This window comes from Beta vulgaris, chromosome 7 (assembly GCF_026745355.1).
Source record: "Beta vulgaris subsp. vulgaris cultivar EL10 chromosome 7, EL10.2, whole genome shotgun sequence".
Taxonomy (NCBI): domain Eukaryota; kingdom Viridiplantae; phylum Streptophyta; class Magnoliopsida; order Caryophyllales; family Amaranthaceae; genus Beta; species Beta vulgaris.
In genome coordinates this window covers 30,277,580-30,421,758 of record NC_079208.1, presented here as the reverse complement: position 1 = coordinate 30,421,758, position 144,179 = coordinate 30,277,580, and the positions used below count along the sequence as shown (strand labels likewise).

The 144,179-nt window shown below is 35.6% G+C and overlaps 3 protein-coding genes, 2 long non-coding RNA genes and 1 other non-coding gene across 18 annotated transcripts; 4 read left to right on the top strand and 2 right to left on the bottom strand.

The window, feature by feature from the left end:
• Window positions 1–5,938: 5,938 nt before the first annotated feature.
• LOC104898939 (nuclear pore complex protein NUP98A) lies at window positions 5,939–21,529 on the bottom strand. 4 transcript variants are annotated; one of them, XM_057396220.1, is made up of 14 exons: window positions 21,264–21,529; window positions 20,836–21,024; window positions 20,393–20,605; window positions 19,657–19,839; window positions 14,849–14,986; window positions 14,593–14,736; window positions 13,949–14,454; window positions 13,681–13,720; window positions 13,493–13,550; window positions 13,211–13,346; window positions 12,501–12,617; window positions 12,239–12,410; window positions 7,042–7,162; window positions 6,684–6,819 (listed from the first exon to the last, which is right to left on the bottom strand). In XM_057396220.1, exons 1-14 carry the CDS (start codon window positions 21,271–21,273, stop codon window positions 6,816–6,818), a joined length of 2,031 nt encoding a protein of 676 aa, XP_057252203.1. In that variant the 5' UTR covers window positions 21,274–21,529; the 3' UTR covers window positions 6,684–6,815. The 4 variants fall into 4 exon arrangements, with proteins under 4 accessions (XP_057252200.1, XP_057252201.1, XP_057252202.1 ...); XM_057396217.1 differs by lacking the exon at window positions 7,042–7,162 and having other exon boundaries at window positions 5,939–6,819; window positions 21,264–21,507; XM_057396218.1 differs by lacking the exon at window positions 7,042–7,162 and having other exon boundaries at window positions 5,939–6,819; window positions 13,280–13,346; window positions 21,264–21,507.
• An 822-nt stretch (window positions 21,530–22,351) lies between these two features.
• LOC104898940 (uncharacterized) lies at window positions 22,352–29,938 on the top strand. 7 transcript variants are annotated; one of them, XR_007276574.2, is made up of 10 exons: window positions 22,421–22,642; window positions 22,960–22,988; window positions 28,047–28,208; window positions 28,295–28,385; window positions 28,533–28,657; window positions 28,809–28,869; window positions 28,987–29,116; window positions 29,209–29,366; window positions 29,476–29,596; window positions 29,709–29,938. XR_007276574.2 is itself a non-coding variant. In XM_057396380.1 (4 exons), the coding sequence occupies exons 1-4, from the start codon at window positions 22,499–22,501 to the stop codon at window positions 28,871–28,873; spliced, it is 363 nt and encodes a 120-aa protein (XP_057252363.1). In that variant the 5' UTR covers window positions 22,352–22,498; the 3' UTR covers window positions 28,874–28,901. The 7 variants fall into 7 exon arrangements, 3 of the variants coding, with proteins under 3 accessions (XP_057252363.1, XP_057252361.1, XP_057252362.1); XR_007276573.2 differs by having other exon boundaries at window positions 22,422–22,642; window positions 28,295–28,365; window positions 28,791–28,869; XR_790865.4 differs by having other exon boundaries at window positions 22,423–22,642; window positions 28,791–28,869.
• A 24,589-nt stretch (window positions 29,939–54,527) lies between these two features.
• On the top strand, window positions 54,528–54,634 carry LOC125492076 (small nucleolar RNA R71). Its single transcript, XR_007268526.2, has one exon. It is a non-coding gene; the product is annotated as a small nucleolar RNA R71 (small nucleolar RNA).
• A 3,593-nt stretch (window positions 54,635–58,227) lies between these two features.
• LOC125491654 (uncharacterized) lies at window positions 58,228–63,902 on the top strand. Its single transcript, XR_008967079.1, has 3 exons — window positions 58,228–59,005; window positions 59,121–59,823; window positions 63,537–63,902. It is a non-coding gene; the product is annotated as an uncharacterized LOC125491654 (long non-coding RNA).
• A 4,235-nt stretch (window positions 63,903–68,137) lies between these two features.
• On the bottom strand, window positions 68,138–78,129 carry LOC130589437 (uncharacterized). Its single transcript, XR_008967118.1, has 2 exons — window positions 77,920–78,129; window positions 68,138–68,358 (listed from the first exon to the last, which is right to left on the bottom strand). It is a non-coding gene; the product is annotated as an uncharacterized LOC130589437 (long non-coding RNA).
• Window positions 78,130–83,615: 5,486 nt separating this feature from the next.
• Window positions 83,616–112,146, top strand: LOC104898941 (gamma-tubulin complex component 4). Of its 4 annotated transcripts, none has more exons than XM_010686079.4 (17): window positions 83,616–83,931; window positions 84,018–84,315; window positions 88,253–88,389; window positions 92,266–92,364; window positions 94,889–95,009; window positions 95,501–95,770; window positions 96,040–96,120; window positions 96,203–96,286; window positions 97,509–97,595; window positions 102,222–102,277; window positions 106,348–106,539; window positions 106,745–106,970; window positions 108,161–108,249; window positions 109,472–109,622; window positions 111,059–111,181; window positions 111,642–111,744; window positions 111,868–112,146. In XM_010686079.4, the coding sequence occupies exons 1-16, from the start codon at window positions 83,765–83,767 to the stop codon at window positions 111,705–111,707; spliced, it is 2,247 nt and encodes a 748-aa protein (XP_010684381.1). In that variant the 5' UTR covers window positions 83,616–83,764; the 3' UTR covers window positions 111,708–111,744; window positions 111,868–112,146. The 4 variants fall into 4 exon arrangements, with proteins under 4 accessions (XP_010684381.1, XP_010684379.1, XP_048504481.1 ...); XM_048648525.2 differs by lacking the exon at window positions 83,616–83,931 and adding exons at window positions 88,147–88,174; window positions 90,154–90,238 and having other exon boundaries at window positions 84,182–84,315; window positions 111,642–112,146; XM_010686077.3 differs by having other exon boundaries at window positions 111,642–112,146.
• The last annotated feature ends 32,033 nt before the right edge of the window (window positions 112,147–144,179 follow it).

Sequence of the window (144,179 nt, the reverse complement as noted above, 5' to 3'; positions counted from 1 at the left end):
AGAAATTAATCTTGGGTTGTAAGTTGTATGATCACTTATTTAATCCTAAGATAAAAGAAATAAAGTTGTAGATGCTTAATTATATATTATTTGTGTTGCTGGTGTGTCATAACAAGTAATAATTGGTAAATCATGTAAAGTGGAACTTAGATAGTAATAAACTTTAGGCTGGTGCACGTCTAAAGTTGGACAATCAGGAGTCGCGGTACATTTTGAGCGGGTCATGGCTTTTTCTGGGAATTGGATTGATCACCGTTCCTATTTTATTTAAAAGGTTCATCGATATCGTAGGTCATTTGGAATACGGAGTCACGCCCATATTTCGTCTTCCAAGGTGAATGCTGGTTTTTAATTAGACAACTCGGTCCAATTATTATTCCATTAAAGTAATAAAAAGGTTGTTATAGTTTAGTTCAGTAACCGTTATCTGCAGATTGTTATGTTGTTATTATTTATCCCTGCTTACTATTTATTAGTATCATGTTAGAAATGTTTATTTATTATTATGTAGTACTCAACTTTGCTAACTACGTGATTTGTTTGTATGTGTTGATCATGCCTTTGCCTTATTGATCCTGTGAAGATCCATTGTTGGTGAGAAGATTCTCTAGTGCATTGTCATCTACAGGTGTGCAGATGATGCATCATGGGATTCAGGATTGGAGAGCTTGTGTGGCATATTGACTATTTATAGTTCTATGGATACTACAATTATATTTAAGTTTGGGTTGAAGTTGACATTAACTTGTTGTTTGGTTTTAAAGTTGACTTCGCTATTTATCAAATTTCAATTCTAAAGTTAGTTATATGTTTTCCGCTGGAGAATTTTGAATAAGCCGATACGTTATCACACGGGCAATAATGCTTTGATGATTCTTTAGTTTTATATTTGAAAAGTATTTTTGGAAAAGAAAGAATTATCGGGGTGTTACATTGAAAATATAAATGACTTACCCCACCATAAAGTCAGCTCCATAATCAAACCAACTTAAGTCAACCAACACTAAACGAAACTATTTAAAGTAATATATAGTCTAAGCACAAACGCTCCTTTATTACGTTCCTAGATACCTAATGATGCATCATCTTCTAACCTGAATTGGTCTATGATTTATCGATCATATATAACTGATCACCAAATGGGTCATTACAGGATTAAGTAGGGATGGCAGCGAGGCGGGTCAAGTAGGAGACCCGCCCCATCCCCACCCAAGTGGTGCGGGGATGAGTATAGGTTTGGTGGGGATGGGTATCAAAATCATACTCGCAATTGGTGGTGGAGCGGGTGTGGATTCTATGTTATACCCGCACCATCCTCGCCCGCGCCGCCCCGCCCCGCATATTAAAATTTCATTTATATACTTATATTATTAATAATTTTATCTTGCAAAATATAAATATATGGGTATGCCATGGATACGAAGAGAATGCGGATACCTATGCGAGTGGTGGCATGGGGATGAAGTAGGTATTACGTGGTTGCAGGTACCCATGCGGGTGGGGATGGGTTTCAATAGGTACTTGATGGGGCGGGGATGGGTTTGAAATTTTCCCCCGCAATGAGTGGTGGAGCGGGGTGAGGATGGGAATTTTATGCGGGTGCGGTTATGGAGGTACCATCCTCCGCACCAGCCCCGTCCAATTGTCATCCCTGGAATTAAGTCACAACCATGATTGACACACAGAAAAAGCACGTGATCAGCAAAGCTGAATATTGCATAATAATTAAAATATAAAACCTGACATAATACTAAGGAATATCAAATCAGAGATAAATAATAATATACGAAATAACAGACTCACTATACTTAACTTGACTACCAACCAATAGCTTGATTAATATTAAATTGAATAAGCCAATGGATAGAGTTGCCAAACCAAATCATGTCTCCAATTTAGAAGACGAAGTATATGCGCGACTTCATACTCCCACAGCCAACGATATTGAGGTACTAATTAAATAAAATAGAACACGATGATCAAATAACACGGGAGCTCCCCAAGGTGACGCACTAGCCCTAATATAACCCTTCTCTAATAGTTCTTGCAAGTGCGTCTTCAAATTGCTCATCTCAAGAGGTGCCATTCTACGGTGCCTTAGAAATAGGTGCAGTACCATGAACTAAGTCTATGGTGAACTCAACGGTTCTCTTAGGTGGCATACCAAATATCTCGCTTGGAAATACATCCATAAACTCATTCACAATCGATACTTCCTCAATCTTCAATTCAACCTCTTTGCTCACATCTTGCACACTACAAAAGAACACCTCGCACCCCTTTCCTACCAACTTCTTCACTTGCATTGCAGAAATGACCCCAAAATTCTTAGGCTTCCCAAATCGTCAGTATGAAGTTAACTTCCCTAAAGGGCTTCTCAACACTACCTTCTGAGCTTCACAATCTATCTTGGCCTTATAGAAACCTAACCAATTCATCACAGAATAACTCTATCAGATTAGAAGGAAAAACACAGTCTCTTATCTTTAGAGGTAAGTCTCTAAACAACTTACTACACCTAATAATTTCCCCAGTAGGTATACTTATAGGCAGGTCAATTACTTCAAAGTCTACTAACCCCAAAAATTTATAATTGATGAAGAAACAAACAAATAGGTCGCTCCAAAATCAAATAACACTTTAAATAAAACAGAGTTAATAGAAAAAGTACCAAAAACTATGTTGACAGGTTTTCCAGCTTCATTATTGTGGCTCATCACGAACAATTTACTCGGGGCTTTACTCTTGTTGTTGTTGTTGTTTCTCTCACTAGCAGGCTTATTGTAGTTTCCTTAACCATTTTGCGACCCTATAGGCTTTGACCCTTGGTTGTTTGATTGGTTGAACCCATACCTCCCCTTATTACCACTCCCATTACCATTTTGCTCTTTCTTCTGCTTGGTGAAACACTCAAACTCTCTACGCCCATTCTTTTGGCAATGATGATAGGTCACTAGGCCCCCTTTACAGTCTCTACTAGGTTGATTCTTGTTACACCTCTTGCAGTTGCAAATCCTCTCAAGCTAGCCCTTACCATTAAAGCCTTGGCCATTCCTTCATTGGAAATTCCCATTCCTATACTTCTTAAAATTCCCTTGATTTCCTCTAGCATGGAAATCTTTTATTTTCTTGCCTACTACAACATTCTTCTTATCACGCCTCAACTGAAAACCATAAATATGGAAGCTTTCCCATAAATAACATCTAGGGACGCAAAGGTCTCACCACCTAACCTCAATTGAATTTCTTTAGTCAACCCTTACTCAAACCTTTGAGCTTTCAGCTCTTCCGTCGCTACAACCTCGGGTGAAAATCTAGAAAATGCTATGAACTTGCTATAATACTCAGAATTGCTAATGCTCCCCATCATAAGGTTTATGAACTTATGAGCCTTTTGTTTTCTCATAAATACAGGATAAATTTTCCTCTTAAAGCAGGAATAAGGGAATCCCAAGTAAACCCTTTCATAACACTAATCCTATCCCCATTTTAATTTTCTTCCACCATAAATCAACATCATCCTTCAAATACAACACAATCTGACCCACTTTCATTGCCTCAAGACAGTTCACAACCCCAAAAGTCTTATCGAATTCCCTAATCCAGCTCTCTAAGAATGTGGGTTTAGCTTGCCCCTTAGAAAATCCTTCTCTAAAAGTTTTCTTCGTAATTTATCAAAATGTGGAAGTTGGGAAAGACTCTTTGTCAATTATCAAGTTGATAATAGTTTCTGAATTGGGTAGAGCCTAATTTTGATAGATGACCAGCAACTTGATTTGCTTCCTTGAATATGTGTGTCACGTTGATCGTCCGAAATCCTTCACTAATTTAGAGAATATCCTTTGTGAGATAGTCAAGCTTGTAGGGGCAGTTGAATTTCCCTTCAAGGATGCTGATAAGGACTTGGTTATCTCCTTCAACTAAAAGGTGAGGAATATTGAGACTTTTGGCAGTAAGAAGACCAACCTGGAGAGCAAGAGCTTCAGCCATGAGAGGAATGGTAGGTCTAAAAATGCACTTGTAGTGATAACATCTGGTTTCTAGATCCGTAGAACAATGCCTGCAACTGAGGATTTTCGATTAGCTGACCCATCAAAGTTGAATTTGATAGTGTTAGGTGGTGGTCGGTTCCATCGAACATGAACGGTTTTAGGGTACTTGGAAGCTTGAAACTTGTTGTTAGTATTTAGATCTTCTTTAATTATGGCTTGCCATTTAGAGAAATTATATTTTGCTCTATATAGAATTCTATTAGTTGACAAATGATCATTATTTAAAATGAGAAGATTTCGCTCTTTCCATATATTCCATAGAATTGGTGACTTTTGTGATGGAAGGGTATTTCTTTGAGCGAAGGAAAAGCAAACATTGGTCAATGAGCTGTTTGGAAATTTTCCTTAAATGATGCTTTTAACTTTTGGGAATTCCATAATCTCCTATTTGTATAGCATTGCCCAAAAATATGGTTTATGGATTCTGGTTGGCTGCAGAAAGGACAATATAATAATGTAGTGATATTACATTCTACCAAGTTGTCACGAGTAGGCATACCGTCTCAAAGCATTTGTCATATAGATACTTTTAACTTTAGTGAGATGTCTAGATGCCAAATCCTATCAAAGGGTCATTTTGGTTTTAGGAAGGTAATACTAGGGCCATGTGCAAGCCAAGTGGTTGACTTGATTGAGAACATTTTGTTATTCATGAGTCCCCAACAAGGGATATCTAACCGCTTCTGCTTTGGAATAGGTATACCCAATATTATTTGGACTAGATATTCCGGGATAAGGAGTTGTGAGTAATCTATATTCCATTTTTAGAGGGGGTGATACAGTCGTATATTGTTAAGTGGAGGTTCGTATATGCACTACGCATGAAAATGTTAATATGAGAGTTCATAAAAAAAATCATTTATATCTGTATAGATTTTATAACTATATTTCAATTTCTTATTTCACATAGTATAAATACTGTTTATTTAAAATCTAAATTTAAAATTTCATCATCCAAAACACTTTGTGCAGACACAAACCAGACCTCTTGAAAGGGGGGGACACAAATCTTACCACTAGACCAAGTACTACTTGGTAGTTATTATATGATATTTCTTCTGCTCTAAAAAGAGCGTAACACTTGCAATTAGAATCAAACTTGACTACAAATTCCCACTACTACATAAATGTCATGTGCGATCTTGTTAAATTTATATCGTTGTGTAGTTTCAAATTATTTTTTATCATGATTTTCTTTATACATAATTAAAGAGATCTATAGTTAAATTAGTGCATTGGAGACCGTGAAAACGTAAATGTTGCTTTCTTTCTGGAGCAGAGAGTATGATAGGATAGGAACATAACATTATGATATAGAAGATTATTTATACACATAGATTATTATACTGATAAGATAAAACTCAAATTTATTACAATCATATCTTTAAACAATAAGGAAAAAAACAATTCTTTTACCAGGTACCTTGAGGTATTACAAAATACATGAGGTACCCCTTCACTTTTAAATATTCATCAGATACCTTATGTTTAGATATAATGTACCACATCCCCTCAATAACTTATTATGTTTATTTTGTTAACTTAAATGACACAAAATCAGTTAACTTCTATCTTAATGCCCCTAATAGTTCATGTTATGCCTAGTAAAGGCTTTTAAAAGAAGACAAAATTGCCTAAGATGGTGTACTTGGGGTTTGTTCTCCCTAGCTTATTTCTAGTTCAGTTGCAATCAGTTCAATTCAGCTCCAATTATCATTTTTATTACTTATATTTAAATTCAGTTCAGTTGCAATCAATCCAGTTGAATTCAATTCAGTTTTGTTGTTTTATGTCGAAAAGAACAGAACCTTGAGCCCTTATTAAATTTATTTTGACCGCAGAAAAAAGACAGTTTATATCACTGTGAAATGACATGTCATAGTGTGGGTTAATAAACGAATTAGATTTGACATTTAATGATTTCAAGCCATTTAAGCTAAACGAGTTAACACTAGTATGTTATTAAGGGTGTCTGGTACATTATATGAAAACTTAAAACCTCAACATACTTGGTGAAAACTCCGGAAAAAAAGAGTACATCCAAACAACAAATTGAAGGAACCGCAAACTATACATCATTACTTAACCTTTAAAGAACCAATTAATTTACACAACCTGAACTTCTGAAGCTAAGAAAATCCACTCGTGTATTAGACTCATCTGCAACCCAATCTTCTCTGAACCAGTAGGCCCCGTCAGTGACCAATACTCGGCTAAAAATGTTGCACGCTAAACCTCCACTCACCTTTAATTGGATTGTAGGACACAGTCTCAGCACCCTGCTTTTCAGCCAACTTCTTCAGCTTCTCGATGTATTTGTCGACTATCTTCCCGCTAGTATACTGTTTTCCGGTCTTGTCAATGCATTTAATGTTTAGAAGAGTAACTTCAGCTGCCTTATTGAGGCCTTCTCCAATTGGAGGCTTCTCTCCAGCAACATCGTACACTATCACCTCTCGGTTATTGAAGTGAATGATTGAGTCCAGATCGAGTCCACGTACATCTGTCTCCCCGTAAAACTTCACCCAACCATAGCCTTCTCGGCCCACCATAAAGTCCTTGATACGACAGCAAAATCCTGGATTAGAGCTTTCAATTGATGCTAACTTCTCGATGCTGGGTTCCGTGTAATAGTCAGAGCGTTGGAGCTTTGGCATCAATGACTTTTTAAGATATTTTGCGTTGTTATCAGCTTCAATAAAATGATCTTTGAAAGAGTTGGGCGTGGAGTTGCTAATATGGTCTTTCGTAGCATCATCTGATCTACCTAAAAATGTAGGGAAAATGAAGAATCAATAATGTAGATATATAAGGCTAGTTGTAACTATATGAACAACAAACATATTGGAAAATGAAATCAAAGCAGCACTATAAAATTTAGCATCTCCAGGTTCATGAAGTATGAAAATAACAAAACATCAATGGTTCGAGAAATTGCATCGAGTTGCATATACAAAATGATACTTCTAAAATTTTAAGTGGACATAACCTCATATTATCTATAAAGTCAAAGGGTGACCATGACGTTGAAAGGACCCCAAATATGTCAATTCGAGAAGTTGCAAAGATATATCGATTTGTTGTGGAAGTCGTTCGTAAAACAGATATGCCTGACAAACATACCAATCTTATTATATCATGCAAAAAATTGTGGGAGGACATGTCTAGCATCGAGGTACGACACTATAGCCACGAGGAGAACAAGGGTGCAGATGCCATGGCTAAAGCTTGTAGAAGCTCTATGATAAAATGCAATGTAACTAGGATATTCCCCTCCCCCATAGTTATTATATGAGCTTTTATGATTATATTGTAACCGACACTCAACTTTTATTTATTCTAGTTCCTTGTTCACCAACAAAAAACGCATATCGAGTAATGTTAGTGTTAACATATATATATTACCCAACACCAAGAGAAAAAACAAAAGAAATTCGAAGCGAGAAAAAAACGTACAAACCCAACAAATCATGATCAAGAACTGACTTGAGATAAGAAAATTCTGCGTGGTTCCTAATTATCTTCTATTTTGTTTTAATTTACAAATTTGCTTTCCTCTTCTTTGGAATTAGCCTTCCCATTCCAATGGGTCCATCTATAGATTGTTTCTGATTTAATCTTAATCCTCTTTATACCTTTTCTTTATATATAGTGGCAATGTATCAAAAATTTCAGAAACAATGTCCATGTCATCGCATTGGGATGTTGTGTGTGTGTGTCTACGCGTGCCTATCTACAGATGACATCCTTGGCAATTTCCAGTGGATGTTAAAACAAGGTAGAGAAACTAGTGAAAACTCAGGAAAGAGAACCGCTAGTAAGATTTGTAAGTTAATGCCTTGAATCTGGTTAAGCTCGTCAAATGGAGCTGTCATAGGCCCGCCCGGTCAAGTCGGGCAGTGTCTCCCGACCGGACAGGGTCGAATGTAATCCCCCGTAAATTTATGGATTTTATAAATATATTTTAGTTTATATATATTTATATTTAAATATAATTTAGTTTTAAAATTACTTATTTCTTTAAAAGGTTGACAATTTGAAAGTCAAATGAATTATTTTAAGGATTTGAAGAAATTAAATATTTTGTTTGGACATGCTTTAAAAAACAAGGGAAATACTTTTTGGATTTGAAAAAGGAGTCTGAATGGGCTTGAGGAATCCAAACACTAGTTGGATTAGGAAAAGCACTTCTAGTTGTGTTAGGAGTTTCAATCTCAATTCTACTTATCATTAAACTCTAATTAAAGCCCAATTGTCTTTTCCTAAGCCCACAAGGACAACACATATATAAATACACTAAACCCAAAATTTCCCCACATATAATTTTATGTCTCCTCACTTCCCACCTAGAAACCGGCGCCTATTTCCCTCTTCTTCTCTCACGATTTTTCTCCTTCTTTCTTTTTTCTCTTCCAAAAAACAATTTATTCTTCAACAAAAAACCTCCCTTCCTCAATCAAACCACCGCCAACCACTGTGCACTACTGCCGCTGCTGCTGCATCATCACGTTGGCGATCCATTGCTCTTTTCTTTTTTTGTTTTGGTTTGATTACCTTTCTTCCTCCTCAAGTTTTATTTAAAAATTTTGTTTTTAAGAATTGTTTTTAGCTTGATTCTGTTTAAAAGCTTTAGTTTGATGATTTGATTATGAATCTAAGATTAAATAATTTACGTGTTGAAGAAATAAAAATTCATATTCATTTATTTTGTTTCGATTGGATTTTTAGGGTGTTAGAGATTGGAAAATCATAGTAGTATATAAACTATGGAATCGATTATTCTTATAAGTTTAAGTATGTTGAAAGGGAGTTTATATATATGTTGCAAAAATTTTGAAGAAGGATGTTATTAATGGAGTTTTAAGGATTTTAACGACTAGTATAGTAGTACTGTGCTAGGAAGTGTTAGTAATTGAAGTTTTAATGATGGAAACAACTTTTAAATATTTTTAAAGGAGGTTTAAAGTATTTTAAAGTTGCTGGAAATTATTTGAGTATTGATTATGATTTTTTATTGGTTGTTTTAGGCGGAAAATTCTCATTAGGTGACTTTTAAGATTGTTAAAGTCGCCTATCAATTTGTCTACACAAAGTTACGAACATGCCTATGTGTTGATTGATGTAGTATCATGATTTTAAGAATGAAAGTTATGTAGTATCATGTATAGTTCATATATGATTGCTATTATGTTGGATTTTGCATGTTTTATGTCGTCGTGCGGACATGTTATTTATAAGATTATATTATGAGATTTATATCAAGTTTTTTTGGAAGGTTGATGCAAGCATGTTGGTTGAGAACTTTATTTTATTGATTCACATGGGATAATTAATATATTTATTGGTGTAGATAATGATTGAAATCATGTTGTTCCCTTTTATTATTATTTCACTACTCTATGAGGACCGAGGGATTTATTTGGTAAGTTAACATTTTATATCTTTGAAAGATAAGTTGGTTGTTAGCTAGGTTCAATAAATAAGGAAGATTGGATTAAAGAAGTAATTAATTTTGGGTTGTAAGTTGTGTGATCACTTATCTTATTCTAAGATAAAAATAAAAGTTGTGATTGTTTAATTATGTATTATCTGTGTTGCTTGTGTGTCATAACAGGCAATAAATGGTAAATCATGTAAAGTGAAACTTGGATAGTAATAAGCTTTGGACTGATGCACGTCTTAATTATAGGGCAATCAGGAGTTGGGGTACATTGTGAGCGTGCCATGGCTTTTTTTGGGTTCGGATTGATCATCATTCCTAGTTTTATTTAAAAGGTTCCTCAATATAGTAAGTCATGGGAATATGGAGTCGCGCCTGTATTTCGTTGTCCAAAAGGGATGCTGGTTTTAGTTAGACAACTCGGTCCAATGACTAAATCTGCCTCATCTGAAGCATATCAACCTAGCATAGCACTTAATAGAGCTAGAATAGTTGGTGTGGAACCTCCAAGGAGGTATGGTTTTGAGGATATGGTTGCTTATGCACTGCAAGTTGCTAAAGAGGTGAAGGTGGACACTCAAGAGCCATCCACATATAAAGAAGTTGTTTCAAGTAGTGAGTGTGCTCAATGGCTCGCTACAATAGGAGATGAGATGGAGTCTCTGGATAAAAATAAGATTTGGGAACTAGTCAAACGTCCTAAGGAGAGAGATATTATCACATGCAAATAGGTTTACAAGAAGAAGGAAGGGACCTCACCTTCTGAGGGGGTCAAGTAGCTCGGGTTGTTGCAAGAGGGTTCATGCAAAGGGAAGGACTTGATTATAATGAGATTTTGTCACCAGTGGTCAGACACACTTCCACCAGGGTGTTACTAGCGATAGTTGCACATCAATATCTTGAACTTGAGCAACTAGATGCGAAAACAACTATTCTATAAGGGAAGTTAGAAGAGGAGATCTATATGACTCAACCAAATGGGTTCCAAGTTCCTGAAAAAGAAGAATATGTTTGCAGATTGAATAAGTCCTTGTATGGGCTAAAGCAGTCTCGTAGGCAGTGTACAAAAGGTCTGATAGCTATATGATTGAATTGGGCTACAACAGGAGTCTGTCTGATTGTTGTGTGTATCACAACAAGTTGGATGATTGATCGATGATTTATGTGGTCCTATATGTAGATTATATGCTCATAGCTGCAAAGTCCAAGTATGATATTCAGAAGTTGAAGGGTCTTCTTAGTGCTGAGTTTGAAATGAAGGATCTAGGTGTTGCGAAAAAAAATTTGGGGATGGAGATTTATATGGAAAGAGACCAGAGAAAGCTTTTCTTGTCACAGAAAGGTTACATTCCGAAGATACTATCAAGGTTTGGCATGTCATCAGCTAAACCTATAAATACTCCTAGTGCTGCAAATATACATTTATGTGCTGAGTATATGTCTCGAGTCCCATATGCTAGTGTAGTTGGAAGTTTGATGTATGTTATGGTCTGCACTAGACCGGATCTTGCACATGCTATTAGTGTTGTTAGTAGGTTCACGGGGCACCTGGGAAGAAGCACTGGCAAGTTGTGAAGAGGATTTTCCGTTACCTTAGAGGTACGTCTAATGTTGGTCTCATTTATGGGAATGATACTGAGTGTTTAGTTACTGGTTATTCTGATTCTGATTATGCTGGAGATGTTGACAGTAGAAGGTTTATGACTGGTTATGTATTTACTCTTGGTGCTTCTGTTGTTAGTGGGAAGGCAACTTTGCAGGCTACAATTTTTTTGCCCACTACTAACGCAGAGTACATGGCGTTGGGAAAAGCTGCTAAAGAGGGAATATTGTTAGAAGGGTTAGTTAGTGATCTTGGTTTACATCACGATCAGGCCATTGTGTATTGTGACAGTCTGAGTGTAATATGCTTAGCCAAGGATTAAGTCTATAATGAGAGGACCAAGCACATTAATGTGAGATATCATTTTCTGAGAAGTGAGACAAGGGTTAAGGTGAAGAAAGTAGGTACAACTGATAATCATGTTGATATCTTCACCAAGCCGGTTCTGCTGAATAAGTTTCAACATTGTTTGAACTTTCAATGTTCAAAGTCCTTAGGGCTAATCTGGTGTCCTTAAGGGACAAATCTGGTTGCAGGGAGAATTTGGGCGTTGTGATCAATGCATCTGTTAACCTGGTTATATGATTCATTGTGAGAGGATTAAAATCAAGGTGGAGATTTGTAAGTTAATGCCTTGAATCTGGTTAAGTTCGTCAAATGGAGCTGTCACAGGCCTACCCGATCAAGTCGGATAGTGCCGCCCGACTGGGTAAGGTCGAAGGTCCAAGTTGGGCTTGGAAGCAGGCCACCCGATCGGGGGTGACCACCAAATCACGACCGGGCGACCAGCCCCCGATCGGGCCCGAGAGCATTCTGGGTTTGACTCGATTGGGTGGTGGTTAATTTGACGAGGGGGCGATTTCCGAAACGAGTTATAATGTATTATTTAATCTAGTTTTGTTTCAAGCCGTCATTAGTGCCAAAAACACATATGTAATGTGAAATTCCTCAAGAGCAAAAATCTATTCTCTCTCTCTTTCCGTGGATGTAGCCAACTCATCGATGGTGAACCACGTAAAGCTGTGTGTTGTTTATTGTTTTATGCATTCATTATTTATCCTTCCTCATCTATGTTATAACAAGATCCAATGTACTTTATTGAGCAAGCACCAAGCAAAACGACCAAATTAATTAATGACTTACCATCTTCGTATTCCACAGCACATGCATGATTCAATGAATATGCCTCTTCTTTGGAGGTACTGACATGGCTCATCTCGGCAGAAACAGTAAACACAGACCTGGGATTCTCCCTTGGGACTATATATGCCTTGCTAGTATCTTTAATTTCTTCAGCCAGATTGAAGAAAGGCACCTAAATTGGACAAGTAGTAGAAAATTAATATTTTGATAGTGAAAGAGAAAAGATAAGTACCTTCAATTGAAAAGCATTTTAAAATCTCACCTTTGGCCCATAACTTCTAGGGTGATATTTTCTCACGTTTATTGTCAACGGCTTGACTGACCGGTGCCTTAATGTAAGAAAAGATGAAACTCTGGTTCTTGCAGATTTATTAGGCACCTAATCGGCAATTGGCATGATGATGAAGCTCGTGAGATTGCTATAGAGGAAAATGAATGCTAGATAAGTATAAGCTTAAACATCAATAATTCATTGCACTAGACTCATAAACGTGTTTCACTAATAACTAGCACATTTTGAAGTTGCAAAAATGACAATGTTTTTGTTGTTACATGAAACCATAATTTTCACACTGCTTTCATCTTAGATGTACCGCAGGGAGTTTCCCAGACATCTCTTACCTTTAGACAAGATAAAACTATTATTTACTTTCACAAACAGTTGCCTTATAAAGTTTCCAGGTTTGGCAGCAGATATATTCATGTTGTCAATCATTTTCCAGCATACTTTCGTCCATCTATTTATCATTTGACAAATTGTAGAAAAGTACTAGGTGGGTACTAGGTGGATGGTGTATATCTATTTGATTCGTCAGAAATATAAAAATAAAAAAGAAAAAAAAGAAAGAGAGCTCGAGATAAGGATCCTCTAGCTTCCTTGATGTTTGTAAGGAAAGTTGAAAGGGAGGGGGGAAAAGTATGCAAAGGGTCAGATGTTACACTGTAACATGGAATTGGTGTGATAATACTCACATGTATGCTAGAAATTCCACGTGGAACCAATAAACAAGCAGAGTGACCTATTGGTGGTTGAGTGATTACATGTTCAGATCCAAAAGGATCTTTAACCGCTATAATGCTTTCCAGGACCTTGACTGTGGCAAACGACCTGCAGACACGCACATTAGATGATAGTCACCATTTTGTTGCTTGTCAGCCATTTAACCACATACACCATGAAGCATGAAAGACAAGTAAATTTGCACCAGCAAACGGAAGTACTAGAAAAGATATGAAAGTAACGTATGGGCTTACTGTTCTTGAAGACTAGGCTGAGGTTGACCAACATCTAGTGGAACACCAACATTGTTCCCTATATGTACCAACAAAACATTCAAACTTTATGCAAGAAATAGAAATTACTAATATAATATAAAAGTGGCAATGTCTCCCGTAACCAAAAATAATATTTACAAAGTGAGTAAAAAATCTTTCCAGAATACCTGTTGATATGGGAGGTGTTGTAAAGGGTGATGGTGTTGGCTGGTGACAAAAGAAAAATAAAGATTCAGAATGCGATCCAATTAAAGAATTGAATCTTACCGTTTATGAATAAAGATATACAAGAGACAATTATGACTTATAAGCAAAAGACTATAACATAGTCCAACAGACTGAGAAATTATGTATATGAAATTGAGCAAGATGAAAAATGCCTGAAGAGCTAAAACATGAGGTAAAGGGTTCAACATGATATAGAGAATTACTTACATTCATATGGGACATCAGATTTCCATTGTGTGCACAAGGTATTGTTGGTTGATAAGCAGGATTACCTGCAGTGACTTGGTCAAGTCCAGATCCAGTATATGGTGGCTCGGTTACTAGGAAATTAGGTGTTGTTCCTAATGAGTGACTTGGCCACATTCCTGAAGATTGACTAGGAGACTGAGGATTATGTAATGAATGATTACTTGAATAAGAGCAACTTCGTAATGATCCTGATCCTACAGTCAAAAGTACATTGGGACCTTGTGGCGGAACAGAAGAGGTTGAATATGAAGAACCCAAAGCAGATGTTTTTGTGTTCAATGTAGAAAATATTGGTGATGAATTTGAACTCGAAAGACAGGGCACTGGGAATGTAGGTGTATTCATATTTGTAAAGAATGCTGGAGAGATACAGTGTGGACTTAGGGGGGCCAAGGAACTTGTTGAAGGAAGACATAAGCCTAACTTCTGTGTGTCAACTTGGTTACTGATTAAATTCCGTTCACCTGAAGCAGAAATCAAACACAAAAAAATTTATTACTTCTATTATATTATCAATGGAATTCTAAAGAAGCACCTGATGAGGGTATGGAGAAGAAAATAAAAGGTAAAATAAACTTATAATAAATCAAGCATATGCATACCTCCAGACTTCATCTTATAGTCTTCCCATCTCAATTCTTCATGGGTTTTACTTTCATAAGAAGGCATGGCTGATATTGAAATCAGTTTGCAACTCTTCAATTCTTGTTTTACAATAGTATGCTTATATGAGTTAGTTCTAGTTCCTGCAAATTGACCACAAAAAGGTTGCCTCAAACCTACATTGATTAGAAACAATTTAAAAATATTATACCAACACATTACTGTGACAGGATACTTTATACAAATAAAAATTACCAGCAATAGTATGCATTTGTACAGGTTGCGAGTCTGGTTGCAATGGATGATCACTGCCAGTAACAGATTTTGGATTGAAAGTGATTCTTTCAGAGCCAAAACTAAATGGTCCCAATAGAGAAGTAGGTTCATTTGTTCCTAAGCCAGCAAGACCAAAAAACAAGATATATGAGGATACAGAATTGCAACCCAACAACATGAAAGAAGGTAAAGACAAACACATAAAAGAAACAGTACTTTGTTTACTTTATAACTCTTGAATCTTGATTGTATCCTTCCTTTTTATTCTTTTGCCTTTCTTTTCTTGTTGGTGCACAAATGCATTGGTATATTGAGAACTCGTATAATAATTCACTAGTATATATATGATAGGAAAAATTGATAATAGAGGTCTAAAATTTGGATGATAATTTTTAAAAGGTCTGAACTATTGATTAACCTGTGTAGGTCCCAACACATAAAAGGAACACTTTTCTTTTTAACTTCCTCGACCCAAAACCTTCCAGTCTTAACAACTCTAAGGTCCATATATTTTCGTACTCTTATAAAACCAATTGTCTCACCCTCATGAGCCAACCTACTCACTCATCCATTAAACTCAATCACCCACCCAACCCTAACCCAATCCAGTCCACCTCTTTAAAAAAAAATAACACTCCAACATTTCTCATCAAATTTGTCCTTAACCCTCCACTTTTTAAAACCCAACCGACTACGGCAGCCGTGCTTTGAAGATGATATTGACCAACATCTTTGCCCAGAGCCTCTAATGCTAACTACCATCCACCTTGAGGACAAAGTGGAAGTTCCAGCGGTCGGTAATGCAATGAACTAGTATAAGGAGGGGGTACATTAGTAAATAGCTTTATATTGATAGCAGCATGAAGAAGAAGATACTTAAGGAGATAGTTTGTTAGGGTAGAAGCTTTATACATACAACATATTAGGGAAGGAGAAAATATGTTGAAAATTGGATGAGCTTTTAAGAGTTCAATGGGAGAGAGCAAGCCTCTCAAAAGCTTATAACTTTATTTTATATTGCTGTAATTTCAATTTATCAAGCAAATAATCATTTTCTTCCTTAATTCTGCCATTAATGGTGTACTTGCTATGTTAGTTCATAGCAGGTTTGTTGTTTGTAAGTAAGTTGAATCTGTTGAGAACTAAGCTCAATCAAGAATATTACAATTTACAATAACATTTCCTGCAACCACCCCTCTCCCCACCAGCCTTTTAGGGCACTGGAGCAAATATGTAGTTCAGAGAGAGATAGATAGTCCAAAGCACAGGAAGCAGATGAAGTTGATATAGCCTCGAGTAACTGAAGCAAACTCATCGTAACAGAACAATTTCAAACTTTAGGAAGGAAGCTAAAGGAATGATTCTCCTCAACTATCGATGTGAATGGCCCACAAATTCTCAAAGTGAGATAGCACTAGTTAAGTAGCGGTTATCCCTTTAAAAGTGACATGCTTCTAAGTCCCTTCTCATCATGAAAAGATGAAATGACATATGCAGAATTTCAGGTTGATATCTTTCTCCCATCATTGAGTTCAAAGTGATTGCAGCACTTCCCCGTGCCTTAGTAGTTAATACAACAAACTTGCATGCTGATTTCTCAGCAGATGAACAAGTTCACTGAAACCCAGCAGAAAGGTCAGAACGCCATATGCATAAGTTCAAACCAGAACAAAAACTTTTCTAACCCATACGAGGAGAAGACTAATAAAAAAGTTTGTCCTTATATTGCAAGGGGATGAGGCAGCAAACGAGTAAAACACAAAATATATATCCCAAAGGCAGCAATGCAAAGAAGAAAGCTCAGCAGGCAAAATCCTCGATTGCAAAGCACTCTCCAATGAAGTGGTCACTGGTCAGACACCTTAAGAACCTCTGCTAGAGAAAACTGCATAATTTAAGTTCCCTAATAGTCAAAGTTTCTACTCTCCCATCTCCCATCTCCCATCTCCCATCTCCCATCTCCCATCTCCCATCTCCCATCTCCCATAAAGACATACACTCAAGATGTTTTAGAGAAAAACTTGGAATGGTCAGATGCAAAAGAAAATTAACGTAGCATCGAGTCAAGAGTTGATAGGCTGAAAGAAAAAAATTCGCTTCAACCCTTGAGCCTAGCAGCTAAAGCAGTTGATCTCTTTGCGCCACTGCAGGTAAAGGGGAACACTAGAGTTATCTAGGCATTGCTACCTACAAAGCAGCTACTAGCTTGCAGAATTGTTGAATTAAAGTGTCAAAATATGTGATTTACAGTCGCTATTGGATGCTGCTAGAGCCATGTTGTTACTACTGCTGCTACGGGGAAAATATATGAAGTATCTAACATATGCCTAAATTGATGCAACAGACCTCACAATCTTAGGGATATTGCTCTGCGACATTGTTTACCTTATTGATGTACTTTTGTAACCGCGTGTATAAGAAGCATTTATAGCCTCTCTTACATAAAATCAAAAGTAGAATCTACAACTTCCTAGAGGGTACATTGGCTCTAGTTTAGACATGGGGATTAGTGCTCTTGCCTCGTCGATTCATACTATATGCCCTTTTGTAAAGTAAAATAATTTATAAACCACAAAAGAAGACTACTAAAAGTATGTATCCACTTCTTCTGAAATGCAGTGGTCTTTCTTCAGCGACCTAAGAGAATAGAATTTGACGCAATTCTCAAGTGGAAACTTTTGTGTAATCTGGATACAGTAATAAAAAAGACCCGGTGAAACTGACAGATTGAAAACAGAGCTCAGAAATTATACAATATAATCACATATATGCGCATACCATTAATATTTCAACAATAAAACTTCTGTGAAATTCTTAAGCGGATAGCGGGAATCGAACCCACATCTTTTCCTTGGAAAGAAAAAGATTTACCATTTCGTTATACCCGCAGTTTAATCATCTCTATGTGCAATATGAAGCTAACTCTATTACTCTACATGACAGGACCATACTCGAGCAACAACAATAAGGTGATTAATTATTTTCAAGACGATTCAATTGCAATTCCTTTTTTTTACTCCTATTTGTCTTCTATATACTTTTGCATACTCGTAAAACATATATGTATCTAATGCATTCTGGCTTTAGTTAAGTCATATGAACTCTCTTGGTTGTGCGAAGTACAATCTCTTATATCAATCAACATCCAAAATCCATGCATCATATCAACTTGGATCATGTAACCCATCAATTATCATTAAAATAAAGAAATCTTGTCATACATCAACCAATACTAAAATTGGTATTCATAAAATATGAAATACTGTAACAACATTGAGCAAAAGGATTATGTAACCATCAATTATCAATTCATGAGATCCTCACCAACCAGTTCAAAATATAGAAATAATTGGATTAAATGAATTGGTGAGCTATAAAGTGTTTACCCTCTCTAGACATTGCTCTTCAGAGTAGGACTGTAGGACACAAAGACACTCAAAAGGACCAAAAAACAAAAGAGTGGGTGACGTGGATTCAAAGGCACTTATACTAGATGAGTCGGTCACGTTGATATTGGAAAACATGGGGTTATGGATCAACATCAAGCTTTTGTCACTTTGGTTACATGGCTTGAAGAAGTAAACTAAAAGGCTCATTTATGGCTCCCTTGTTACAAGTCCTAGTTCTATTAGGACTCTTCATCGCCTAGTTTCCTAGTTTTGTTAGGAGTTCTATGTGATCTAGTATTTTAGTTGTTTTAAAATTCTTTTGCTTGTAAGTTTTTGCTTTCCTACTTACGAGAGGTTTTTCTTACTTTAAGCACCATAGGATTCCGAATTAGAGTAGAAGAACAAAAACTAAGTTTTTACTTTAAGCACCAGCTGGAGTTGGATGTTGGGAGTAGTATGTTTTAGAGAACAAAAACTTTAGGTTTCATTCTCCTACCAATGGAGTTTATGAATTAGCCTTTAACATTATATAAAACTAAGGTTTACATTTTGTAAAGAACAAAACATAAGTATAACTAGGGTAGTAACATTTTATGAAGAAAAAAGAGGCTATTGTTTACACTATAAACCAATGTGGGACACTTGACATTGTAAATAAAAATTCTTATTTTAAAAATTTTCGAGCCTGTTCACGAGCTTTCGAACCTTGGCATTGTAAATAAAAATTCTTATTTTAAGAATTTTCGAGCCTGTTCACGAGCTTTCGAACCAAGCCAAGGCTAGCTTGGGCTTGGCTCGTTAGCATACCGAGCCGAACTCGAGCTAAACTCGAGCTCATCTTTGACCAAGCCGAGCTCGAATAGTTCACGAGCAGACTTGGCTCGTTAACACCCCTAAGAATAAGGATCGTTGTTAGTATTACTTGGAACGCAAGTATTGGTTGTTTTTTAATATTACTTTCCGTGCAAGTATAGTTTGTTAGTTACTTATTTTTATCTTTTAATGCTTGTAGTTGTCTTTACTATTCTAGTTCCCTTAAGATTTTGTAACCGCCTATTTAAGGCTAGCTCGACATTAATAAAGAGTTGGAGTAACTTTTACATGAACCTTTGATTATTAGTTCGGAATGATTTCATAAGCTTTATTCGGCCATTGATTGATATTCAGGAGTGAGTATTGATTAGTGATAAACATCTTAATTCTAGAGTGGTTTCAGTGTGTTTAAATTTATTGTTGAGAGTTTAGGAGTGATCTTTTAGCACGAAATATCTGTCTTGGAGTGGTACTTAGAGTCAATTACATCTAAGTAATCGTTTCTCATTGATTTCTAAGCATCTTTGGCTTGGCAATCATATCATGGGGAAAGATAAAACTGAAAGTAGAACACGTTACACTTACTGCAGGTGGCGGAAGAAGTCAGAAACGAAGATGATGAAGTTCCACCAAAAGGTAAGCTCTCTTTCGAGGAACTTGGGACAGTTACACTCCCTACTGTTTTAGAAGCAAATGGATTACAACCTGCATTTGTCGTACTCCCAGATATCGATGACAATGCAGAGGAACCAGAACCTTGTCCAAACACTGTCACGTCGAAATGAAAAAGAAAATATATATCAGAAAAAAAATTCATAAGAACAAGATAGAGTAACTAAGGACAAAATGCATATAAAAGACTTCTTAGTTCACAGCACATGAACAATGGCATATAAACACACAAACTACTGAGATGAACCAACTCCGGTGTAGATAAAACCTGAAAAAAAATAACCTTGTATGTTTTATAAAAATCACACAATAAATTAAACGAAACAAAATTTGCTTTAACGAAGGTTGATGAAGAAGCCACATGATGATGATGATGATGATGGCCTCAAATCGCTCCCCTTGAGGTAGTAGAATCAAATAGATCATGACTACCAAAGTTGGTAATCCCATACATTAAAGATGAACCAGACGAAGCAGCTATTTGTCCAAATTTAGGCACATGAAAGTAAACAGAGAAGCAAAAACTAACCAGGAGTCATGGATTAACAATAACTTGATACATTATAGATCTATTTGATTTACTAGAACAAAACAAAGAATCCTAAACACAACATTGGAGAAACCCCAACATAAATCACCAAGCACTTACTGAAGGATGGAGAAGAAGCCAATGATGAAGCTCCAAATACACCAGAAGAACTTCCACCAAAAGTTGAACCCTGACTGAAGTAACTTGGGGATGTAATAGTCCCAACCGTATTAGTCATAAATGGAATGTGACATGCATTGCTAGTATTACCAATTGTATTACGAGCAAACGAATTATGACTTGAGTCGGTTGTACCAAATTTTTGTCCAAACCCTGGTACATAGAAGCAAAAGAGAGCATCAACAATATACACAAATTGACTGATACATAAAAAAAGGACAAATTCAGGCATTATTGGTGCTTTTTCCAAACGGATAGATCTCTTGTAAAAGAACAATATACAAATTTATTAACAAGTCAACAAAATTACATCCTAGGATTGATATAATCCACACAGTTATATTGAAAATCCAAACATGGAATATGGATAGCCCTGCACTTACCACTGAATATTGGGGATGAAACTATTGAAGACGACAATGATGCTCCATATATATTGGACGCACTACCCCCAAAACCTGACCCGTTGGTCGGCAAATTTGGCAAATTCGTAGTCCCCATTGCATTAGAAGGAAACAGATTACTCGAATTGCTACCATTTCCGAATTCGTGTGAAGTCCCAAACGAACCAACTTTAAAACCAATTACCGAACAAAACAACTGAAAACTCAGATGCTATACACTTTATAATATAAGATAAAAATAAATTTCTCAAATGAACACTTTCAAACCAAATTCACAGCATAATAAAAAAAAAAATCGAACCCTAAAATCTCGAAAAGTGGAACTTGACAATTACCGAGCAAAACAACTGAAGAATTTAGATGCTATAAAGTGTATAATTTGAGATAAAAATAGATTCGTATCTTACCTTCCGCCATCAATTAAGGTTGAAAATTCGTTCGTGAGAATCTTCAATAAGATACGATCAATGCAACAAATTTTCTGTGCAGAATCCATATATATAGAGGGTAAAATGAAACAAGTTAGCTTGAAGATTAAGCAGGAAATAATAATTTCTAACGAGTTTTCGCGCTCTTCAGCGTTAGAAGAACGCTGATCTTCTCTCATTCCAGCATTAGAAGTATTAGGTTTCCTGTTGACTTTTGGGTTTTACCGCATTAGCTTACGCGGCGGGTAGACAGTTTCGACAAGTGGTGATAGTAGACCATGTGCAACGGGTGAGTTTTAGTTCATCTTTAGTTGGTTAAGAGCTAAACTTGACAGATAATTATTACTTAGACCATTCTTCAATGGTTGAGCCAAAATGGAAATTTGCTTAGGTTGTCATTTAGATGTCTTTAACTAATTTCACTTTTAAGTCAAAACGCCTTGCTATGGTTAACCAAATACGTGTTGCTTGAGTAAATTCCACTTATCAATTAATCATCTTTTGTATTTTATATTTTACACAACTCATTTATTATTAATTGGTATTAAATTGTAGATAGATTGTTAGTATATATATAATTTCGAAATGAATAAATAAAAACATAAGTTGGAAAAAAAATATCTTAAAATCTATCTATACTAATATATTAAAAGGCGTGCGTAAACCACGAACGGTGCCACGTGGCGCTCTCCCTAGGGAGTTTTAGATCATGTAATCCATGTACAATAAAAAAATTAGAAATTGCATAGTATAGGTTTTGATCCTGTGACCTCAAGTTCATGTACTAAAATTTTAACCACTAGACCAAGTAGTATTTAGTGCTATCATATCAAAGTACAATCTTAATAAATGAAAATTTTCTTACGCGGGGCATAACCCGGGCCTAATATCTATACTAATATATTAAAAGGTGTGCGTGACACCGTCGATGCGCCACGTGGCGCCCTCCTCTTACCACCAGAATTTGCCACGTGTGTATTAACTTACTAAGTCAAATGTGTCATTATTTAAAAAAAAATTGCTGAAGTGCAGATTCGAACTACTGACTCATGTGAAGATACCCAAGTGCTTCACCATCTGATCCAACATTCATTGTTGATTTGTATTTCCATAAATTTAGAGGTAAGGGTTTAGTTAATAATGTCAGTTTCAATACTTACTTCGGACGTCCCAAGCTTCCATTCATCCCCTCCATTTCCCTTTTAGAAACCAACATGAACATTAAAGTGTTCTTTAACTTCACAATTAATGGCTTTCGAATATTCCTTGCTTCTAATCCACTCTTATTATTGCTGTTGGAGAATACGAAAAAATCAATGGAGTTCAAAGGTCGGATTTCAGAGGGCAACATCATAAAGGTTAGATTGTTAATCTTAGCAAAATAATCCCAAATTAATTCACGAATCACTCCTAAATCATCTTAGTATTCTCATTGTACATTGAAGTTCAATTATACCTTCAATTATTGCATAATTTTGTAACTGAAATATTCCCCTATCTCTATATATAAAGAATAGGGTTAATGTATGATCCATAAATTTCTGTTATTTCTCTTCAAAAAGGTATTATGTAATCTGACATTTGTTTTTTTGGGATAGATTGAACTCTATTTTTCAATTCTCTTTTGTTTATTTAATTAATTGGTTTTCTCTTCGTTTTTTTTTTTTTTTTGCAGAGGATTTTTGCAAGTAATAACTTTGCAAGGTATTATTTTCATCTTTTTCTTTGTTTTTTTTGTAGATCAGTGTTCACGAGCTTCATTGATATTGTTAGATAGATCTTTGTGATTGTTGTAATATGTGATTTTTTATGAGTGATGATGGAGTCAGATTGCTGGTAATTGGATGAATTGTGTGGTAGAAGTTGCTGATTTCACTGCCGGTATTATTTTGTCAGGTAGGGGGAAGGGGAATGGGAAGGGGAAGGGGAATTAAGAACTAACAATACCTTAATCCTATCGTCACTACTAAAACCATTAAAATCATTGTTCTACACAGACAGCCTTCAGTTGTGCACCATTGAAATCATCTGTTGACCGAGCTGATTCCTCTAAGTTCACATCTGGGTGAACATTCATCTTTCTTGAATGAATATGCAACAGAGATCCAAAAATGAAGAACAAACATATCAGTATTTTTCTCGCAATAGTATAATTACCTCCTTATTTGTGAATACATGATGAGTTGTGTACAGTATAATATTGGCTCCATGTACTAAGTTACTAATGTATATCAGTTAATTGGAGAAAAGCGTGTATTGAGTTTTTCTACCAGTTCTGAATGACGGCAGAAACCATAGCACAACTAATTGGTTGATAATCGGTATGTGCTGTGTGCATCTTGTGTTTTAGTGATCAGTAGTCCTTATGGAGTTTCCATAGGTCAAGAAACACATGTGTACCTGAGGTTGTCTTAGTTCAACACAAGAATTTCTAAATAGCACGTGCTTGAGCAACGTGATTACTACTTCTGAATATGCAACTGTCCACACTCCATTGAAGATCAAATTGGTTTACTGCTAGAAGAATGATCAAAAAAACTTACTGTTAGAAGAATGATAAAAAAGATTTACTGCTAGACAATGCCGTTTTACATAATTAACAGTTTAGTACAAGACATAGAATATATTTGACGTTTCTACTTCTATGATGGGATTTGTTAGTGTTATATTTGCATTAAAGTTGCTTTTTCTAACTGTTCTCTGTTGATACCTTCTTGAAATTTGGTTTTGGTAAATTCTTTTGGAAGGAATATCATAGATTATGACGCTTGACAGAAGGTGTCTTTTGAATGAGAAAAAAAAATGTTTCCTGCTTGAACTGGAATGTTTGTATACTGGCTTTATGGATGTAGGGGTTATATTTTTTCAAAAACTTGACTGGAAACTTTTGTGTATACTGATGCAATTGAGGAAGTTAAATGCTGATCGGTTTGTCGATTTTCATGTCAGAAATGGACTACATATGCTAATCTATAGCTTAATATTCGACATAATAGATCAGTTGTCCTATTGTATGTCATTTCTGTGTAGCCTCATAAAAGAACCTATTATTAGTTCTTAGCCTGCTCCATCTTACATTACTATTGATGCAATAAAAAGGTATTCGGAAAAATATAATCACAATCTATACTATATTTATGGTAAACAAGATCATGCTATAAATTATTTTTGATAACTTCAATTATGTGTTCTCCATTACTTTCATTCTAGTATGAGTTGAAATAATTGACTCTCTAACATTTGAAATGTGGTTTATATATTTTGTTTTCCATTTCGAAATCCGAATATGCTCCAAGCCTACAATACCTATGAATGCACAGTTTAAGAAGTTTTCAGGAGAAACATTGCTTACAAAATGTTGTTTGTTGTTCTTAACTGAGGTATTATTATTTCCCAAGTAAGGAGAACTAAGGGCCTGCAAGAATAAAACATGAAAATGAAATATATAAAAAAATTTGAATAAAAAGAATGTTTAGAAAGCAAGACTACAGCTCAATGTGGGTCTTTAAAAAGTAGTGCTTGCAATTGCATGCTTCACTCATATTTTAGTTCTTTGAAGGCAGAAATATATTCATGCACACATGTATACAAAAAATCTGCAAAAAGAGATTAAACCACACACCACAAGAGACCAATTATTTCTCTTTTTCAGTTCCTCTTTTTTTGTACAGAATAATTCTAAGTGAAAGAAAACTCAATAAAGGTAGTGATCATATGTCTGCAGACTGCATAGTACTTAGTTTAATGTATAACATAGAGTAACAAGTTTTTATAACTAATTGTGCTCAGTTTATGGGCTTAATTATAACAATTTTTTCACCAAATGCCTCCGAGTTTTCACGAAATTCACCGGGTACCCCTGCACTTTTGAAAATACACGGGGTACCCCTCAGTTTTAACATAATACATCCAAATACCCTTAATGACTAATGGCGTTAACTGCCGTTAGTCATTAAGCCTAATTTTCTGTTTTAAAATCCTAATTAACCCCTAATCCTAACTCTTACCTCTAACCCTAACTCTAATCCTAATTCTAACCCTAACCCTAACCACCAACCACCAACCCTCCCCCAACCTGCCACCATCCCAGCAACCCTCTTCCCCCACCCTTAGCAGCCCCTCCCCTCCCCCACCCCCGTCGATTTCCCCACTCCCACCATGGCAGCCCCCTACCCTCCCCCACCCCCGTCGATTTCCCCACTCCCCACCATGGCAGCCCCCTACCTCCCACTCCCTCGCCAACGCAGCCTCGAAGCCCCCACCATCACAGCCGGAAACCCCCATCCTCACAGCCGGAAACCCCGATTCCGGTCGAAGCTCCCCCTACCCAAGCGCAACTCTCTCTCCTGATCAAATTGCGCAAAAATCGACAGGGGTGGGCAGAATGAGTTCGAAAACCGACAGGGGTGGGGGGAAGGGGTGCAAAAACCGACGGGAGTGGGGGGAATGGGTGCGAAAACCGACGAGGGTGAGGGAATGGGTGCGAAAAACGACGGGGGTGGGGGAAGGGGTGCGAAAGACACGACAGGGCTGGGGACAAGGGGGTTGCGGGGAGGGGGTGGGTGGTTGCGGGATGGGGTGAGGGGCAGCTGTAGGGTTACGAGGGTGGGGTGGGGTGGGGGTGGCAGCTGCAGGGATGGGGTGGGGGGGGAGGGTGGCGGCTGCAGGGGAGGGGTGGCAGCTGCAGGGGTGGGTTAGGGTGGGGAAGGGGGTGGCGGCTGTAGGGGTGGGGTGGGGGAGGAGTGGTGGTTGGGTGATAGTGAGGTTAGGGTTAGGGTTAGGGTTTGAAATTAGAGTTTAGGGTTGGGATGGGGTTAGATGTTAGGGTTTAGTTAGATGTTAGGGTTAAGTTAGGTTAGTTAGGGTTAATTAGGGTGTAATATGGGTTAAAACTAACGGCGTTAACCGCCGTTAGTGATTAAGGGCACGTGGATGCATTATTTAAAAAATGAGGGGTACCCCGTGTATTTTCAAAAGTGCGAGGGTACCCGGTGAATTTCGTGAAAACTCGGGGGTATTTGGTGAAAAAACCGTAATTATAATTATGAGAAGAAGTAAACAGAACTATTCACTCCGTTTCGTTTCAAATTGCAAATGCACTACTTAAGTATAAACCCGTATATGTTTATCTTTTAGTGAAATTGTGAAAACAAATATTAAGAGAAATCCAAGAGTATGTCACGTACTAGGATCTTTAACATTATAGCAAAGAACATCTTTGGTGGCTCTCCTTAGGCATTGTAGTAAAGCACTAGAAGTACTTCCTTTTATTGCAATAGTTATGTTGTTTATATAGTTGTTGCAGCTTACTTTAAGGCTGCCAATCTCATATACCTCTTAGGCTTTATCTTTCTCACTTAGGGCCTGTTCTCCCCAGCTTATTTTCAGTTCAGTTCAGTTCAGTTCAGTTCAATTCAGTTCAGTTCAGTTCAATTCAGTTCAGTTCAGTTCAATTCAGTTCAGTTCAGTTCAATTCAGTTCAGTTCAAATCAGTTCAGTTCAGTTCAGCTCTTGACAATACTTTTACTCTCACATATCACTATTCATTTCAGTTCAGTTCAGTTCAATTTAGTTCAGTTCAGTTCAGATCAGTTCAATTCAGTTCAGTTCAGTTCAATTCAGTTCAGTTCAATTCAGTTCAGTTCAGTTCAGCTGCTTTATGCCGAAGAGAATAGACCCTTATCTTACTTTGTTGTGGCCTTTTTTTCCGCCTGCTGTACCTGATTCTCTTTCTCAAATGGCATATGAAGCAAACATATTTAAAACATGTATGGGATGCAATTGTATGCAGTTTATAGGAGTTATTTTGAATTAGAAATTTGAAAGACAGTCTATTTGCAGAAATATCTCTGGACAGGAGATGGCGTGCATTTACGTTTCTTAATCTCTACCCTTCCTCTTCACCATAGTGCATCCAACTTTTTCTTTTATTGCAGCGAGCTGAGAGCATTTTACTTCTAGGACCTTTTATTTGTGAGCAGTGAGGACATATGTGTGGATTCTTGCCAATTCTCTGTACATATGGTAGAAGGGTTTGGATTTTGATGTTGTTATGTTTCATATCATGTCTAATGATATGCTGAATATGACTCTGGTTATTAGATCTTGCCCTTTTATATGGAAATCTTATCTTTTCTGAAAAGATTCATCACTAAATATTGCACAAAGCAGTGTTTACTAATGAATTTATCATGTTTAAGAGAGTATCGTTTTTGAAAATTATATTTTTCTTGCATGCTGAGATTCTGGTGCATGTGGAGTCCGTACTGTGAGGTGAGTTGAGAACAATGGATTTCTCAGCGAAACTTAGTGTTTCCAACTTAAACATGTGTAATTTGGGAGAAGTAGGAGGGAAACATTGTCACAAATGGTGTCCTTGCTATGTTATGGTCTATGACTAGAAAGAGATTTATATGAGTTTCCAGGAGGTTCTTTGTCTAGCACTTGATCTTATATACAGCTAATTCTGTCTTCTCAGAAGCTCATATTTAGGGACTAGCTTTTGGGCAGTAGTGTTGTTTTTGTATAGATCTAATACACTTTTAAGTGATGGGTTGATGTTGTAGCTTTGTCGTGTGACTTTATTTATTTTTGTGTTCATGAATGTATTACTTTCAGCTGCTTTTGGGAAATATACATGTCTTTAAAAAGTATGCCTATAGTAATATGGAACTACTGGTGTACCTGATATTCATTTCTCCCTAATTTTCACAATGGAACTTAATGTATAAGTGCTACTTGGACGATATATTATTTTCACAGGAATTGTGTCATTGTTCCAAATCAATATCGACTCCATATAACACAAAGAAATTAAGGTCTACAAGAGTGATATAGTTGATTGGATGTATCCCAAAGCTTTGTACAAGTTGGTTTCCCTTCAATCAATAGAAGTCTGCAGTTACAATGACACCAAACTTTTAGGTACATTGTGCATCAAATTTTATAACAAATCAATTAGACATACTATTTTCCCTCTAACGTGTTGATTCTTAAAATATATATTGTAGATATTTTGGGGATTGTCGTACATGCAGGTAAAGCTTTTGTTTGTAACGATGACGCAACCCGTATGCAAGAGGTTGTTGTTCTAGATAGAAGGTGTTCACGCTTATATTTATTACTCTTTTTTATTAGTTTCATATTGAGTACTGATTATCGATATATTCAAATTTATTATTTTTGATACTATATTGATTTATTTTCAACTTGAAATAAGTATTTTTTCATCTTCCAATGTTGATGCAGCTGTGTTGCTGTTAGATTGATTCTTATGAACCAATTTGTTAGTGAATATGAACACGAGGTTCTACAAAGTGGTGGGCGGTACAACACATTATTGGCTTGTGGGGTGTATGTTAGGAAAATGAATGGTGCGATTTGTACACAAATTAAAATAATTTTCTTAAAAGTGATAATAATGCTTTTCTTAAAAGTAATAATATTAATTATGTTTTGTAATATTTATAGCTCAGGTTTTAATTTAAATTTCATATTCAATTTCAGCTTATTTTCTAATCACAGGAAGATACACAAGGTTATTTATCAATCCAGATAATGTAGATGCATCAACTCTATTGGATTGGTAATGAAGAAATGAAGATTTATTAAATTTTATCTCTCTCTCTCTCTCTCTCTCTCTCTCTCTCTATATATATATATATATATATATATATATAATCATTCCCTGGTTAATAATCAGGTTTGTCTGTGATTATTTTGCCAAGAGGAAGATGAAGTGGTTTAATAATTGTGGACTATCAATAAATCGGGCATTGTCAACTTCAAATGCATTTCGGACTACTATAGCGAGCTACAAATGAAAAAGAAAAGTATGTGATACACAATTATTTACATTGAAATCATTTTCTATGACAAATTTACTTTTTCTAACCAAATTATTACTATTTTGATTAATACGCAGGGAAAGCACTACAGAATGGTTGGGAGATTAATTGATATCGATGTTGATAGTTTTGCATGGTATGATGCTTGCACATTTTGTGGACTTGATATACAACATGTTAGTGAGCATATCATTTGTAGTAATTGTAACAAAGAAAAGCCTCCAACAACTATTAGGTACGCTTTTTTTTTATACTATTTGGATATAAATTATATAATTGTGTTAAAGTTATAATTACTTTTTATTAACCTGTTTACTAACTTTATATTTTTTTTTTCTAAAAAGTGGTTCTGGATATATGACTATACTCGACTCCACCGGTACAATGCGTGTCAAGCTCTTAACAAAATAGATTGAGTTTATACTCCATTCAACTAAAGCAAACTTGAAGCAAATGTTTGATGCGGTACTATATAATTTTATGAACTTTACTCTTATTGATAACATGACTAAATTGAAATATAATGCACGTTGTAATTTTTCAGGTTAATTATGTTATTTTGATTTATTTATTGCAGGTGCATGATAGAGTTTTGCTACGATCCAAGCTTCTTACACTTATGCGCAATGCATATATTTTCGTATTTAATCCTCTTCATCTATCGACTTATATAGTAGACTATGTAACTTATGCCGAGTGGGCAGAAAAATGTGCATATTTGTTTAAGTAATTACTATATCATCTTTCATTAGATTTTCTTTGTTGATGGCCATATTAATAATCTTTCTATATTTAAATTTTTTATCTTCTCTTTTTGTAGAATGAGGAGCACATTGAATGTCCGGCAGTAATAAAGCATAATGAATCGCATCACCTTTTTAGAATATTAGAATAAAAGACTCTGGCATTTTACCTTAGTTTTGTTTGTCAATCTCTTTAGTTTATAAACACCATGAAGCTCTTACCTTAGTACTATATTGTGCTTGGAATTCCTTTTTAAATGCATAATTTGTTGTTGGAAAAAGTTTTTTTTATTGACCAATAATACAAGAAACTACATTTAAATGATAAAAAAAAATAACACGACTTCCATAAAAAATAAACACAAGAGTTAAGTCATGTAAAAATGTTAACAGTAACACCCAGGGCATTGCCCGGGCCACACACTAGTACATATATTAAAAGGCGTGCGGAATAAAGTCTATGTGCCACGTGGCACTCTCCTCAAATTTCTAATGAAAATGCTTTATGTGCATGTGTACTCCTCACTTTTAAAAAAAAGTATAAGTGTAAGGTATCGAACACGTGACCTTTGAAAGGAAAAGTAAGAGCTTAACCATCAATACACTATGACTTTGTTGTTTAATGTTCCAAATAAAATGTGATAAAGCCTTGTAATAAATATAGTTTCTTAACAAGTATATATTCCCTCCGTTTTTTTATTGCTACATTGTTGTATGCACAACAATTTATGCAATGTCATTTTCAAACTTTTTGGAATATAATTTTTGATCAATTTAATGTAAAATAATGAGAAAAAGTAAAAAGTAGTATTTTTGGGTGGAAAAAGAGAAGAACAAATATAAAATATTACTTTATGGTGAGCCAAGTACCCCAAATAAGAAAAATATAGCAATTAAAAAGAAACAAACACTTAAGGAAAATGTAGCAATTGAATAAAATGGAGTACGTACATCTTTAAGACTCTTATTACGTAACTTACAAGACAATATTGATGTCATATTCTCTTACCACAATTCCTTTTAAGGTATTGTTTTCAAACTTACAACTTTCAATTTTTTTACTAATCACGTGGTGACATGAATTTTTTAATTTCTTAATAGACAAAAAATACGAAAAGTAGCAAAATAAATTATGAAATAAAAAATAATAACATATTTGTTTGTTGCAATTGACCCGAGGCATCGTCCGGGAAAAAAACTAGTGTTTTGTTAAAACCAAGTCTTGACAAAATTTATTAAACTTCTAAAAATATGCTTGAACTATGAAGCCAAAAACTTGTGAAGTAAAAGAGCAACATAACATAATTAGGAATTTAAACAACGATACACTAGAAAGCAACACATTAATTAAAATCCTGGGTTTCAAAACGTGTCTAAATGTGCCGAACAAGATCCGCCTTGAGTTGATCATGCATTTGTCTATCCCAGATGGCTACATCCCTTGCAAGATATGCTTGAAAATCTTGAGCATGTCCATGTTGAACATCCCCATCAACAAGTATTGGAAATCATCGCCAAGGAAGTTTCTGCGAGTAAGTGTGTCTCTCACTGTCAACAATCATATTATGCAATATAATACACGCTTCCATAATGTCATGGAGTTTACTTTTATGCAAACATCGCGCAAGTCCATGAACTATTGTAAAATGAGTTTGAAGTATTCGAAATGCTCTTTCCACGTCTTTTGTTGCACTTCATGCATGCAATACCCCGACAATTCTCTATTTTTCAAATTACCTTTTCAATATAAAACTTAGAGAATTATCAAAGCATTATAACCCGTCTGATAACGTATCGGTTTATTCAGAATTTTGCAGCGAAAAATATAATAAATAAACTTTAGAAACAAAAATTAGTCAACCCAAAAAGTCAACTCTAAAAGTCAAACCAACAAAAGTCAAACAATAATCAAAGTCAACTACAAAAAGTATGAAGTCAAAATATGATAAATAATCTACACAAACTCTCCAATCCCGAACTCATGATGTATCATCTTCGAACTTGTAAATGACGATACACTATTGATCCCTAGAGACTACTCACCAAATGGATCCTCACATGATCAATAAGGCATAGCCATGATAAACATACAGACACAAAGCACGTAATCAGCAAAGTTGAGTACTATATAGTAAATAAATAAATAATCCTAACATGATACTAATAAATAATAAGCAGGATAAATAATAATATAATAACATTGCAAACTACTTCTGCTGAACTAAACTTTACAACTAATATATTAATTAATTTAGATGGAATAGCCAATGGAAGTTGTCTAAACCAAAAGCAGTCTTCAATTTAAAAGACGAAATACGGGCGCGACTCCGTATTCCCCTGACCTACGATGTCGAGGAACCTTTAAAATAAAAATAGGACACGGTGATCAATCCGGTCGCAAAAAAAGCCATGTGCTACCACCATGTAATTCAACTCATACTTGTCCAACACTTCAGACGTGCACAAGTTTAAAGCTATTGCTATTCAAGTTTGACTCTACATGATTAATAATTTATTCACTTGTTATAACTCACACAAGTAGGACAAAAAATATAATCTTGAAACAATCATAACTTCCATTTTTATCTTAGGATTAGATAAGATGATCAACAACAACTTAACAACCCAAGATTAATACCAACTTTAATACGTAACCTTCCTTTATTTGTTGAACCAAGTCAACAACCAACCAACCTTTCATAGGTGTAATAAGCCACTTACCAAATAAGGCCCTCGGTCCTCATAGCATAATTAAATAATTAAAAGGGAACTACATGATTCAAACAAGCATAAATATTAATCCCTTATGTGAATTAATAAAATAAAGTTCCCAAATCCATATAATGACATCAATCTTCCATACAAACATAATATGAAATCACAATCAACATGTTTCACACAACGACATAAAACATGCAAATCCAACTTTAATAAAAATCACATATGAACTAGAAATAGTTCCCTATACATGATACTACATAATTCACATCCTTGGATTCATGATACTAATCCAATCAACACATAAGTATGTACGTACCTTTTGTAGACAAATGGAGCGGCCACTTTCACAACCTTAAAAGTCACCTAAAGAGAATTCCCTGCCTGAAACAATCAATATAAATCCACAATTAATCCTTTATACATTTACAACAATAATAAAATACTTTAAACCCCTTATAAGAGTGTTTAAAAATCTTTTCCATCATTAAAAACTTGATTATAAAAGCATCCTAGTATAATACTACTACACTAGTTGTTAAAAACTCTCAAAAACTCATGTTTAACTCATAAATACTCCATTAATAATAGTCTTTTCAAATTCCTAGCAACATATAACATATTAAAACTCTTAACATACTTGAACATATTTAATGTCATAAGAATACTCAATTTCATAAACTATAATATACTATTATGATTTTCCGACTATAAAACCTTAAAAATCCATGCTTTGATCATTGAAAATCCAATTCAAACATAATAAATATATCTGAATTTATATATTTTTTAATACACAAAGTATATAATCTTATATTCATAATTAAGTCATCAAACTATAACTTTTAAATATAATCATATTAAAACAAACCCTACAAATATAAACTTTGCATTAAGATAAAAATTTGAAGAGGAAGAAAAATAATCAGAGAAAGGAGGAGGGAGAAACATGACAGCCATGAAGAGGAGGCGCCGGCGCTGTAGTCACTAGTGGTTGGTGGCGGCAGACGAAGGAGTTGTCGAGATAAATAGAAGAAAATCGGGTGGAGGAAGAAAAGGAGAGAGAAAAAAGGAGGGAGGGTCGAAAGTTTTGGGAGAAGGAGAGAGAAAATAAAGTAATGTGGGAAATATTTGGGGTTTTGGGGAGTTTTTATAGGTTCCCCTTGTGGGCTTAGGTAAAGGTGATTGGGCTAAAACTAGAGTTTAATGATTGATGAATTGAGGGTTTGGGTTCCTCATACCCAATTAGAAATCCTTTTTACAACCCAAAAGCGTGTTGTACTTTTCAAATATTTTTTCAAAGCATGACTAGACAAAATGTTTAACTTCTTTAAGTCATTAAAAAAAATTCCTTTTACTTTCAAATATTCAACATTTGAAGAAATAAATCATTTACATACTAAAATATACTTATTTATATATAAATATGTTGAACCCTAGTTTTGATGATGACAAAGAAACAAAGATGCAAACTAAGTAGTGAACTAATGAGTTATTTAAGTGTATGGTGTTTAAGGTATCAATAAAAGGAACTGGGAGAATACGAAGTCAAGGAAGAAGTCAAGAGAGGATTTCAAAGGCTAAGTAAAGAAGTTTTTATGTTGATACTGGAGCAAGCATTGGATCAAGAAGAATAGAAGCTAGGCGTTTTATTTTCTAGTTCCAATGTAAAGGAACAAAGAAAGAATGGTAAGGAACGTGGCAGTCTTTTGAGAATGAGAGTTTGTTCCTTTGTAAGGAACAAACTAAGTGGCACTAAACGAATATGTTAAAGGAACTTAGTTAATAAAAGGAACTAGACTTAGGCTGTGCAACATTATAACGGTTAAAAAGATAATTGAGTAAGTCATGCCTAAATTAGGAAATTAGTTATATCTAATTTCAAATGATAAAATAAGTTTTAAAAAGAAAATCTGTTTAAGAAAAAGATTTTATTTTTGGAAAATAAGAAAATAAATATCCGGTTTTTAGAAAGATTTGTTTAAAAGATATTATTTTCTTAAAGATTAAAAATTCAGTTTTAAAGATAAAAAGAGTTTTTATAAAACTGATTTTCGGATAAAGCTCAAGGAACTCCTATTACTTAGGAGTAATGGCTGAAATATATCCACGTTCATTTATAGTTCATGGGATCATGGGACATGATGTGAAACGTGTTCCTTCGGGGAAGGAACATCATGGGTAATGGACTAAACATGTACTCTAGTTTTAATCCCACGTTCTTCATGATTAACACTATAAATATAGAAGTCTAGATAAGTTCCAAAGTGTGTCTGACTAAGTAATTAAGTGAGTTTAACTAATTAAGTGTCAGTGCCTTCATTCTCTCATAATAGCCATTTGTTCTTTGCCTTCTTACTCTAATTCCACTAAGCTTATTTCGATCAATTGTATTTTGGTTTTTGGGGTAAGGGAACTTTGAGTGAAGTTCTGTAGAGAGAGGCTTTGAGTGAAGCTTGTATGTGTGAGAAAACTTCGAGTGAAGTTGAGAGGAACTGCTGTTAAGGGAACAGTGGCTCAGGAATTGAGTTTAGGAACTCAAGGTGTGGCTCGAGTTAGAATTAGGTTGTAACAAAGTTGTTTGGCCTAATTAGTGAAAGTGTTGAGTTTAAAATCCCTAGTGGTCGAGGTTGTTTCTTCTTGTTGGGCCCAAGAAGTTTTTCCTCGTAAAAATCCCTTGTGTTCCTCTAGCTTGTTTATTCGTTTAAGTTTTAATTTCCGCAAAAAGTTACGTTTATTTCTACACCTACAATTCACCCCCCCTCTTGTAGTGTTCCTAGGGAAATAACAAAATATAACTTAAAATACATTTATAAAATTCGTAATTAATTTATGGGAGATTACAATGCATATGTTTGAAACATATTTTTTATGGGTCTTGGGGGTATGGAAAGCTTTTGACACATGCAACCCATTCACAACATATACTATCTGTAAGATAGTACCCCATATTGTAATCACTACTATTAGTGGTGAAATGAACTTCAAGTGCAACTCCTTGTAACCTCTCTTGAAACAAGTTTGATCTACTCAAAACATTGAGATCGTTGTTCGAACCAGCCACACCAAAAAACGCATGTCATATCCAAAGGTTCACCGATGTGACTACTTCAAGCATTATTGTACGATGTCCATAATCACCTCATGTGTATTGACCTTTCCATGTGAGTGGACAACTTTTCGCAGCCCAATGCATGCAATCAAGACTGCCAATTTAACATCTCATCCTTATACAGGTAAGCTGCTAAACAATAACTAATTAAACTTAAGTAGAAGACGTTATCGGAAATAACGACCAAATGGAAATGCTACTCTAAAACAATAAATATAATGTAGACCTCCAAACTTAAGATATCATAATTCTCAAGACAACTCAAACGACATAAGTTCCATCAAGTATTAAGATATCAAATCCATAAACGACTACATTATTTAAAAAATAAGAGACATGCCAGTCTCCAAAACCCCGAACAAGTTTAAATATCCTTGAGTCCTAACATCACATATGACTCCCTATTCACATCATAAAGCTCATCAACTAAGAATAATACGAGAAGTTTCCTCTCATCACTAACTCACACTCTACTAGCACACGCCAGTATTAAGCCTAAAAGTCATTGCCATCTTCACAGATTTTAATAAATATTTCCACATGCAGTGAGGAGTAACTAGAAATTCTCCCATATCAAAAGAAATCATAGTATACTTCAGATATAAATTAATAAGAAAGGAATATCTAAGATTAAGTCAACAATAATAGTCATCATGCAACAACACCTTTGTAAACTTACAAGTAATACAAATGAATAGTTAATAACAAGTAAATTGAATTATAAATAAATCACCTCAAAAATACTTTAATGATAGAAAAAAACAAGTTTTGATTCAGAAACCGAACGGCAAAGGATCGCAACCCACTTCTTAAGGTTTGTCAGATTACAAACTCCAGGTCGGCCTATGGGCTCATGTTTCCCGTTGCCTGTCCTCCCGATACAGCATAGTTAATGCAACAATCCCTGCTCTCTGACAACAACAATTAACGTAGGTAATAACCCTAAATCGCAACCTAGGTGATTGGCATGCTCTTCACCGAGGACTACTTCTATCCCACCGAATGTTCTTTTTTCTCAAATAAAATCACAAACATCATTAAAAATATCGTTCACCTCAATAATTTTTATTTAAAGGGATTTCCCACGGCCTTATACCCAAAATAATATATAGATTTCAATATCTCTTCAAAATTTCTTCACACTTTCTCAAAGAAATAAGCTCACAAGCCTTACAATGATCACTTAAAACACACAAATACTTTTGTACAAATTTTAAGCACAAGTAGTGACTTATGAAGAGTTATACAATACTAAGTAGCATTAAACAAATAAATTTCCAAACAATGATAATCATAAACAATCATATACATTATCCATACATTCGAATACGTACGATTAATACTACATCGTAATACACACAACAAGCAGTAGATCATAATATCGTGCGCTCAACGCAGGAGCTTGCGATCCGCGCTACCCCTATATGTCAAACGCACAAGCATCTCGGTGCGTCTAGCGCCATTGAATTGACTCAATATATTATAAAACGTATATAATTAATCATTTGTTATGTTAACCAAACTTTTAATAATGACAATAATCATGATGATAATAATCATAAATCATTCAGCCATCACAAGAATGAAAAAAGAATCCCTTTAACCAGATTCATATTCACATAATAATTAAATGAATAAAGTTAATCCTTTAGCCAAAGACCACATTAAAAATTATTTAACAATTTAAACCACCTTATGAATTCTTACAAAATTAACACAACGTCTTCATAGCCTTACTGTCACAATTATAATTTTATTTATAATTTTTGGACCTGAAAAGTTAAAAATTAACAGTAATTTCTGGATTACTCAATAAAGCAAATAAAATACTTAAAATTAAAAATAATCGCAAAAAAATAACCAAAATTTCACACAAACACATAAACTCACGGTTTAACTAATTATGTAAAGAAATAATATTTTCGGCCTTCTTTTGTAATAATTACAAATTATTTAATAACAAACACAAAAATGCAAAAATATAGAATTTAATTTATTAAACATGAAAACATTAAGCAAAAATTATATATTTTAAGACATAACACGCATACTACACTCATAATATACGTTAATAAAAATAATTTTGATAATTATCGATCAAACTCATACACTTTAATAGTACCGTTCTATGTACATATTGTTATAACTATTGATATTATCTTCATATTAATCCATTTGTAATTTAAGCCCGATAATTAGTGATTCAAGTTATGTTTGTATTACTCTAGTGGTGCATAGAGGTAAAGAAATGGTCAAAGTCGTACATTTTGTAATTGGAATATGTTTTCACATTAATATTAAGTAATTTCTTATTTTTTGTTATAGCCTTGCATTAATCAGCGTCACTTGAATCACCACTCGATACAAATAGTTCAAACGATAACCCTACAAGCGTTATTATTAATGATGTATTTTTTTGTTAAATTTTGAAATTTAACTGTGGTTTGTTTCAATGAACGTTTACAATTTCATTATATAAGGTACGAGATTATAATATTTCATTATATAAAAAATATTATGTAATGCTGTTATTTTGCAATTAAATTTGTCTTAGAGAAACAATTTGCGTCACAAATTGTCATTGAAGGATTTTGTCCTCGATCAAGTGTAATAAACTAAATAATATTAGGATAAATTATGGAGATAATATATTCAATAATATTAGGTGATCATAATGTTTTGCTAGAAGCTAATTGTGATTTGTTGGACTAATATGATTGGGCCACCTACTAGTATTATTGAGTCCTATGAGGTCACACAAGTAATGACACTTGGATATTACCCAAATCCATTTGTGAAATGGGTTGGGCGGTTTTATGATGGGTGGGAAGAGTTGTAACTCATGAGTTTATTAGGCTCATAATGTATGATATTATGAGGCAAAATAAAGCCTCATGAAACACCTCTTTTGTAACCACCTTATATAATGATATAGGGGTTACAAAGGTGTACATACTTTTACATCTTCTAGAGTGAAAAAAATCTGTTTTTTCCCTTAGTTTTTTTTCACACCCATTCCGGCCCTCACCTCAAAAAGTAAGAGAATGTTTTCTCTCTTCCGTATGTACTAGCATACGTGGTGATCCAAGTGTTATTCGTGGACCAATACTAGAGGAACGACACTTGACGTTCTCATAAGATCTCACTTGGAAGTTAGTACCTTTGAGGATTCACGCATCAAAGGTATACAATGTTATATATTATTTGATTCATGTTAGTTTATGCAATTTGTTCTTGGGTTAGATGTTCGAGTATATGATACTCTTTTTTTCCGCATTAAGCATCTAAAGTCCTACAGTGGTATCAGTTAGCCTATTGCGTAGATTAATATGCTCATGTTGATGCATGTTTTATTTCATTTTTTTTAATTCAATTAAGGGAGGGCTCTATATATGAGTTTATTTGCATGATTAATATTATGATATTAATTAATTGGAAACATAAAAATTGGATTTTTATGTATATATAAATATATATTATACTCAAAATTAAAATCTCACATCACAATATATCAGATTTTGTGTGTTAGCTTATATATTTTTTTTTGGCTTTTGCTAAACAAAATTGATATGAACCCTAACCTTTTCCCCAAAATAATTATTGTGAAGTTCCATTCAATTATACACAAGGGTTGATGGTAATTGATTGGGAAGGGGGAGGACTGCCGGAATTTCGACCAGCGTGGTGGCTGGCGCACCGCCGGATTGTGGCCGGCGTAGTGGTGGCGCGCGGGTCGCTTCTTGCGACTGGGCAATTGCTGCTTCCCGCGCAGGTGGCGTGCTATATTCCAATATTGCAATTACAATTGATTAATTAATGGTGATTAATTTCATATTCAAGTCATAATTGAATTAAAATAATGAACTTTAATTTTATTAGTTAATTATATGTGATAATTGACTAGTTAATTTTAAAGGGGGTTACTAAGGAGTTAGTAACTACTACTACTACTATTATTATTATTATTATTATTATTATTATTATATTATTATTATTATTATTATTATTATTATTATTATTATTATTATTATTATTATATTATTATTATTATTATTATTATTATTATTATTATTATTATTATTATTATTATTATTATTGTTGTTGTTGTTGTTGTTGTTATTATTATTATTATTATTATTATTATTATTATTATTATTATTATTATTATTATTATTATTATGTTAATTACATGTTAGGGTGTTAGTATTAATAGTTGATTAATTCTTCCATGCCTATTTATGTGGTTAGTAATCACGTTAAGTTTTTTTTAATATGATTAAATTTGTTAGATCAATATTTTAAAGCCTTTGTGAGACGAAATTCTAATATGATTAAATTTTGTCTTAAGGTACCAACCATAGGATTTAATATGAGATTAAATCTTCATGGTATTATTATGTTTTAAAGTTGTTAAAACATGATAATTTATTTTAATAGTTGATTAAAATGCATGTTATATATATATATATATATATATATATATATATATATTCTGAATGCATGCGGTGACTAGTATGGCCCAAAACTTGGATAGAAAATACGATCTGCGTATCGTTAATGTATTTTTGTAATCTAAATACGATCTACGCATCGTTGGTATATTTGTAATATTTTAGTTCATAATTCCAAAAATATTTATTCAAGTAGTAATAAGAAGAATGGTGATTCAATTTTATCCTATGAAGCACAAGGATGGAGATCCATGGGGATTCAACAAGGGAGCCTTAATGAGTAGTCTTTAGGTTTAGGGGCCATACTAGGATCACATTTTACTTTATGTATTTAAATATTGCTTTTAAATGGTTTCTAAGTTTATTATGCTTGTGATTTAATTATTTAAATGTTCACTTGTAATTAAATCAACATAATAATTTACTTAGGTCCCTTAATAAAATATTGGTTTTTGCTATTCCAAATAAACACCTACTAAAACTTGATCGTTAGTAATAGGTTTTGCCAAAACAAAGTGTTACTTTCAATCTTGGGCTAAGTAGAGTAAATTTCCGAAATTTGCAAGTTTAGTTTGGTTTGGCCCAACAAAATCATCAAACGGTTTCGGATTTTGTAGCAAAGTTTTTGGATTTTGTGTTTGGGTGACAAGCTCTGTGTAGGATTAGGAAAGCTCTCCCCAACGTTGTGGGTAACTTCCTTATCTGGGAGCATAATCACCTTAGCAATCACCCATTAACTAAGAGTTACAATTGTTGTAATTAGTAAAGGAGTTTACTTACCTTTTAAACTTGGTTTTAAGTTGAGGCCAAAGTCCACTTATAAATCATGTTTGATAGGAACTTAGAAACACTTGATTCAAAAGAGGGACACATTGAAAAATTGGTCAAGTGCATATTTTAAAAGCTATTATGATAAACATACTTATTACTTTTGCATCTTCTATGTAGATATCATGTCTAGTAATAACAATAATTCACCTTTTAACTTACGTTCAATCTTTGAGAAGGATAAATTGAACGGGAACAACTTCCTTGATTGGGAAAGGAATCTAAGAATTGTTCTTAGGTCGAAGGTCGAGAGGATGTTCTTGAAACCCCGATCCCAGTTTTAACTACTACCTCTACTGATGCTGAAAAGAGGCCCATAAGGCCTTGCAGAAAGGTCAGTAATTGTTACTTGCCTTATGCTAGCGGCTATGGAACCAAGCCTTCAAAAGAGGTTTGCAAGCTTGGATGCCTATAGCATTATCCGACAGTTGAAAACCATGTTTCAACAACAAGCTCGGATAGAGAGGTATGAAACTCAAGGCTATTCTTGAGTGTCGTTAGTTGAAGGCAAGCCGGTCGCCACTCATGTCTTCGAAATGATTGGTTATTTCGAGCCATGGAGAGGTTGGGTTTCCTTATAGCCAAGAGTTGGCTACTGACATCATTCTGCACTCACTTCATGAGGGGTTCAATACGTTTCGATTGAATTTAATATGAATGGGGTGTCGAAAACCCTTGCTGAGTTATATGGGATGCTCATGACTGCCGAGCAAAACATCCCTGTTGCCTAAGAAGGAAGTTCTTATGGTTCAAAAGGAAAGGGTTTTAAGAAGGAATGGGTGGCAAGAAAAAGCAAGATAAGGGCAACAATTGCCACTAAGACTGTTGTAAGCCACAGAAAGGCAAGCAAAGCCAAAGGTGGCCGCAAATGCCAAGTGCTTCTATTGTGATCAAATAGGTCATTGGAACGTATTCCCGAAGTACTTGAAGGATAAGAAGTCTGGGGCTTCTTCTTCAGGTATCTATGTCATTGACATTAATTTAGCAACATCTACTTCTTGGGTATTTGATACCGGTTGTGTTTCTCACATTACTTCGAATGTGCAGGGACTAAGAAGGAGTAGAACCTTGGCTAAAGGAGAGGTGAACTGCGAGTTGGAAATGGTGCAAGAGTTCGAGCCGTTGGAGTTGGGACTTATAGTCTATCTTTTCCTTTCGGATTAATATTAGAGCTTAATAATTGTTATTATGTTCCTGCTATTACCAAAAACATTATTTCTATTCCTGTTTTGGATAATGAAGGGTTTTCATTTACAATTGAGAAATGTTGTTTCTCGTTTATTTGAATTCAATGTTTTATGCCACTGCTAAAAGGTCTAATGGTCTATATTTCCTAGACTTAGACAAAGATGTCCTTAACATAGAAATCAAAAAACATAGATCAAGCGATACTAATCCTACTTACTTATGGCATTGTCGTTTAGGACACATAAACGCGAAACGCATTCAGAAGTTACATAAAGATGGACTTTCAACATCATTTGACTTTGAGCCATTTGATGTGTGTGAATCATGTTTAATGGGTAAAATGACAAAGTCACCTTTTACTGGAAAGGGTGAAAGGGCCAGTGATCTATTGGGCCTAATACATACTGATGTTTGTGGACCAATGAGCACAAAAGCTAGGGGAGGGTTTGGGTATTTCATTACTTTTACGGACGATTTAAGTAGATATGGATATGTCTATTTAATGAAGCATAAGTCGGAATCGTTTAAAAAGTTCAAAAAATTCCAGAATGAAGTCCAAAACCAGCTTGGCAAAACAATTAAGCACTGGATCCGATCGTGTGGTGAATATTTGAGCAAGAGTTTAGTGATCACTTGAAGAGTTGTGGAATTCTTTCACAACTCATCCGCCGGAACCTCAGTTGAATGGTGTTTCGAAAGGAGGAACTGAACTCTACTTGATATGGTTCGATCTATGATGAGTTTTGCTGATCTTCCAATATCCTTCTGGGGATATGCTCTCGAAACTGCTACTTTCACACTTATAGAACTCCATCAAAGGCAGTAGAAAAGACACCATATGAGATATGGAGTGGAAAATTCCAAGCTTGTCTTTTCTACGTATTTGGGGATGTGAGGTTTATGTAAAGCGTTTACTTTCAGACAAACTCGCCCCTAAATCAGATAAGTGTTTCTTCGTGGGTTATCCCAAGGAAACCAAGGGTATTACTTCTACAATCGAACTGAGGGCAAAGTGTTTGTTGCTCGTCGTGGTGTTTTTTTGGAAAAAGATTTTATTTCCAAAAAGGCAAGTGGGAGTAATGTATTTCTCGAAGAAGTTCGAGAAGAGCAACAAATGAAAATAGTTCATCCTATGTTAGAGACAGCGACACAAGAGCCAAATGTTGGGCTAGAAGTTGTTCCTCCTTTGGAGGAATCTTCTTCCCAAACTGACCAAGTGTTGGAGGACGTGCATCCCGTACACAAACCTCCTACTATCCCACTCGAATCTAATTCGTGCGAAAATTCTCAAATTGTTGAGAAGAAAATTTCTCCTGTTGCAGCCCCTCGTAAGTCTATAGAACAAGAAACCAACCAAGAGGTTTGTTGATTTCTGTTAACCGAAAATTCTGAGATAATGATTTTAGAATTTGAGGAACTACTACTTACAAGCAAGCTTTGATGAGTGAAGACTCCGAAAAATGGCTTGAAGCCATGAAATCCGAAATGGCATCCATGTCTGAGAATCAAGTATGGGACTTGGTAGATTTACCCGATGGGGTTACACCTATTGGTTGCAAATGGGTTTTCAAAGTAAAAACAGACAAGGATGGTAATATTCAGGTTTACAAAGCAAGGTTGGTTGCAAAAAGGTTCAAGCAAGTTCATGGTATAGACTATGATGAAACCTTTTCACCGGTAGCCATGCTTAAATCCGTTCGGATACTCCTAGCGATTGCCGCCTTTTATGATTACGAGATTTGGCAAATGGATGTCAAAACCGCTTTCTTGAATGGGTTCTTGAAAGAGGATGTGTATATGACACAGCCAGAGGGTTTTGTGGATCCATAAAATCCTAGGAGCGTATGTAAGCTTCAAAAATCCATTTATGGATTGAAGCAAGCATCTCGAAGTTGGAATCTTCGTTTTGATGAGACAATCAAACAGTTTGGTTTTCTCAAAAACGGAGAAGAGTCTTGTGTTTACAAGAAGGAAAGTGGGAGTAACATAGTCTTCTTGGTATTGTATGTAGATGACATACTTCTCATAGAAAATGACATTCCCATGCTTGAGTCAGTCAAGGAATGGTTGAAAAGTTGTTTTTCTATGAAAGACCTTGGAAATGCTGAGTACATTTTGGGAATCAAGATCTATAGGGATAAGTCTAAGAGGATGATCGGACTTAGCCAACGAACTTATATAGATAAGATCGTCACGAAGTTCAACATGGAAAACTCTAAGAGAGGTTTTCTACCCATGCAACATGGCATGTCGCTTAGCAAGACTCAGTGTCCTTCTGGACCTAATGAGATTAAGCGAATGTAATAATGTTCCTTATGCTGATAGGCTAAAGTCGTATCACCTAATCAAAAATAACCTAAGGTCCACTAACTAGTAGTCAGGGAAGTCAAGATCGAATCCACATGGAGAAGTTATATTATCGTATCTGAACTCTAATATTACACTTATGAAATCAGATGAATGGTTGCGTTACTAAACTAAGCAGATAGCGGAACTAAATATGAAGGCGTAAATATATTAATAAAGTACTAGAATAATGGATTACTATGCATACAATTCAGGAAATCAGGGATAAATAATAACCACCTAGTAAGTCAACTGTCTAGGGCACATGTAATTTCTCTCGAACATTACCTCCCTCAAAGATCACCTAGCCGCTCTCGCATAGTCAAGGGTCACTTTGCCTAATGATTGAAAGCCTATACGGTATCTCTCCTCTCGAAGTAGATTCAGTATTGCAACAATAGGAATATAAATCAGGCCTAACTTATAATTCTAGCATGAAGAATCAATCAAAGGAAACAGTTGAAATACAAGATAATCAAACTAATCTATCAATCCCTCATTGCATACATAGATCTCCACAATTCTAGATATAGAACTACTCACTCATAATCATGAAAACGATAACAAGAATCATATGAAAACTCATACTTTGAAACATAGCAAATAACTAAGAAAATAATCTAATTAACAATGGAAGAAATAACAAAGAAATAATGAAGAAAGATTACCGAATTATATTGAACTATGAACAAAGCAAAAAGGTTTGATCTTGAATTGAAATCACAAAGCACTAAATTAATTCTCCTTTTTCCTATTTATACAAGCCCTAAAACAATAGCCAAAAGTCTCAAAAAAAGGGCATGCATTCATGAAAAAAACGCGTCTCATCAGTCGCCCGATCGGGCCAAAGATGCCCGATGGAATCGGGCTCCAAAGCAGAGGAAAAATCCAAAATCCCCAGACGCCCTATGAGATCGGGCTGACCCGCCCGATGACATCGGGCGGTCTGATAACGTGGTAGGTAGCAGCAGCTGGCATGGGCGCCCGACGTCGGGCCTGGTCGCCCGATCGGGCGAGACACTGAATCACGACTGGGCGTCTGATGCTCGATCGGGCCTGCAACAGAAACATGGAACCTGCTTCTTCGCCCGATCGGGCTGGGCCGCCCGATCCTGTCGGACCGATCAGTTTAAGCTCGTTTCTTGTTCTTCCTTTGCTCTAAGTCCCGGAAAGCATCCTCGGGATCTAGAAACTCGGCATCTAACCTCTCTAATCCAATGTGCAATCATGTAAAGTAGGTAATAGCTCCCCAAAACCTACAATCCAATACAAAACAGCAAACCACAATTAGATGGAGAGAGTTAGTACCAAATGGCTCCTAAGAGCACCATAACCATAACTTTTAGCACATAAATAGGGGAGAAAACTCTATATAAAACGATAATATCAAACTCCCCCAAGCTAAACCTTTGCTTGTCCCTAAGCAAAGCACAACATGAATATGAATAGAATTTGCTTCACCCCTCAAAGTATGAAACTCAAACATTTTGACCTCAAAAACCTTCAAGCAAGCAAAGTTCAAGTTCAGTTGATCAGATCACTTTTGACTACCAATCACTTAAGCAAATTGTCCGAAATAGCAGCCATACATAACTTGCACATCTTGAAAAGGGACTCACAAGGGTGTCACTCCTCTCAATTTTTGTGGCGAGCATAAAGTGTGCCCGAACGCTCACCAACCCAACTATGATATCCCTTCCCTCTCACACTCTCATGTGTTTAGAAAAGGTAAAATATCGCTCATCCTAATCATTCCAATAAACATTCAAACAAGTGCTCAAAAGGTCTTTCTGAGGGTTGTAATGGGGCTCGGGTAAAGGTATGGGAATTATTTGGGGAATGTGGTGGAAAAGCCCAGAAAAGGGGAGCAATCAACACTAGTAGAACTAGGTGTGGTAAAACAACTTCCATGGTCTCAATCACATACCCAAAATAATGACCAACTTTAGATTTTTCGAACCAACCAACAATTGTCTCTTTGATAGTTTTCAGCAAAATGTATTGTTCTGATTTTTACTCTTTTTTTTTTTCATGACTCGTGACTTCTTGATTCTTTTCATGTGTTTTTTTTTTTTGTTTTCTTTTCTCTTATTCACTTCACCTCATGTCAAAAACATGATATTATTTCCAATCAACCCGAAAATCAACCACACAATATAGTTCTACCTAACAAATGCTCCCCCAAGCTAGGCTTGGGACAATAAACATTGAAAAGGCTCAAGGCATGTAATGTGGCTTGATATATATCCAAAAAGTCATTAGGCTCAGCGGGGCTAGGAGGGAAATGAGTCTTTTAAAAATTCTGAGGCCAAAAATCAAACAATTGAACGCCTCTATCACAGCACAATGTTCAAAGTCATCAGAAATCACAGTACAATGCCAAAGTCAAGATAAGAATGATATGAGGAACTAACACACAAGGATAATTCGGACATAAATATGCATCCGAAGGCTCGAATGAATCCTTACAATGTAACCAGTCAAGCATGCAGTTAAAGTAGGTGTTTTATCATCAAAATCTACTCAAGACCAAGGCAATCAAAGATCACATCACAACATCCCAATCACGAATGCCCGACTATCCAGTATAATGAGTTAAACATTTTTCAAGGCAAAGTTTGGGGCACAGGGAAGCAATTAGACTATTCATGTTCAACTCGTATTTTTGGTATTTTTTCAGCAATATTTCATTTTTTTTTGTTTTGTTTTTATGAAAAGGAAAAGTTAACTAATTAACTAACTTAACTAGCCTAAGAACACATAAACTAACTACTAAAAAGCAATAATAGTGAGAGTAGTACTTACAGAAATCCTCCCCCAAGCTGAACGTGGCAATGACCTCATTGCAACAAGAGGAAGGAGAGACATGGATATCAGTCATCCATGTGCACTCCTCACTAGCCTCATCTCCATCCACCTCAGTCGGGCTGACTGTAGCTCGGGTTCCAAGTATACCAAGAGGGATGTGCATCATGCTCAGCAATGCGATGCAAGCGGCAGTTCTCGTCGTACATCGAATACAAAGCCAGGTGCTGATCATTGGCTAATGTATCGACCCGCTGACTGAGATTCTGAAGAAGTACACCATTGGCATCAACCTGCTGGCTGATGCCCTGGATGGCCGCTTATGTTGGCTGTAATGCCAGTATCCATACGCTGAAGCAGGGTCATCATCTCCTGAAAATCAAAGGAAGGAGGAGCAGTAGAATATGGGGAGGGGGAGCATCAGAAGATGAGGGATATCCTCAACATGGGTGGACGACGGTAAGTAGGTACGCTCAGGATCGGGGGCGAGGGGTGGGAAAGTCAGAACCTGAATGGGAAGGTGATAGTGAGGTTGGCCAGGTTTGATTTGCCAAAGGGTTGGGCAGTCAATGGAAGCATTCCGTTAACTTCCACTGGTATGTATCCCCACCCCGTTCCAACCAATGAAGGCGAGTGAAATAGGCATAGTCCAATAGGTAGGCCTAAGCCGGTGATACGAGTCTCGTCAAAGTCGGGAATGGCCCTAGCAAAAAGAGTGACTAGCCCCCCGTTCACGATGGGAGAGAGGAAACGTCCCATCGGCGCGCCGCTTAGGGTATGTGGTGGCAATACGCTCCATTTGGAGCGCAACATTGAGGGATATTGTAGTGAAACGGCGAGGGTACCCCGATACATATAACTACCATAGATAAAGCTCATCCCCCGAATGAGCTGACCTTCAACCCTCCCAAACAAGTCTTGGACATAAAACGAACCCAAATTTTAACAAATGGGTTGGTGGATGTACCGGGCATGACAATGTTGTAGGGTAAAATCAGTTTCGTCCCGTGTAATGGCATAGTAAATGTCCCTGTGATGATAGTCAAGGGGGTGCCCAATCTCCCCCCGGTTGAGGACACGGAGTATGCGAGCAAACTCCGGGAGGGTGAGGGTGAAGTCCCTATTTAAGAGCCATAGGAAACATGCGAAATTGGTCCGAGCGAGGGTGGGTCACTTTTAAGCTACTGTAAAACTCATATACAAGCACGGGGTAGGTGTTGACATGAACAGTAAAAGGGATTCCATACCAATTATTTTCATAAAATCTCTAAATTCATTAGCAATTCCCAATTTATCCAAAAATTCAATATCAAGGAACGTTGTAGGACTTACCTCGCGCCCCTTGAGGCGCTGAAATCGTTCTCTTTGTTCCTCTGTGGAGAAGATGACGTCCGGGAAGGTCTCATCGCGGGGAATTTCCGGTGGTGGTGGTGGTGGTGGTTGTGACCCGTTGTAGATTTTTGTCGCCTTGTGAACATGGTTCTTGAATGTGCAAAAATTTCAAACCTTCAACTCACTCTCTAATGGGGAAATGAGGGGAAAACTTGTATCACTTAAATCCTCACATTAATGGTGGAAAAGATGAAGAAGGAGATGAAGGGGAGAGATAGAGTGGGAGAAAAGTGAAGAAAGTAGAGTGAGAGATGAGTAGAAAGTGATGGGAGAGAAAAATTGGTGAGAATTTGAAGGTGTGAGTGAGGGTCTTCAATGGTGGAAAGGGGATTTGGAGAAGAAGATGGGAGAATTTGGGGATTAGGGTTTGGAAGAGAGAGAAAGTGTGAGAGGAAGTGAATGAAAATAAGGGGAAAAAAACCCCTTTAATCTCGCAGGCGGATACCGAGCCCGATCGGGCGTGCCTGGCCCGATGCAATCGGGCGTGTTTTTTTCTTCGAAATTTTGCGAAATTCGTGCGCGCCCGATCGGGAGATTTTTTTGTCTTCCCAGATCTATTGCAGGCCCGATCGTGCGTAGTCGCCCGACCCGATCGTGCGTAGTCGCCCGACCCGATCGGGCGTAGTCGCCCGACCCGATCGGTCGTCTGCCAATTCCTTGAATTTTTGTCGTATATTGAGTTAACGGAACTTCGCCCGATCAGGCGTCCAGGCCCGATCCCATCGGGCGATTGCCTTTTTTATGCGACTCATGTTTCCGTTGCGCGCCCGATCGGGCAGCCTCGCCCGATGGCCTCGGGCTATGCCTAGTATGCAAGGGCTCGTATTTTTAAATGAACTTTTCCAGTTGGGAAGCAATCCTGCACACATGTAACCTGAAGAGGAATATCAGTGCCTCTCACTCTCTCACCAAACTACAAAAATTAGCAAAGTAAAAATAAAAATCTAGGAAAAAAACTACGAAAGAGAAGGAAAGAAGTCGGGTTGCCTCCCGATCAGCGCTGGTTTATAAAGGTCCCGCACGACCATAATGCTTCATCCCTCAAACAGAAGGGGATGGGGGTTGAAGGTATAACTCCTCCACAGATCCACAGGGATTCCGTATAGTACAACTTCAGACGTTGTCCATTAACTTTGAACTTCTCACCTGTTCATTCATCACCTCAATAGAACCAAACTTGTTAGTGTTAGTGACAGAAAAAGGACCAGACCACCTAGACTTCAGCTTACCAGGAAAAAGCTTTAGTCTAGAGTTGTACATAAAACCTTTCACCAATATTGAACTCCCTTCTCAGAATTTTCTTATCATGCCATCTCTTAGTGCGCTCTTTGTAGAGACGCGAACTATCATAAGCATTTAGTCTAAGTTCATCAAGCTCATTGATTGCAATAAACGCTTTTCTCCTGCTAATTTAGCATCAAGGTTCAACTCTTTAACCGCCCAAAAAGCCTTATACTCTAGTTCGACAGGTAGGTGGCATGCTTTTCCATAGACTAGTCGATAAGGGGTGGTACCAATAGGGGTCTTAAAAGCAGTTCTATAAGCCCATAAGGTGTCATCTAACTTATCACTCCAATCTTTTCTGATTTAGCTACCACTTTCTCCAAAATAGACTTTATTTCACGGTTAGACACTTCTACTTGCCCACTTGTCTGAGGGTGGTATGCTAGGCCAGTCCTATGGTAGACACCATACTTTTTGAGTAGGGCTTCAAAGGTTCTTTTGTGAAAGTGGGATCCCCATCACTAATGACAACTCTTGGTACCCCAAACCGTGGAAAGATAATCTTTTTGAACATTTTCATGACAACCTTAGAGTCATTGGTCGGTGATGCAATAGCTTCTACCCACTTAGAGACATAGTCAACAGCAACAAGTATGAAATTGTTGCCTGAGGAAGAGGGAAAAGGACCCATAAAATCAATACCCCACACATCAAATAGTTCAACTTCTAGGATGGGGTTTGGGGATCTCATGTCTACGGGAAATATTTCCTGTTCGTTGGCATGCATCACAAGACTTAACAAAAGTACTAGCATCATGAAAAAGTGTTGGCCAATAAAAACCAGATTGAAGTACCTTTGCTACTGTTTTGGAGGCCCAGTGGCCTCCACATGGAAGGGAGTGAGAGTGCTTCAGAATGTCATGCACCTCCCACTCTGGGATACATCGCCTGATAGATGGTGTCAGCACAGAGTTTGTAAAGCAAAGGGTCATCCCAAAAATACTGTTTGGCATCATGGAAAAATTTCTTTCTCTGCTGGTAGCTCAGCTCTGGAGGGGTTTGTCCACTCACACAAAAGTTGGCGAAGTCCGCATACCACGGGTAACAGAAGTGACTGCCAGGAGCTTATCATCAGGAAAGGAGTCTCAATGGGTACGCCTTCTTCCATATCTTCATACTGCAATCGGGACAAATGGTCAGCCACTACATTTTCTGCACCCTTTTTATCTCTGATCTCCAAGTCGAATTCTTGGAGCAGCAAAATCCACCGAATGAGTCGAGGCTTGGCCTCCTTTTTGGCAGGAGGTACTTCAATGCAGCATGATCAGTGTAGACAATGACTTTAGACCCAAGCAGATAGGTCCTGAACTTGTCCAAGGCATAGACCACAGCTAGCAGCTCTTTCTCTGTAGTGGCATAATTACTTGAGCTTCATCGAGTGTCTTGCTAGCATAGTAGATGGCATGGAGGATGTTGTCTTTTCTCTGACCAAGGACAGCTCCCACAGCATAATCACTGGCATCACACATAATCTCAAATGGGAGGGTCCAATCTGGAGATCGGATGATAGGAGCAGTAATCAGAGCTTGCTTGATCCTGTTAAAAGACACTAGACACTCATCAGTAAACAGGAACGGGGCATCCTTGAGGAGCAACTGAGTAAGTGGTTTAGCAATTTTAGAGAAGTCCTTGATAAAGCGGCGATAAAATCCCGCATGACCAAGAAAACCTCTAACACCCTTAACATTCACAGGAGGGGTAATTGCTCAATCACTTGAATTTTTGCTTTGTCCACCTGGATGCCTCGTTCAGAAATAATATGACCAAGTACCACTCCTTCAGTAACCATGAAGTGGCACTTCTCCCAGTTCAAAACAAGGTGGACATCCTCACATCTTTTCAGTACTTTAGTCAAATTCAGCAAACATGCATCAAAATCAATGCCATACACACTAAAGTCATCCATAAATACTTCCATGATGGACTCAATAAATTCAGAAAATATGGCCATCATACAACGTTGGAAAGTAGCAGGGGCATTACATAGGCCAAAGGGCATCCTTTATATGCAAAGGTACCATAAGGACATGTAAAGGTGGTCTTCTCCTGGTCATCTGGGTGGATAGGGATTTGGAAGAAACCAGAATAGCCATCTAGATAACAAAATGAGAATGACAAGCTAGACGTTCCAACATCTGATCAATGAAGGGAAGGGGAAAATGTCTTTCTTAGTGGCAACATTTAATTTCCTATAATCAATGCACATACGCCACCCAGTAACTACTCTTGTAGCAATTAATTCATTTTTCTCATTTTTAACTACAGTAGTACGCCCTTTTTAGGAACCACTTGAACTGGACTCACCCACTTAGAATCAGAAATAGGATAGATAATCCCAGCATCAAGCAATTTCATAACCTCTTTTTTGACAACTTCCTGCATATTCGGGTTCAAACGACGCTGACCTTGTATACTAGGACGATGATCATCCTCAAGATGAATTTTATGCATGCAAAAGTCAGGGCTTATGCCTTTCAAATCATCAATTATATCCAATGGCCTTTTTATGTTGTCGCAAAACAGACAAAAGTTGAGACATTTGACCATCATTTAATGCAGCACTAACAATCACAGGGCAATTTTCAGAATCATCCAGAAAAGCATATCGCAGAGAAGGGGGAAGGGGTTTCAGTTCAGGTTTCTTTACCTCTACCGGTGGAGTAGCACATACTAACCGTTCATCCTCATGAGTGGTAGTACCTCAAGCTCGACACAGGTAAAAGCTGCTTCCCAAGCATCCACTTCAGTAGTCCGGATAATATCATCACCTGTGGAAGAGGTAAAACAAAGCAAAGCCTCCAGTGGATCCCGCATAAGGGATTGAGGCATGTCATCATTAACCAGCACATCAATGACATCTATTCTGTAACAGGCTTCCTCTAGCATGGGACTTTTCAAAGCATTGGTCAAACTAAAAGTTACCTTATCATCCCCACAGTCAAAGTTAATTTCCCATTTTTTAATCTATGACAGCTCCAGCAGTATGAAGGAATGGTCTCCCTAAAATGATTGGGATTTGAGTATCCTCTTCCATGTCAAGCACAACAAAATCCACAGGAATGTAAAATTTACCTACCCTCACAGGAACGTCCTCTAAGATACCTAGGGGGTATTTAACAGAACGGTCAGCCATTTGAAGAGTAATGTTGGTACATTTTAAATCTCCCATGTCAAGCTTTTTCAAACAGTCAAGGGCATGACACTAACACTAGCACCTAAATCACATAAGGCTTTGTCAATAAATATGGTGCCAATATTACAAGGGATGGAGAAACTCCCCGGATCTTTCAATTTAGGGGGGGATTGATTTTGCAAAAGAGCACTACATTCTTCAGTAAAGGCAACAGTTTCTACTGCATTAAAGGCTCTTTTCCTAGTCAAAATTTCCTTCAAAAATTTAGCATATGCAGGTACTTGAGTAATGAGTTCAGTAAATGGGACAGTTACCTGAAGATTTTTCACTACCTCCATAAACTTACCAAGTTGGTGATCCAGCTTATTCTTTGATAGACGAGTGGGAATGGAACCTTATCGCAGGAGTGGTGGAGGAATTTTTTCAGGTACTTCTGCTTCTCTGCATTTGTGTTGGTGGTAGCCTCAGGAGCTGACGAAGTTTCAGTTAGTCTGCATTTTTTTCTGCTCAACCGGACCATCCTTAGGCATTGGGGGACCATCATAATGTGTTCCACTCCTAAGAGTGATGGCATTGGCAGTGTCCCTTGGTTGCATTGATTGTGAAGGTAAGGCCCCAGGTGGCCTACTAGCAGAAGAACTAGCCAACTGAGCTAGTTGAGTCTCCAACATCTTGTTATGCGTGCCCAAATTTTCCAGTTGAGCTTTTGTGTCAGCTTGAAAAGCATTGAACCCTTCTGCATCTGGAACATCATATTCTTCAACTCTGTCATGGCTGGGTCAGCAGAGGAGCAGGCTGTGGAGTGCTTGATTTCTCTGAAAACCAGGTGGAGCTTGTTGTGAGGTTGGTATTGTTGACCCTGTTGTTGAGGTGGATATGGTTGTTGAGGTTGAGGGTTCAACACATTAGTACTCCTATATGAGAGGTTGGATGATGTCTTAACCCAGGATTTAGGTGTTGGAATAGGGTTGAACTGGTTCCTAGGTTGTGACTGGAAAGCATTGACGGCCTCACAGTTATTTTCCAAGCGCAGGACACTCTTGAGAGTTGTGCCCAGATATTCCACAAGCATCACATATATGCACATTATAGTTAGAAGCACTAGCCATCGCATTAACACTCATATGGGGGGAATCATTACCTAACTTCAGGGATCAATTTTTGAGTTAGAGAGCTAGTTGCCCAGACAGTAGGAAATGGCTTCAACATCATGTTTACCCCCTTTTTCAAAGAGGAACGAATGGTAGAGGCTTGATTAGATGCTAGCTTCTCCAAAAGTTCATACCCTTCCTCAATTGCTTTATCCATGAAGAACCCACCAGATGCTCCATCAATTACCCGTCGTGTATCTGCATCAACTCTAGTGTAGAAAATCTGACACAAGTACCACTGGTCCAACCCATGATGAGGACATAGACGCTGCAGATCCTTGAACCGCTCCCAAGCTTCATATAGAGATTCACCAGGATCTTGGGTGAAAGTAACTATGGCATGTCTCATATCTGCAGTTTTCTGGTAAGGGACCACTTGATGAGAAAAATCTTGGAAAGTTCTGGCCAGGTGGTGATGGTGGAAGGCAGCTTTTATACCAGAACAAAGCTTTATGCGCAGAGAGAAACCAAATAGAGGAGTTTCATCTCATCAGGAGTAACACCAGCTTGCTTCTGAGTAGCACAACACTGTAAAAATCTCTGCAGTGCTGATTTGGGTCTTCAGATGGTAACCCAGCGAACTGATTGTTCTGAACCATATTCAGAACATGAGACTTGATCTCAAAATTTGTAGCAGCAATAGTGGGCATCCGTACCCCAGTAGGCACGTTATCAGGAGATGGTTGTGCATAGTCTCTGAAGGTTCGAGTAACATTCTCACCCATGTTGAGAGTAATAGGTGAGGTGGGGTTTCTTGGGTGGGGATGATGGTGGAGAAGGTGTCTTTTGGGAGGGTGTCCCTGCAGACAGCTTAGCTTGTTTAGTTTTCTTTCTGAGTCTACGAGCGGTCTTTTCAATCTTCGGATCGAACGGGATGAGATTTGGGGATTTCAATTTCCTGCTCATACACCAAAAACACTAAAACAAACGTGAGATGCTCCAAAGAACAGGTGTTCTTCAGAGTAGAGGTTAGTTTAATACTATAATTCAGACAAATAAAATAAACCGTCTCCCCGGCAACGGCGCCAAAATTTGAAGGCTAAAGTCGTATCACCTAATCAAAAATAACCTAAGGTCCACTAACTAGTAGTCAGGGAAGTCAGGATCGAATCCACAGGGAGAAGTTATATTATGTATCTGAACTCTAATATTTACACTAACGAAATCAGATGAATGGTTTGTTACTAAATAACAGATAGCGAATAAATATGAAGGGTAAATATATTAAAAAGTACTAGAATCATGGATCACTATGCATACAATTCGGGAAATCAGGATAAATAATACCACCTAGTAAGTCAACTGTCTAGGGCACATGTAATTTCTCTCGAACATTACCTCCCTCAAAGATCACCAGCCGCTCTCGCATAGTCAAGGGTCACTTTGCCTAATAATTGAAAGCCTATACGGTATCTCTCCTCTCGAAGTAGATTCAGTATTGCAAGAATAGAATATAAATCAGGCCTAACTTATAATCCTAGCATGAAGAATCAATCAAAGGAAACAGTTGAAATACAAGATAATCAAACTAATCTATCAATCCCTATTGCATACATAGATCTCCACAATTCTAGATATAGAACTACTCACTCATAATCATGAAAACATAACAAGAATCATATAAAAACTCATACTTTGAAACATGGCAAATAACTAAGAAAATAATCTAATTACAATGGAAGAAATAACAAAGAAATAATGAAGAAAGATTACCGAATTATATTGAACTATGAATAAGCAAAAGGTTTGATCTTGAATTGAAATCACAAAGCACTAAATTAAGGTTCTTGAAACACCTCTAGAAAAAACTAATAATCAAAACCAGAAGAAGGCTAATAATTCTCCTTTTTCCTATTTATACAAGCCCTAAAACAATAGCCAAAAGTCTCTAAAAAAGGGCCCGCATTCATTAAAAAAACGCGTCCCATCAGTCGCCCGATCGGGCCAAAGATGCCCGATGGAATCGGGCTCCAAAGCGGAGGAAAAAGCCAAAATCCCCAGACGCCCGATGAGATCGGGCTGACTCGCCCGATGACATCAGGCTGTCTGATAACGTGGTAGGTAGCAACAGCTGGCATGGGCGCCCGACGTCGGGCCTGGTCGCCCGATCGGGCGAGACACCGAATCACGACTGGGCATCTGACCCCCGATCGGGCCCGCAACAGAAACATGGAACCTGCTTCTTCGCCCGATCGGGCTGGGCCGCCCGATCCTGTCGGACCGATCAGTTTAAGCTCGTTTCTTGTTCTTCCTTTGCTCTAATCCCGGAAAGCATCCTCGGGATCTAGAAACTCGGCATCTAACCTCTCTAATCCAATGTGCAATCATGTAAAGTAGGTAATAGCTCCCCAAAACCTACAATCCAATACAAAACAGTAAACCACAACTAGATGGAGATAGTTAGTACCAAATGGCTCCTAAGAGCACCATAACCATAACTTTAGCACATAAATAGGGGAGAAAACTCTATATAAAACCATAACTTTTAGCACATTTATAATTACTCCTTTTGATATGTTATGTTTATGTTTATCAATATAAGTTTTGTTCTTATTTAACCTTGGTTTATTATTAAATAAAACGTTCAAAGTATTTTATAACGTTTGATAGGATTGTCAAATACGTGAATTTGACAAATGGAACTATATCTAGTAAACAGGAGTTATAATATACCTTAGTCCCTATTTCGAATCATTAAGTTGAACGTAAATGATTCAGTTTCATGGACTAGATTGCAAGTTGATTGATAGCGCATTTTCATGGGCTATAGGGCCATGGAGATGTCTAAGTCATTTGCATAGGCTTGTATAGTTGATACATGCTAGGCAGACCTAGTGGGAGTTCTCTAAAAGGTTTATGAGACTCTTATTAATATGTTTAGTGGATTCCTTTGACATGAGTATGACATTGTTCTTACTTAAGGATTAGTATGTTTTTGACGCTGCAAAATGTCGTGTCGTAAAAGGAGGTTATAAAAGCAGCGATCGGAATTGCTATGAATTGAGTGGGAGCTTTGGTTATACAAGATGGGATAAAGTCCTCCTAAGAGTTAGGATTGGTGTCTTGGTCTCTTGAAGAGTGAGAACTGAAAATGCATGGCCGTGGTCAAATGGATTAAGAAGTTAATCATTTGTTTCGACAGTTCGAACTCAGATTTCAAGGAACGACTTGAATATTCGTATGATGAACATATGATGTTATCATATCATCAAGTTAGACATTAAGCGACTTAAGGAGTTTTGAAGGTTACACACTTGTTCTTAGACAAGTGGAAGATTGAAGGATTTTGTCCTCGATCACGTGTAATAAACTAAATAATATTAGGATAAATTATGAAGATAATATATTCAATAATATTAGGTGATCACAACGTTTTGCTAGAAGCTAATTGTGATTTTTTTGACTAATAGGATTGTGCCAACTACTAGTATTATTGAGTCATATGAGGTCACACAAGTAATGACACTTGTATATTACCCAAATCCATTTGTGAAATGGGTTGGGCGGTTTTATGATGGGTGGGAAGAGTTGTAACTCATGAGTTTATTAGGCTCATAATGTATGACATTATGAGGCAAAATAAAGCCTCATGAAACACCTCTTTTGTAACCACCTTATATAATGATATAGGGGTTATAAAGGTGTACATACTTTTACATCTTCTAGAGTGAAAAAAAATATGTTTTTTCCCTTAGTTTTTTTTCACACCCATTTCGGCCCTCACCTCAAAAGTAAGAGAATGTTTTCTCTCTTCCGTACTAGCATACGTGGTGATCCAAGTGTTATTCGTGGACCAATACTAGAGGAACGACGCTTGACGTTCTCATAAGATCTCACTTGGAAGTTAGTACCTTTGAGGATTCACGCATCAAACGTATATAATGTTATATATTATTTGATTGCATGTTTGTAATAGCCTATATTTTAAGCAGGTTTAATAACGACTTTATAAATGAGATTTGATAAGTATAATAGCTGATATTTCCAGACACGTTTTAGTCAAAGTTAGCTATGTTCATATTAGTAAAGAAATTACTTTGAGAATTATTTTTATCGTCTAAAGTAAGTTCCAAGCACAAATAAGTTAGTATGGACTTTATATAATAGAGACATTGTGTTAAGGATTTTAAGCTTTGAAATAAAGAGAAACCCATTTTTAATTACAAATTATGTCTCCTCACTCATGCTACCTACTCTAGATGCTAGAGCATCTCTCTCTCTTTTTCATAACTTCTCAATCAAGTGCCAAAGTGTATTTTTCCCATAGATCAATTATTCTCTTCAAGATTTCAGTTTAATGACCCAAGTGGTTAAGAATTGGGAGAAACCTTAAAACCAAAATAAAACCCCAAACAATAATTTTCTCTCTCCTCTGATTTTATACCCCGTACTGTGCATGCTCAATTTCTGCATTTTGAAATTGGAATTTGACCAAACTTATTGAATCAAAGTTGTAGATCTCGAAATGTTATTGAACTTAGATCCAAAAATCACTTGATTTGGAGTTCGGAGCTATGAGTTATGGTCTTTGCAAATTTGGTGTTGCTACCTCCATTTCTCTCTCCTCTGTTTTATTCCGACAATCTGTTGCCCCAATTATCTACAACATGCAATCCAATTTTGCTCTTTGTTGCTGAATCAAAGTTGTAGATCACTTCGAGCTAATGAATTTGGGCACAAAAATCACTTGATTTGGAGTTCAGAGCTATGAGTTATGGTCTTTGTAAGTTTGGTGTTCCTATCTTCATTTCTCTCTCCTCTGTTTTTATTCCAACAATCTGTTTCCTCAATTATCTATAACATGCAATCCAATTTTGCTCTTTGTTTCTGAATCAAAGTTGTAGATCACTTCGAGCTAATGAATTTGAGCATAAAAATCGCTCAATTTGGAGTTCGGAGCTATGAGTTACGCCTTACACAAGTTCAGCACTACTGCTGTGCGCTGCTGCCGTGATTGGCTTGCTTGCCTTGTTGCTGCCATTATTTTGGTATTCCTTTACATATGAAGGTATAAGCTAATTTTTCTTAATCCCTCATCTCCTTTATTCCAATTCAAGTGTGGTGCAATTGGATTTTATATTCTGATTTTAGAAATAAACTTGGTTCTCAATTTTGTTATTGATTAGCAAATACAATTATGATAAGAATTGTTAAACTTAAAGATTGAATATTTTATCTTTCTTATTGGATTGAAGCTTCTAATATGAAGTAAGCCTCTTAAGTAAGTTTATAAAAACTGATTTTATAAATTATGTCGTTTGATAATACTCTTTGAAATTAGAATGATGTTAATTAGAGATGGAATTGATGTTGTGAGTTGGATTAGTAGAATGGGTTGTATAAGAGTTGTGGTGGTTAGTTCATGGAAGAGCTTAGAAAGTATGAGTAATTCAATTTGTTTATCTAAATTGTTGTGAGGATGGTTAATGATTGTTGTTATTGTTTTGAGGTCGATGTTGGAGTATGTATATGGAGATAATTTATGAAGTTCGAGCTATAGTTGGTTATCTAGAATGTCGAATTATTGGGAATCGTGTAAAGGTACACACATGTCCTTCCACTTTTCAAATATATTATTGATATTTCGATTGATCATATAAACTATATAAGTTGATCTTGATATGTTTTCATAACTTAAACTTATGTTGTATTAAAAATGTGATTTGTGTACTATATGGTTTCTGAAATACATGTTTATGAGTTTTAAGACAAAGGTAGAACTAAATCGCATGTTAAGTTCTATTGGCTATAAGTTATGTTGTTTTGAGACTCAATAGTATAAATTTGTTTGATGAACCATGTTTTGTGATATGAATAAGGCATGTACATTTGGTTCTAAATGAGAGTTTCACTATATTTTCAATAGTGATAAGTTTGATTCTATGAGTTCAATGAGTTATATATTAGGGGAATGGATAAGGTTATGAAGCTCAATCATGATTTCAGAAAAGAGTTCGTTTATATATGGCTATAATGTATAAACTTTATAAGAACATAATACCTGTAAGTTGTTGAGAACCTCGGTATCACATCTTGGTAACATTAATTCTTGTTCAAGTTTCGTGTATGAATTTTTAAGAAATCAATTATGATGTTTGATTACCCATTTCGAAATACATGCATTAGAGGTTGGAAAATATGGGTTTGGAGTTGTGGTTGTAATTTCATAGTACGATATAACATGAGTTTTGGAGGACTATTATTTGAGTACGGAAATATACATGTAGTAAACTATGAACTAGAATAGTATGAACTATTATTATAAGGAGAATAAGTTCAGATTAAAAAAGGTTACATTATGTCATAGAAGGATAGCAACAAGGACTATTTGAGGAATTTGAGTTTTGTAATATTGAAAAGTTATGTCAAAGTAGTTGTGGGACAAATAAGTAGATCGAAGAATTATGTTTGAGAATGTTAGTTATTATTTGAAAAGTGGAGTTGGGTGATTATGTAAGTTTTGGAGTGCCAACGTCAATTAATGGGTCAGTTGTCGATATAAAAATTATATGGTTCTTAAAGATCAGACGACTATAAAAGTATATATTGGAAGGTATATATATATAGGGAATGAGAAACACTCAAAGTTGTAACATAGAGTTAAATAAATGAGTTTTGTAATAGCGATATCGATATAAAAGGGCTGGAGTAATGGTTTTGGGAAGTACCAGACACTAAATTTGAGTTAAGTTGACTAAGTCGAGGGAAGGTGATAACTGAGTTTGGAAAACTTCTATTATGGGTATCAATGAGGAGTGCAAAAGAGCTTAGGAGTCTTATTTTCTAATTGGAGAAGTAAAAATAGGAAATGGGAAGGTGGGAAGAGTATAAAATGTTATGTATAAAAGTCAAGTTAGATATCTAATTATTTGGAAGTGAATTTTGGAAGTTCAACATTAATCTAAGGGTTAATAGAGTGGTTACAATAGCTTTGTGAGTCCAAGAGATGTTATAACCAAAATAAGTATTTGAGACGAAATATTAAATATTGAGGAGTAAGATCTGAAATGTGAAGGTCATATTAGAGAAATAAAGGATCAAGATATGGGTGGTGGTTTAAAAGAATATGAAATAGAGAAGTGTAACTTACAGTATTTAAGTTATGAAAGGTCATATCTGGAATTGGATTAAGTAAGAAAGTTTAAAGGTATAATTTTTTAGTAAGATAAGTAAGATTATGTAAATGGATATTGGGAAAGAAAAATATAAATCTAGATAATAGAGAGCATGGTAATTAAAGTTATATAATGACAATACTAAGCGTATGGTGTTAAGGCTAATATGAGCTTTCAGTACAAATACATGGGGACGTATGGTTGTGAATTATAAATTTAAGAAGGATGAGGACAACGAGTTGAGTATTGGAATGGAGTGAGATATTTTGACTTGCCATAGTAATTGTGGGTGATTCATGATAATGTAATAAGGTTATATTCTGGCAATGAAAGTTCATGTATTGGGAATAAGAAAACCTTTAAGGGGAAAATTCATATCATGAGAATTTTGGAATGATATAGTTTAGATCCTATAAGTTAAAGACGGAAGTCCAGGTACAAAGAGAAACTATATGATGAAGGGAATTGCCAAATCATGTTAGAGGATACCTTATAGTCTACAAGTAAAATATTACAGGTTAATCGCACGAGCTTAGAATTGGGTCTCGATAATAGTTAATTATCTTATGAGTCTTTGAGAAACATATATTACATTTTGATTATGTTATGGGTTCGACTGCGGAGAGACATTTGATTTCGAATACGTTATATGTATATTACTTCCTTGAAAGGAATATTTGAGGTAAGTGAGATTATTTGATATTCGAGTTTGTGTTATTATAAGATTATTGAGGTTCAGGTATTTTGGATATGTTAATTACATTTCAACTTTGTTTTGTTTTATATTAATTTACGGACGGAGGTTTAAGTCGTTGATACACTTTGGAATTGAGTATGCGATACGAATTAAGAACAAGAGTATAACAAGTTTTGAAAGATATACGTTTGTGTTAATGGGAAGATAAGCATTATGATTTAGCGATTGTTTTATGGAGAGAGATGCTCAATATGTGTTATGGAGCGGGTATTGTTCCTTTGAGTAGTCATGATCCAAAAGTTATTGAGGTTAAGTTTTGGAAATTCCTAATTCGAAGTACCGAGCAGGAAGTTATGTTCATTTTAAATTCAGTATTTTTGCTGTAATTATTTTGACAAAAGTTCCAAATGTTCTTGCTAACTCAACCCTTTTGGTAAAGTTTAAATGAGCACACTAAGTACCTATACGACTTTTACAAGCAGTAAAAAATTGATTATTTCCTTATATCTTTACACGTAACTAATATGTGAAATTGTTGACGTAAAACAAAAGATTTCAAAAGAAGATCCAAGTCTTGCAATGATTAGCAACACCATAGTAGTGGTGATTATTTTTCCTCTTCATGAATAAATATGTGTTCTTTGAAACACGTGTGGTATTGATAAACTGTGCATTTAAACTATTTATGTAAATAAACTATGGATACAAGTGGGTAAAGGCCGATACCAAATAAGGTACGGTATGAACAACAACCCTTGGAGGATGGGTGATCTCCTTTCGAACCCTCGCTGGGTGGGTGAAGTCCAGCAGATAATAAAAATGGAAAATGTCCTGGTTAAGGCTTGCAAGCATAAATATTTAAACGGTGGGGTGACGACCTCCATTAGCTTAGAGACAGTCGGCTCCTTGTGTAAGGAGCCCCTCTCTATTCGTGTTCGCTTTACCCAATGAAATTAAATGCTATCGACCCAAAGGGTTTTTGAATGATCTAAGTGGTGATCTTCATGATAAAAATTCTTACTTTAATACGATTGTGCAAGGATAGTAATCCTGAAATTTTTAAACAAGTACCTTACTTGTGAAGCATACTGAATTCTAGCATGAATTGTATACGAATGGTCTTAAGCCACCAAAATGAGGTTTTGGGATGAGCTTATGTATTTCAACTGTTGTTGAACATTCTCCTTATGGCAAGGAACTTATTATCTGTAGTATATGTATGAGTACTCTTTATTGGACTTTCTAGTTAAGGGTTGCTGGAGTCGTGATAGAAACATTTATAACTATTTGATTTTAAGTATTTTTGAAGTCTGGGATTGCTCCACTTGTTGAGTAATAAACCGCACAACTATATTTTAAGCCACTAAAATGAATTTCTGGTTGGACAGTGTGTGTACTCAGTTTTTCTGATTTTGTTCTTCGAACCTGTCCTGGTGGGGCAGGGTTCATTGTTAGTGATTTGCAGGGTTGATGTCGAGGTCGTGGAATATGATTATTGATCAAGAAGAAGAGTTTTATGTTATGAAATGGTGGGCTGAGGTTAAAGATAGATGTTTTGTTTCAAAGTATTCGTAATCTGTTATTTGATTTTCAAGTTGTTATATTGTGGGCCCCTGACCCACAGATCCAGGATCGTTTTTATAGGTTTTGTTTCCGCTGTAAATAAATGCAAATTCGAGGTTTGTTAAGTGTTGATTGTGTTTTGTGTATCTTAAGTGTGATTAGTTAGCAGCTCGGAAGTGCGGGCTGTTACAGGTGTGAATAAATGTAAATTCGAGGTTTGTTAAGTGTTGATTATGTTTTGTGTATCTTAATTGTGATTAGTTAGCAGCTCGGAAGTGCGGGCTGTTACAATAGTTTATGCAATTTGTTCTTGGGTTAGATGTTTGAGTATATGATACTCTTTTTTTCCGCATTAAGCATCTAAAGTCCTACAGTCATAACTAAAAGAAAGCTCATATTGCTTGAGAAAAGAACTTGAGGTATTAATTATCTAATAAAAATGTTTTTCGCTATTCCATATTTATGTTCATTTTCTTGGCTAAAAAGAACGTAACAATTATAGGAAGTGCATGTTATGGCTTCAGATGACATGTTGGATTTGGCCCAATCGCATAAGTCATGTTAGATCAAAGAGACATGTGGTTCAAAGTTCAACCATCCTTAGATCAACCACACGCATAATTATAAATGGTATTAAAGTATTATTTGATTATGGGTAGTAGATGTGTGTACTTTTCTTGATCTCCTATCAAATCTAACACGTATTGTTAAATATGACGTTCATAAAGATGAAAATATTAAATCAACCAATTGTGGTCAATCAAATACTACCATTCAATATGAGTGCGTTACACAAGACAATAGTGACAATGGCGTCAATGATATGGAGATCGTTACAGGTCCGCATATCATGTATTATAAATATTGAAATTATTATGTCCGGCATAAAACTATTTAATATGATTAGTAATTCATTTGTTTTTGTTAACAGAGAGCTACTCGGACATAGGAGACCCTACATATATATGTGAGTTTTGTGGGGCGAAAATGTAGTTTGACAAGAGAGTCAACAAAAAAACAAAACAATGAAGCCGAAGTTTTTGTTATGTTGCATGCAAGGCAAGGTTCAACTACTTGTACTTAAACATCCACCTGAACTTATTTACGACCTATTAAAGAAGAAACATAATAGAAGCAACCGCTTTCTTGAAAACATACAAGGATATAATACAATGTATTCATTTACATTGATGGGTGGAAGAATTATTGCACCTACAACTCAAGTTCGACGTCCATATAATTAAAAAATTAGTGGTCAAAATCATCACTTTATAAGTAGTTTGTTGCCTCCTAATGGTGCATGACCTAAGTTTTTCCAACTTTACATATACGATACTGAGCATGAAATCAGGAACAGAAAAACTACTACAAGGTACAACATAAGTAATGGTGTTACCTACCATTTAGTGGTTATTTGTTAAAGTTAAATATTATGTTTTTACTTGTTAACTTAATTTCTTCTATATTCTTACCAGTACTAAAAACCCTGATAAGTTTGGAGATCACTTAGTCGCACATTTACAAGATATGATAGATCAAAATGACTATTTAGTTAAAAATTTCATAATGGCTAGGGATAGGGTTTGCATTAGACACATGTGAGAATTTGAAATTAAGGCTTATTAGAAGACGAGAGTCTGATGGAAGAACTTATAATCTGCCAACAACATCAGAATTTGTTATGCTTATTGTTGGAGATATTGATAGTGCCGATAAAAGAGATATAATTATAGAAACAAAGGGTGGAAAGTTACAGCAAATTTCTGAGCTTCATCTTTCTTACCTTGCAATGCAATATCCACTGTTATTTCCATATGATAAGATGGATTTAGAACAGATATTATGCATAGAGATAACACTGCAACAGACGGTTTATCGATAAAAAGATCTAAACTCACTATGCGTGAGTTCATTGCATATAAAATACAGGATCGAGCTTCAGAAGCTGCAACCATACTCTTATCTTGGAGGTTGTTACTAGGGTTGTTCAAAGTGCGGTCTGAACCGCACCAAACCGCAACCCAAACTATTTTTTCGCGATTTGGATTAGTTTACGGTTTGGGTAATGATTTCAAGTAAACTGCGGTTTGCGGTTTGAGCTGGGTTTTAATTTTTGTATTCCGAAACTGCACGTAAACAACAATTTAATGTGATTTTTTTTATAAAAAAAATATCTATTTTGATTTTTTTAAAATACACTTGACAAGTGGCATACAAGTATACACTTGAAAAAAGAAGTTTGAGGTAAAGAACTTAGACACTTTTGATAAATTATTATTTATGTTTAACAAATTTCTTTTACTCTTATATTATATAATTAATGTCACAAAGGAAAAAAAAATGGTTAAATCGCAAACCAAACCGCGCCAAACCGTTTTGGGCGGTTCGATTTGGGTTGATTTGGGTAAAAGCGTGGTGCGGTTTGGGTTCGAAAAATCTCAAACCGTATATTATTTGCGGTTTGGGTTGGGTTACATTATAAACCGCGAACAACCCTAGTTGTTACAACAATTTTTAGTAGATGCTTACACTATGATTGAAGCTGAAATATTGTCTTTTCTTAGACACAACCAATAGAGTCTTAGAGTCACGAATGTGAAGAATTTAAGAGGGGTTGTTGAAAGAGGAGAAACAAAAGGATCTTTAACTGTAAGTCGTATAATATTGCCTGCTTCATTCACTGGAAGACATAGTTATATGAGAGAAATCTATCAGGATGCGCTGGCTATTTGTAGATGCTATGGTTATCCAAATTTATTCATAACATTTACGTGTAATCCTAAGTGGCCAGAGATAACTAGATTTGTAAAGAAAAGAGGCCTCGGGCCAGAGGATATACAATAGAATTTCAAAAGCGTGGTTTGCCGCATGCTCATATTATACAATAGAAAAGAGGTGGGTATGTAACACATTGTCCTTACTTCTATTATTATTATCATAGTTTTAAAATCCCCTTTATATTGTTATAGTTAGGAAAAATTGATGGGAATAATCCCACCTTTGGGCTGCCTTCTTAAAACAGTCCCACCTTTGGACTAACTAAATAAAATCCCACCTTTTGCCTTATCTTCTTAAAATGGGCCTGTTTCACCTATGTGAGTTTGTTACTCATTTCAGAAATATGAAACAACATATAATTCAAAAGACAAAATGATTTTAGTCGTTCCGTATAATAAGCAGCAGCATGGCAACATGAGAAAATGCAGGATGTTATGTGCTTAAACAGCTAACTGTAGGGAGAACATTAATCTGGGAGTTTGAGTTGTTGCATTATTTGTTCCAACCAACATTACAGCATTATAGGGGTATCCTTATTGCATAGTTGATACCTTTAGATATCTTTGAAATGTGATTCATAACATAAATGCCATTGGGGAAGGAAAGATATTTGGCGTTGAACCTAAATGTGAAAAAATGATATGAGTCTCATCTTTTCTGGGTAAATTTCTCTTCGCTCTTGAGCCTTTAGGAGAGTCGAACTGCTGAAAATTGAGTGCATCGAAGTTTTACATAAAATAAGTTGTCTAGCTTATTTGCTGATATGTTGAGCTGATCTGACTGTTGAAATCATATAATGGACATACAGAGTTTTACAACACTTTGATAACTGTTAACTAATGGGTGGTGTTAAAGAAAATATAGAGGTTACGGGGTTTGTGTGGCTTTTGATTTAATGTTGTTCCCTTGTCTCAAAGTATTTCTCTTCGTCTTTTTGATGTTTTCAGATCCTGGAGTATAGATTAAAAGCTTTAAACTCAATATGCTACCATGAACATCATATAAATTTATACTTGTTGTGCTCACTGTGTTTAACTTGCTGCTTGCTTAATCACTTACTATTGTTATGGTGGGAAAAAGAAGTTTAAGTTAACTGTTTAAGCACATAATAAAGCAGAAAAGTTGAAATTTAAGTTGACTATTACCAAAACCAAACCAAAGATTAAAAGCAAAACATGAATCTAAATGTTACTCAATATTCAAAATTGTGTTGTAATTCTTGTGAAGTTAAAGTGCAAACTGTAAAACCATATACTACTGTCATTTTATTGCTTTCATTGCTTAGCGCAACCTTCATATCCAAGCTTCATTTATTAGTTCATTACCCTATAGTTGCTTCTGATTTTCCCTTCATCACCGGGTAGGTAATTTTTGAATTTAGCAAAGAAGATATCATAATCAGAATTATTGTCTCCCATTATTTAGATTTTTGGTTGCCTGATTGCCTCCATATAATCTCAAAATGTTTCTTGACTCTATGTTGTTTTACTATAATGAACTTTCCCATAGAGTTGCTGCAAATAAGTATGATGTGTGGGTTTTGTTAGAGTTAACTACCCATTGAGGACCTAAACTATACCTCTTTTTTCCATTGAGGACCCAAACTACAATCTTGTTCCACCAAGGGATTATAATCCAACACCGTTAACTACCGTTAAAGCAGCAATTGAATAGGAAATTCAATAAAGAAAAATAAAAAAAATTCAATAATTAAATGACAATTATCCATTAAAAAGAAAAAGAAAGTGACAATTATCCTCAAATAAGCACATATTACGTTTCCAAATGAAATCAAAAATTGATATGCAATTAAATAGTGCAGCCCCTTCGTTTTATCTTCCTTGATACTGCTTGCAACATCTTCCCCAAAAAGCATAAATTTTACTATACTCAATTCTTCAAAAAGTTGAGTTTGCAATTTTCCTACCAGGGCCGTGGCAACGATTTTCGGGGCCCTGTGCAATTTTTTAAAAATTGGGCCCTTTCTTTTGACTCTCTATATATATACGGAGTACATACAATACTCGGTATAGATGATGGCTAAAACTAATTTTTCTCCTAGTATATTTTTTTTAAGGAACAAAATAATCTAGATTATAAGAAAGAAGAAACAATATAATTAATTAATATTAAAAAAAAAAAGTGGCACTACTACATTAAAAGGCAAAGGCAACACACAAAAATCGTTGCAATAGGCCCAAAAGTCGTTGCAGTAGACCTATTGCAACGGTTTTGAACCGTTGCATTTGGAGGTGTTGCAATATGCCTAGTGCAACGACTTTTGGGACCTATTGCAACGGCTACCACAAAGCCGTTGCAATAGATGTAAAGAGTCATTGCGTCATCTACAAGGTCTATTGCAACGCCTCTACATCTATTGCAACACCATTGAAAGCTATTGCGACGACCCTAATATTCATGTTGTGTCCCATTTTGGCTTTTATAGCAACGCCTCTGTATATATTGCAACACTATCATATAACTATTGCAACGCCTTTATGACAGAATTTTTTTTTTCATTTTTTGTGGGGATATTGCAACGATTATTACTGTAACCTACCGAAAACCTATAATATTACAGCCTGGATATATATTAGTAACGATGCAACAAATGCAAAAATACTCTTGAAATGCCAAAAATAATTGTCATATCCGTATTATAATTTCCAAAACTAATTAAATTAAGAGTATACATGACAAATCCTAATTAACGAAAATTAATGTACTTAATCAAACCCAACTAGTTTTAGTACCACAAATACTTCTAATAAGTACATATAGATCATTTTCCTTCTAACCACCAAGTACCGCATCACTATAATATAGCTAACTAAATCTGGCCGATAGTATCTATAGTGAGACGTCTACGTTTGATCTCCTCCAGTTGGTTCATCATTCACCTAAAAATTCAAACATTGTAATAGTTAGTAAACGTACACCATCAACAACATAGAAAAAAAGAGAGAAAATTACAGTACTCCTATTATGTCCTAATCTAGCATGAAGAGTATCTAAAGATAATTTATGTGAGGTATTGACTGCAATAGAGATAGGATAAGAATGAATGAATTGAATGGAAGGACCAGCCATGAAGACATTCAAAAAATACACACCTCCAATCTTATTACCAAAAGCAAGTTTCTTGTTGACAGAAGATAGATAAGTACAATTATGTTCATTAAAATGAGCATTAATCTTGCTATGAGCAACCAACTTCTCAACAGATAAGAGATTATATTTAAAGTTTGGTACCAACAACACATCATGTAAAAAAATACCAGCAAATAACACTACATCACCAATTTCAGACACATTATGATGATTACAATTCTGAATGTCAAACCTAAAGACAAGTATCTGTTCTGCAATTATGAACTGTTGGCAGGAAAAAAAAAACAAAACATTCTCCTTTAATCAAGAGGGGTGGTTTTTAGAAATTGAGAGTACCTTGATATTGCTTCTTATGATTTATGTATTTAGAACAGTGTTTATTTTAACTACACTTCTTAATAGCAATACCAACGTGAGTTGCTATCAGATGATCAAATTTCACTAACTCGCTAATAGAAATCAATAATTGTTGTATAATATGAGCACTATAAGAGGGGGGGTGAATTATAGTGAGAGAATAAGCACTACTTTTTGCGGAATTAAAAGTAAACTTGGGAACAAACAATGGGAACACGAGAGATTTTACGAGGAAAAACTTCCTAGGCCTAGTAGGAAGAAACAACCTCGACCACAAGGGATTTTAAACAACTTTCCACTATAATAGGCCAAAACAACTCTGATTGCAACCTATTACTTTTCTCTCGATTCTCAACTTAAGTCACTCAACTCAAGTTCCCAACGACAGTTCCCAACAACTGACGTTTTCTCTCAAACTTCACTCGAAGTTCCTTTCTCTTTCTCTTTCTTTTGCTTCACTCAAAGCTTTCTCACACTTACAAGAGTTCACTCAAACCCTTTTTCTCAAAAATACACTTTGTAAAACAATGGAAGAGTAATAAAAACTCGATTAATGTAAGTATGAATTCTCTTAAGGAAAGGCACTGACACTTTAGATAACTTAAGACAAATTAACTAAGTCAGACACAATTTTTCTCAAGTGAATTAGGCGTCTATTTATAGACCATTAAGATAAGACATGATTTCCACTAACTTAGACCATTATCACATGTTCTCCATGATTTCTAATTAATTAATTAAATTAAATTATTTATTCTAAGTCATGTGCATCATCCACTAATCCACTACTTCACTTCATAGAAGCAGTAACATATTACGTGGTTTTGCAAACTTGGAGAATAATTAATCTTATTTAATTTAATTAAATACTTGGAGGATAATTAACTTAAGCCACTAACTCCACTAACTCCATAAACATGTAGCAGTAAACCATTTAGGCGTGTAAGCTAGAATTTAGGAAATAAATAAATAAAAATCCTTTAGCTAGTTTTTAGGAAAAAATCTTTTTCAAAATCTTTTATAAAAACCGGAAACATTTTTTGTATTTCGAAAAATCCGAAACATTTTAAAAACCGGAAATAATATATTTTCGAAAACTAAATCTTTTAAATAAAATGTAAAAGATAAAATATATATTTTAAAAAGATAAGATTTGAAAATCAGTTATTTTAAAATCAGAAAATCTTTTTAAAATCTTTTCCTAACAAACTTAAACTAACTTCCTAAAATTATGGAGCTTAGTCAAATTATCCCTAAAAACTCTAACAACTATATTGGGCATACAATTACATTAGGCGCACAATATTAGTTACTTAGTAGTTCCTAAATTAGTTTTAAAGTCTTGTTCCCTAATTATTAAGTCTTGTTCCTAAGCCTTGTTCCTATAGTGCCAGGTCTGTTCCTTTCATGGGAACATAACCAAGTTCCTTTGAGAATTCACCACGAACTTAATAAAGCTATTACTCAACCTTAATAAGAAGATTAATAAATACCCTAATGTATTCTAATCTTCATTCCATGCTTGATTCTTCATTTCTCGAACATCTTTACTTCGATCTTGATTAATTCTCCGCTTTAATCTTCAATCAAGTATTCTCTTAGCTCGAGCATGAATTACCTTGTAACAACATAAATAAAGTATACTATGTCTTTTGTGGTTAGGTCATCTTCAAAACTCAAGGGTCAACAATAATGTATTGTATATAAATCATTGTTATAATCCCCAGTATATAAAAACAATGATTTCAGCTGCTAAGATAACATGTACTAACATATTTGAACCAGCACAAATAGAATTTTGACATTGGATCGAGCACCAATTCATTAGGTTGATCATGTGGTTAGTTTGCCTGCTGAATCTCTAGTTCAGAATGATCAAAGCAGCACGCAGCAGCATGGTAAATTTTAGCACTTTCTGTCAGATTCTTCCATCTGCAGACAAATCTGTATATTCCTATTGCCATTATCTTTGCAGGTACCAAGAGGGCACAAGCAGATCTTGGAAAGGGGAGAAGACAGGTCAGGCTTGTACCTGATGCTATGAATGTTGGGCACTCTATTCAAGTTCAGGTTGTTTTTGAGGTTCTTTTCTATAAAAAAAAAAAGAAGATTGGGATGAAAATGATAAAGATTCTAGTTTAGGTCTAAGTGGAACATTAATGGTCCTGATTTAGTCAAGCCTTACTTATTACGTCCAAGGTTACCTATTTCACCATGCAAGAATGGGTACAGAAGCAATTCGCTACCTAATATTGTTATATTAATCCAGTAAGTATACCACTTGCATGTATCAATTTGCTTTTTCGGATTGCAGCTTATGAGAGATTATTAAATTAGGTAACATTGGTTACAGCTCTGAGCTTCTACTTTTGCTACAGTTTCTGTCTTAGAGATGAGAGTTGAGCCAACCTACAGATGCTGGGCCAGAAATATTGTCTTGGTGGGACAAGACTAATGTTGTAGTGTGAAAGGGAGTTTTCGAGCTCTCTATCGATATATATGATTTCAGTAATCTGTTAAAAAGAAAATTGTTCAAATCATTTAACTTGATTGTCCCCCGCTATCAACGTAGAGCTAAATTATATTAATTTGTGTCTTGTGTCCCTAAAGAAGTTCCTAAACAATGTGTAAATTGATATTAGGAGCCTTGAAGCCACATTCTATGTGATGTTTTCTTTCTTTAGATACACAATTTGGTTTCGTCATAAGTTAAATACTTGTAAGATTTAGCACGACTACAATATTAAGTCGAGCTCTCTTGCAGCTTGCTTCTCAGGCTGCCAAGCGTATGAATGAAAACAGGGCTGTGGTAATGATTCAGGAAAATAAGAAGCTTTTTGCAAAGTATGTTTCAAGAATAATAAGCTAACCATTTCCTGGCTTCCTGCTTGTTTCTCTTTATATTGGTCCTATGACTTTTTGTGTTTCAGATGCTTAGAATATGAGAAGGCTGAAGAAGAGCTCAATTACAAGGTATATCATATGGGGTGCCTAATACTTTTATTGGATCTGGCGAACTACTTCTTCAATTTAATGGATATTTTCTTTCAGCAATTATAGTCAACATCTAACTCTGCTGAGCATAAAAGAAATCTCACTCTTAAGTCTCACTATCTCAGTTAATCTTATGAAATGTTAACTTTTGAACAGAAGATGTAAATGCTGAAATAAATCGTTTAGGTACAGAAGTTAATCAACTTTGTGAAGTTTTGTGCCCTGTGCTTAGACTGCATTACATGATTCATGCAGGTATCATGGATGAGAAAGGAACTTGAATTTGCACAACACGAATATGAGAGGATGTTAAATGAACTACAATTGTTAGACGCTGTTAAGCCCGAAAAGAATGTAAGGATCAACCTGAACAAATAGAGCTGCTGCTAATACACATAATAGACAAATTCAAGTAGGAAAGTCTGGAATATAGCTTGAATTATTCACTTACAATGGTTTAGAGATTCATGAGCTTCTTCTACCTTCTAACTTCAAGTTTCTCTCTCTTAGAGCTTTTCACAAACACTTGGTGTGCCTATCAAAACCCACTTTAGATACAAAAAATTATGAATTGCACATAGAACACAATGAAATTATATTAGAAATTTTCATTCACAGGCTGAAAAATCTATTAACTGTTCACAAGCATTCCAAAACTACATATGCATTCGTCAATAATCTGCACCCTAATCTCATTTCCAAAAACTAGAATTTTCAGAAAATTAAAATCGCAATCCCTAATTAGAGAACAAAATAATAAAAAGAAAACTCGAATCAAATGCTAAAAATCGACATAAAGAACCCTAAAAGTCTAATGCTAAACCACAATTCAATAACTTGGAATGTGGAAAATATAGAGTATAGACAACATCACAATGTATTAAGTAGTTATATAAATTCGAATCAGATAAAGTTCAAACTTCAAACATATCTAAAAGGTGGCAAACCTATGAGAAAATTATGTCTGAGATATATATTTTACAACTATTATCAATTCAATAGATCCACAAGATGCGGCCAAAAATAAAAATAGTTGCATCACTTGTCAACCACCTCTCCAATACAATAATATAACAAATTTTCAAAAAATTTAACAGGTATCTAATTTTAGATTTACTGACATGAAGCAAAAGTTATGGCTGCATAATATCATTTCTGAGTTCTACAGAGAATAAAAGGCCAATTTAGCTCATTTTTCACCTATAAATTCAGACATTGTAGTAGTTAGTAAACACTTAATTTGACAACTAAAAACCAAAAGGGGGTTGATATATCATCTAAAAGCAGCAAGGAAAAATGAACTGCTGATCAGATGCTATGTGCTAGCCAAAGCTTATACTTCTTTGTTCCAAAATAAAAGTACTACTTCTCTACTTTATGTCTGATTTTTTAGAGAACTATTATACTCCCTCCATCCCATATTATAGTATTTGATTCCATTTTTGCACGGGTATTAAGGTCAATGGAATTTAAGAGGAAGGTAAAGAATGTTTACGTATTGGAAATAAATTATATAGGGAAAAACCTGATTTCAGTAAAGCGAGTAACAATAAGTGGTGAAAAAGCATTAAATGCATGACTAATGCAACCCTTGAGTTAAATAAATAAAGCAAAAAACTATTTCCAATAAGCAAATAAATAATGGTGGCATAAGTTTTCTAGGAAAATCATGGAAAGGTGTAGAATCAAAAAACGGAAATAAGAATTACATTTTGGGACACTTTAAAAGGAAAGAAGCAATATAATATGAGACGAAGGGAGTATTTATTTTGGAATGAAAGAAGTATTATATATGTTACACTTATGTCAAGTACTATAAAGCAACCTTTGGAGTATATGTCATCCATAAGATGAAGTTAAGCAAGCAAGTTTCCTTTTATTTATGTATAACGCTAATTTGAACAAGAAGAAAGAAAGGCAATCTTGAAAATTATTTGCTATATATCAAAAATCATGTCATGAAAGAACTGATGGTAACCCTAAGTTTCAATTTTCTATAAGCATGATCTACGAGAGAGAAATTTCGAACAAAACCCCAAAATTACGTACAAATCAACTAATTACCTAATCTTGAATTGGCCAAAAATTGGAGTGAATCAAAGAACATACAGAAGCACTAGTAACTTAGGAGATCAACTTTACTTCTTCTATTCGGAGACCAACGACAACAATTTTCTCCATTATCTACATCTTTTTGAGGTGTTCCCAAAAGGAATCTTGAAGCAAGTTTGACAAATATTAAACAGATATGGATATTAAGGGCTGGGAAGAGAAATTAGAGTGAAGGAAGCTCCAAATTAAACGAAAGCAAGAAAGATTTTTTATAGTTCACCATTTAATAGAGGAAGGAGTAAGAATGAGAAAAGGGATAACTGATGAGGAAGAAAAAGAAAACGCAGAGGCGGCGAATGAAATTGCCTATGTAGTCCACTAATATTAAATGAATCATGAAACCGTTGCCTTAGTTTAACAGATGTTGTTCAATTAGCTCAAGGCCCACCTACTGCAACGGTAGTAAATATACCGTTGCAATAGATCCTCCTATTGCGACTGTATCAAATGGATCGTTGCAATAGCCTCATTTTTTGCAACGGCTTACCAAGTGTCGTTGCATTACTCTTTTCAATTGTTGACTTTGCTAAAAAATGTAGTAGTGTGGAAAGAAAAGAAATAAGTATAGAAGTATGCGTTAAGAGGGAAAGAATGTGAAAAGGCCAAAAAAGGGGAAAGGAAAGGATTATTAGTATTGTCGTACAGTAGTAATTATTATGGGAAACAATAGTAATTATTATTATGGGGAAACATAGTAATTATTGTGGGAAGTTGTGTCTCCATGTCTAGTGTGTGCTTTTTCAAAAAAAAATTGTCATTGTGAAGAATTGAACCCCTGACTTGAGGGTTTTATTTACAAAGCACTCACCACTAAACCAAAGCAATTTTGCTTGTCATTGTTTGATGAGTCGTTATAATATACCATACCAGATTTTGGGGCCCCTAATTGGCGGAGGCCCTGCGCGGTCACCCCAGTCGCGCCGCCCCTCCGCCGGCCCTGTTTCCTACGAGAGCAAAGTGTTAACATTAAAAGCAGAAAATTATTTTTGTAGAAGACTACAAGAAATACAATTGAAGTACTTAATGAAGCAACATAGTAAAGAAAATAATACAATTATACTAGCTACCTACTTATTTACATGAATTTGATGCTCTTTTTCATATCCCATGTAAGTTGAAAATTTATCAGATGCTGAAGTTCATGTCCTTGTGGATAAGAAAAAAATTGTTAGTAGCATGAGAAGTATAATTTATATTAATGGGTTAAGTCTATAATGCAAGTACCTGAAACATAAATCTTAAGCAAGAATTTGGGAACCATTGAGCTATGTTACCATTGCTACGCCTTTCTTTGAACTCATTTTCATTGGTTGATTTTGCAATTTTCCAGAAATGCAACCTATACTCCTTTCCCCCACCAAATTTTTGTCTAAAATTGCAATAAACATGTCTAGCACAACATCTAATTTCTGCTTCTGGAAATACAACACTAATGGCATTAACCAAACCCTTTTGTTGATCTGACATTTAAGTAAACCCTGCCCCGTTGACAATTCCCAAATCATCCCCCAACAATGATAGAAACCAAGACCAATTATCTTCATTTTCAACATCAACTACAGCCCACGCTATAGGGAACATCTGATTGTTCCCATCTATCCATACATCTACTAAAAGCTGCCCTCAATAAGGCCGGCCCCTTTAGAAAGCAACCATCCACTGAAATAAAAGGCCTGCACCCACTCAAGAATCCTTTTCTTAAAGCATCAAAACAAAAATACACAGACATAAATTGACCTCCATCTAGTCTGAACTTGACTGTATTAGAAGAATTAGATTTCAAAATTTCAGCTGCATATCTAGGGAGAAGGGCAAACTGCTCTTTATACTCTCCTAATACCATCTGTTGAGCTAATTTCCTAGCATTATAAGCCATCTTGATTGAAATTTTCAGCCCCCACTCGTTCCATACAGTATCAACAATTTCTTGCATTTTCCAGTAAGGATTGACCTTGAACTTACCATGGTAGTGTTCAGCAAGCCATCGAGATCTAATTTTCTTTGACTTTTGCTTTCTACCACAACTATGGTTACCATCATAAGTCTTCACTATAAAACTTGTCTTGTTCTTCTCCCAAGAAGCCCAAATGTGCCACTCACACCCCTTTGACTTACACTTTGCACCTACTCTATCCTTGTGATTCTTAGTATACTTGACATCTTTCCCATTATTAACACAGTAGTCACTTAGAGCTTTTCTAAACTGCTTTGCATTGAGAAATTCCATACCAATTGAGAAATGTGTGTCATGGGGTAATCTGTCACTTCTGTAAACTACTTTCTTCATCACACGACTCTTCTTTGATGGTACTAGAACTAAGTGACCTACATCCTCATCAGATGACTCAACTCGACTATCAAACTCAGACGAGTCCTCATCCTCTCCATCAACGTTTAGATTATCACACCCTCTTCTTGCAGCAACTCTTTCCAAACAATTACGTTCTTCTTCTAATTCCTCATCTAACTTATTGTAATGCATTATAATATCCCTAGCCTCCCTTAGTTCGACATCTTCATTATCAGAGCCATTTTCATCATAGTCAATGTCATCGACAATGACATTTGCAATATCATCGCCACTTACAACATCAACCACATGTTCTAGCCCATTATTTAATAAACACATAAAAGGGATATTCACATTTAAACAATCAAGATTGCAATGATCACTATCAAATTCATGCTCTAAGTATAAACAAATTTCACCATATTCAATCAGAGAACTAACAAAAGTCACAAAAATGATATTCTCATCACTTAAGAACTTGAGGCTAGTGTCTAAAGTACCTTTACGAGGATCCTTATAATGCATTTTAGAAACATTAGTATAGCCTAGAGAAGCAACCAGACTATTGACATGGGAAAAGTCAATTGAATCATGTAAATCATCAAAAATTGAAACTTTACCACCCACATACTCCAATTTTTGGATCTTCCTCCAATAGCCTCCATGATGCACAACTAAATTGCGTTTCTTTATCATTTTCTGTTAAAAAAAACGATAAGGAATATAATTATTATTTTAGCATTTTGTTAATTTCATCCAAACCCAATTTTACGAAAATTCTAATTTCCAAATTATGTTTCTGTAAATAGTGAAAATATGAAGAATCATGAACTTTCCAACATACCATGAAAATGAATTTCAAAATAATACAACTACAGCCAACTTATTTATCAACAAAAAAAGGGAAACTAAACATACCTTGACAATTCAATGTTTCAGTTATACAGTTTGTTGATGAGGAAAACACAATCAAACTTTTGATTTTAGAGATAAGTTGCTACCATTGTGGTAAAAAGTGGTGAATTATGTGTTTTTTTTTACCTATGGAGATTCTCTCCACTGTAGAAATGATAGTGTAAATGGAGGAGGAAGATGTTTATGGCGGAAAACCTATTCGCTTACCCGCTTAGAGTGAGAGGTTTTGTTTTTCTTTCAACTTTTTGTTAATTATATGCTTTATTAGTAAAGTCTGATTGTATGGGAGGTTTTGGTTTTTTTTTTCCAACTTTTTTTCAATTTTATGCTTTAGACTTAGTAGTAAAGTCTGCCGTTATGTTGGACGGGCGTTAGTTTCTAAGCCCTTAGTGGAACAAATACATAGTTTAGGTCCTTATTGGAAAAAAGAGGTATAGTTTAAGTCCTTAATAGGTAGTTAACTCGGTTTTGTTAGTTGCTTGAGATATTAACTTACTCCTCTTAGTTCAATTTGTTTGTAGCTCTATAAGGTTATGATTTTCAGGTTAAGTCGTCTGGCATTTTATAATAGCTTTAAGTGAAAGATTTGCTTTCCGGTCACATAACTTAGAGCATCTAGTGCTTAAATGCATTGTTGCTCTATATAGTATGGAAAACCATAATCTTACTACTTTTTGCTTCTCGTTACCCAAACATGATTTCAAAGTCCTTTTGGCATGGGTTAAGGATGGTACGTAAAAGCCTCCAATCTTTTTTTTACACCATAAGCATGACTTAGGTCATTAAGCTATAAGAGCTGCTTAAAAACTGAACATTAGACAGGTAGTTAATAATGCTTTTATAATACCACTTTGTATGCTTTATCCGTTTCAGCTTGTATATCCTTTAACTTTCAATTTGTACTTTACTAATGTCACCAGCTTGTTATTCTAAGATTGAGTGGGTTAGTACAAGAATTATCTAGTGTATTAGTTATAAAAATAACACTTTTCCATTATTATGTCTTAGTGCAACAACTTGGGGTCTTGAGAATGCAATAGTAAGTAATGTTTGAAAAATCTAGATATTGAACCTTGTGCTACTATTCTGAACTTGTGATGCATAATAGAACATTGAAATATTTGTAAACTTTTTAGGATTGATTATCGTAAGTTGTGGCTTGTCTATTTACAGACTCCACAACTGTCCATTAGATAAGAAAGAAAATCTTCACTTTTAGTGATGTAGTGATGGGTGCATCTGGACATATTGTTTTTTTTTGGGGCGGAAGAGTAAAAAGGTCATTTGCCCCCCCCATTTTTTTATCACATGGGTGTCTAATTTTAACGTTTTCGCTTTTATCAGGAACAATGCGTCATGACTATCTTCCAAAATTAGTAAAGGAGAGCTATATGAAGTATGACAAGGCTTGAATTATGTGAATTTCTTTGTAGATTATGGGTAGTGTTAATTAGTTTTTTTCAGATTTACTTTGGATTTTGTAAGATATTCAAGTTACGTCGGATGTTGAATTTGAAGATTATTTTTACTCCATCGGGTGTCTACAATTTGCTATTCCATGAATATTTCTTTTATTAAATCATACTTTTGTTTTTAATAAGTTTATATACTTATATATGAAAATTTGGGCAACTAATTAAGTATTACACATTGTTATTTGAATAAAGCGTGAGATTTAAAATTATGTAAAATAGTTCGTAGCCCAAATTACTTTGGGCAACAAAATTGTTGTTGCCCAAGATAACATTCTGGTAGGTTATAACACACAATGGGCGACGACAAATAGTGATTGTTGCACAAAGTTCCATAATATGGGCAACAAAAGTTAAGTTGTCATTGCCAAAACTGTGTCAAGTTTAGGCAACAATATAAAAAACTTGGAGCACAAAATAGCATTATGAGCAACGAAAGCATTTCGACATCCAAACTATAGTTTGTGCAACGAACTTGATATTCGACGCCTAAAATGGAAAGGGTGTCTAGCCTTAGACGATGAAATTGGCGCGCAAAAATTTCGTTGCCCAAACCTTTGTGCAACGACATTGTCCCATTGGGCGACGAATATTTTTGTTGCCCAAAACCTATTTCCTTGTAGTGTCTAGAGAATCAGGGCACTACCTAAGACATTTGTTCTCCATGTTACATATCTGGGAGTATGTAGAAGCCGGAGGAAGTTTGGCAGAAGACTTGGCGGTTACTATCTGATGACATTTTGTACAAGTAGCATGCTATTCAGAAAAATAAAGGTAAATAACTACGATAACATTATTGAATAAGTAATAGCATATTTTGAACCAATGTGCATACTTAATATAAGTTGATGCATCCATTGAATTTATGTTTTCACAGATCTCTAGTTAACAAACGATCAAATTGAAGCTTTCGCATTGGCTAAGATTGAAACCATGCTCCAAAGTAATGGTAGTTGCTTGTGTAGATTCAGTGAAATGCCTTTTCCAGATGAACTAATCATGTTTGAAGGACAAAACAAGTTCATAGCAGATGAGCTTTCTTACGACATAGAGGAAATGACCTTGGAACACAACAAATTGTATACAGGTTTAACTGATGAGCGATACATGATTTGTGGGGAAGTAATGGATGTTGTGTCGAGTCAAGAAGGAGGCGCCTTTTTTGGTTACGGCTACAGAGGGACGGGAAAAACATATGTCTGCAAGACATTATGTGCTGATATATATAAGGAAGATGGGCGAAATTATATTGCTTATAGCTTCAAGTGGAATTGCTTCTCTTCTTCTTCAACGAGTAAGAACAACTCATCCGAGATTTGGTATCCCTTTCAATGTAACTGAGAATTCTACTTGCGCATGCATTCACCTAGGGTCGGATTTGGCTGCTCTTCTTTTTAGGACAAAATTTATCATTTGGGATGAAGCGCCATGATGCATAGGTTTTGTGTTGAAGCACTTGATAGAAGTTTAAGTGACGTGTGAGGTCTATTGACAGGGTTAACTCGCATTGACCTTTTGGAGGCAAAGTCTTGGTATTTGGTGGTGATCTCAAGCAAATATTACCAGTTGTACCGAAGGGAACGAGGCAAGGTACGTATCGTGTTCGCGACCTTTAATTCGTCTTACTTGTAGGATTCGTTTAAGGTCCTAACACTTACTCGTAATATGAGACTACATTCAGGTTCTCCGAATTCTTTTGCTGATGAATTACGAGAATTTTCATAGTGGATACGAAGCGTAGGAGACAAAAATGCTGGGGGTACTAATGATGGTGAAGCCGTAATCGAGGTTGCAAAAGATATCCTTATATATAGATCCTTGGGTCGATCCAATTCAGCAATTATTGATAGCACTTACCTAGACCTACATGAGCATATTTGGGAAGCTAAATACTTCCAGGAAAGAGCTATTTTTGCGCCAACAAATGAGATAGTGGAGATAGTCAATGATCATGTTTCTATCTACCATTCCTGGAGAAGAGAAGTGTATTTGAGTTCGGATGCTATAAGCAAAGAAGAAGACAACTTTGGACTACATGAAATATACTCCACTAAATTCCTCAATACAGTAAGATGCTCCGGTCTCTCGAATCATAGCATACAATTAAAGGTTGGTGCGCCAATTATGCTTATATGGAATATTGATCAAACATCTAGATTATGAAGTGACACAAGGTTAGTTGTCAATCATTTAGGCAATCATGTTATTGAAGCTATTGTTATTTCCGGAAGCAATGTCAGAAAAAAAGTATTTATCCCAAGAATGACACTTACCCCGTATGACTCCACCAAATTTCCTATCAGATTTCAGAGACAACGGATTCCTTTAATGGTTTGTTTTGCTATTACTATAAGTAAAAGTCATGGACAATCTTTGTCTCATGTAAGTTTGTATCTCCCGAGACCTGTTTTCAGCCATAGACAATTTTATGTTGATGTTTCTAGAGTTACGAGCAAAAAAGGTCTTAAGATCATTCCGTTTGATAAAGAACACGGTGTGCGTGTAGTTTACAAGAAAGTTTTTGCAAACATATAGATTGATTTAAAAGCTTGTATTTGTAATTTGTGTTCTTTACCACTATTACATTATGTATATGATTTTGTGTAATTTCATTTGGGTTGATGAAGAATTTACAAAATCATATATGCATAAACCATAAACCTTCATGTACAATTTTTGCATGAGTTAAAACACAAGAGGAAATGAGTCAAGAAGGATGAAAGTGCATATTGCACGGGTTAAAAACTAGAGGAAATGAGTCAAGAAGGATGAAAGGTGCATTACGACATAGACGAAATGACCTTGGAAATAGCCAATGATCATGTTCAATCTACCATTCATAGAGAAAAGAAAGTCTATTTGAGCTCGGATGCTATAAGCAAAGAAGAAGACAATTTAGGAGTACTTGAAATATACTCCACTAAGTAACTCAATGCAATAAGATGCTCAAGGCTCCCAAATCATAACATATGATTAAAGGTTGGTGCGCTAGTTATGCTTATATGGAATATTGATCAAACATCTAGATTATGAAATGACATGAGGTTAGTTGTCAATCATTTAGGCAATTATGTTATTGAAGCTACTGTTATTTCCAGAAGCAATTTCAGAGAAAAAGTATTTATCCCAAGAATGTTACTGAGCCCGTTTGACTCCATTAAATTTCCTATTAGATTCAGAGACGACAATGTCATTTAATTGTTTGTTTTGTTATTACTATAATTAGAAGTCACGCAGGCCTGTATCTCGCAAGACCAGTTTTCAGCGATGATCAATTTTATGTTGCCGTTTCCAGAGTTACGAGCAAAAAAGGTCTCAATATCCTTCCGTTTGATAAATAATAGAATTTGCGTACATATACAACAAATGTAGTTTACAAGGAAGTGTTGCCAAAACATATAAATTTTGAAAATTTCATATGTAATGTTTATTCATCACCACCTTTATTTTATGATTTTGTGTGATACAAAAAGTTAAATTAATGTTATTATGTGACTCCTTTAAATATCGAATAAAATAATACTCCCTCCGTCCCAAAATATAGTTTCCATTTCCCTTTTTTCATGATAATTTATGCAAGTAGGGATAGTAAAGATTTTTTGTTTATTTAAATAAATGTTGTATGGATGATTTTAGGAGAGAGAATGGAGTATAATTGGTGAAAGAGCATTAATTATAATATTTTGGTTGAATAAACAAAGAAAAAAACAAAATTCAAGAAGCAAATAAATGATGGGACACGGTTTTCCTAGACAATTTACAGAAACATGTGGAACTAAATATGGAAATTGGAACTATATTTTGGGACATCAAATATAAAAATGGGAACTATATTTTGGGACGGAGGGAGTAAATACTTTGGTGCATTATGCATAAAGAAGAGTAGGTGACTAGTGTAAGTGTTCCTTTAAAAAGCCCGGCAAACGCATAGAACATCCCGAGAAGGCCAGACTTGAGAAAATCAAATTAGTTTTCCCGCACTATACTGCCCACTGACGATTTCCCAGTTCCACACTCCACAAGACTGTTGCAGTTGAAGCCTCCACACTCCGATAGCACCACCACAGAAGAGAGGAAAATGCTGCACGAAATATTGCTCGCACTGCTAGGTTACACCGGTGACCTAATTCTCGACGAGAGAGAATCGCGCAATTCCCTCGGAATTCTCTCTCCTGATTCTCTCGTCTCCGATAAACCTACCTTCAAGCTCGCCCCCGATCTTTCTTTCATCGCTCCCACTGACAGGTCTCTCTCTCCTTTCATCAACTATAAAATACGAGTTAATATTTGAATTTTTGCTGGAATTTTAATTTCTTGTGGAATTTTTGCAGGAGTGTTATTGAGAGGATTATTAAGCTAGGGTTTTACTACAGGGAGTTGGATCGGTTTGCCTCGAAATCGAGGAATTTGAGCTGGATTAGATCGGCGTGCGTGAATGTATCGCCGTTGGAAAGGAGCGAGGAGATTTCAAAGATGAAGAGTGAGAATCAGAGTGTGTATAGGCGCGCTATTGCCAATGCTATCGTTGAGATTCTCTCCGTTTATCGATCCGCAGTTTTGCAGATTGAGCAGAAGTTATTGGCGGATCCTCTTCCCGTTTTGGCCACTGTTACTCAGGGCCTCAACAAGGTTTTGTTCTCTTAATTTCGTGTTAATTTTAATTAGAATTCTTTATGAAAAAAATTAAAATTTACTAATAAATACTTGACACACTTGTCTGAGCACGCTTTGCAAATGCATAACTTTAACCATTAATATCTCTAAATTCCCTACATGTATAATTTATAAAAATTGATGTTCTAAAAGTATAACAAGTTCCCATGTGACCAAATTTTTCTTTACGTAAAAATCACAAAAGACGGTCAAAGGAGAGTGTGTGATCAGAGCAAAAGTCAAACGTGTTGTCTATTTTGAAATGAAGGAAGTATTAGATATCAGGTATCGGTTAATGACCCTGAATAAAGCGAATTTCCACATGGCTGCACAAAACTTTTCCTTTCTTGTCGAATCCATCGTTTAAGTAAACTTAAGTTTCGCTTTTGCATTTGCATCACTCTAAAAGACAGATTATTGTGACTACCTGGGGATAAAGGAGAGTGATTAAGTGAATGCTCATTTGTTTCAGTTCCACTGAGAGAGTCAGCAAAGAGCACAAGTATACAAGAGAAATTTAGCTTCGTGTGCCTAAACGTCTGATAAGGACATCAGTATAGGTCAAAGCTTTCAGGTATTATCTTGAAGGGAGCCGTTTTTCCTATATGTTTAGATTATTTCGGGTTAAGGGAATAGATGAGTAAGTAGCAATTTAGAGGTGTAGCATGATTTGCAGAGAAATAAAGTTGTATATCTAGAGAGCCATGTCCATGTATATAGGTTGTTGAAAATAGAAAAGTTTGAGGAACTTGGAGGAGTGTGAGCTCATATAACTCCATCTCATCAATATCTTATTAGAAAATCCGAGAATAGCAATCCGGGCATTAAAATCAAAAGTTCCATATAATATGGAAATAAGAAAACTTATTTAAAGGCATATGGAGAGCGAAATTCCCCTTTACACAACCTTAAGATAGTTACTCTCTATCATATTGAGCATACCATCCTTTGTTTTGGAGGCTGTATCGGTTAGGATTTGCAAGTCCTGTACAGATTTGGCTCTACTTGAAACCTACCATATCCATTTCCATTGGGATGATGCTTTTAGACATTAATTCCTAGAAAGAACTCTATCCAGCTCAAGTAGGCAAGCTTTATTTCGAGTCATCAAACAATGTTTATGGTAAAGAGGGGTGCCTAATCACCTTGATATGCATATATTGCATATCAAGTGGCAAAACTGTATATATTACAACATGGACACATATGCATTCCAATAAAAAATGTATACAATAGTATTTATCAAGTAGGGAAACATGTATCATAATGTGTCAAATATGCAGTGGTAGGCGTGTCGCGCACCTAACAAAAATAAATAACCTAACTAATCCTCCTAACTATGTAGTAGGGTAAGTCAGAGTCGATCCCACAGAGAGAAAGTTGTTCTATGATTAGCTCTTAAATAATGGTAAGACTAAGAGATATCAATATCAAGAATAATGGTGGAATTAAACTATACTAATCAATATTAAAATAAAAGACTCTACAGTTAAGTATCCCCACTAGCACGAAATAATACAAAATAATTTCTACCCCAAACTAATAAATTAAATATTCACAAGGAAAAGTACACCCTATAAAGTACCATAGACCTCTCCCGAGTATCTATGGCTTCTCTAATATACATTCAAGCCTACTCCCGTAGAATCATGCAAATTAAAGACATTAAACACGACACTTTAACTTCCTAACAATTCATTCTACCTACTCCCGTGGAGAACTTCATGTCCTTAATTGAAATACTCAAATCCGTCAAAATTCAACTCCCGTTGTGATCAAGACAATGGAATCATAACAATACTAGTTATCCCTAATCTAGTATTGGCATATGCACAATCAATTAAGCAAGAACAATTAATAATTAATATGAGAATTTAAAGAAACAATCATGAATTAAATCATACTAGGGTTCAACTTAACCATAGATAAAAGAAACTACTCTATCATGAAATAAATAATGAAATCTAAAACTATAAAAGAAAACATAATTAAAGAAATCAATGAAAGAAACTAATAGAACTCATGAATTGATGAAAAAGAATAAAAACTAGGGTTTACACTAAAAACTAGAGAGAAAGAAGAAGAGAGAAAACTAAAACCTAAAACCTAAGAAGAATAACGTGAGAGGGGGAGGAGAGAGAAAGAATGAAAACCTATCTAAATAAATATTCAATAACCTAATATGACTTGGAAAGTAATTTACAAGATAAGGAAAGTATTAAATAAATCATTAATAGACGGATTAGTGATCCACGCGTACACGTGGCAGATTCCAGCAGAAACAGTGCAATCTTCCGAAAGGCATAACTCCTTGACTAGAAGTCTCCTCGGGGCGTGCCACCTATCGTTGGAAAGCTCTTCAAGTCTAGTTTCCAAATCTGCTAGAATTACTTGATTCTAAGAATGACATCAAAAGTTATGATCAGAAGAGTAGACGTGACTCTTTTTCACATTTCTTCTAATGATTTTCCGCTTAGTTTTCGCTCAAATTCGTACTATAAAATATCTATGACGATCCTTATGCCTTGTAGCTTCCTTCCAAGTGCTCCTAATCCTCAAGCTTAACTAATCATACTCCAAATATGTCTTCAATGCCTGAAATTCATCAAAAACAAGAAAACATACCGAATAGGAGTAGAAAAATATAACTTAAGAATATAATGCATCAATGAACCTAAATATGAAACTAAATGCTCTAAAATGCAACCTAAATGCACCTAAAAACTATATATAAATATGACTTATCATGCAGTTAAGTAGGGAAAGGTATACAATAATATATGTCAAATATGCAATTAGTGGTTTTTCTGGAGATGAATAGTAATAGTGTCAAATGAGCTTTCTCTTTTGCTTTTTTTTTCTTCCCAGTTATTCCCACACCATACTGCATATTCTTGTGCCTTCAATCACACTTTTCTGATTTGCAATCTGATATTAACTTAAGAGTTTCTCCTTTGGTAACCCCAAGCCAAAATAAATCTAATCCCTCATTATCTTGTATTTTTTGTCCAGCCTTTTTGCTATGCCATGACTCATAAGATATATTGTTTAAAGGTATAAAGGAAATTAACAGAATAAATCCGAGAAGAATCCATATGTTAGAAGATTGTGCTAGCTTTTTAAATTACGTTTGAAAAGCGACTGTTCTTCTGTGAACTCTATGGAACAATTTTCTTGCAGGGCTACCTACATTAGACTCACCATATATTCTTAGTTTGTCGTGGCTCTGGCTCACAATTTACAACCCTTGAAAAAGTAGCTTTTTAGTTGAGATTTCAATAGTGACATCAACCAACCGAGCCTTGCCCCTTTCTATCTAAGATGCCTCTTACATCTTTCTTCAGAATATGAGGGTATAGTTTCCTTTTCTTCACTAACATCATATTGTTATGATCTTGTCTCGTTTGCTTTCATCACCCTGAAGTTCGTAAATGAGAATTTAGGAGTTGCAGCAGGGACTCAAACCCACTGATAAAGTTTCAGGTGATTTAGATACTTCATAATCTGGTTTGTCATTGCTGATATTGATGTGGACGCGGATCCACCTTTTAGTAAAGTTTTAATGACCCAGATCTTGAAAGAAAGATGGTTTCTTGATAGTTTCTTGGATGGTTTCTTTATGAATAACACTCGAATTAAAGAAAGATAAGCTATTTGATTTAACACTCTTGAACTCTCAAATAGGTTCTTGATTTAGTTAAGTCACTCCTAACTTAATTAATAAATCACTAAACTCAATTCCCTTACCCTTATCTTTGTCTTGAAGGGAATATACTGTTTTCTGATATTTGTTATTGCCTTACACAGTGGAGCAGTGGCATGAATACTTGTCAAGGTTTTGATTTTTTAATGTCTTTTTATATGTTTGATGAATTTGACTTCAAGGTTGTAACTAAATGATCTTTCTCTCCAGTTTTTTGTTCTTTTGCCTCCTTTATATGAGCTTATACTAGAGATAGAGCGTGATAATGTTCGTGGAGGAAAACTTCTCCACCTATTGCATACAAGATGTCATTGCGGGGTGCCTGAACTTCAAACTTGCCTTCAAAGGTAAGGAAAATATTGTTTCAGAGACGTCTTTTTTGTTCACTTATGCTGCTATTTTGCTTCTTCAAGGCTGTAATTTATTATATGTCCCTAGCCAAGTGGATTTGGTGTAGTTATGCTCCATATCATTAAAATTCAGTCTTTTTGTCACATAATGACCAAGCTGTAATGGATTTTTCAGTTGCCGTTTCGTTAAATCCCATTGCATAACCTAACGATAAAATCAAGCATTAGAAAGTTTTTTTCTTGTTACATACGTTGTTTTGTCAAAATTGCCCAATAATATTTACTAATTAAATATGTGGTTAGTACAAAGTATTACTTTTAAATAATTATTCATTGACTAAATACGTGACCCACTCATATTATGAGGGGGTGTTTGGTTTGGGGGTTACAAGAAAGGGAAAGGGAATCACGTAAGCTGATAAGCTTACTTGTTTGTTTGGTCCATTCAATCACTCAGTTTACCCCTTGCTTACCCCCAATCTCCTCTATATTGACCCCGCCCACCCTAAGGGCTTCACTCACCCTTTCTCTCCTCTAACTCCATGTTCACCATGATTGCCACCACTTAGCCACGGGAACACCATCCCTCCACCCAAAGACCAACCCCACCCAAAACCACCACTCCACCAACCGAACAACCCCACCCACCCGGCCGGAAACAACCCCCATCTCACCCGGCCGGAAACAACTCCCACCAGAAACCACCTGTGCAACACCTGAAACAAGCCCACCCCCAAAACAACCCGTGCAACACCCGAAACAAGCCCTCCCAAAACCACCCCTGCAACACCCGAAACAACCCCACCCCACCCGAAGCCACTTGTGAAACACTCGAAAACCACATGTGGAACACTTGCAACCACAAGTTTACCACCTGAAAACAACCACCATCCACCCGAAAACCACCACCACTTACCCACATCCCTCCAAAAATCACTAGATCTACAAGAGCGAAGCAGATAATTTTTTGCTTGTGGACAAGGTGAAGGTGTCGCCGGCAAAGGAAAGGGGAAGGGGGAGATGTGAAGGGGGTGGCGTGGGGGAGGGGAAGAGTGGCGGCGGCAGAGGAGAAGAATAATGGCGGAGGTGGAACTTTATGGTTAAGAGTGGTGGTGGTTTTAAGGGAAAATGGTGGTGGAAATTTTATGGTTTCCCTTTGATATTATTGAAACAAACAACTTAGAAAATGAAAGGGTAAACCTTTCCATTCTCCTTGTATCTCTTTCTCAAACCCTTTTCCTTTCCTATTAACAAAACCAAACACCCCCTCATAGTTTTGGTCATATTTAGTGGAAGAATACTTCTGAATCTAAATTCATACAAACGAGGTTAAATTTCAGTTTTGTAAAATTTTGGAAAGATAATATACTTCATTAGCTGCTATCCGTTCCTTTTATTCATTACAAGTGTCTTTTGCGACAGTTAGTCGGGATGCGACTGCATCTATGATCTGTTTCCTTGTTTTCCTCACATTTTTCATTATAAAATTGAGAATAAAAATTTGGACAAATAGAGTTTCTTGATATCGTTTCATGATACGTGGCCTTTATTTCAAGAAGAGGAGTACTGTATTTTAAAGGAAGAAGGGGTATCCCTTGAGATTTATTTGTTATATGATGTGCCCACACCTTATGTCAGTGTGTCTTACCATCTAGCATACTGAATTCATGTGATATTGATTTTTTGAATTTGAAAACTTTATTAGTGCGGGCCTCTTATTATCTTGTCATTTAAGAGTGATTCATGATGATTTCATTGCAGGTGAAGCCATTCTTGTGTTCAATGAATTGAACCGATTCGTGGGTGATTCGAGTAGGTTACTATATAAAGGAGAGATATGGTGGAGGTTGCCGTTATGGTCTCCCATGTGTGGATTGTTATTGACCTGTTATTATTTCTATCTTGTGGTTCAACTAGTTATAGAATGCTCTCTCTCTCTCTTTTCTGGAGAAATTATTGAGTTAGTTATCAGTCTCAAGATTAACTTATCTGAATTCACTGTAAGCGAGATTATTGTGGAGTCATCTACTCTTTGGCTTTTTCTTTGGTTGAAGAATGAAGTCTATTCACTTACCTCGGGGTTTCTATAAGCGGGGTTTGTTAGGATGAGTGCTATTTGGGAACTAGTAGCTGACAAAGTCTATAAGAAATTAAAAGGTGGGAAAGCAAGCTATTTATCCTAGCCTGGAATCCCTTTAGAGTATTATGAGGGAGTTTTTATAGTCAAGCATTGGGTAGGTAAAGAGTGATCATGTAGTAAATTGGATCCATGGCTCCATGCTATTAGCCTATTAGGCCTAAAGCAAAGGGAGGGTCTGGGTTGGGGATTTGATGTCCAAAAGTATAACTTGATCAAGTAAATGGGTTTTTTGATTTTCATTGAAAGTGTGGTTTCCACAAGAATGTTCAGAACTTGCTAGTAGGATGAATGCTTCCTACTTTACCCTTGGAGGCTCTTTTCTCTCTTTTTCATCCTCTAGTGAGGTACGAGGTGGAAATAGGGTCATATTATCACTTTTGTTTTAAAACTTCTTCGGATTGGTGGGGAACTTTGGATGGGGGTTTAACCTTTGTCAATCTCCAACAATTATGATTACTCCTGGTCTTGCATTCATGATGCTCTTGTCTCTTCTTTTGTGGTGGGTAGAATCCTTATGGATACTTCAGTACTCCATCTTTGGCCAAAAATGTAAGATTTTCATAAAATGATAAAATAGTTGAGTTGGACACTAGGATACATGTCGGTGTCATTAGTCCCAGTAACATAGGGTTGTTCTATGTCCAAGAAGTTTCACTTCAGTAGAGATTGATTGGGTTAGGAGGTTGCCTATCTGGCTAATTCTGCATCCTTGATCTAGTTTCCTTTACCAACTTTTTGATAGGTGTGTTCTGTCAGAAGATTCTACTGTAGAGTTCATCCTTCTCCAGTTTCCGCTCATTTTGAAGGCTGCGGTTCCAAATAGGGTCAAAGCTTTTGGATTGGGAGCTTTGCTGGATAGAGTCAACGCCTGTTGTGGTGCTACCAGTATAGATTTTGGTGCCTAATGTGTGCACTAGTGCTTAGATGGTGGGAAGACAAGCAGCTGTAACTTGTCTTTGCATTGTAGTGACTTCTTTTTCAGGAAATAAGCATTTTAGTGTTACAGGGTTATGTTAGGCGTATGTCAGTCTTGTGGCAATCGTGGATATCTTATGGGGGTTTCCAGAGTGTCAGAGGAATAAGGGGATTAGAGGAGTTGTGGTATTCATCCTTTACTGTTGTCATGTGGGTGATTTGGTTGGAGAAGCATGATAGATTTTATCAAATTTGGGTGGAAGAAAGCCATATACATTTTTGTGTCCCTCTGGCCACAAGCTCATGCCAATCAATGGGCTCCTCCTTGATTTTGTCTTTCGGATGTTGAAACAGATCCAAGGGCTCCTTCTGAACTGCTGGTTCTTCCTCTTTGTGTTTCTTCCTTTACATGCAATGGGCTTTCTTTCTGTATTAATGTTACAAATTAATTCAGCACTAACATAAATCAACTTTATCTATAAGTGTTACCAATTAGTTTGGCACTAACATAAATAAATATACAAGTCATCTATGGTATCTAGTTATGAGTTTGTTATACAGCTCACTACTGAGCCTAGTCTGTTATGAGTTTGTTATACAGCTCACGACTGAGCCTAGTCTGTTATGGTGATTTCGTGAAGGGGTTTGTAATTCGATGCATGATATTGGTTATCATGACTTTTGTGTATTAGTGAAGATTCTTGGTTGATGCTTCTGTTAACTCATCCCATTAATTTTGATTTGCAGTTACTTTGAATTTGGATTATGGGACTGAAAGATAATTCATATTTATTTACTATTTGCCTTCCATGTTGTAGGCTGCTTTGGCATGGGCATCAAGTGATGTTCAATCAACTTGCATCTTGGATGGTTTATGGTATTCTTCAAGATCCTTATAAAGAATTCTTTATCAGAAGGTAATGGCAGAGACCTGCTTCATCTTCATTGGATTTGCCTGTTATCTCATAAGAGCTTAATTGCAATATGTGGCTGTCTACTTTTGTTCTCGACCATGGAGTAATGTTGCATTCCGTTTTTTTTTTCAATTTTTGGAAGATGGTACACTTCTTTCTTGAGCTTCTCATGTAATCTTAATGGTCCCGTTGCATACTTAATACCACACCAGGGTCATTGACCTGATGGGGTAACCACCAAATAACTTACGATTTCTTCACCCATAAACGAGGATTTGAGTCCATTACCCGATAGACTGACTACCAAATAGTTCTAGTCTATAAGTATGAATACTCCTAATAGGTGCTTTTCACTCGTAGGGGTAGAATAAGCCTAAGGTCGTGAAGATGGTTCCCATTTAACAAATTGAATAAATATGAGGCTATGAGCACTTTTTTTCGCTAAATCACCAATATGTCTCCTTCAACAATTCAACAGTCACTTACCATTCAAGTACTGCCTCCCCAGGTAATAAGTATTTTAATAACAAATAATGACCACACAACATTAGATTACAACTTCAGTAATCTTACAACCACGTCTTTCACACAAATTCACATAGCATTAACCAACTTTTTAACGTTTTAAGTTTCATTCTTGCAAATGTTAACTAATTAATAATAAAAGAATGCTAATCATGACATCATATATAGTCAAATGATTATGGATTTATGATTTTAATTAATAATAGGCGATATTATTTTGGAGATAATAGTATTTTATCCTTAGAGGCAGTCTTTACGGATATATAGGTAAACAACAATGGAAGACTCGGGAATGTCTAAAAAGGTTAGAGCATCTTTTTGTGGTTAGATATGATTAATGTGGAAGTCATTAGAGCAATATATGAATCGGTGTCATGGTTCGGAGAGACGACTATTTGAGAATGAGCCAAGGACTAATGCATGGCTGTAGGTTTTCTCCCATACTTAACTTGGTTTTTGGCCCTAACAAATCCACCTTCAATCACCTCTTAACTCAGGATTTTTGTTTCTTTAAAGAGTTAGAACTTATTATACGAAGCTTAATCGAATAGTAATTCCCCCAATATTATTCCTAGAGTTGATGTAGTGTTGCTCAATTAAAAAGTACATCTGGGATCTTTGAAATTCGTGAAGTTTTGACATGATTCTTATCACGATAAATTCTAGTTCTCCACCAACTCCCATTGAATTTTCTTATTATGTTGAGAGTTAGAGGGATTTCCTCAGAATTTTAATCTTTATCATGCACAAGCCTGGGACTTGGGGGGAAGAGTTGGTGTAGTTGATTTTTTTCTTTTTTTTTTTTGAAGGGGGGGGGGGGGATTGTTTAGAGGCTTGTTCAAAGGCATTAAACCATTAAAGAAATAAGATTAAAAAAATACTCAAATTTGGTTATATACCCTATTAATAGTTAAGACGTTTTGTAATATCACTGCTTTTAATAATTAATAGAATAACAATTCAAAATTTCTTACTGAAAAAATAAGAATTCTGTGAAAAAGTAATTTATTGTTTTTACAGTAATTGTATGGATTTTTGCTAGGAATTGTGTCCTATATGGCTAATTAGTGTTAAATCATGCATCCTCCTGTAGCCATCTCTCTGGTTACTGGTAGAGTTCTTTCTTTTTCATTGTTAGGCCGGGACATGCTGTTGAGTCCTGAGAGGTGCTATAATAGAAATTAGAAATTCTAATTGGCGACGGGGATTTGAATCAGATAATTTATTGTCCGCTAGTATTCTACAGCCTAGTTGTGCAACTTTAAGATTAACTGGGAGCTCATACATGATATGTTGCATTCAGCAGGATGTCCCACTCAGAACTTGTTGAAGAATAAGTTGTTGTCTTCTCCCCCCTATTCTCCTTCCAATTCCTCTGTTCTCTTTTTAGGGGGGAGGGGGTTATTGGTTTTCCTAGTTGCAGAAGTGGTGAATAAGACACATCAATGAACATCTGGTAGGGTCTATTTTGACTGTTGGCTGGGTGTCATATAGAGCTCCTCAATCTTTTAAGATGATAATTTCCTTTGAAGTGTTAGTTTTCTATATTTAAATGTGATTATTGATCTGCACTCAAGATCTATATGATAAATAGAAGGTTCTCTAGGTACATCCATTTGTAACTTTAATTATACAAAAGAGAATGTTCCTGCAATTTTAGATTTTATGGAAAAGGTGCTCAACCTACAGAAACTGTGTATGAGATTCTAAAGAGGGAAGAGGGTTTTAAAGAATTTCGACTTAATCAAACGAAGTTCAATTGATAAAATAAAAAACAAAGATAATGCAGTTCTAGTTATAGAACTTTTTTTTCCAGGGAGCTGCCTGAAGAAAGAGATTGATTATTTTGCAATATTTTTCTAAAGCAAGAGGCTAGAAATTTCAATTTGAGAAAAAAGAACATTTTTCTATATTTGTTTGTTATTTGATCTCTCCTTTCTAATTAGTAGTTCTTAGACTCATTGTTAATTTTTGTTCTTACACATCTGTGTTTCTTTCCCAGTGAAGAAGGCAGGGAGCCGGAGAAGGATTCGTCAAATGCGGATATAATTCGGAAATCGACACGCTTAACCATAGAAGATTCCTCTTTAGCTGATTGGCACTTAGGTTTTCATATATCTTTGGTACGATCTGCTCTGCTAGGAGATGCTATTTATCTGAGCACATCTTGCCTGCAGCTTGTGGAGCTGGGGTTTTCTTTCTTATTATAACTGTGCAGCTGCAGGTCCTTGCTTGAGGACTATGACTAGCTTTATGCTAGAAAGTAGCGCCTTAACATATGCCTGCGCCTTGGTTTTGGATTTTTTTATTGGGCTGCTTGTTAATTGAAATTGTACTGAAGGCAGATGTGGTAGTTACCTTTGCACTGGTCGAGTAACATGTTAGCTATATATGTTCCATTAATCTAATATGCAAGTATCCATCTCTCCCCTAGATTGATGTAGCATGCTTGTCAGTGGAGCAGTATTCTATCTCCCCATCCCCATCCCCATCCCCTTTCCTCCTTTTTTCTTTTTCATTGAACTCCAGACCTTTGCCACTATCCTGTGTACGTTAGTAATCTGCATTTGTGTTCCTGCTGCAGATATATGACTTTTAACGGTTATCAATGCAGGATATGCTTCCTGAATATATCCACATGCGTGTTGCAGAGTCTATTCTTTTTGCCGGTAAAGCTGTTAGGGTGCTCCGGAATCCCAGCCCTGGCTTTACACAAGATACATTGCATTACCACCAAATTCCGAGGGAATCTTACATAATTCAAGGATTTGCTGATCGCTTTTCCTTCCCAAAGGATTCTTCTGCAGATTCAGAACTTACAGGAAAAGAGTTATTACCACAGGCCGAGGCAGATAAAATTGAAGCAATGCTCCAGGATCTAAAGGTTTTCTTCCTTTCAATATGTTTTTTCATAGATGTAAATGCTAGTTCAGGTTTTTATGGGGGTATCTATGAGTTGTTCCAATAGACTTATACATGAATGCTAGTTGAGGTTCTTATGGGATATTCATGACTTGTGTCTGTGGTTTCCTCTGGTGAAGATTGGTCTTTTCCAGTTATGTTGCTCACTCAGAACCCTCAAGAAAATGGGAACGAACCAGATTTTGTTGCCCTGAGAAAGCATTTAGATTTGAAATTCTTTCTGATATGCAGGAATCAACAGAATTTCACAGGAGGTCATTTGAGTATGCTGTTGACTCTATTCGAGCTGTAGCAGCTAGTCGTCTTTGGCAGGTGGAGCATTCGATGATTTTATACATATTTTAGCCAGTTTCTTATTGGGTATCTATGTGAGTATTTTTGAACGTCAATGCAGCTTGTAGTTGTTCGTGCTGATCTAAATGGCCACCTGAAGGCGCTTAAAGACTATTTTCTGCTGGCCAAGGGAGACTTTTTTCAGGTTAGATATGGACACATTCAAGATTACAAGTCTTCAGGCTTGTCTTCTATTGTGTTTCATTGTGTTGGAAAGCTTCCATCATCTTTTGCTTTGTCGTTTCTCTATGTATTAGGGGTTCTGTAGCACTAATTTGGTTAATTTTTGTTTTCAACCGCAAATCCTCTTTAAAGAACTAACAACTTTATGAAGGGAATGTTGTCTGTGTTGGTAACTGAGCACAGTGTAAATTTAACATCATGGAATCATGCATCCTTCATTTTTCTATGCAGTGAATGTGTTTCCATATCTAAGTAGCGATATTACAAGATTAAATTGATCCTGGTATCTTGCCTTTGGCACCTTTGTTTTGGCTCTATGTGATCGCTACTAGTGTTCTTTGTTCTAAAATTTACTCCACTAGTGCCATGTAATGGATCACTTCTTTTCGAATGAAGCAGCTTCAAGTTATGCAATAAGTAAATGGCTTGTCATTTTGTCATTGTCCCTCCAGTGCAACCTGGAATTTTCAGTAATTTCCGATTCTGATGATATTTGCTAAGAGAACTCAACAGAGCCTTTCTGCATGCTCCGAAATTTCCAGTAATTGCCTACTCTGATGATATTTGTTAAGAGAACTCAACACAGTCTTTCTGCATGCTCCAGGAGCAGCGCAATTATGATTGAATTTCTTTTCTGTGCTTCGGAAACTAACATTTCTTAGTATGTATAGTCACTAGTTGAGTAATCAGCTTTATTGTGCTTACTTATGGGTATTCCTTGGAATGTGGTCCCATGTAAGAGAGATAATTGCTGGAAAATATGGTTTAGCTGTTAATTAGAAGTGTTGCTTTAGAAAAGAAGACATTGTAGGGATTTTATTTTCATTTTTATCCAGTTCTTCTGTATTGATTAAAGCAAACTTGAGACTGCGGATAAGCTGAGCTTAAAGTGCAATAAAATGCAATAAAATGCTTAACTCAACCTGATGCTTGAAGCTTATTGGCCTTCATTATGACTAATTAATGTCTGATAACACAATGGTGATTTCATGATTGTCCTTTTTGTTTGTCGGATTTACAAGCTCCTAGATAAACTTCTGGACCAACTGTTAGGTACTTGTGGCTGTTATTTCTTGATAGTATGTGGTGTTTTGAGTATTTCGGTCATACTATAGCAATATATATTCTATTATGCGTGTTAACCTCTGAAATTACTGAAGTCTATTTAATCTTAATTTCTTCAGTGCTTTTTGGAGGAGTGTCGCCAATTGATGCGCTTACCACCTCGCCAATCAACTGCTGAAGCTGATCTTATGGTGCCATTCCAGTTGGTATGGTATAATAACCTCTCTAATTGACGGGCAATCTGGTATTGCTCTTTGTTTCCTCTTTGAGCAATATCAGTAATTTGCTATGGATTGCTAATCATGGTACCTGATTAATTTTCTGTAATTCGTAAATTGAGTTGCACATGATAAGTTGAGGGCATGATGTTGGCTCTGCTGTCTTTTTTTTACATGGGTGACATTTGGTGTCTTTTTATTACTTTCCAATTTCATGTATAGTATTATTCGAAGTAAAAAGGAAAGGATGCCTTTCTTCTTTGTCAAGAGTGATATCAGCCGTCAACCTACAAATGTGTGAGTAAGCAGATATCAGAGTATCTCTTTTGATGAGATCTTGACTCCGAAGGAAGATTGAGGTTATCTCTGGTTGCAAGAGTTTGGGCACCAAAATGTGTCTAATTCATCAAACCAATTCAACCAAATAGAGCTGCCCTCAATGCCGGACCTATGCAATCAAAATTCCCATGATATTGTGCTCTCATAGTGTGTGTATATTTTTGGGGTTGGGTGGGCTGGCGGTGGTTCATCAGAAATTACATATTTAAAGAAATGAAAAAGTGACCATCAAGGAAGGATAAGAACTTGATAGAATAACATCATATGAAAAAAGCACGACTGGGAAGTTGGTCTTACAACACAAAGTCCTAGGAGTTTAGTCGAACAGTTGACACATATTTATCGCAGATTCGCAGGTAGCAGGAATGTAGCAAACATCTCCTCTTTTCTTTTCCTCTCTCTTGGTCTCATTCCTCCTGTACTTTGTACCTTCCCTTCGTTACTCACTTCTTCTAAAGGGCCTTTAGGGGATCTCATCGTGTCAATTGAAGGGAAAACCTACATGTGTAGAAGATATAGCTCTGCAAAAACAGAAGATGGATAACAATGTGGGCCAAAAAGATTAATGTGATAATGAAGCTGTGACGTGTTGGAAACACCATCTTAGAAGTAAAAATCGCCCTGACTATGGTGCAATCGGAAGTGGCGTTGCCCCCCAAGATTTCACACAGCTATTCCCCTTAATGTGCACTCAAATAAGGGAAATTAGGAACTCATAATAATGCTCAGAACTAGAGAGAGAAAATCAGAAAGAAGAGAGGAAGAATATATTGTTTTCTATGTATTTCTAAGGACAGCAAAACACTTTTTATAGCCAAAAACAAAGTGTAACTCAAGAGAAATTTTAGGAGAGAAATCTGCCAAATTAAATCTGTCAAATTAAACTAGAAAAATAATCCATAAAAGCTCTCTATATTTAAGGAAAGAAAACAGATTTGGGGGAGAAAAATAAGCAACTGTTACAACACATTTAAAACAGAGTGGAATAGACTTTGTAACTGATAAGCTTCATAAATCTGAACTCTCAGATACAACATGGTCCTTTTAGTCTATACCACAACTTCTATTTGCATTATATCTCCAACAACACGTGTCCCCAAAAAGCTGATTATGCTAATCTCTATTATATAAGCCAAGGGAGAAGGTGTGGTGTCCTCTTTTGAAGTGACTAAACTACCCTTAATGATCTAATTAATGGAATGAAAAAAATTACAAAAGCAAATCATTTAAAAATTCTCATTCCAACTTGTCATTTAAAACAAGTTTAAAATGGTATATGCATCAAATATTTCAATCAAAAATTAAATGGACAAAATATTTATACCTTATAAAAAAAGATGGCATACATAACGTGCACATGAAAAGTTTGAACATTCACTATCTTTGATACTCTTTAATTCAGTTAAACCAACTCATTATTTTTGTTCTTTTTGTTCAATATTCATTCACAAAAAATTAATGTTAACAATCACCCACAACCTTTTTATTTTTTTACATTAGCGAATTAATATCTCTAAATTCATCTAACCGTTGAATTTTTCACATTTAAGTTTAATCATAAATAACGTACGAATGGAGTATCTAATAGAATAACAAATTTTGAAATTAACGCACGCATCGCGTGCATATGAAGGCTAGTATCATTAAATTTAAGGAGCAGAGACCGAAGGAAGTCGATGAATGGGGGTTTAGTTGTTCTTCACTGAGGAACATTGACAGAGGATGAGATATAGGGTGTAGCTCGGACGGTGGAGGACCAGATTCAATGTCGATGTCGGATTTCTGTTGGTGTGTCTTGCATGCTAGGGGAAGTCAGTGAAGAACTTTGTTTCAGGGTGGAAAATCTGTATAATTCTCATTTGATTTTAAGGTAGCTCTTAAAGAGGAAATAGGGAAGAAAGGGAGGAGGAGGGGCTTCAACACCCGTGGGTCAAATCTGGTTCGGTCTTTCACCTTTTCTCTTTCTATGGGAAGTGAGGAACTGGGTGGGATCTGTGACGATGTTCACTTGTGATAATAGGAAAAAGAAGCTGTTGTTCTGGATCTGGTTGGTCTTGTCAGATTAAGGATTTTCTTTTGGTAATTGGATCCACGAGGAGATGCAAACAGGTTGTCTTAGTGTCAGCAAGGCAATCTTCCTGATGTGATTTGCATGGTGGCACAAAAGTGGCTTGTGGTTGGTCATTGCGCCGTTCTATGGAAGCATGTGATACAGGTGTTCATTTGTAACTTGATGCTAAGTAAGCCATGTGATACTGCTCATGATTATGCGGTTTCTGGGATGGTAGCTCTTCTCTGATGACTGATTCTGTGTTTGGCTGGTGTTGGGCATGGTGCAATTAGGATGAAGTGGCCACTAGGATGAAGTTTTTGAGCGATGGGGGTTGTGGTGGGGAAGTGGAAGTGCTAATGACAGTAATTCTCTTTAGGTTCAAGAGGGATGGAGGAGAAACTGATGAGAAGGTGAGCATCATATGTAGTGTGAAGTGTTAAAGAGAGGGGAGAAGGCATTGGAATGTCACTTTTGAACAATATTATGGATCTCTGACCCCATTGTCTTATGGCATTACTCTACAATTGCTTGCATTCAGGTTATGGATATCCCTGCTCTAGTAGATGCTATCGTACTAAATGCCATAGAACTTTTGATCTGGATGAGGACCTTCTGTGAAGTTAAAGGGAAGTATATCTCTCGGTTGTTACTTGTTTTATTATATTATGGCGTCTTTCTCATATTGTGTGATGTTCAAGATCGTACCCCCTCCGTCCCTAAATATAGTTCCCATTTCTTTTGGGCACAAGTATTAAGGAAAAATCATAAGTGAGACTTTAATTGTATTAAATCAGAATTAAAAATTGAAGTCGGTACACTATTCATGAATTGTTTATTGAGGAGAGAGAATGTGGGTCACTTTACAAAGTCATCTTGTTTATGGGGAAGTGGTTAATATAGTAAGAAAATGAAAGCTAAATAATATTTTAATTGGTGGACCCGTATCAAACAAGGAAATGGAAAATTTATTTGGGACAAACATAAATGGAAAAAATGGGAACTCTATTTTGGGACGGAGGGAGTAGCACATAGGTTGAGTCCTAATATATCTAGAAAGAGAGATTAAAACTAAAGCTACATGTTGCATCCATTGTTGATAATGGAATAGAGGAGAGAAAAACTGGAAGAAGCTACATTAATTACTTCATTTTATTCACCCATGACTTTTTTTTTTTGATGATTATTATTCACTAATGACTTATATCACGAAACCAGGGATAAAGGGAAAAAATGGTTTAGACGTTGTATTATAAAATAGTAGTTGTATATCAAAAGAACCTCGTAAAGAGTCTTATGAGAAACAATAAAACCTAGTCTGCCTGCATCCATACCAGAACGTTTTCGCAATAGAATACCTGCAAGTGGTGGAGGACCTACTAGAAATAAGAGACCACAAGAACATGGAATAAAAACTCGGCCGTTCCGCTATGTATCTGCCGTTTGGTAATGGATTTGCAAGTCGCCATTCCAAGAAATCCCGTTATTCACGTCCTTCTCGCCGCGTCGTCCGTTACGTAACGGTGACTCGCTGCATTAGAGCATCCTTTTTCCCGTTATGGTTGTTCCTTTGACAGAACTGACAAAAGAAAAAGTATAAATAGTACGAAAACAATATGCACAGACTAAAAAAGGGAGAATAAATTAGTGGGGGCATTTAAGTTTTGATGTATACGAGCTGTTTCATATATTATGTTGAATAAATACTTCTTAAACTATAAATTTGCAAATATGACGTAAAATCCCTTATACTTGAATTTTTTGAAAAAATTCACGCCGTGTTAGCCGCGATCCGTTCTACACATCTGATACAAGCCGCATCCATGATAACGTGATCATTACCGCGATTGCGACCACATCCGCGATTTTTTGTGCATATAACACCTTTTGTGCATAATCCTGCATAGTTGGCAAATGTTTCAACTTCCAGAGGAGTACAACATAAGCAAAAGTTCTTATATTGATGGAGATAGAACGGTGTACAAGTTATTATTGCTCCACAGTCAAACCTATTGAGAGTTAATTTTTTCATTTGTTGGTGGAATGTAAAAAATTAATTGATGTTATGTCTACGTTCTATGCTTTATGAAAATTCGATCATTTTAGTACTTCTCTTTCCAAGGCCAGTTCTAGATATTGCTCTTTGTGCTGTAGGACTTGAATATGTTAACTGTGATTTCAATTAATTCTGTGGTGATTAAGGTTCACTATTTTTTGTAATGCAGGCTTCATTGAAGACAATCAGTGATGAAGATAAGTACTTCTCTAGAGTATCATTACGGTTAGAGCCATTACTCTCTTGATGTTTGGGTTACTGTAGGTTTTCCTATCTTGCCCATCTGCCTAGATTTGGAGAATTTGATTTGTCTTTGTTCTGACATCAGCTTTTATATGATTTGTGATGGGATCTGGAAAATTTTGTCTGGTAATCTCAGATTTTAACTTTCTTCGCAGTTGTTAATGCAGTGATATGATTATATAGAGGAAATGCCTCCTTCCCCTCTCTTGTTCTCACCTTCATGGCTCCATCTCCATGATGTCTGACTCCGTCTTAATCAAATGAAATTTCATCACTCAGAAAAGAACAATATAGAACAGATAGGACCAGCAGTCCTCTGGAAGCCAAGAAAATAATAAAATAAAACCTGAGTCTCTGTACATATGAAAGCTTCTACGGGGGAGCACAGAATGAGCATTGCTCCAAAGGGATGCTAGATACACTACCTTCTGTCCCATGGAACGCTCAGTTAAGAAGATTCTTTGGTACCGGTCCTACCAATTTACCCCTTCTTTATTGAACGAAGCCAATCAGTTTCACTCCTCAAGCCCCTCATTTCCATCAGAAACAATGTAAGAAATCCACAAATGCTACAAAACTGTTGCGTAGTACACCCACGGCCCGTTTGGTACTTGGTCATAAATGGTGGTAATGGGAATGAATTTGTGTGTAAATTTGTGAAAAATATCATTGTCCATTCCCATGGTAATGCTAATTTATTCTAAAGTGTCCACTTTCCTTCTTGAATTTTCATTCCCATCCAATACCACCTTGTTGGTGGTAATGAGTGGTAATAAAAATTGCTTCCCCTTGGAAACAAAAACACAAGTTTAGGGGTGAGATTGCTTGCCCATGGAGAAAAAAGGTCTCCCCATGGAGATTTTAAGGGTGCTTCCCTAATAAAATTACACTTAAAATTCATTCCCATTACCGCAATTTATTAACAACTACCAAACGGGCCGCCAGTACACCTAAAATTTTCTTTCTCTTGTCTCAAATTCTTATCAATATTCATAAGTGGGTGCCAATATATCTGCAAGCCATGCTTCCCCAGCTCCTCCCGCCGTTCTTCTATTCTCTGAATTCTGCTTTGTTCGTTTTCCTTCTTATTTTTAAATACCAATGGTGGGTTTTCCAATTGTAAGAAACTAGGTGAGAGCTCATTCTCAAATTTCTCTGTTAATTTGATAGAATGAGCAGCTATATTATCTGTACTCTTGTGCTACTCTGCACGAGGCTCCCCATGGTTTTCATGATCTGACTTCTTCATATGGCAGATATGCCCATGATTGACTCTTTTTCTTTGTTGTGTCCTCTGTGTGTGTGTTGGGGGGGGGGGGTTGGGGGAGGGGTTCTTTATTATTTAACGTCATATTAATTTATCATTTTCTTATTTTCATGGAAAAAATTGGAGTAATGTAATGACAGCAATGCTACACTTCAGGGAATCTCTATTTTGGAGACTGGCAACCCTCAGAGTCCTAAGCAACCTTGAAACTACAATGTTACATATACCATAGTGCTATAGTAGAGATGAGTAAGAAGTTAGATTAAAGTACACTTGTACCATAGCTCGAAGTTGATGAGCTGCTGACGGCCCTTTAAGTCAAAAAGTATAATATTACTTTCAGCAAAGGACTTGAATGTTTTTATTATAACAAATGCTTCTTCCATCCTGTTTTAAATGGTATATTTATATGACAAAATGCATTAAGAAAAAAATAAGAAAAGGTATGCATTAAGACAAAATAAGAAAGGTAATAGTTTACATACATACATACATACATATATATATATATATATATATATATATATATATATATATATATTCCATATACCAAGGCCTTTTAGAATTTTATTATATCTAGAAGGAACCTCTTTTTATTTCAAAAAGACCACATCTTGTGCTTGATTTAGTAATTCTGGACAATTCTTTTGATCAGGCTGTCATTAAACTGAAAAATTAGAGGAAGAACTAGGAGTTGGCGCCTGATTGCTTGCTTTTCATGCCATCCCGACAAGCTTTCGCAGCTGTTGTTATTCCTTGCTTAAACTTGTTATTAATGAAACTACTCACCATGCTAATAAAAGTGGATTGATTTTCTAATTCAACAAGATAGACTGTCTCACATGTGAGAAAAGGTCACAAATTGAGTTTAAATCAAGTAACAATTTAAAGGCACAGCAATAATAGGATCAGAGCATATCTTCCCTCTGAACAAGAGGTGAAGCCCAACCCTTGTCCATCTTTTTTGCAGGAAAATCTCCACTTAATTTTTTTTATTAAGATAATAATGAATTAAGAGGGATTGATTTCTTTATGCTTGTCTTTAACGTAGAAAGTGTTCCATTTGTTATTAAGTAGCCACTAATTCCCATATTATCCTCCCTCTACAACTTCATGGGGACATATTTGAAATCCTAGTAACTTTTCTCTAGAAGTCACTAGACTCGCTTTTCATCGCTTTCAAGTGCAGGAATCACTTCTCTTTTTCTCCCTTGCTTTTGACCCCTACCATATAGTGGGTAGGGACTGTGGGTAGGGACAATCAGTTTGTATCAACAGCATTGAATAGAGATCCCTATTGATATATAAATAAAGATAGAATATTTTATTTGTCACAATACCTATAACGGAATAGGTCTATCTGGGCTGCAAACCGTGTAGTAGAAACAAGATGATACGATGGGATTGAAAGCCTACTTTAACTGAAGAGCATAATTTACTTGTCCCCTGAGCGGTCATATTAGATGGTACTAAGGTTGGAACACAATATAATATATTCTAGTGCATTTATAGCTAAAATCTGATGGATCCAAAGGCAATTAAAGAACAAGATCCAATTATGTTGGTTTTGGAAGCTATGTAATTCAACTTGTTTGCTGCTAAACAAGAATTTCTTATCTGTCTTACTTGGGAAAGTGAGAAAAAGTAAATTACCTTGTTTAAAACTGTCTTTATTGCTTTATTAGGAAATAAGGGGTCATGGTTTATAACAAACTCTTAAAAGTTAGGAGTTTTACATGGTCTATGTCTCTAGGGCCGAATATTAGTTGTTAATTAGATGTGTTTTATATGGTGTGTTCTATATAGGTATAGCTTTTAGAACTTGTATCCGGTTTAGCTTAGTTAGCTTATCCAATTTCTAGTAGGTTTAGTAGTTTTTACTCTTTTATGTAATTCTAGTAAAGTTATGTTTCATAATTCGTGAAGGAGACCTAGCTATGCATATATAGGTATTCATACTACACGGCTAACAACAGAGCAGCTTGATTTCATAAACATATATTCTTCATTGAATTTGTGTGAGTGCTTACTTACAAGCTATTAAGATCAATTCAGGAGTGATTAATATTGATGCTTGATTACTTAGTTTAGGAGTATTTTAAGAAAATCAAAACCCTAATTGTGAGTTCAGGAGTGATCAAACAATAAGCTTTTTTTTTTCATTAATTCAGAGTGTTATTCAATTAAAGAAACTTAAACGAATTCTAAAGCTTCATGAAAGGGGTGGATCACGTCTACAAAAAAATCTTGCTAGCCTAATGTTTATTAACACAGAATAAATTAACAATTTTTTAGGCTCAAACTCTCAAAGTCTTTTAAGTCAACTTAAAATAATGCTTTACCATGAGGACTCAAGATCTTTAAGTTACCACTTGATATTTCCTTGTACATGTTCTTCTTATATGTCCACTTCTTATGGAAGCACAGATCCACGAAAATAATGGAATCAAATGACTTGTTTAACTGTTTTATACTTCTTAGTCATCGTGGATTAGTGGACAAATGTTTGTGTATTGAACTAAAGGTCAAGTGTTCACCAGAAGAAACCTCTCTGTTATCATCATAGACCCCCCTCTTGTTCACATCAGGGGATTTGTTGGAAGCACTAGGGCAATGTTCTAGTCTGAAATTTTAAAAGATTTTCTGATCATTTTTTCTTTAGTTTTCTGCCTGGATGCTTTCATTTCTATTTTGTCTATCAGCTTGGTAGGTGGAATTCCCTTTCATTTATATGCTCTTTTTGGTGTATTTCTTGATCTTTTATTTAGTATTTGATGACCTCTAGGATGCCTTCAATTGGAGTTGCTGTAAAACCAGCCCAAGTGGATGTACCTAAATCAAAAGCTTACACAGGTAGAAGTTCTGGCGCTGCCTCGTCAAACACTATAACAGACATGGATGGCTGGGATGGTATAACTCTGGAATATTCTATTGATTGGCCCCTGCAATTGTTTTTCACACAAGAAGTGCTGTCTAAGTAAGTCTTCCTCCTCTATCATATAAATAATTTCGACTTAATTGAGAATGGACCCATTGGCTATCATCAATGTTGGTCTCATTTTCTTGGTCCCTTTTATGATTTTGTTGAAGGGGATATCTTAGGGCTCTGTTTTCTTCAACTTGTTAATTGTAGTAAAGCTCGTTTTTCTTTCCCTAATATATGTTCATTGTTGAATCTGCAGGTATTGTCGTGTGTTTCAGTATCTGCTACGCCTTAAACGGACACAAATGGAGTTGGAGAAGTCATGGGCTTCAGTTATGCATCAGGATCATAGTGATTTTGCCAAGCATCGTAATGACAGGATCAAATGCTCAACATCTCAGCAGCGGCGGCAACGTTTTAGACCAATGTGGCGGGTCAGAGAACATATGGCCTTTCTGATTAGGAATCTTCAGTTTTATATCCAGGTACCATAAGTCAAATGTCTAGGGGTCTCGTCCTTTTCCTTCTTGTTTTTTCTTTCTTTGGTTTGGGGGGGGGGGGAGGGGGGTTGTTGAATGAATTACCAACTATACACTTGGACCACCCCCCACACTCCCCAAATAAAACCCATGCACAGGAATGTCCCTTGTCAGAGGAATTGGGCTAATGGTGTCATACTCTAATTGGAAGCATTGGTTCTATGGTAGTGTTTTCAGCCTACATGTATACTGATGCCAATTTGGTACGAAATAGATTGATCAGGGATTTGATTGTATGATAGATTTAATTTGCTAAAATAAGAGTTAGTTGCTTTTTTGATCTCTATTAGGAATATATTTCCTATGTTGTAAAATACTTGCACCCCACTTTGACTTTTGCTCTATTTACACTAAGTTTGACTACAGTTTTGTATTCATGTACAAAAAGCAAATACTATGTAAAATGCTGTTAAATGAATCTCGAAGTAAAATTTTCAATATATCAACTTTATATTTTCTACATATTTGATAATGATCGATTTTATGGTCAAAGTTGTGATTTGGCAAGTGTGAAAGTCAAAGTGTCAAGTATTCTGAAATGGAGTAGGTACTAGTACAGTAGTACTACCTTCGTTTTTCAATTGTCGTACCATATTCCTTTTCTGGCTGTTTTGAATTAATCGTACCACTTCTTTTCTGGGAAAAGTTTTCTCACATGTGATTTGTTCTATATTTTTTATCATACCTTTATACAACTACCCGTAATATGAGTATCATTTCCTTTGGGTACAAGTGTATAATGTAGGAAGTATAACATAGTACAAGATTCCCCCACATAGAAATGTAATAGCCCGTACAATATGCCATAATCCATGCCACCTTTACTGGCATCCAAAGAAATTCAGAATGAGGAAATGAATAATTGGTTCTAGATGCTTCTATTGGCGAGAAAAAAAGATTTAGAACATGGAAAAGAAAAGATCTATTGAAGTATCGCTTCTTGATTGGCGAGGTTTGCTCCTGTTTGAAGTTTTCACTCATGCACTGACCCCTTCTTCATACCTGTTTGACTTCCTATGATGGGTGATGGCCTTTACAGGCTATGGTTTTAGCATTCCTTGCAATATATATGAACTTCCCTTTTTAAGTTGCTTCGAGGATTTCGTGTTAAACTCGCCACATCTATCTTGCTTCAGGTGGATGTCATAGAATCACAGTGGAATATTCTACAAACTCATATCCAAGATTCACGTGATTTCACTGAGCTTGTGAATTTCCATCAAGAGTAAGACAAGATTATTTTGTTGCAGCAGCTTTCTCTTTTAGATGCCGTTATGACCGTTCAATATAATTGCACGCTGACTTGTATTTTGGGATTCTGCAGCATAATACTGATGTGTAGTAGGAGCAATAGTTGTCCACAATGATGTGTTTTTGTTGCCTTTTGTCAAGAAAGCTTATAGTACAGTTAAGTAAGAAAAGGAAAACAAGAAAAGGGGAAACTTTTATCGTTTGAATTGTTAAGCTAAAAACTATTATTTATGAGGCAAATATCATCTGTTCTAGTGGCATTTCAATGGTTGTTGGGAGCACATGTTCTGGCATCCTGGGTTGAAATTCTGAAGTTACAGTCCCGACCTGACTGGGGGAGTGGGAGCTGTCAACCCATTAGGGTTTATGACTATGCTTTGTGAGTTTGGGATTCTTATATATCTAATTTTGGCTATATGAGTAGACTGCTTCTGTGTAGGTAGGTGCAAGTCTTACCTGTCAAAAAAGGGTAATATGACTTCGACGGGTTCGTCAGCTCATATCTTGAGTATGGCCTAGATACTTTTCTGACCATACTAACGTACATCCACCAAAGGGTTCTAATCTGTTCTAAATTTCTTTATTGTATACTTTTAGTCAGTATCACATTTGATAAACGACCATGGAACACTGTTAGTATCATGGGCATAAAAATGATGTTTGTTTATATATCCAGGACTCCATGTGACCAAGCTATATATACAGGATACGGCAGTCTCGTGGATGATATTTCTTTTCCTGCTATGGAGTACTTGATCTCTGCATTACTTAATGTCTTTACTCTTTAGTTATTTATAAGTTATTAGATATTAAACCTGTGCTGCGGAAGCTTTTTGATGGCTAATTGATCTTAACTATTTCCAAAATATTTCCACCAAAAGGTTCTCATCTGTTCTAAATTTCTTTATTGCATACATATAGTCAGTATCACTCTTGAAAAGCCAACCATGGAGCACTTTTAGTATCATGGACATAAAAATGATGTTTGTTTGTATATCCAGGATTCTATATAAGCTATATATACTGGGCAAGGCAGTCTTGTGGATGATATCTCTTTTCCTGTTATTGTGTACTTGATATCTGCATGACTTGTGTGTTTACTCTTTAGTTATTTTATAAGTTATTAGATATCGGACCTCTGCTACAGAAGCTTTTTGATGGCTAAATTGAGTTTAATATTTCGAAAATATTTGCAGGTATATGTCAGCCTTGATTTCTCAGTCATTCTTGGACATTGGTTCTGTCTCAAGGATATTGGACAGTATTATGAAACTTTGTCTGCAATTTTGCTGGAGTATTGAAAACCAAGAAAGCCCAAACGCAGCTGAGTTGGACCACGTAACGGAGGTAATTGGAAACCTTATGTTCAGCTTGGCTGACATTAAAATGAATTATTGAGAGATAAATCTACTGAAATACTTTCCCTTTTTTCTTTTGCATGACTGAGTTGTGCCCTTCATTTCTTTTCGAGCCGCTTCTGACCAAACACCAAACATGACGCACTCTTACGCAGAGTAGCGTTTATGCGGAGTAGCGTGTTACCACAGCATTTTAAGCTTAGGATTGTGCCTCTAGGTTGAGTTTCTATGTATAGTTGAGGGCCTTGAGGCCAAGGCAAACCAGTTGTTGACAAGTCTGCACTTGCAAAGCATGCCAACCTTTTTGAAATGCAAAAAACAAGAATGTGTTCTGGATTAGTGGATTCTATATACTGTTTCATGCTTGATCACTGTGCAAGAACTTTAGCCTGCAACTGTTGTCACTTTCTTTATGTGAACCGTTACTTTCTGCTATTAGAATTTAAGAGAATTTTTATGGTATTCTTATGAAGTTTTGATGTTTGGAGCTAGCTGTAGATTGGATCATTGGACTATATAACTAAGGTAACTTGAAATTCCCAGCTGAACTCTATTGGTATCACCTAAGGAGTTCATGCTCGTAGACCGCTACACCAGACTGGATGAGTTGCTTCTCATCTTCCCACTTGATGGTGCCAAGATGCTCAAACTAGATGCGAAAGTGACAGTTGCATATACTAGAAAGAACAGTCACCACCAACTCTATGTAGAAAAGCAGTAGAACTAGTCAACTAGAGCCAAGTACAAGGTGCTTCACAGTTGGCAATTTTCCAATCTTACACTTCCTATCACTTGTTGTCTTGGAGTCAGTTACATGCTTTAGAGATTATGCTCTGTTCAAGTAGATTTCATATTATTAAAGCGGGGAAAAGTGCATATTCCCGAATTCATGCCATGTGGCATCAATTTATACTAGCTCTGTCCATTATTAATGGTCGCATTGCTGTTCAAATTGCAATGCTGTACGTCACAGTGAAAACTATTTGCTGATGGAAGAGTAATAGATTTTCCAATAAAGCATTTCATCTCCCCAAGGCTGTCATCACTGTCAAGTTTTCAGCTCTAAAAGGTCTGTTGCTTCAAGCCCTGGATTACTTCATCTGTAAGTAAGTGAGGCCTTTAGGTCTATTAATATAGATAAATCTCTTAGTTTCTGGGATCAATATTTTGTTTCCTGTCCGAGTTTTTCTCAGGGTTCCCTCAGTTAATGATAATCTATCTTGATTTTGTGTCTTATTTCTCTATTTCTAGTGGAGTAAATACGAGTAACAATTCCGAGAATGGTTTCTGAACGATTATAATTTATAACTGCAGCTCTTATGTCGTGCATTGTTTTTTGATATTTACGTGCCGTTCATACACTAGTAAGCATATCATCCTTGCATAACTTTTCTGCTCTGGTATTCACCGCCACTATTGTTTCAGGAATTTAACAAAAAGTCAAACTCCTTGTACACCATATTGCGTAGCAGTCGCCTTGCTGGGAGTCAGAGAGCCCCTTTTCTAAGGCGCTTCCTTTTGCGTCTAAACTTCAATTCATTCTTTGAGGTGACAGTTTATATTTTTTTCTCTATCGTGGCCTCATGGGTTATGTGGTATGTACTGATTTCGATAGTTGCAATCATAAAATCAATAAGTTAATTTTGAAAATATACTGCATGATTCAAGGTTGGGTTGATTTGTTAATTTCAGTTCTTTGTAATATTTCCTGTTCTTTTATTATCATATTAATTTATTTTGTCAATTTATCTAGGAGTGCTGTCATTTCTCACTAGTTTTGTCATATCATCAGTTTGTCAGTGAAATCTCATGCATAACTGCGAAAATATGAATACATCACTGTCGGAAGGGAAGTTACTTGGGGGGAGGGGGGGCTGGTTGTCGAAATAAAGAGATAAACTTGGAAAAGTTTCAATTAAGGGTGTGCTATGTTAATTAACAAGGAGACCCATTAATGCTCTTCATGTACTCTCTAAATGTCTTGTACTTTTTTTCTTTTTCATCACAGGCAACTGCAATGGGCATTTTGAATGTCGTTAGGCCACGCCCTTCTCTTCCTGTATTGCAGCAGTAAACTTGTGCATGGTATTTCTGTCGTCGGTAAATCTGAGGTAGTGCAATGCTTCATTGTACGGTTTCGTTTATATTCTCTTCTGGTTGTATAGCAATTTGTGACTGGTGTTCTGCTAGCAAACAAGATATAGCTCAACGCTTCATTGGCTCTACATTTGCAGCAAATCCACCAAAGTCTTGCATCATGCTTACATATTTCAGGTGTGGCAATAGATGTACAAGGGGGATGAATGGAAATACCCGACTGTCAGGGAATGATCATGAGGTGGCACAGGTCATGTGGAATGAGAGAATGGAACTACAAATAGAGGAGCTAGAGAGAGAAGTAGGTATCCAGAAATTGTGTTATTGCTTAACTGGGATAGATCTTGGCCTTTCGAAAGGCGTAATTATCTTGTATTTCCTTGTTATTTCAATATATCTTTCTCTTTCTGGTTTCATTATACTCCCTACGGTAACTCTTACTTTCTTCCATTGTTAAATGACTGAGCTGCTTGAGGTCCAATTCGTTACAAATTGGTATTAGAGCAGAAAACCCATGGCACCTACGACCATTGTTCAAAACGCTCAAGCCTCAATGCATGGATAAACTCGAAAAGGAAGTCTCTGTCCTCCTGGCTGCTGGTGTAGGAAGCGAGCATTGGAGATGCAAGCGACAAAGTGCATGCGCGAGACACAAGAAGGGTTAGTCAAGAAAAATTTGATCGAATCATTGCACATTCAACTTGAGGTTAGATCTTCCTTTGCCCATTTAAGATCCTTCAAGTTCCTCTTGTGGTTAGTGGAAGAGACGGGTTCTCAAGGAGAAGGATTCGTGAATGGGGGCGTTCGAGAGCAAGAGAAGAATTGAGAAATTTAACTTAATCGGAGAACAAGAGCTAGACTGTTTATAGTGGACGTAGAAGGAGGATCAGATGGGTGACCTAATGGTTTTTTTGGTGGCACTAAGGGCATGGTTTGAATACAATTTTGGTAACGGTTGCAGAAGCAATAATAGATTTGCTAGAGCAGAGTTGAAACATTTATCGCTAACCGTGCGGTTGTTGGCCGTCCAATTTTGTTTTCTAGTCTTTTTAGGTGTTTTTCAAATAAATCTTTTTGGGTAAAATACGAAGATATTCATCCCTACAACATTTACTAATCCCTTAGCCACGGTGTTTCACTTAAGGGTTATAGGCTAGCTAATGATCTCTTTCCATTCCCAAATATTGGGGCTCGAACCTCCAACAAATTAGTTAAGGGATAAAATTGAAAATAGCTATGCCAAGATCACTTTGTTTTCATTTATTTTTTTGTTCCCTGATATTGTGATAGTATAATAATAAATCGTAATTCTTTTTGAATCTATTCTAATATTTATTAGTCATATGGAGATTATTATACTATGTCAAGTTTTCTAGTAAAAGATTAACAAAGTTAGACACATGGTTAAAAAAACATAAATAATTTAGGAATTTATAATATTAGTATCACTGTAGTAAAAAAACAACAATCGAGAGAATGGGGATAGCAGTGTCGTATGTGGCGATGGAACGGTGGGGACATAGATGACCTTGAGTGGTGATATAAATGCGACAGAGCAATCGTAATATTTAAATCATATGATCTTTTAATTTATAGGACTTGTATCATCTTACAATTCAAGGTTGTAGAAGCCCGAATTTGTTGCTTGTCTGACTTGGGAGATAACCTACATTGGAGGAGCACATTGGATATGAAGAAGAGCAACGTGTGTTTTTTTAGCTTAGTCCGTTCTTTTCGGGTTGATTTTATCTCATTGTTCTATGCTTTGTTTTATGCTTATTTTATCAAGCATGTAATAAGAAAAAGAGTGCAACTCTTAAAAGTCCCATGACAGCATTGTATAATGGGTGAAAGGACTCCAAAAGTTCAGCTTGTTTATGGTGCTTAAATGCAGCAATTAGGAGGTTCATGAAGGGGTGCCTCTTCACCTCCTTAGGAGTGTGCTTTGTATAGCTTTTTATCTGATGTTTTTTCTAACCTTCGAAAAATTCGCATTGATCAAAAGGTGAATTGCAATGTAGAGATATTACAACCAAACAAGAAACAAAGAACAAACTAACACTAAAGCGAGCTTCGCTTGCTCTGACATATCTCATAATAGAGAAAAACCAACTTGTTACCTTACCAGTCCAAATGAAATTAAAAGGTGAAAGTGGGTTATATGTCTAGCTAAAATTGACCTGATATAGTGAGGTGGAGTTTGTTTAGATGCTAAACATATACGATCATCAAAGACAAATTGCCATATTCATCTTGTATAACCTCATGTTCACAAGAAGATAAATCCCAAGATCCTTGAAAAGAAAAAATTTCCAGTAATTTTATAGATTGAACTAACAAAAAAGTCGTGTCCTTTTGTGATTTCAAACCCTACTGAGAGAGTGTCCTAAGTTTTCGTCGGGGGCTGAAACTAAAAAAGCGTGGAGGTCAAAGCTTGCCCCAAATCAAGTTGGATCACCTTCCATAGAATGCATTTTTGAAGTGTGGCGACCCCTAATGTCATCACATGTACTTGGGGTGATTTGTATTTTTTTTAAATGCACCAAATATTTGGATCCGTACATCAAACCTTGCAATCCCCAAAATAGAAGATCGAACCACAACAGATATAATTTCTAAATGAAATTGTGAACCTTCTCTCATCTTATCGAACACTCGAGCCCCTAAAGCTTCATCTACCAAACAATGACCATCTATAGGAGCCATTTCTTTATCGATCTGATTTCCTAGATCTTCCATTGCCGTAGGAAACCTGGGTCCTTCTATTTCCCACCAAACACTTGCAATACTAAATAATGTCTAGACACAACTATAAACAAAATAGCAAGGAAAATTGAGACTGGTTAAAACTAAACTGATATTAAAACAAAAACAATAATTAAAACAACGATTTTCGTCACCAAATACCCCCGACAAACATATACCCTCAATGTTTCATATAATCATCATATAACCCTGAGTTTTTGAAAACGTTCACCAAAGGCCCTTTTGGTAACAGACGTTAAGTGATCGTTTGTGTTATTTACAATTTTGTTATCATTAACCTCTAACCTCTAAGCCCCTAAACCATAACCCTAATCCTAACCCTAACACTAACCCGAACCCCATCATCATTCATTAAACATCTTGATCAACCAACAATGGCAACCACCTCTAGCGATGAAATCAAACGCGTAAACCCTAGAATCCGACTTATATTTCGCATTCCAACTCCGATCAGAAGAAGCCTTCACCGCTTCTCTCTCTCTCCTCCCCACCCCATCTTCTCTTTCTTCTTGTCATCAAGCAACCACCTCAATTAGAAATGGGGACGAATTCAATGAAATTTCGTTGATTTGCAGAGTAAAGAGCTTGAAAAGCTCGAGTAAGCGCAGAAAAAACGAGAATTCAGTGAAATTGAGGCCAAGAAATTAAGTGATAATCTCAATCATCGAATTCACGACCAGAAACTTGCCGGAAGATGATTGGGATGGTTTTGGCGATGATTTCAAGAGGTTGTTTCAGCTAAGGGGGAAGGGGTAGGGGTTGGCAGGCGTATGGGGGAGGGGTTGGGGGCTGGCAACGGGGAAAGGGAGGGGGAGGGTGGGGGCCGCAGTGGTGGAGGGAAGGGGAGGGGAGGGGGAAGGGGTGGGGGCTACAGTGGTGGAGGGGGATGGGGGACGGTGGGGGGGGGGGTTATGGTGATTAGGGTTATTGTTTAGAGTTAGGGCCTGTTCTCCCCAGGTTATTTTCAGTTCAGTTCAGTTCAGCTTTATTCTTTTATAACCATTTTGTTAAATATTATTATCATGTTGGTATAATTTATTTTACTGATTACTCTTATTACTCTTATTATTATTATTATTATTATTATTATTATTATTATTATTATTATTATTATTATTATTATTATTATTATTATTTTTATATATATATTATTATTTTATTATTATTATTATTATTATTATCATTATTATTATTATTTTCATTATTATTGTTATTATTATTATTATGATTATTATTATTTAAATATATATCATTACTATTAAGTATTATTATTATTATTTATAGTTTTACTCATTATTATTACTACTATTATTAGGAGGAGCATGGTTCAGGTCAAAGCACAAATAAACCCACTTTTTTTAGCCCATAAACCAATCAAATCGCGTCAAGACGGTTTACGATGTAATTTTCGCGGTCCAACCCAATCATTATTTTTATTGCTAAATATTTTTATATTATTAAATCTAATTATTAAAATAGTAATATTAATTTACTTCTTAGATATTATTGTTATTATATATCATCATCAAGTATTAATATATTAATACAAATAATATAAAATAATTATTATTAATTATCATTATTATCATTAATTATTATTATTAATTTATGATTATTAATATTATCTATATATAACTATCATTTAAAAATATCCAAAATACTATTATTATTCATTATTATTACTTATCATTATAATTATTATTTAATATTCATATTATTACTGTTTAAAATATTATTTATATATTTATTACATTCAATTTAATTCAATTTAATTTAATTCAATTCAGTTCAGTTCAATTCAGTTCATTTCAGCTCCAATAAGTTCAGTTCAGTTCAGCTCCAATAAGTTCAGTTCAGTTCAGCTGTTTTACGCCGAAGAGAACATGCCCTTAGGTGGTTATGGTTAGGCTTAGGGTTATTGTTTAGGATTAGGGTTAGGGCTTAATTGTGGCAAAATTGTAAATAAGACAAACAATGAGTTAACGACTATTAGGAAAAGGGCATTTAGTGAACGTTTTCGAAAATTCAAGGGTATATGGTGAATATATGAAATATTAAGGGTATATAGTGAATTTTCCGATTTGTCGGGAGTATTTGGTGAAAATACCGTTAAAACAAAGTAAAAAACTGACCACCATATCGAAAGGACAAACAACTATCCCTCCACTTATCCAACAAAAGTAAAACTGAGATATGGAGATTTAGGGTCCAACTTTGCGTAAAACACCAAACTAACTAAAAACAAAAATAACCTAAACTAGATTACTACAATAGGGAGATAAAAGAGAGGAACATGCGGTCAACTTATAGTCACCACTCATGAAGGGGACCGAACATCTTGAAAACCCAGAGTTTGGCTATGGTGATAGTTGAATCACACAAACTTGACTACACCAATACAAAACAACTACCTTAACCCGATCTTTACCTTTACCATCAATGTCGGCGTAGTTTGAAACCATAAGATGGCGACGACAGAGTTACCTTCGATTAGGTAGTCCAAAACCCGTATAAATTCGAATTTAAAAACTTTTATTGAGCACATCTTTCCTTAAAGAGAAACTTTAACCCTAACTTTACCTAATAACGGCGAGATTATTGGTGGCGGCGTCTATTGCTTGAAGTAATTCAAAGTAATCGTTACTGTTTTTTAAATTAAGTGCATAATAATTGGTGGATAGTCTAATGGTTCACCTTCTTAGTCTCTTCATGAGTTTAAGTCTTTTGGTTTTCTTATAGTTACGTGTAATGTTGCTATATATACCTTATGTAAGTTTGAGAAATAAAAGTGTGAGAAAATATTTTCCCTCCACCTTTCCATATAATACAGTAGAGTATTATTCTGTTTCCCAACATTTATGGTATCAAAGCAGAATACTCCAGGTTACAGTCCACCTAAACACTATCAAACACAAAAACTCACAAAATTTGAGTGAAGATTATGGCAAGCAATGGCACGCAGTCTTCATCTCAGCCCTTAATTCCAATCTTTAAGGGGGAAAAGTACCATTTATGGAGTCTTAAAATGAAGACAATGTTCAAGTCCCAAGAGTTGTGGGATTTGGTGGAGACTGGCTATACAAAATCGACTCCGGCACCCGTAGTGCCTGATCAACCGTTAAGGGAGAATCGCAAGAAAGATGCAAAGGCGTTATTTCTCATTCAGTCGGCATTAGATGATATATTTTTCCCAGAATTTCAGCAGCTTCTACTGCACATGAAGCTTGGGAGATACTCAAGCAAGAGTATTTGGGTGACCAGAAGGTTATAAAGGTACGATTACAAACTCTTCGTCGAAGTTTTTCTGAATTAACTATGAGAGAAAAAGAATCTGTGCAAGCTTATCTATCAAGAGTCACTGAAATTGTTAGTCAGATGAAGTTATATGGTGAAAGAATTAGTAATGAGGATGTGGTGAGTAAAGTATTGAGAAGTTTGAACAAAGATTGGGATCATGTGGTGCCTGCAATTATGGAGTCAAAGGAGCTTTCTAATTACACCTTTGAAGATTTGATGGGAACTCTGTTGGCTCATGAAAGTTGGGTAAAAAATGGTGATGTTAAAGTTGAAGAGAAGGCCTTCCAAGTGAAAGAGTCTTCTACTAGAGGAAGAAATGAAAATTTTGGTGGTCATGGCAGAGATGGTAGATTTAGTTATCGAGGTCGAGGTCGAGGTCGAGGCCGTGATAATGGTAGAAGCAGAGGTAGATTTGGTGAAATTGGCAGAGGGCGAGGCTATTTTGGCGATGTGTATCGATCTGGTGAGTCAAGCCAGAATAAAAGTGCAATTCAGTGTCACTTTTGTAAGAAATATGGACACAAGGAGGCTCAATGTTGGAGCAATCAAGGTGGGGAACAGAGAGTTGCAAATTTCACACAAAGTGGAGGAAAAAATCAAGTTGTTCATTGCACGTACTAATACCGTTGATATTGCGAACAGTGTATGGTTCATTGATAGTGGATGTTTTAACCATATGTCTAGTTCAAAGTCTTTGTTTAGAGATCTTGATGAATCGAAAAAAAGTGAGGTTCGACTTGGTGATAACAAGAAGGTACAAGTGACAAGAAAAGGTACGATTGCCATTAAAACTATTCAAGGTGATGTAAAAATTCTTCATAATGTGCAATATGTGCCTGATTTAGCTCATAACTTACTGAGTGTTGGACAGTTGATGAAAAGTGGATACTTAATTGTTTGAAAATGATTCTTGTGTTATTTGTGACAAGAAAACTGGTGACACAATTGCTAATATCAAAGTGACCCATAACAACATGTTTCCTCTAGATATTTCAAATGATATGAGTAGTGCCTTAGTTGTTCAAAGAGATAGTGCAGCTAAACTATGGCACTTGAGTTATGGGCACTTGAATGTGAAAAGCTTGGGAGTCTTGAAACGATATGAGATGGTAGTTGGGTTGCCTAAAATGGGTGAACATGCTTTTTGTGAAGGGTGTGCCTATGGGAAGCAATGTAGGCAACCCTTTCCTATTGGGAAGTTATGGAGGGCTTCTAATTTCCTTGATCTAGTTCATGCTGATTTGTGCATCCAATGAGAACGGAATCAATTGGAGGAAGTCGTTATTTTTTGTTGTTCACAAATGATTATACTCGCATGAGTTGGGTTTACTTCTTGAAGTTGACATCTGAAGCCTTTGACAATTTCAAGAAATTCAAGGCTTTAGCGGAGAACCAAAGTGGCAGGCACATAAAGACATTGCGTACTGATCGTGGAGGTGAATTTTTAAGTGTTAAGTTCACTATTTTTTGTGATGAATATGGCATACGAAGGGAACTTACAGCACCGTACACGCCTCAACAAAATGGCGTGGCAGAACGAAAAAACAGAACCTTGGTGGAGATGGCTAGAAGCATGCTGAAAGCAAAGGAGTTACCTGATGAGTTTTGGGGACAAGCTTTAGCTACTGCTGTCTACTTGCTGAACATCTCTTTAATAAGAGCTGTGATGAATAGAACACCATTTAATGTCGTGGTAAGAAACCGCATGTAAGACACTTGAGAATATTTGGGTGTATAGCTTATGCTTTAGTTCCTTCTCATTTGCGTCACAAACTTGATAGTAAGTCAGAGAAATATATCTTTGTTGGTTATTATACTGAGTCTAAAGCATATAAGTTATATAACCCCGTGAGTAGAAAAGTTGTTGTAAGTAGAGATGTTAGGTTCGATGAGGAAGAAAGATGGAGATGGAGCAGTGATAGTGAGCCATCAGTGGCAGCAATTCCAACTTCTGTGCAACCTGATTTAGCACAACCAGAAGCTTCTGAGTCTGGAAGCAGTCACTCATCATCATCAGATTCTATGCCAAGCAGCCCATCTTCCTCGGATAGTGACAATTCATCTCGTTCAAGCTCTTCTCCAGAGTCGACACCAAGGAAGTTTCGCTCAGTAAGAGAATTATATGAGTCGTGTACTTTTGCTTTACTTGTAGCAGATCCCACTTATTAGGAAGATGTAGCAGAAAATCAAGCCTGACAAGAAGCAATGAATGAGGAAATGTCAGCCATACGCTAGAATGAAACTTGGGAGTTGGTTGATATGCCAGAGGATAAGAATGTTATTGGGCTAAAGTGGATGTTCAGAATAAAGTTCAATGCAGATGGAAGTATTGAAAAGCATAAGGCTCGGCTTGTAGCTAAAGGATACTCACAGCAACAAGGCATTGATTATGAGGAGACTTTCTCTCTTGTTGCTCGATTCGAAACTGTAAGAGTTTTTCTTGCCTTTGCAGCTCAAATGAACTTGCCTGTATATCAATTTGATGTAAAGTCGACCTTTTTGAATTATGAACTAAAAGAGGAGGTTTATGTTTCACAAACTCAAGGCTTTGTTGTTAGTGGCAATGAAAATAAAATGTACAGGATAAGGAAGGCACTTTATGGGCTAAAGGAAGCCCACGGGCTTGGTATAGTAAAATTGATTCTTTCTTACTTGAAAACAAGTTTACAAGAAGTGATAATGAGCCCACTCTTTATAAGAGGCAGCAAGGAAATGAAGATTTTCTGTTAGTGTGTCTCTATGTGGACGACATGATCTATATGGGTTCTTCACAATCTCTTGTTGATGACTTTAAGTCAAGTATGATGAAGAATTTTGAGATGACTGATTTGGGTTTGTTGTGATATTTTTTAGGGCTTGAAGTGAAGCAAGGTGAAGACGGTATTTTTGTTCGTCAAGAGAAGTATGCGACAGATTTGCTGAAAAGGTTCAATATGACCAACTGTGAAGTTGCAACAACTCCAATGAACATAATCGAAAAGTTGCAACGGAATGATGGAACGGAGCTAGCTGATGCAAGGTTATTTAGAAGCATAGTTGGTGGTCTGAATTACTTGTCACACACCAGACCAGACATTACATTTTCTGTAAGTGTGGTGTCTAGGTTTTTGCATAACCCAACAAGGCAACACCTTGGCGCTGCAAAAAGAATTCTTCGCTATGTTGCTGGAACTATAAATCTTGGTTTATGGTATGGTAAAGTAGCAAACTTCAAGTTAGTTAGGTTCACTGATAGTGACTAGGCAGGGTGCTTAGATGATCGTAAGAGTACCTCAGGCCATGTTTTTAGCTTTGGGTCTGGAGTAGGAACATGGAGTTCAAAGAAGCAAGAGACAGTGGCATTATCATCTGCAGAAGCAGAATATACAGCAGCTAGTGCAGCAACTCGACAAGCATTATGGCTACGGAAACTTTTGGGTGATTTTAATTATGAGCAAAATTATGCTACAGAGGTGTATTGTGATAATAGGTCTGCTATTGCTATGGCAAAAAATCCTTATTTTCATGGAAGGACGAAGCATGTAGATGTGAAGCATCATTTCATCCGGAAACTTGTAGCTGATAAGAAGATTCTATTGAGGTTCTGTGGTTCAAATAAGCAGACTGCTGATATTTTCACCAAATTGCTTTCTCAAGCCAAACATCTTTTCTTTAGGATGAAGTTGGGAGTTAGTGACTTTGAATCAAGGAGGAGTATTGAGTGAAGTAATTCAAAGTTATTGTTACTGATTTTTATATTAAGTGCATAATAATTGGTGGATAGTCTAATGGTTCACCTTCTTAGTCTCTTCATGAGTTTAAGTCTTTTGGTTTTCTTATAGTTACATGTAATGTTGCTATATATACCTTCTGTAAGTTTGAGAAATAAAAGTGTTAGAAAATCTTTTCCCTCCACCTTTCCATATAATACAGTAGAGTATTATTCTGTTTCCCAACAGCGTCAGGGGTAGCTTGCTCGGGAATTAGAAGGCCGAACTCCTTTGAAAACCCAAATCTGAAGAGTTTACATTGCTCAAAGCATGATCTAGCTTACACTATATTCACTGATAATTGTACCTTTGGAATTAGGTCGTGGAGAAGGTGAATTTAACCTAAGTAGATTTCTCACCTGCGACCTGAGACGAGAGGTGTAACTCAGGTGACCAGCGATAGAGAGGCGCTATTGGGGTTTGTGTTTTAGAGAGATGAAGGAGAGTTCTTCTCAAAAAGGCAGCTTTGTGTTCGGGGATGGAAGTTTAGCTGACATTTTGGTGCATCCTTTTAGCTTCTTCTCCAAGCTTGTAATCTCTTGTAAATATGAGTATAAAGGAATAATGAAAAATCGGAGTTGTTGAAATATAAAGTAAACCGTGTGTTTGTCATACTTTACTTTGAGTGTGTCTCGAGTGATGAGATTAAGGAGAATATTGAGTCTCTTATATTCTAGCCTAAGATATTAACATTGAGATTGTCTTGGGTTATTGGTAAAATTTTTCGTTTTTGGTACATTTGATTGCTTAAGCGTGGGAGTTTTTTCTGTCAATGTAATCCCCCATAATTTTAAAGGATTTTATAAATATATTTTGGTATTTATATTTAAACGTGATCTAGTTTTAAAATGATTTGACTATTTAAAAAGATTGACTATTTTAAAAGTCAAATGAAATTATTTTAATGATTTAAGAAAGTCGAAAGTATTTTAATTAAGCATGCTTTGATAAAAGTTTTAAATACTAATTTATATTGGAAAAGAAGTCTAATGGACTTGAGGAACCTAAAAAATCTTAAAAGAATAAAGGAAAAAGAGTCATATTGATGATTAAAGTTCCAAATTATTTATCATGTTCATCATCAATTTTCATTAAACCTTATCTCTTTTTCCTAAGCCCAAAATGGAAGCCTTTATAAATATCCTAATACCCAATTATTTTACCCCACACAAGATTTATTTTTCTCTCTCCTTCACACGCCATTCCTCTCTCACGGTTTCTCTCTCCTCTTTCCACGTTTTTTTCGTTTCTTCTCTCAAACTTTTCTTCTTGTTCAAGTAACGTTTCTTCTTCAACAAGAAACGTCACAAAGTGTTCGAAACCACCAAGCAACCACCGCCAGGCTGCTGCTGTGTCCTTTCCTTTTTGGCGCCTTCCTTGTTCTCCTCTTTGTTGGTTGTTTTCTTTTCTTCTTCCTCAAGATTCCATTAAAGAATATGTTTTTATGCTTTCTTTTAATGTTAATTATGATTATTGGTTTTAATTTACTGTTTAATAAGTAATCTTGATTCATATATTTTATATTATAAAAATAAAAATTCAGATTTGTTTATTATGATTAGATTGTAGTTTTAATCATTAAAACATGAATTTTTAGGGTTTTAATTACTAGAAAACCATAGTAGCATATTAGATACTATGAGATTGATTTAGATTATGATTTTAAACATGTTTATATATATTTAAAGAAGGTTTATTAATTTTTAAAGTTGCTGGAATTTCAGAAAGGATTTTATTGATGGAGTTTTAAGAATTTTAATTGCTAGTATGGTAGTACTATGCTAGGAATTAAAAGTAATGGATGTTTTGATATTAAAATAAGCTTTTAAATATATCTAAAGGGGATTTTAAATATTTTAGAGTTGCTGTATCTTTATTTAAAAGTATTGATTTTAGTTTATATTGATTTCTAGGCGGAGAATATTTCGTAGGAGACTTTTAAGGAGTTAAAAGTGGCCCGCAGACTAGTTTACACAAGGTACGTACATACCTGTGTGCTATGTGATTAGTATCATGATTTAAGGAGAAAGAATTTTAGTATCATGTATAGCAACTTGTTATGTTCATATATGAATCTGGTATTATTGATTATTACATGTTTTATGCCTGTGTGCAAGCATGTGATTTTGAGATTTATTATGAGTAAAGATTCATGTTTGTATGGAATAATTGATGCAAGCATGTGGAAGGGAATTTTTATTTATTTATTCGCATGAGGAATTAATATTTGTTATAAGGATTGAATCATGTTATTTATATGTTCCCTTATATATTGTTTTCACTATTTTATGAGTACTGTGGGCCTTATTTGGTAAGTTGAAATTATGCCTATGTAAAGGTAAGTTGGATTGTGGGCTTGGTTCAACAAATAAGATGGATTGGATTAAAGAAAAAATAATCTTGGGTTGTAAGTTGTGATCACTTATTAAATCCTAAGATAAAAGAAGTTCATTTGTGATTATTTGATTATTTCCGTGTTGCTTGTCTGTGTGTGTCATAACAAGTAATAAATTGGTAATTAACATAAAGTGTGACGAGAAAAGTTGTAGACTTTAGGCTAGTGCACGTCTAGAGTTGGACATTGGGAGTTGGGGTTATGGTGAGCGTGCCATAGCTCTTCTAAGAATGGATTGATCACCATCCCTCTTTTGTTTCAAAGGTTCCTCGATATCGCAGGTCATTCTGGAATACGGAGTCGCGCCCGTATTTCGTCTTCTTAGTGAAGGCATTGTTGGTAGGACAGTTCGGTCCAATAACTATTTCATTTAAATAATAAAATGATGTTTAGAGTTTAGTTCAGTAAAAGTTGTCGGTAGAATGGTATATGATTATATTATTATTTATCCATGCACGTTATTATTAGTATCATATTATGAATGCTTATGTTTTAGTATGTAGTACTCAGCTTTGCTGATTACGTGTTTTGTTTGTGTGTGTGATCATGGCTTTGCCTTATTGATCCTGTGATGATCCATTTTGGCGAGCTGATTCAGTAAAGTATTGACATTACAGGTTCGCAGATGTGCATCATTGGGAATCTGGAGTGGAGAGAATGTGTAACTAGTATATTTTACTTTATGCAGTTATAAGAACATATTTTATTAAGTTTGTTTGAGTAGACTCATTTAGATTGTTTGTGTTGACCTTTGAGTTTTGAAGATGACTTAACCACAAAAGACATAGTGTATTTTATTTATGTTATTGCTAGGTAATTCACTCTCGAGCAAAGAGAATACTTGATTGAAGATTAAAACGGAGAATTAATCAAAGGTCGAAGTAAAGATGGTCGAATGATGAAGTATCAAGCATGGAATGAAGATTAGAATACATTAGGGTGTATTTATTATCTTCATGTTAAGGTTGAGTGAAAGATCAATTAAGTTCGCGGTGAATTCTCAAAGGAACTTGGTTCTATTCCCATGACAGGAACAAATTTGGCACTGTTAGGAACAAGGTTAGGGAACAAGAATTAAAACTGGTTTAGGAACACCTAAATGACTCAAAAGTAGTGCGTCTAACTCTAGGTGTGCGCCAATATGTTAGTTAGAGTTTTTAGGGTTGTTTTACTTAAGATCCACTATTTTAGGGAATTTGGTTTTAGTTTGTTAGGAGAAGTTTTAAAATGTTTTTTGGATTTTATTTAGAAAAATATCTAACCGTTATCTTTTGTATTTCATTTAAAAGATTTTGTTTTCAAAATAAAATATCTTTCCGGTTTTTTTAAAAAAGATTTTCGTTTGAAATATAAAACTGATTTTCGTTTTTGAACAAGTTATTTTTAAAAGATATCTTCCTAAAATCTAGCTAAAGAAACTATTTTATTTACTCCCTAAAAATAAGATTACACGCCTAAAGCTACTGCTACACGTTTTTGTAGTTAGTGGATTTAGTGGCTTGGTTAATTATCTCCCAAGTATTAATTTATTTAAATAAGTTTAATTATTCCTCAAGTTTATAAAACCACGTAATATGAACTGCTTCTCTTATTTAGTTAAGTAGTGGATTAGTGGGTTAATTACTTATCAAGGAATATTAAATTTAAATTGTTTAATTAATTAAAGTCATGGAGATCATGGGATATATAGTGGATTAATTAGTGGATAAAAGTGTCTTGTCTTAATTGTCTATAAATAGGCGCCTAAAACCTTAGAACAATTTGTGTCTGACTTAGCTAATTTATCTTAGTTTCTAAAAGAGTCAGTGCTTTCCTAAGAGAATTCATACTTACATTCGAGTTTATTACTCTTCCATTGTTTTAAAAGTGTATTTTTGAGAAAAGGGTTTGAGTGAACTCTTGTAAGTGTGAGAAGCTTTGAGTGAAGCAAGAGAAAGAGAAAGAGAAAGAACTTCAGTGAAGTTTGAGAGAAAGCAGTTGTGGGAACTGTCGTTGGGAACTTGAGTTGAGTGACTTAAGTTGAGAATCGAGAGAAAATAATAGGTTGTAATCAGAGTTGTTTTGGCCTATTATAGTGGAAAGTTGTTTAAAATCCCTTGTGGTCGAGGTTGTTTTTCCTACTAGGCCTAGGAAGTTTTTCCTCGCTAAATCTCTCGTGTTCCCAAAGTTTACTTTTAATTCCGCAAAAAGTATAGCTTATTCTCTCACTATAATTCACCCCCCTCTTATAGTGCTCATATTATACAACAATTGGTATCAGAGCGGGAACTCTAAAATCAGGAAACCCTGTTGAGTTCGAGATCTTGAAAATATGAATACTGAGAGAAACTGGAAGAAGGGTACTCTACGCAGAGGCCACCAATGTTCAATGGTAAGTTCTACACTTACTGGAAGAACAGAATGGAGATCTTTATCAAAGCCGACAATTACCAGGTATGGAGAGTCATAGAGGTAGGTGATTTTGAAGTCACTACCACTAATGACAAGAATGAGGTAATTCCTAAATCTATTCTGATTTTGATAAAGGAGATTTCGAAAACATGGAAATTAATGCTCTTTATAAAACTACATTGTGGTCTTGGACTCATGAACACAATCGTGTCATGGGATGCAAAACCGCAAAACAAATTTGGGATCTTCTTGAAGTCACTCATGAAGGTACGAGTGAAGTTAAGAGATCAAAAATAGATCTTTTGATGAACCAATATGAACTTTTTCAATGAAATCAAAAGATCTATCCAAGACATGTTTACACGCTTTACTAATATTATTAATGAGCTAACATCTCTTGGAAAAGTGATTACTCTGAGGAACAGGTACGAAAGGTCCTAAGGAGCCTTCCTAGGGATCGATGGATGGCTAAGGTAACTGCCTTACAGAAACTAAGGACTTTACTAAGTTCAATCTGGAACAACTTGCTGGTTCCCTTATGACTCAGAGTTGCAATTGGACAATGAGAATGGAGAATGTCCAAGCAAAAATCATTGCCTTAAAAGCTGATGAAAGTGAAGACTCGGCAACTGGCGAAGAAGAATCCGCCCTCATGGTCCGAAAATTCAAAAGAATGTTTAGGAACATGAAGAATGGAGACTAAAAAGGTAAGAATAAGAAATATTCTAACAAACTTGTTTGTCATAAGTGTGGCAGTTCGACACTTCATCAAGGATGTCCCCAATGGGAAAAGAAAAGGCAAAGGAAGGGAACGAAGCAAAGATAGGAACAAGGAATACAAAAGTTCTTATACTCGATCTGACATGAAAAAAGCTATGGTTGCTGCATGGGGAGACTCTGACTCTGAAGAAGAAGATGATCCTCAACCAAATGAGGAGACTGCAAACTTCTGTCTTATGGCTCTTGACAATTCCGAATCTGATGAAGAGATTGAATCTCTTGAGGCAAGTCTAGACCACTCAAAACTCGTCTTAATTCTTTAAGTAAAGAAAAGTTATTTGAGTTTATTGTTGATGCCATAAATGATTGTAAAGATGAGTCCATTAAACTAAAACAATGTCAACATGCTTTAATTGTTGCGAAGGAACATATACCTCTTGGCTTAAAAGGTTCGAATTGATATTGAGAAAAGATTTTTCGAGTTGTTTGACAAAAATCTTAAATTAAAAGAGGATTTCGAAAATCTTAAAATGAGAACTACTTATTAATCCTAGAGTTATCACAATTAAAGGAGTTTGTTCCTGAAGTGAATTCCTTTGACATTAAGTAAGTTCCCTTGAAAAGTTTCAAATTTGAAAAATCATGTTTCGTTTTTGGAAAAAGAAAACAAGAACTTGAAGGGGAATTCACTAATAGAAGAGAAGAAAATGCTACCATACCAAACTGGATTAAGAATCTAAACAAACAACCGAAGGTCTTGGTTTTACACAAAAAGAAATTTGAAAAACCTGAAAAGAGAGTTGATTTACCAAGTGATAAAGTTTGTATGTTTTGTGGGAACACTGGTCATTATAGGAACTCTTGTCCTATACGACTTGGTCGCATTAACGAAAACTTGGAAACAAGTAAAGTAACTTGGAAAAAGAAATCTATTGTTCCTAAAGGAAAGGAACTCGAGAAAAATTGGGTTCCTAACTCTAACAATTAGTTTTCGTTAGTACCTAGACAGTGAGGGGGAACAACACATGGTACCTAGACAGTGGTTGTTCTAAACATATGACTGGAGATAAATCAAGATTTCTCTCACTCTCAGCCTATGATGGTTGCTCTAAGTCATCGTCACATTCCATAGATAACGTTTTTCTGGTTGATGGTTTGAAACATAATTTGTTGAGTATTTTCCAATTCTGTGATAAAGGGAACAATGTGAAGTTTAATAGTGAAAAATGTCTAATTATCAACAAAAGCACAAAGGATGTTATTTTGAAAGGAACAAGAAAAGGGAACATGTATGTTGTGGATCTCAACCTTGTTCCCAAAAACAAATTTACATGCCTTAGTGTTATTGATGAAGATTCTCTTTTATGGCATATGCGTCTAGGTCATGCTAGTTTTTCTTTGCTTGACAAACTTCGTTCTAAAGAACTAGTTTTAGGTTTTCCTTCAATTAAGTTTCATTTAGATCATGTTTGTGATGCGTGCGCTAAAGGTAAGCATGTTAGATACTCTTTCAAGTCCAAGAATGTGGTAAGTACCACAAGACCATTAGAGTTAATTCATATGGATTTGTGTGGACCAATGAGGATTCAAAGTAGGAGTGGTAAGAAATATGTGTTGGTTATTGTAGATGACTTCTCTAGATTTACATGGGTTATTTTTCTTTCTAGCAAGGACGAGACTTATGATGAGTTCCTTGTCTTTGCAAAGAAAGTTCAAAATTTGAGTGGTCAAAATTGCTACACCTTAAATCCGACCATGGCAAAGAATTTGAAAACTTTAAGTTTGATGACATTAGTAGAGATAATGGCTTAGATCATAATTTCTCTCCCCCTAGAACACCTCAATAAAATGGTGTTGTTGAAAGGAAGAATAGAACATTAAAGGAAATGGCTAAGACTATGTTGATAGCTAGTGGTCTTCCTATGAATTTTTGGGCCAAAGTTGTGAATACTGCTTGTCATATTACAAATCGTGCCATGGTGAGACCTTTATTAAGTAAAACTCCTTATGAGCTGTACTTTGGTAAAAATCCCAATATTACATATTTCAGAACATTTGGATGTAAATGTTTTGTTCATAATAATGGGAAACAAAATCTTGGAAAATTTGATGCTAGAAGTGATGAAGCTGTATTTTTAGGATACTCTTCTAGTAGCAAAGCTTATAGAGTTTATAATAAAAGGTATATGTGTGTAGAAGAAAGTGTGCATGTTATTTTTGATGAAACTGATAAACTTGCTACAAGCACACATGTTGTTGACGACTTCAAGATAGGTTTGGTAAGAGATCAAAGTCTTATTGATGAGACTTTGGAAGAAAAAGAAGTCATGGGAACAAAGCCTAAGGAACAACATCTTGTTCCTGTTCCCAATAGAAGAAGAACTAGGTGAGCATACACAAGTGAATGAATCCACTATTGTTGAACCTGGTTCCCAAGAACAGGGAAGTGAAGATAATCAAAGAAATCAAATTTCCATCCAGGATTTCCAACCAAAGCCTTGGAAAACTCATCGTTCCCATCCAGTGGAACTCATAATCAGTGATATAAACAAGGGAACTCAAACGAGATCTCAAATTAGAAATTTTTGTGCTTTTCATGCTTTTATTTCTATGATGGAACCCAGGAACCATGAAGAAGCTCTCACTGATGCTGACTGGATTGTAGCTATGCAAGATGAACTTCATCAATTTGAAAGAAACAAAGTTTGGTACCTCGAACCTAAACCTAAACACAATAAGGTTATTGGTTTGAAATGGGTGTTTAGAAACAAGTTGGATGAGTTCGGAACCATAATAAGGAACAAGGCTCGGTTAGTTATAAAAGGATACAATCAACAAGAAGGTATATATTATGAAGAAACTTTTGCACCTGTTGCAAGATTGGAAGCAATTAGAATTTTTGTTGCTTTTGCTGCTTTCATGTGTTTTAAATTGTATCAAATAGATGTGAAATGTGCTTTTTAAAATGGTTATCTAAATGAAGAGGTTTTTGTGGAACAACCTCCAGGTTTTGAAAATAAAGAATTTCCTAATCATGTCTTCAAGCTTGACAAGACTCTTTATAGGTTAAAGCAAGCTCCAAGAGCATGGTATGAAAGACTTTCTAAGTTCCTTCTTGAAAATGAGTTTAAAAGAGGAAAATTGGATCGAACCTTGTTTTTAAAATCAAAAGGAAAACATTTATTAGTAGTTCAAATATATGTTGATGATATTATATTTGGTGCCACGAATGAATCTTTGTGCAAGGACTTTGCTAATCTCATGAGTAAATAATTCGAAATGAGCATGATGGGTGAACTTAACTTCTTCTTGGGGTTGCAAATCAAGCAAATAGATGAAGGAATCTACATCCATCAACAAAAGTACATAAAGGAACTGCTGAAAAAAGTATGGTTTGGAGACATCCAAAGTGAATCATACACCTATGGGCACTTCAACCAGATTGGATGAAGATACTATAGGAACAAGTGTGGACAAAACCAAGTATCGAGGTATGATTGACTCACTATTATATCTAACTGCAAGTCGTCCTGATATTGCTTTTAGTGTAGGGCTATGTGCAAGGTTTCAAGCCAATCCAAAGGAATCTCATCTCACAAGCCCTTAGGACTGTTTTAACCGCAACCCTTCCTTATTTTTCCACTAGTGTTTTATCTTAATTAGGATTAGATAAGTGACCACACAACTTATAATCCAAGATTAATTCCTTTTTATTCCAACCTTTCTTATTTATTGAACCTAGTCAATAACCAACTTACCTTTCAAAGGCATAATTTATCAACTTACCAAATAAGACACACAATTCTCATAAAGTAGTGAAACTAATAATATAAGGGAATGCATGATTCAACTCAATAATTATATTAATTCCCCCATGTGAATTAATAAATAAAGTTCCCAACCAACATGCTTGCATCAATATTCCATACAAACATGATGATCAACTCATAATCAACATGTTTGCACACAGGCATAAAACATGTAAAATCCAATCATAATAGAAATTACATATGAACTTACAAAGTTCCTATACATGATACCACAACTTTTCCTTACTAAAATCATGATACTACATCACATAACACATAGGCATGTACGTACCTTGTGTAAACAAATTGGTAGGCCACCTTTAATCACCTCAAAAATCGTCTACTGAATAATCTCCGCCTAAAACATCCAATATAATTCAAAGTCAATACTCCAAATAAATTCCAGCTACTTTAAAATATTTTAAATCCTCTTAAAAATATTTAAAAGTTGTTTTTACCATTAAAACTTCAATTACATATTTTACCTAGCATAGTACTACTATACTAGTCATTAAAATCTATAAAACTCCATTGTTAACACCCTTTCTAAAATTCCAGAAACTTATAAAATATTAAAACTCTCTTTAAAGATACTTAACCATGCTTAAGTTCATAAGTTAAATCAGTTTCATAGTTTATAACATGCAACTATGATTTTCCAATATTTAAAACCCTAAAAATTCATGCTTTGATAATTAAAACTCGATCTAAATATAATAATCAAATCTAATTTTTTTTTTTAATACATAATTTATATAATCCAAGATTAATCGTTAAAACAACAAATTAAAGTTATTAATCATAATTAGTACTAAAACAAAACATAAAAACGTGATCTTTAATCAAAACTTGAGGAGGAAGAAAAGAATTAGACCAACGAATCAAAGGAACAAAGGAGACAAGGGCACCGACAATGGACAGCAGCACTGGCGGTAGTAAGTAGGCGGCGACAAGGGAGGTCTTTTGGTGTTTGTGACGTTTCTTGGAAAAGAAGAAAGAGTTACTTGAAGAAGAAAAAAGAAAATTAGGAGAAAAAGAAAAGCAACATGAAGAGAAAAGAGAGAATATGTGGGACGACACTTGGGATTTGTGAGGAGGAGAGAGAAAATTGGTGTGGTAAAATAATTGGGTTTAAGATATTTATAAGTAGGCTTTTCCTTTTAGGCTTAGGAAAAGGTAATTGGGTTTCAATAAAGTTTAAAACTCCTAACATCAATAGAGATCCTTTTCCTAATCCACTTAGATTTTGGGTTCCTCAAGCCCATTTAAACTGCTTTTCCAAATCCAATTAGTATTTTAAATATTTTTCAAAGCATGCCTAAAAAAAATATTTTAACTTTCTTAAATCCTTAAAATACTTCCTTTCACATTCAAAATAGTCAACCTTCTTTAAATAAATAAATCCTTTCAACTAAATTATGTTCATATAAATATATATAATTCTAAAATATATTTATAAAATTCATAAAATTACGGGGGATTAAACTATGAATTGAGTTAATTAGAGCTATCATGTAAGATTGATGATGTGAATTAGATTTGCGGCATGGTTTGTATATATGGGTTATAGTAGTTTAGGGAAGAGCTTGAAAAGTAAGAGTGATTCAATTTATTTATCTAAATTGTTATGATGATGGCTAATGATTGTACTTATTGTTTTGAGGTCGTTGTTGGAGTATGGCTATGGAGATAATTTGCGAAGTTTGAGCTATAGTTGGTGAGCAAATGTCGAAATATTGGAGGTGTGTCAATAGAGGATTGAATTGTAGCTTGAGGTAACCTTTACGTTCAGCAAAATCTATTTAAATGCCTGTGTGCGCGTTATATTGAATTTTAGATATCATATATCATTTATAGTCACGGTCATGGTTATAGATGCATTTACGTGTGTTGAGTTGTGAAATTATATTGATTGATATATAATATGATTTTGTTCTATTATTAGAATTGGTCGGAAATATTTATGTTTCTTGGAATATGATTTGAGTATGATAACAAGGAAATGATTTTGAAATTGTTTTAGCTGGCTTAGCTTATGAACTAAGATGAATAGTGGGGAAGGTACAGGTGGACGGAAATGATTCAGATATGAGTTAAGACCAGATAAGTTCGAATATTGTGTTATGTTATACTATGTTAAGTTTCTGCCTGTACTTGCCAGCGATTTCTGTTACGTGATTAAGCTATGCCAGCGATATATTTTAAGTAATGAATTATTTTTCGGACAATTACCAAGTTTGTTTCTTATATGAAAAACGTTTGCGAACCAAAATCGTTTTGACGGACTGAAGTAAAGATATTGAGTTTTTCGCTCATTTTAGTTTTTGTTTTGTATTTTCCTTTGTAATTTGCAGGTGTATGTCGAAGGCTTGATGTGGAGCGAAAGAGATAGTTGGTTATAAAGTTGTCATTAGATTAATGATTTAGATGTTCTAGCTAGAAGTATTTAAGTATTTATTTGAGAATAAAATATTATACTGTTTTGGAAATTGAGTAAGGTATTGTGTAATCTGTTATTTGGTTTTGAAGATGATTTGGTGTGGGCCCTGACCCGCAGGTCCAGAATCGTTTAATAGATTATGTTTCCGTTGCGAATGAATATAATTCGAGGTTATAAAATATTAATTGAGATTTATGAATGTTAAGTGTGATTAGCTAGCAGCTTGAAAAGTGTGGGTTGTTACAAGGGTTGGGGCAGAAGATGGGAGGGTGGCATGCGGGGTACAACATGGGGGTACAGCAAGTTGGGAGAGTGGTAGGGTTGCGAGGGAAGCAGGGTGGGGGCAGAAGGTGGGAGGGTGGCAGGCGGGGTATAGCAGGTTGGGAGGGTGGCAGGGTTGGGAGGGCAGCAGGGTGGGGGTTCCGCATAGGGGCTTAGTAGGGTGTGGGGGGCAGCAGGCTGGGAGGGTGACAGTAGGCGGGGTGGCAACATGCGGGGTGATCGTGCAACAAATGCCTCGAGCAAAAAAAAGGGTGGGTGAGCAAAAAAGAAAAGCGGGGTGCGCAATTTAAAAGGAGCGAAATTACTTACAACGACATTGGCTATCTTCAAGGTCCCCGGATCTGAAATGGTCATTTTATTGTTTGAATCACGCCTATGCATGGAGCACCACCAATCAGAGACACAGTTAACTTTGACACATGTGGTGTTGGAGATAGAAGATGCGATATTGGCTATCCGGTTGTCATAGCTCTTCCTCTCCCCCGTCCTTTTCTGCTTTTTCCGTCTTATTTTGCTTTGATTTTAGAATTTTCCTCCTCTTTACATTCCTCTTTCTCCGTTTCCTAATCCACCCACTAACTAGTTTGCTTTTGAAAGCTCTAAATCTTTCGGCCACCGCGGATAGGATCAACTCCTTTTTAGCTTCATCAGGAGTAATATGGAACAAGTTCTATAGAAACAAGAAACAATAAAATAGTTAATTTCCATATACATATACATCAATGAAAACATGTCGCTAAATGTAGAAAAAAGCGAAAAACAAAGTAAATTGAATATGAATAGCAATAACCGACCTGAAATGAGTTTCATCTTCCTAAAATGGGTTTCAAAGCATGTGAATGTATTTTAGTTGACTCTAATGGTTTTATATGGTATTATTAGAGCTATATATGTCCTAACATATGGCTAAATGCGGGAAACTAAGTACATTGAACATGAAAAGCAAAAATCGGCTCGAAATGGCCTTCATTTACCCAAAATGGGTTTCAAAGCATGTGAAGTGATTTTTCTTGAATCTCATTGTTTTATATGTTTTAATTATAGCTATATTTGTCCTAACATGTGGCTAAATACAGAAAACAAAGTAAATTGAACATGAATAGCAAACATCGGCCCAAAATGGCCTTTATTTACCCAAATGAGTTTCATCTTTCGAAAATGGGTTTCAAAGCATGTGAATGTATTTTACTTGACTCTAATAGTTGTATATGTTATTATTATAGTTGTATATGTCCTAACATGTTGCTAAATGCGGGAAACTAAGAACATTGAGCATGAAAAGCAAAAATCGGCCCAAAATGGCCTTCATTTACCCAAAATGGATTTCAAAGCTGTTAAGTGATTTCTCTTGACACTAATTGTTGTATGTTTTGTAATTATATCTATACATGTCCTAACATGTGGCTAAATACGGAAAACAAAGTAAATTGAACATGAATAGCAAAAATCGGCGCGAAATAGCCTTTATTTACCCAAAATGAGTTTCATATTCCCAAAATGAGTTTCATCTTCCCAAAATAGGTTTCAAAGCATGTGAATGTATTTTAATTGACTCTAATAGTTTTATATGTTGTTATTAGAGCTATATGTATCCTAAAATGTCGCTAAATGCGGGAAACTAACTACGTTGGACATAAAATTCAAAAATCGGCCTAAAATGGCCTTCATTTACCCAGAATGGATTTCAAAGCATGTGAAGTGATTTTTCTTCACTCTAATTGTTGTATATGATAGATACATATTTCCTAATATGTGTATAAATACGGAAAACAAAGTAAATTGAACATGAATAGCAAAAATCGGCCGAAAACGGCTTTACTTACCCAAGATGAGTTTCATCTTCCCAAAATGGGTTTGAAAGCATGTGAATGTATTTTAGTTGACTCTAATGGTTGTATATGTTTTTATTAGAGCTATATATATATCTCCTAACATGTGGCTAAATGCGGGAAACTAAGTACATTGAACATGAAAAACAAAAATCAGCCCCAAATGGCCTTCATTTACCCAAAATGGGTTTCAAAGCATGTGAAGTGATTTTTTTTTACTCTAATTGTTGTATATGTTGTAATTATATCTATATATTTCCTAACATGTGGCTAAATACGAAAAACAAAGTATATTGAACATGAATAGCAAAAACGGTCCGAAACGGCCTTTATTTATCCAAAATGAGTTTCATCTTCCCAAAATGGGTTTCAAAGCATGTGAATGTATTTTAGTTAACTCAAATAGTTGTATTATGTTGTAATTATAGCTATTTAGGCCCTAACATGTGTCTAAACATGGGAAACAAAGTAAATTGAACATAAATAGCAAAAATCGGCCCGAAATGGGTTTTATTTATCCAAAATGAGTTTGATCTTGCCACCATGAGTTTCATCTTCCCAAAAATGATTGTCAAAGTATATGAGTGGATTAAATGGTGATATATGTTGTTATTACAGCTAACCATGACCTAACATGGACTAAATGCAAGAAATTAAAGTAATTGAGTTGAAAATTAAACTTACACAAGTGTCTTCCCATAATGATTTCTTTATTCCCTCGGGCACATCTTTCCATTTGACCAATATGTTGAGTTTGCGAATACAAAACCCAATATGTTACCCATACTTTGCACGCCTGTAAAAGCCCGCACTTCCGAGCTGCTAGCTAATTACACTTAACATTCATAAAAACTCAATTAATACTTAATAACCTCGAATTAATATTCACTTGCAGCGGAAACATAACCTATAGAACGATCCTGGACCTGTGGGTTATGGGCCCACAAAAACCAATCACCTTCAATACTAATTAACAGATTACATAATACCTTACTCGATTCCCAAGACAATATAATACTTAAACATCATATAAAAACTTAATATTCAACAACTTATATTCTAAATATAATTCTTCGAATCACTAATTTAAATTTTACAACTTTTATCACCAATTCTTTATTTCTGATCCACTACGAGCTCCCAATACAAACCTGCAAATTACGGAAGAAAATACAAACAAAAACAAAAACTAAAATGAGCGAAAACTCAGTAACTTTACTTCAGCCCGTCAAAACGGTTTTAGTTCATAAACATTTTTCATATCAGAAACAACTTGGTAATTGTTCGGAAATAATTCATCTTTTAAATATATCGCTGGCATAGCTTAATCACATTACATCAATCGTCGGCAAGTACAGGCTTATAACATAACTTAACATAATATTCGACCTTATCTGGTCTTAACTCATATATGAATCATTTTACTCCACCTGTACCTTGCCCACTATTCATCTCAGTTCATAAACTAAGCCAGCTAAAACCATTTCGAAAACATTTTCTCATTATCATACTCAAATCACATTTCAGGAATACTTTATAGTTTCCGAACAATTCCAATAACTAAATCAAATATGCTTTATATTAATCAATATAATTTCATAACTCACACGTGTAAATGCATCTATAACCATGGCCATGACTATAATTGATAATACGATATCAAAAAATACAACAAACACACACGGGCATTTAAATAAATTTTGCTGAATATAAAGATTACCTCGATTGCAAACCAATTTCTTAAAATGCAATCCAGTAACTCAGCCCCCTTAAGCTCCTTTAATTCTCCAAGCTCCACAAATTGATATACATAAGATGCCTCAAAAGTAATACGGATAATTAATCACCAATCTTACTACAATTTAGAAAAATAAATTGACTTTCCTATATTCATTAACTTTTCCATGAACTAAACACAGTCTTATATGCAAACTAATTATGACATTCATATACAAACCCTTATTCTAATCTAACTCACATCATCAATCTTACTTACTAACTATAATTAACTTCATTCCTCTTCACAAGCTGATATAATTTGCAAGTTCAATTATCTATCCCACACTCTAGATTAACATAGGGATTTACAAACAAGACCAATTTTGAACCTATTCAGCTACTGGAAACAAAATCAACAAAATGATTTCATGCTTTAACTTGAAATAAGAAGTGAAATTTAGATTATATAATTCGAAAAAAAATATAAGTTCAATTTCATAATTGAGCAAAAATTTCCATCTTTAATCTCAACAACTCAAATAATACCAATTTAAATCCTATAATCTGATTTTCCAACTCAATAATAAATTCAGTTATGCTTATGAAAATCAAAACTATTATAAATATACAAATCAGATTACTATTGATACAATAAGAGTCAAAACACTCAAAATTATACCTTCCCAAAGAAATCAGATGGACAATCAATAGAATTCTGAGAATGAATGGAGCGGCAAGGAGTTCGACGAAGCTACAGCAACAACGACGAGAACTCGCCGGCAAAGAGCACCACAGTAGTATCGACGGTGCCGAAATTCTGGACACCGACGACAACTGCACAGACGCAGAAAAGAGAGAAAATAACAGAGGAGAGAGAAAACCCACAACCGAGCAGCACAATTCAACAATAGAATAGAGGAGAGAGAAAATCTGGCAACAACAGTAGCGGCAGCAGCAGCGGCAGCGCCGGCAGAGGGGTGAGGAAAAGGGACGCTCAACAGGAAAGGAGGACGGTGAGTGAGTGAGAGAATATGAGTTGGGGTTTTGGGGTTTCCTTTCTTTTGTTGAAGGGAATTGAGAATTTGTCAACAAGGAAGAAATGTCGCACTTTCCCACATATGCCACGAAAACAATTTCTTTTCTTTTCTTTTTAAAAAAAATCTGGAATTTGATTATAAAATTTCCAAAACATTTCTAATTTTCAAAAATTTCTATAACACAAATAAGAATATAATAATATAATTCTCAAATGATCTCTTATTGATATAAAGCTTAGTTAAATTAATAACACAATTAATTAATTTAAAACAAGCTTAAAATACGGGCTGTTACACTCCACCACCCTTAAAATAAATTTCGTCCTCGAAATTTAAAAACTTAAAACTTTAGGTCATTTCAAAACGAATACATTACATAAAGGATTTCCACAAAAATTAGCTCAGAACTCATAACAAACTTTAATATCTTATAAGAAAAATTTCCTCACTTCTGCAACCTCAATCAATATAATTCGATATTTCTCTCATAGCTACTCAAATCTAAAACCCAAAAGACTTTCCACTTTTGCAAATTTCACTACACTCAACCTTTAATTTCTCATTTTCAGTTCCTCAATTTTAACTAACTAATAGCCCAATCAATTTCAAACATTCCCAAATATCTTTCTTAAACTCATATGCCATGATATGAAGATCACGACAACTCCGAAACAACCATGCTCTGATACCACCTGTAACAGCCCGCACTTTCGAGATGCTAGCTAATTACACTTAACATTCATAAAACTCAATTAATACTTAATAACCTCGAATTAATATTCACTTGCAGCGGAAACATAACCTATAGAAACATCCTGGACCTGTGGGTTATGGGCCCACAACAACCAATCACCTTCAATACTAATTAACAGATTACATAATACCTTACTCGATTCCCAAGACAATATAATACTTAAACATCATATAAGAACTTAATATTCAACAACTTATATTCTAAATATAATTCTTCGAATCACTAATTTAAAATTTACAACTTTTATCACCAATTCTTTATTTCTGATCCACTACGAGCTCCCAATACAAACCTGCAAATTACGGAAGAAAATACAAACAAAAACAAAAACTAAAATAAGCGAAAACTCAGTAACTTTACTTCAGCCCGTCAAAACGGTTTTGGTTCATAAACATTTTTCATATCAGAAAACAACTTGGTAATTGTTCGGAAATAATTCACCTTTTAAATATATCGCTGGCATAGCTTAATCACATTACATCAATCGTCGGCAAGTACAGGCTCATAACATAACTTAACATAATATTCGACCTTATCTAGTCTTAACTCATATACGAATCATTTTACTCCACCTGTACCTTGCCCACTATTCATCTCAGTTCATAAACTAAGCCAGCTAAAACCTTTTCCAAAACGTTTTCTCATTATCATACTCAAAACACATTTCAGGAATATGTTATTTCCCTAGGAACACTACAAGAGGGGGGGTGAATTGTAGGTTTAGAAATAAACGTAACTTTTTGCGGAAATTAAAACTTAAACGAATAAACAAGCTAAAGGAACACAAGGGATTTTTACGAGGAAAAACTTCTTGGGCCCAACAAGAAGAAACAACCTCGACCACTAGGGATTTTAAACTCAACACTTTCACTAATTAGGCCAAACAACTCTGTTACAACCTAATTCTAACTCGAGCCACACCTTGAGTTCCTAAACTCAAGTTCCTGAACCACTGTTCCCTTAACAGCAGTTCCTCTCAACTTCACTCGAAGTTTTCTCACACATACAAGCTTCACTCAAAGCCTTTCTCTTACAGAACTTCACTCAAAGTTCCCTTACCCCAAAAACCAAAATACAATTGATCGAAATAAGCTTAGTGGAATTAGAGTAAGAAGGCAAAGAACAAATGGCTATTATGAGAGAATGAAGGCACTGACACTTAATAAGTTAAACTCACTTAATTACTTAGTCAGACACATTTGGAACTTATCTAGACTTCTATATTTATAGTGTTAATCATGAAGAACGTGGGATTAATGTTAGAGTACACGTTTTAATCCATTTACCCATGATGTTCCTTCCCCTAAGGAACACGTTTTACATCATGTCCCATGATCCCATGAACTATAAATGAACGTGGATAAAATGCAGCCATTACTCCTAAATAATAGGAGTTCCTTGAGCATTATCCGAAAATCAGTTTTTATAAACTCTTTTTATCTTTAAATCTGAATTTCTAATCTTTAAGAAAATAATATCTTTGAAATAAAATCTTTCTAACAACCGGATATTTATTTTCTTATTTTCCGAAAAATAAAATCTTTTCCAAAACAGATTTTCTTTTTAAAACTGATTTTATCATTTGAAATTAGAAATAACTAATTTCCTATAATCTAGGCATGACTTACTCCATTATCTTTTAATCGTATACTAAGTACACGCCTAAGTCTAGTTCCTTATATTAGTTCAGTTCCTTTAACATATTTCTAAGTGCCACTTAGTTTGTTCCTTACAAGGAACAAACGCTTCATTCTCAAATATTCTGCCACAGTTCCTTACCATTCTTTCTTTGTTCCTTTACATTGGAACTAGAAAATAAAACGCCTAGCTTCTATTATTCTTGATCCAATGCTTGCTCCAGTATCAACATAGAAACTTCTTTACTTAGCCTTTGAAATCCTCTCTTGACTTCTTCATTGACTTCGTATTCTCCCAGTTCCTTGCATTGATACCTTAGAACCATACACTTAAATAATTCATTAGTTCACTACTTAGTTTGTTCCTTTGTTTCTTTGTCATTATCAAAACTAGGGTTCAACAATTTCCCCCTTTTTGATGATGACAACAAAGGTACAAACTAAGGAAAATAACAAATAATATAAGTGAATGAAAATAAAAACATAAAGAAGAAAATGAAAAATAAAACACAATTATATGAGTAACTGAAGTTTGATTTTTCATTTACCTTAACCTATTTTTGATTTTTCATTTACCTTATCCAATTTTTAATTTTTTTTTCAATTTTCATTTTTTAAGTTTATGTACAGTTTTGTTCCTTAAATCCTTTTCCCCCTTTGTCATCCTCAAAAAGAATAGACTCTGCATGAATTGATGAATTGATTTAACACCTTAAGACCAATATGCAAGCACCATTAGTGGTTAAGTTAGAAAATCAAAGAGTAAACTTGCTCAAACATCAATCACATAATACTAGCCATTCCAAGGAAGAAATTATGCAAAGCATTTAGAAACATAGACAATATAGCAAAAGTCATTGATTATATAGCACTTGTTCCATAACAAAACAAAGAAAGAAAAAAAAAAGGAAGAAACAAAAGTTGTGTTCCTTTATGAAAGAAACATGAACAACAAAACAATAAAAAGAAACTAAGAAAGGGAAGGGGAATGGTGTTCCTCACAACTTCTTCTTCAACCACATCCTCCAACTTTTTCATCACCACCCCATGATGTAGTTCAACCTGTTCCTTCAGCTCCTCCAAGGTACGAGCCATAGTTCCATCTTCTTTGCTGCGCAACCACGGTATCACTCAATTTCTTCATAAGACTTACATAGTATCAGTTTTGGCATCCAAAGTCCAATGAAGATGATTGTAAAATTTTATCATATGTTGTGCAGGAAGGCAGACTTCATTAACCCAGTTATGTCATCCGGATTTTCCTGTTCCTTACCCTTGGAACTAGAGGCAGATGGGGGATGTTGTGAAGGAACTGGGAGGTTTGAGTGGAAGGCTCATCTGTTCCAGGAATGGAAACAGAAGGTGAAGGGTGATAAATGGGAGGAAGAAATGGTGGTGTGGGTGGAAGAGTTGTGGAGGTGGAAGCAAAAGGATTTGGTCCTTTTATTTCATCCTTCAACTGCTCAAAACTTGAAGGAACAGAGAAGGACGAAGGTGAAATGGAGGGTATTTTGTGAAAGGAACAGAGAGTTTGGGAGATGGTGGAGGTAGTGGTTCCTTGAGAGTAGAGGGTACCTGTTCCTCATTATCCGAAAGGACTAAAGGAGAGTCCTCGTTGGAAGGAACAGGAACGAGGAGCAATTTTTCGACGAGTGCTCTTTCCACTCTCAAAGGAACAGAGGGTTTAGGCTTAGTGGCAATGTGTTTGCGCCTCTTAGGTTTCGGTTCCTCCGGTTAGGAACAGGATTATCCAAGATTACATCATATCTTCTTCTAAATCCAGTTTGGGCATTTTCTTTTTCCTGAGGAACTGGAAGCCATTCTTCCTTGAATGAGAACACCTTCTTGGACGACAATCCAAGTCCATTTAGGGTCTTCTCATTCAATAGTTCCCTTGTTTGACCCTATGGTGGTCCAACCATAAGTCTTACTTCAAAATGATGAAGTAAGAAGTTATCAAGGCCCGTACCAATAACAAGTTTTCAAATCAGTGGGTTAAGTTTGAATGAAGAGGGAAGGGAAATTATTTGTATGTGTGGTCCAAGCAAAACATGTAACACATATCCAAGAGACCCACTTCATTCCTCTTTTCAGTTCGAGGAATGAGTGCTCTCCAAACCAAGTTAAACAGTACTTTGTGAAGGGAGAGAGTAGTTATGGTTAAGTTTGTTTTGGCCAGCTGTTCCTCCAAAATATTCTAAGATTTTGTCTTGAGGAAAATTGGAAAGGAAACAGTTCCTTTCCTTTTAAATACAAATCAGTTCCTTTGCAAGGAACTTCCCATACTTTGCTTAAAGTTGCTTGATTAAACCTTATTTTCTTGCCTCTAACTTCAGTTGTGCAAGTTCCATTAGTATTAACAAAATTTGCACAAAACTCATCCATAGCTAGAGGAACAAGAGCATTATTAAAGGCGAATTCAAACAAGAATTCCATGCCTTGTTCCTTTAGAATGGAGGTTAATTCTAGAAATTCAATTTTATTGCCCATTCTAAATCGACGCAAAAGCCCAAGACATACCTAGATTCACTTCGTTCGACCCTTTTCTTGGAAGACGAAGAAACAGTTCCTTTGGAAGGAACAGGTGCAGTTTTTTCTTCTTCCCCCTGAGATTGTTCCGGGGTTTCTTCTTCATCGTCTTCCCCAATCAATTTTCTTTCTCTCATGCTCCTTCTAGGAGATTCTAATTGCTGTTCCTCTATGGGGTTTTCTTGAATTATGTCGGTTTCAAGGGTTTTAGTTGGAGATGAAGAAATTTCCATTTTTGAAGTGTCGGTTGTTTTTGGTGTTGGAAAAGGTGAGTTTCTTGAAGTTTTTGCCATGATTATGAAGGTTTGGAGGTTTTTATGGAGTATCAAAGGGTGTGATGAGGTTTCGGATTTGGTGAAGATGAAGCGTTTGAGAGGAACACGGTTTCTTAGATGAATTGAAGAAGGAAGTTTTGCATGTAATAGTAATTATGACACGCGGGAAAGAAATAAACAAAAGAAATAAAAATAAAATAAAAAGAAGAAAACGAAAAGATAAAAAGAACCAAGATTTAATTAAACTGGTTCCCCTTATTTTTGGGATTTTATCGGATTTTTCGGATTTTTATGAATTTTAATTTTTGAAAGAAAATAAATGCTAAGGAACTTGTGCTATAGGAACAACTAATGCTACATATCAATATCCTTCATACTATGCATGTTTCTTGACCTTAGGAACAGTAAGGGGAGTATTATGTGACATTTGTGAGTTGTTTAGTTTCTTTGACTTCATGGTTATGTTTTCAACATTCCAATTTGCAATGGTCTTAGGCAATTAAACACAATTATTTTTAGCACACAAAGTCACTCAAATTGATTCAAACATGGGGGAATTGACATAGGAACAATCACTTAATTTTTATTAAGCCTAACTCAAGCCTTAATTTTCATATCTATCTCTTTGCAAAGGCTTAGTTAGGATATCAGCAATCTGATAATCAGTTTGACAAAACTCAAGTTTAATCAAACCTTTTTCGACATTTTCTCTTAAAAAGTGATGTCTAATATGTATATGCTTTACTCTAGAATGATGCACTGGATCTTTAGATATACTTATAGCACTTGTATTGTCACAATAAATAGGAACACATTCAAA

Excerpts from the sequence above, each read along its gene's own strand:
- LOC104898939 (XM_057396217.1), bottom strand. Across the intron at positions 14,737-14,848 it reads ACAAATGCATACTATTGCTG|GAACTAGAACTAACTCATAT; the intron begins GTAATTTTTATT and ends GTCAATTTGCAG. Across the intron at positions 14,455-14,592 it reads CTATAAGATGAAGTCTGGAG|GTGAACGGAATTTAATCAGT; the intron begins GTATGCATATGC and ends TTTCTGCTTCAG.
- LOC104898940 (XM_057396378.1), top strand. The coding sequence starts at position 22,499 with ATGAACATTAAAGTGTTCTTTAACTTCACAATTAATGGCTTTCGAATA. Across the intron at positions 22,643-22,959 it reads CAGAGGGCAACATCATAAAG|AGGATTTTTGCAAGTAATAA; the intron begins GTTAGATTGTTA and ends TTTTTTTTGCAG. Across the intron at positions 22,989-28,532 it reads GCAAGTAATAACTTTGCAAG|CTGTGTTGCTGTTAGATTGA; the intron begins GTATTATTTTCA and ends ATGTTGATGCAG.
- LOC104898941 (XM_010686079.4), top strand. The coding sequence starts at position 83,765 with ATGCTGCACGAAATATTGCTCGCACTGCTAGGTTACACCGGTGACCTA. Across the intron at positions 92,365-94,888 it reads AAAGAATTCTTTATCAGAAG|TGAAGAAGGCAGGGAGCCGG; the intron begins GTAATGGCAGAG and ends TTTCTTTCCCAG. Across the intron at positions 96,287-97,508 it reads CCAAGGGAGACTTTTTTCAG|TGCTTTTTGGAGGAGTGTCG; the intron begins GTTAGATATGGA and ends TAATTTCTTCAG.